Below are 133,426 nucleotides of genomic sequence, written 5' to 3' on the forward strand. Positions count from 1 at the left end.
GGACACAGCCTCTGGACAGGCTCTCCCTGAGCCAGGCAGAGCGATTTAGCAAGTGGCACTGCCTGGGATTTCCCACATGCGGGATCAAAGAAGGGGCTGAGGGGCAGGTGTCCCTCACTAGTATTTGCCCTGCTGGGGAGCTGCCTTAGCTAGGCTCCAGGCCCACGTGGCCCCTGTCGGCTTCAATCCACCACGCTCTGGGGAGCCTTGCCGCTTGCAGAGCTCTCTCACCGTGTTGTCTCAAGTGGCAAAGATGTGATGAGGGTTGCTGTTTCCAGGCTACTGGGGCTGTTTCCAGGCGGGCTGGCTCCTGAGGGGAAGATGAGTGGGTGGTGGAGTGTGTGTTCGGTGGAGTGGGCCCCTGCCTGTCTCCGGAGTGGCCTGTAATAGTTGAGGAGCCAGACAAAGCCACTGTGGGAAGATCTGAGGTGTGTCCCCTACCTCTGAATGTCAGCTGTGTGGAGGGAGGGCATCAGGGCCCCACCCCAGGCCAGCTCGGGGAGCCCCTGTCCCAGAGATGCCAGGCCAGACCACAGGGACTCTTCTGGGGTTAAAGCCCCCAGAAGGCCTTGCTGCTGTCCTAGGACATAGGGATTTGAGTATGGACAGCCCTGCCTGGGGACCACCAAACCCCTTACCCTATCTTTCCACCTGGTGTCCCTCAGCAAGGTTTGCAGGGCCAGAAGTCCCCCGTCCCCAGGTCAGGGCAGGGGAGAGAGATCCCTGCTGAGGCCTCCCCTCTCCCTTCAGTTCTAACTTGGTCCTGCCTCCCAGGGGTTCAAACTGCCTCTAACCTCTTAAACCCCCCAAAGAAAAGGCCCAGGTGAGAGAAAGCATTTTTCTTTACTTAGTTTTGACCTCACCTGGGAGGGCTGGGGACTCGAAAACAGGAAACAACCTGAGATGGGGTTTGTCATCTCACATACACACCTGCGCCCACACGTACCCACGTGCTGACCACATCCGCGGCAAGTGGGCCCGGGCCCGGTACGCGTGGAGACACTTACTGGAATAAAGCAAGATGTGCAAAGACGGTGGGCACCCAGGACACACACCAAACAGAAGGGGATCCCAGGCGTCCGGGAGGGGAGAAAGGCGGCGTGGACTTAGGGTCCCTCTTATCGAACTCCTAAACGACCCTCCATGGCTCTGCGCCCAAGAGGGTGAGGGAGGAGGTAGGGGCCGGCGTGGAGAGGCCTCCTTTCTGCCGGAGCATAGAGTCCGTTCTCAACCAAGACGAAGCTGCCGCGCGCAGAGGTGGCCAGGGGCGCCCAGGGGGCGGCGCTCTGGGGGCGGCGCGCCGCGCGGGTTGGGGGCGGCGCCCACCCGGGCAGTGGCTGGGGCGGGAGGACCCGGGCCAGAGTTTCCGGGCAGAAGTAGTTGGTGTTGATGGTGGCGTAGGGGACGTGGAGAGAGGTCAGGGAGGCTTGGCCGGCTGCCTGCAGGGGTGAAGCGGAAGGAGATCCAAGTGAGGCTCGGCCTCACGGCGTCCCAGCTCCCGCCCGCTCCGCTGCCCTCTCCAAAACGACCCCCTGATCCTCACGCTTGCTGGCCTCTGTGTCTGGGGGCCCCTGTGTCTGGGTGGCTGAAGCTTCATGATAGACCTGGAAGAGAGTTAGGATGTTCAGAGGCAAAGCAGTGACCGCGAGTGCTGTGCAGATTTGGATGGGCCTGTTAGGGGCTGGGACTCACCAGTGCCTTTGTCGATGCAGGAGGTAGAGGAGGCAGATGCAGCCAAAGAAGAGGACCCCCGAGACCCCCAAGATCCCGGCCAGGTCGGCCCGCAGCATGGGGGCTGGCGTAGGAGCAGGGAGCCCTGTGCAGAGAGACACACACACACACACACACACAGCAGACAAACAGCTGGTACCCCCGCGTCCCTGCGTCCCTCCCTGTCCTCCCTGGGTGCCCTCCCCTCCTGAACCCCACCTTGGTCTGTGCTGAGGGAGAGGTTCCCACAGGCCTCCTGGAAACCCTCGGGGAAGGAAGTAAACTTGCAGCAGAAGGTGGTGTTGGGACTAGAGCTTCTCCCCTCAGACCCTTCCAGGGTGAGGGAGATGCTGGTTCTGGTTTCCCAGTGGGCCTGGCGGGCAGGGGCCCAGTGCTGGGTGCCGAATTCTGGGTGCAACACCGCCAGCATGGTCCCTCCAGCACCTTCGGGGCCCCCGTAGCTCACAGTCACCAGGGATATAGAGCCAGATCCCAGGAATCCACAGCGGACGGTGAAGGACGGGGACTCGGTGGCCTCCATCTGAACTTGCACCCACACCTCAGGGGTCCCTGTGGGGCACAGGCATAGGAAGGGCCCAGGCGGGTTCTCCATCCGCCCCCGTGGCCTCTGCTTCTCCGCAGGCCCCCACTCACCAGCCGTGATGCAGAGAGTCAGCAGCGCCAAGAGCAGGCCCAGGGCCCGGGGCCTGTCCATGGCTTCCCTCGGGCCCCGGCTCTGGGGGCTGCCGAGGTGGGGACAGCACTTGTGTTTCCGTTCTCATCGCAGGAAGCTTTTACGTGTGAGCCGGCCCTGGAAGCCGCTGCTCGGTGCTCTCCACAAACCTGCCCCACTTCCTTCTCTCAGATTGCCTCAGTGCGGTGAACAGGGGCGTGGACCTCAGGCCCTCAAGAGACAAAGTGACAGTGACAGGTTTTCCCTGTCCCCACCCACGCTGTGCTTCAGGGCGAGCAGGGCGGCAGCTCAGGCCCCCTTCCTCGCCCTGTCTGTGGGTAACAGCCCTGGGCAGGCCAGGGCCTGGGGAAGGGTGAGGAGGGGGAGGGAAGAGGTGTTTCGGGGACGTGAGAGCAATGTCCTTCCCGCGGGAGGGAGGGGCCCTGGTTTCTCCTTAAGAAGAAGGCCCTCGCCCAGCTAAGGGGTGGGGAATGTGTGGAACTTGGGAAGAGGAAGACCTGTAAGCGGAAGAACCAGGGGGGACTGCCTAGGAGCCAGGCAACACTTGACTGTCCCTTGCCTCTTGAGGACACCTGAAGCGGTCATCCACATGCCTAGGTGCCCACCAGTCCCATGTCGAATCCCAGCCCAGACCTCCCTCCTGAACTCCCACCTCTAACTCCAGCTGTCCCACTGAGCACCTTCTCCTGGATGCCTGTCAACGTGCCCCAAACTGAACTCTGCCCCATCGGCAGCCCTGTCCCCCCAGCTGAAGGCCAAGGGTTTCCAGCTGCTCAGGCCCAAGGCATAGTCATCTGGGACTCTTCCCTAATCTCTGGCCCATCAGGAAACTGAAGGCTTCCCATCCACCACCTGAGCTTCTTCCCACTCCCGCCGCCAACTCTTGGACTCGAGCTGTCGTGCCCCACCCAGTGTTGCTCCAAATTGCTTTCCCAGCTATGTTCATTTACTGAACTCAAACCGACCAGGATGCTGCCATCAGCAGTGACAAGGGATCAGAATGCTTTGTGTCCTGTCGTACCCCGTGCTGAGCTTGCCTCTGGGCTGAGAGGAGCTTGGTGAGCTCCAAACCAGAGCCACAGGTCGGTGTTGAGGATTCTTGCCCAGGGTGTGGTGAAAACCGAGAGGTGGCCCAACTCCTGGGCTGTGGTCACTGAGGCCTGCCCGATCCACGTGCCCATCTCTGTCTAATCCTGTCTAATCCTGTGGCATTAGCCCAACCACACCTGAGAGCCAGGATTAGCATGGCCTCTAGGCCGGTCTCTTCACTGTCCCCTGCCCTGCTCTCAGGCCAGTCTTTGTTCCGCCTTCGGGTTTTTCTGTTTTTGTTTTTTGTTGATATTTTTAAGAAGGAAGACACAAGTGAAACTGTAAGGATGTATGTTAGATCTTCACTTGCTCTCTACTCATTTTTCAAGGGCCTGGGCTACTTCCTGCCAATGGGATGAGGGTTTTCAAATCAGAAGAGCTTCTCTCTAGCTTTTATACTATTCAGAAGGCACGGACTAGAATGGCACCTGTTAAATTGCTCACACGCATTATTTACCCCACAGTGTAGGCCCCACGATCACGGAACCGTTCACGCGGCCTGCTCCCCAGTGGTGCTAGTAACCCTGGAGTAAACACTGCATGGAAATTGAGCTCTATGAGGGGTGTGAACCCACACTGTGGGGTGTCTCCCTACACAGACAAGGGCACAAATAACCAGCATGAACAACAGTGCAGAGCAGTCACATCTGAGGGGTGAAGGGTCCACGTACCCCTTACCTTAGTGTCCATATAATTAACTCCAGAAGCTGTCATTAGAGGCCCCACCTCCAGCCTTTGTTTTAAAGCCTATTTTGTCTCATGTAAGTATTGCTACCCCAGATTTCTTTTGATTTCCATTTGCATGGAGTACCTTTTCCCATCCCACTTTTAGTCTCTGTGTGTCTTTAGATCTGGAGTGAGTCTCTTGTAGGCAGCATAGGTATGGGTCTTATTTTTTTATCCATTCAACCAGTGTGTCTCTTGATTGAAGCATTTAGTCCATTTACATTTAAAGTAATTACTGATGGGTGTGCACTTATTGCCAGACTTGTTTTCTGGTTGTTTCTGTAATTCTTTTATTCCTTTCTCGTGTTCTATACCCTTGTGAGTTGACTATCTTTAGTGTTATGTTTGAATTCCTATTTGTTGTATATGTTATAGATTTTTGGCTTGTTGTTATCATGAGGCTTATATTGAGAAATCTATATACATGTGACTATTTTAAATTGCTGATCTCTCAATTTCAGATGCATTTAACAACCCTGCATTTTTACTACCCCCCCATAATCACTGTTTTTACATATTTTATATCTTCCTTTTGTGCATCTCTTAACCACTTATTGCAGCTATAGATGATTTTACTACTTTTGTCTTTTAACCTTCCCACAGGCTTGTAAGTGGTTAATGTACCATTCCTGTATATTTGCCTTTACCACTGAGCATTTTCCTTTCGTAATTTTCGTATTTCTAATAGTGGCCTTTTTTTCTTAGATAAGCCCCTTTAACATTACTTATAAAGCTGGTTTGGTGGTGCTGAACTCCTTCAGCTTTTGCTTGTCTGTAAAACTTTTGATCTGTCAAATCTGAATGAACACCTTACTAGGTAGAGTGTTCTTAGCAGCAAGTTTTTCCCTCTGCTCACCGTACCATGCCACTCCCTTAATGGCCTGCAGTTTCTGCTGAAGTCAGCTGATAGTCTCATGAGAGTTCCCTTGTGCGTACCTTGTTACTTTTTCCTTTACTGCTTTTAATATTCACTTTTTAGCTTTAATTTTTTGCTATTTTAATTACATGTCTTGGTGTGGTCCTCTTTGGGACTCTGCTTCCTGATCTGCATGTCTGTCTCCTTTCCTGGATTATGGAAGTTTTCAGCTATTATGTCTTCAAATGTGTTCCCTGCCCGCTTTTTCTCTCTCTCCTCTCTGGGACCTCTACAATGCAAATGTTAGGATGCTCAGTGTTTTCCTGGAGGTCTCTTAAACTGTTCTTATTTCTTTTTGTTCTTTTGCTTTTCTCTGTTCAGTGGTTTACACCACGGTCTTCCAAGCTCACTCATCTGTTCCCCTATATTATTTAATCTACTGTTGATTCCTTCTAGTGCATTTTTCATTTCAGTTATTGTATTCTTCATCTCTGCTGGGTTCCTCTAAATTTTCTAACTTTGTTAAAAACTAACTTCTCACTCCATTCACCCATTCTTCTCCCAAGTTCTTTGATCATCTTTACGTCCATTACCATCAACTCTTTAGTTAGCATATTGCCTATCCTCACTTCACTTAGTTCTTCTGGTACTTTATCTTGTTCCTTCATTTGAAACACATTCCTCTGTCACCTTGTTTTGCCTAATTTGCTGTTTTTTCCTATGTATCTGGTAGGCTGACTGCATTTCCTGACGGTGGAGAAGTGGTGTTTTGTAGGAGACATCCTATACATCTTAGCAGCATGCTCCCCGCTGGTCACCAGGGCTGTGTGCTCTAGGGGTACCCCCATGTGGGTAGCATGGGTTCCTCTGTTGAGGCAGGCCGATTACTATGGGCAGTCTGGTAAGTATAGCTGGCCCCCAGTCCAGTTGGCTCCTAGGCCCTGCCGTGTCCAGAGGCTGCCAGCCAACTAGTTGGCAGGGCCAGATCCCAAGGCAGCTGGTTGTGGAACCCTGGGTGGTCCTGGGATTAGTGCTGGTTCAGTAGTGGTCTGAGCCAGATTCTGAGGTGGTTGTGAGTCCAGAATGACTGGATCCAGCGTCAGCCTGCTCATGGGTGGGGCTGCTTCCTGACTCAGATGGCTCCAGGTTCCAGGCTGTCACAAAGCTGGTCTGCTGAGTGGGGCTGGATCCTAGGTCATCTGGCTGAGGAGTCAAAGGGATCTCAGAGCTGCTGTTGGCCTGCTAGTGGGAGTCGGGACCCAGGGAGGCCCCTGGGGTCCCAGGGCTAGTGCTGGCTCACTAGTGTGTGGAGCTGGGTCCTGGGGTCTCTGACTACAGGGCCCTGGGCCCTGAAGTTGTTGTCAGTCTGCTAATGGATGTTGCTGGATCCCAGGGTCTCTGGCTACAGGGCCCAAGGTATCCCAAAGCTGGAGTTGGCCTGGTGGTGGGCAAGGGCAGGGCCTGGGGGATCCCCGGGCTGATGCCTACCTGCTGGTGGGTGGGCTGTGTCCTGCCACAGCAGGCTGTGGGGTGGTGGCAGTCCTGGGGCTGATATCCACCTGCTGGTAGGTGGGGCTGGTATCTGTCCACTGATGTGAGGTCAGTCCTGAGGCCAGTGCTGGCTAACTGGTACATGGACCAGAGCCCAGGGTGTCCTGGGGCTGGTGCCTGCTGATGTGGGCGGAGCTGGGTGGTCTGGTGTGTGAGGTGAGGCCAGGTCCTGTGCCCTCTAGTGGACAAGGCTATGTCCAGATGTGGCTGTGGACTCAGGGTCTCAAGGCAGCCTACCTGCTGGTAGGTGGGGCTATCTTGGATGCCAGCCTGGCCCACCAGTGGGTGGACACCAGCCCCAGGACCACCACACCCTCACAGCTTCTTTGTCAGGACCCAACTAACACACCAGCAGGGGTACACCAGCCCCAGGGCCCACCAGAGCCCTGGCTCGTTGCTTGGCCTGAGGCATCCCAGGACTGGTGCCTACAGGTGGTGGGGGTGGGGGTAGGGATGAGGCTAGGTCCCAAGGCTGACCTAGAAGAGAGGATTCCAAAATTATACTTGCCAGCACCAGGATCCATGTGGTAGAACAAGCACCAATAATGGTTGCTGACAGTGTTCATGTCCCCAGGGTGAGCTCCAGTTACACCGCCTGCCTCTCTAGCAGACTCTTCAAGATCAACAGGTGGGTCTGACTCAGGCTTCTTTCAAATCACTGCTTGTTCCCTGGCCCCCAGAGCATGTGAAATTTTGTGCACACTCTTTAAGAGTGGAGTCTCCATTTCCCCCAGCGCTCTGGGTCTCCTGAAAGTAAGACCCATTGGCCTTCAAAGTCAAACATTCTGGGGGAATCATCCTCTCACTGGCTGGGGAGCCAGATGTGGGGCTCAGAACCCTTGCTCCTTGGGGAGAATGAGTGGCCAGGACATGGTAAGGAACTAGCTGGGGAAGGCAAGGATGAAGGATAAGGTGGTGTCAGGACTCTGGATTTGGGGTTGGACTTCAGAATAACGTCTAAGTTTCCTCCCAACTAAGATATCTGAGAATCTATAAAAATTCAAATTATGACAGGTGTCTTAGGATGAGGGCATGAAATTACCCCTAGAAAGAAACCTTGGGTGAAGGCTACCAAGATAAGTGGACTGGCCTGGTCTCAGTGCAGGTGATGAGGCAGGCCCACCTTCCAGCCAATCAGGGTGCTACCTACATTTCCTCTTTGGCATAAACCGTCTCCACTAAATAAACTACTCAAAGGAAGCCAGCTTCTCAGTTACTAAGCACCACATCCTTGAGATCCAGCATATAAAGCATCTATTCACTGGGCCATGGAGCTTGCCAGAGGGCTGAAGACACCAGCACAGAACCTGACCTCCATCAGTTTAACAATCTCAGCCACACCCTGGGACTGACTCAAATGTGTTTATTGAGCTAATCAGTAGGGCACAAAAAAGGCTAGGAGAGACAGTCCCCAAAATACAGAAAAGCTATCCAGCTCCTTCCATTCCAACATAGGCAAGCAGTGCCATTCTCCAGTACTTAAGTGAAGTCCCCACCCCTCCAAACAGCAGAAAATAGGCACTCTGCTCAAACAGGGGAACAGACCCACAGTGCATCCGAAGGACAGGAAGTTTATGGCTTCTCTATCTCAACATCTTCCAAGAAAGGTTAGCTTAAAAAGGCAAAGCCCACCTCTCCTTCCCTTCAGAGACCAAGGGTGGGGAAATAATGATTCCTTTTACTCTATCTCCTGTTGGCCTTTTCCAGGTGCTCATGTCGTGGAGGTGGGGAGGGACACAGGGCCATGTCAGAAATCCTGTAATGAGAAACATGAAAACAGATGTAAGACCAGACCAAAGGACAAAGAGACGACTGTATGGTCCTCCAGATGACAATGCTCATTCTCCTGCACCCCCACCCCTACCCTGCCTGCTACTCTGAAAGGCCTGAGGTGGCTGAGACGGCAGGCCAAGGGCAGGGGCCATGGCCTTTCTTTCCATCTGTTTGACAGGCACACAGGTTACCTGCCAGCATCTCCCGAGGGTGCACGACTTCTCTTAACCTGCCTTCCACAGTCTGTTTTGGGGATGCTCACCTCAATGTTCAGCTCTGTAGAATCTAAGAGGTCCAGCCCGTGCTCGCTGGGGGAAGACTGCAAGAGAATGGGGTCAAGACTCAGAAAGGTCCCTCCCCACTCCCATCACATACAAACAATAACAAAGGTCCCTTTCAAGTCTCATGGGACAAGCTCAAGGGTTGCGGAAGGTCTTGGAAGCAGCCAGGTGGAGAAGAGGAGCAGAGTCAGGGTAGGCAGCAGCATCAGGCCTTGTCAGAGAAGCGCCTCCTCTCCTGGCCTGCTAACTGAGACCCTTAAATTCATTCCATTTTGGAAGCAGAGGATGGGATTTTTCCTGAGAGGACTTTAGGAAAGATCACTTTAATAGAGGCCTTGCTGTCCAGTCTCTGGATTGAATATGTCGCTGTCTGGTTTTCCCTGGAGCACAAGACGTTCACTCCCCTATGTCCTCCCTCCCTCCTCACAGAGCAGAGAAAGGAGAAAAGCAGCAGACATACAACCCTTTTCTGTTTATAAGGTGCCTTCACTGTGTGTTTCCTGGAAAAGGTCCATTTTGAAGAGGAGGAGGCTGAGCGGGTGAAGGAGCTAACCTGACAAGTGGTGGAGCTGAGGGCGCTCAGGTCGCCGCAGTCACCTCCCATGCTTTTCCCACTTCCTCCCGGGAAGCAGGCAGCCCAGGGTAGAAAAGGGAGTGAATGGAGGAACAGGGACTAGGGCTGCCTTCTGAGGAGAGAGGAGGGAAGGTGGGGTGTGCCTGTGTGCGTGCGTGTGTTACTCAGTGATTCTTTCAAAACGCCCTGGGCAACTTCCAGGGACAGTGGACCATCAGGACTGACAGAGGAGAATCACTCTTATTTCTCTCCTCACATCTGCTTCTAGGTCTAGAGGGAGAAGGCAAGGGAATGGGTCCGCTCACCTTGCCTGTGCCTTGCCACTCTTCACTTGACTCATCCTGAATTTCTAGCTCTTCTTCGTCCTCCTCCATCAGGCTGAGTCTAGAAGCAGTGGCAAAGAGTATAGAGGTTTTCAAGGACCCTGAGGGTGTCTCAGAGGCACCCCGGGGGAGCAGGGGTCCTGGTTTCCACCCCTGCTTCAATCACAGCAGCTCCACTTAAATCAGTTTCACATACTAGGATTCCACACTACACTGGAAGGAAGTGTTCTGTGGTTACACCTAGTCCAAAGAGCAGCAGCACAGAAACCCTGGATAAGAGGGGAATCCCCTCACTGTAGGTGACAGCTCAGAAGTGAAGATAGAAGATGATGAGAAAAGCTCACCGGGTCAGCCGGTTGCCCAGACCAGGACCTAACGCGTTGACTGGAGTCTGGAAATGCTGTGGACTTGAGGACCTTGACCTCCGGATGCCTAAACGGGGCTGGCTGTTGGGAATGAAGCAGGATCAGTGATGGAGGTAAAAGTAAAGGGTAAAAAGAGGAGGTAGAGTGGCCAGCATTAAACCCAGCAAAAAGCTTAGTATGGAAAAAGAGAAAACATAAAGCTAAAAAAAGGGAAGAGGACCAGAGAAGAACCCCAAAATGAGGGGGTGCTATGGGAGGGAACTACACAACAGAAATGGTAAGACACAGCTGGACTCTCCTGGGGCCGCACCCTTGGGTAAACGCCAATTCTGAGCCACCTTCTTCTTCCATCTCTTCCAGCTCCACCAGGGGCTGCCTACTCTTCACAGCTGTCGAGGTGAGGGTGGGTGTGGGTGGGATACTGTTCAGCCGTAGGCTTTCCTCCTGGGATGGAGAGATGTCCCCTCTGTGCTGCCTGGAGGGGCCTGCAAGGCAGCAGAGACACATATTAACTGTAGACCAGGTACTCTCACAGATGCTTTTAGTTTTTCAAGACCTGCTCAGGATTTGATAAGGGAGCATTAATGAAGAAGAGAATAGAAAATCTAGATGGCTCAGTACATTATCACTAAAACATGAGCACTGCCCTACATACTAAAAAGTAAGGCTTACTGAATCGTATCTATGACTTGTCCAAGAAAAACTCACTACACAGCTTAGAAAACAAGATGGAAAGAGATATAAATATACATTCCACAGATAAACAGTAACATACAAACATGAATGTGAGAGCAGATTAAATTCCCTAAGACTGAGGTCTTGGTTAATCAATGAAGACAAGTGACATCCTATTCATTCAAGATTTCTACAGTGAGAAAAACCTTAAAACAGCAAGAGTTTTGGGACGTGAAACTAGGGAGGAAGCATGAGAGCTAGAGAGAAACAGAAAAATGGGAGAGAGAACGTTCTAAAAGCCAGAATTGCAATGTCAGCATAGTTCTAATATGAAGGATAAGTGGAAGATCTGGGGCCCAAAATGATAAGTAACTCTCCAGCAGAGATCTAAGAAGGCAGAGGGGGAGAAAGAGCCCCCAAATGCCTTAGAAGACCCAGGTGATATGATTCTAAACGTATCGGTATTTGTCAGCCATATATTCACACCCCCATTAGCCTCCCTTCCCATGGCCGTGACATCAGTAACCAGCAAGCGAGCTGCTACTGGCTTAAAAGCAGAGGGCTGAGAAAACTGGGAGGGGCCACACCCGGAGCCTGTGTCCACACAAAAGAAAGCCTGGGCCCCCACGTGGCTCCTTCTAATCTCTGCAGCCTATTGTTACTCATGTAACGTCCAGGGGTTCAGCCCTGGGACCCCTCCTTGTCTCCATCCGCACTGGTGTCCTCAGCCACTCAGGTCCACAGCTTGAAATACCAACTCCCACATGTATCTCAAGCTTCTCCCTCCCCCTGAACTCCAGGTTCCTCCCCAGCTGTCCATCCAACACCACCTGTAGTAACATGGGTAATGCCAGAGCCCTGATCTTCTCTCTGCCACACACAGCCTTCCCATCTTGGTTGCTATCAACTCCATCCTTCCAACTGTTAGGCCAAAATCCTGAGAGTCATCCTCAAATCCTCTCTGTCTTACATCCGCTTTGCCAGGAGGTCCCATTAGAGTGACATCTTGGAAACACACCACTGGCCACTTATCATCTCTGCTGCTCACTGGTTCACTCACTCTCATCTCTTGTCTGGGCCCCTACAGCAGCCTCCTCACCAGTCCCTTGGCTTCAACCCCTGCCCCTCCTACAGTCAGTTATCAACACAGCAGCCAGAAAAATCCCCTTAAAATATAAGGCAGATCCTGTCACTCCTCTGCTCAAATCCCCCAATGTTTACCCATTTTACTCTGAGTAAAAGCCAGACTCTTCATTCTGCCTGACATGCTCTGGACTCCTACAACCTCCCTGGTCTCATATCCTACACAATCTCCACTCAGCAATACTGGCCTTCTTTGCTGTTCCTTGAACATACCAAACACGTCTCTACTATGACTGGCCGCGCTCTCCCGTCTGTTACTCTGATGTACACCAGGCGCCCCCACTTCCTTCAGTTTTCCTCTTATGTTCATGTCCTCTGCAAGGCTCTCCCTGATCACTCTTCATAAGCCTGCAATCCCCACACCTCACCAACACGTTATCATTCTCTCCCATGCTTCTCCACTGCAGCACATGTCACTATCTGACATTCTTCTAAAGAAAGTTCACTGCTGTATTCCCAGCACAGTTAAGCACAAGGTGCTCAATAAGTATCTGCTGAATGAATGATGGGACCTAGCTCGGCAGCTTTATCCTACCTTTACAAACCCTCTGTTTTAGGCAAATCAATCTATGTATCTATGTGCTTTGGCGAACACTTACCATCCTTCTATGTTTTTCTTGGCTATTCTGCTAGCCTGTGATACTCATTCTTCCTCTATTCAGCTTACATAAATCTTACCCATTTTTCAAGCTCCAGCTTAAATTCCATCTTCTTGATAAAGCTTTCATATATCAACTAAACTTAAAAATGATACTTTCCTTCCCTGAATTCTATGGAATTCACCTGTCAAATCCTCTCAAATCCTCAAGAAGTTACCACATGTTGGTGACTTTATAATTCACATTTTCTAGAAATCTATTTTCTTTCTTTCCTATTATATGGTAAGCTGCTTAAGTATCCTTCATGGCCACAGAACCCCTAACACAGTAACTTGCATAAAATAGGTCCTTAATAAACAAGTATTTATTTGTTTACTGGTAGTATAAGGAGTAATTTTAGATAGTATACAGAAGGCATTAAAAGGAAGTTGCAACCTACCTCACACTACATACAAAATTAACTCAAAATGGATCACAGACCTAAGTGGAATAGTTAAAACTAAAAAACTCTTGGAAGAAAACATAGGAATAAACCTTTATGACCTTGGATTAGGCAATGGTTTCTTAAGATATGACATCAAAAGCACAAACCACCACCACAAAATAGATTAAGTTGTATTTCATCAAAATTAAGAACTTCTGTGTTTCAAAGGACACCATCAAGAAAATAAAAAGATAACCCACAGAATGGGAGAAAATTTCTGCATATCTGATAAAGGACTTGCATCTAGAATACAGAAAAAAAGTCTCACAACTCAATAATTAAAAAAAAACTCAATTTTTAAATGAGCAAAGGATCTGAACAGACATTTCTCTGAGGAAGATATACAAACAGGCAACAAGCACGTGGAAGGACGTGCACCACCACCAAGTATGAGGAACCCTATAACCTTACACATTGCTGCTGGGACTGCACAGTGATGCAGGCACTTTGGAAAACAGTTTGGCAGCTCCTCATAAAGTTACAGAGTTATCATCTGATCCAGCAGTCTTACTCCTAGGTATATCTCAAAGAAAGTGAAAACCTACGTCCACGTAAAAACTTATACATCAATGTTCACAGCAGCATTATGCACAGTAGTCTAAAAGCAGAAACCACCCAAATGTCCATCAACTGATGAATGGATACATAAAACATGGCATATCCATACAATGGAATATTATTTGGCGGTAGAAATTTATGAGGTACTGATAAATGCTAAGCATGGATGAACCCTGAAAACCTGCTAAGTAAAAGAAGACACACAAGGCCACATACTGTATGATTCCAGTTATATGAAACATCTAGAACAGGCATCTGCAGAGACAGGAAGTGGATCAGTAGTACTGCCTAGGCTGGGGGAACGGGGAGGAGAAATGACCACTAATATTTATTTCGTGCACTAGAAAACACGAACTAATGCACCAAACTTGTGATTTCTAGGCTATTATTATTTAAGGTGAGAGTATATAAAAAAAAGAAAATTCGTTTAAGAAAAAAACTTAGGTAAATTACAGGACAGGCAATGATCTGAAGGCTAAAAAATCATGAAGGTTGTGCAAAAAATCTTTGAAGTTTGGAAAATAACAGAATGCAAAATGTTAACGAGGGACATCCTAAATGTACAGATTTCTTAGTTCAATCTTTGGTTTTATCATTAGTTTCTATTTAATTTTTCAGAGGTTTGCTGTTGTTAGTTGGCTAGACAAACCTGGAAGAAAATGAGTACCCTTAATGATAGTAGGTGCTCAATAAAATATTTATTTGACCAAAAATAAGAGTCTGAAGGAGGCAAAAGACCATATGCTGCTTATCTAGGTAGTGCCAATCAGGGAAGTAGCATTGAGCACCCTGATACCCACATCTACAGCACTTTACCTTCGATGCGCCTCTTCTTGGAGCGGGGGTAGCCCTGAGGGCTGGCCTCTGCCGTGTTCTCTACAGGGCTGAGGGAGTGGCGGTAGGTGGTGACTGGACCCCAGGTACAGCTGGAATCTGGGGAGACACGCTGCAGACACTTCTCCAGGTAGGACAGTCTAAGGAAGAAGTGGGATGGAGAGGCTGAAATGGTGACAGGCCCTTATCACACCTTTCTTCCCTAACCCACATCTTTATCCACCCACCCCTAACTTACAGCAACTGCTTGTCTTGATGGAGAAGTCGGGGGGAGAACTCTGAAAGAAGCTCCAGGAATGCTAGATTTGGGGGCTGACCGGAGAAGCCAGCAGGAGGAAGCTCGGACAAGGAGAACTTGATGCCTTCCCTTGGTTGAACAGAATTATTTTAGGAAGATAGTCCCTTTCCACTTCTGTCCCAGGGCTGAGGCATCCTGTCCAAGTGCTTCCTCCCTCAGGCCCAGTCTGCCCCTCCAGAGGATACCTGTTCACCAACTCCACTGCAGCTCCTCAACATGCTTATCCTCCTTCCAAGACCTCACTCCAGCTCTCCCTGTACACAGCCTGACTCAGCCCTCTTAGGGAGATTCCAGTATGCTGCCCTCCAACCAATACTTCCTTACTTGTGTAGCACGACCACAAGGTCACGGTTCTGCAGCTGCTGGGGTCCAAAGCTCAAGGCGAACCTCCTGGCCAGGTCCCTCATCTCGCTGAAGGCTGGAAGCTCATTCAGGCCCTGGGGCCCCTGTTCCTGCAGCAGTTCTGTGTACAGCTGTGTCCAGGAGACATGACACATTCGGGAAAGGGAGGGACAAGGGAGAAATAGGGAAGCACAGCATCCCCTCCTCTGCCCAGATTCTGAAGGGCTTGGGACGCCACCTGCTATTTTCGCTCTTGCTTACTTCTAGGACACTCTGACCCTACTCCTGACCCCCTGCAGCAGAGACTTCACTCTGCTCTGTAACAAATAAAGATGTCTGGAGTAACCGAAGGGGCTGAGAAAGAACAGACTGGGAGAAGGTCAGAGATTCCCTATCACTTTATCATTGGTGCTCCCATGTCCTGACTGACATGGGGTGCGGGTGGAAACTGCCAGGTCACGTAAAAAGTACTTTCCACAGTCTACTTGTTATGGAGACTGTCATCTAGAGTAAGAGTCAAAGTAAATGAGAAAGTTCCTGCTTGGAAGGATCTCCTGCTCCAAAGGGCTGGGGGTCGGGCACAGGGTCTGGGCTGCAGAGGGGCCCGCAGGCCGGAGGCCCGCCAGGCCCAAGGGAGTACCTGCTGGAGGCTCAGCAGCAGGACCCGGGAGCAGTGGCTGCGGTCCATCTGCCTCGCTCTAGTCAATGTTTCCTTGATAATGTCGCCGTAGTCACTGTAGAACTGACAGAGAGAAAGTGGAGAAGACCATGTCTGACCAAAGGAAGAGACGGTTTCTGTTTTGTTTCTTTCTCACAGCCCTAATTGTGTCTTCTCCCAAAAGGGCCTTAGGTAGCAAAACGTGAATCTGAGCATAAAACAACCCACAGCAGACCGCAACTCTAGCCAGTAGGCACAAAGCCCAAAAGACACTGGAGCTTAGGCAAATAAATAGGGGAAGAAACTCTGCCCTGAGCCCATTTCTTGGAGAAGAACGGTAGCAAGCCTGCCAGCGCCCACGGCCACGCGGCGCTGAGGCCTGCGCTCTGTCTCTCCCACTAGAACAGAAGCTCCAGGAGGCAGGAGCTGCTGTCTCTTTTGTTCACTGAGGTGTCCTTAGTGCCTGGGGTAGCAGGTACTTGATAAACAAAAATCAGCACAATGGTGGGTTGAGGAAACCAAGGTACATATCTAGGTAACTTGTAAGGATTGATCCCCCTTCCATCCTTTTTTCCTTCTTACATTACCCCATTCAATAGACTAAGTTCACAGAGAAAAGAAAAAAAAATATTTCTAGACAAGAGTATGATTCTTCCCCTCCAATGAGTTTCTTCCTCCTAACAGCTTTTTCTCCATAATTATTTACTACTAAGTCTCTTTTCTTTGTCCCTTTATTCTAAACCCCTATTGTCCTTCCCCCCAACTTCTTCTTTAAGCCTAAAACCATCGTTTTCCCCAGACTCTTTTCTGTAGTGCTACAGCGTCTGCAGCCGTGATCGTGCTCAGCCTGGCGCCTTGGTGTACCTTGTTGTAGTGTTTGAAAACATCTGAGGCCGCATCCATCTCCAGCACCCCATAGACCAGCAGCTTGCAGAACCCAGCCAGAAGGCGGCGCCGCTGGTGCAGCTGCTCTATCTGTAAACGGTCCTCCTGGGAATGACCTGGCTCACATCAAGCGCAGAATGGAAGCATCAGAATCACAGATGTGTTTGGGCCTCCCACCCCACAGGCCTGAGGCAAACCCTCGCCCCAAACCCTTCCTGAACCCCAAGAGAAGAGTCCCTGTACCACTGCCCAGTTCTCCAGGCTGAATGAAGACATGGTCCATGAGAAAGCTGGCTAGCTCAGACTGGAGAGTGGCTTCAGGAAAAAAGACAAGGGGTCTGAGGAAATCTCGTCCCCCTACAACCATCTGAGGGCTGAAGATGAGAAGCAGATCACTTAACAAGACAAAAGCCTAGTGGGAAAAAAAAGAATGCTTAAAAAGTCAGAATGTTGACTATGATAGAAAGTACACAGCTAATTCCCTCTTAGAACAGGGTTTACTCAGACCACAGGGGAGACTTGCTTCCTTGGTCCCAACTTGAGTAAATGCTCACCTGCTCCTGGATCTCAGGCTCCACATCTGAGAGGCAGCTCTGGCAGAGTTCGCAGAAGGCCACCATCCTGCCCTTCAAACTCAACAGCTGCTTCTGTGGAGACAGCGGCTTCAGGGAGAGGAATGAAGGGAGACATGGGCTCCGCCATTCCTGTTCCCCATACTCAGACCCATACTCACCTGAGAAGCATCTGATTCGGAAATGCAGTTTAGCATCCAGAGAATGGAAAAATACACAAGAGTCAAGGCTGGCAGGGTCACCTGTTGTAACAATGAGGTGGGGACCAGTGGAGGAGAGAAAAAGACAGGCAGATACACACAAAGCAGGGAAGAAAGACAAAAGCAGACAAGAAGAGAGAAAATGAGATTAGGAGAGACCCAATTCCTTTTCTGGTAGAAAAGAACTGATTCTAGACAATCTTCAGAGCATTCTATCCTGGGTAGGAATGCCTCCTCTCCCTAATTTATTTAAAGTCTCCTAGAATCCCTCAATATTATCCTTGACTCCCAGGAAACAAAAGAGAATTGCTATTTTCAGGTGCTGGGCAGTAAGTACGTTTACTTTCCAAGAGTGGGATGGAAGGAACGACACACATGAGCTCTTTCTCTCATGTCCACTCCACATCCCTGGGACTGGAACCACTTGCAAGGGTCAGTCACCTAGGATACAGGGCCCTCAAACTCCTCTCCTGCCTCCACATCTCCGACTTGTCTATACTTGCCTGGTGAGGAACCTCTCCCGTGTCCACAGCCTTCCGGAGGAGTCGGTAGCATGGCTCATAGAGCTCCCAGCGGGTTAGGTCATGGGCACTTGGTGGTGGGGGGGAAGGGGAGAGGGAAATGTTACAGAACGAGAGGAATGAACCCCACAGACACTGGCAGAAACAGAACAGGGATCAGGAAGGGGTGGCTCACTTGTAGAAGGCAGAGAGGCGCTTCAGAGTGGCTGCCAGATTATACACTTCATCCTCATCTAGGAAGGATGACTGAGGAAGAAAGGAGGTCCATGATGGAATTTCCTAAGAACTCACAGGGCCACGTCCCTGTCTTGTGGGCTCTCCCACACGAGCCTGGGATGTCCTGTCATTCAGCCCCACTTCCTACCTGCAGCAGCTCTTCAAGTTCCTGCTGGAAGCGGTCAGTCAGCAGATCCACCAGTTGGCTGCGGGCAAAGTCCACCCGGCTGAAGAACGTGAACTCGGGCTTACAGAGCAGATAGAGGGCGTGGGCGCTGGCCTGCAGCACCGCTGGCTCTGCGTGCTTCACCACCACCTCCTGCAGCTGCTGCAGGAGGAGATCCAGGTGCTGAGAGAGAAAAAGGTGGGAGAAGACAGTGTTGGGAGGAGGGGTTGGGGAAGACAACACTTCCTGAGGGGACTAGAGCAGAGGGAGGAAAGAAATAGGGTTTGAAGTACTAAACTTCAAGGATAACATGCCCAGGGAAGGCTTACTGATTTTTCTCGAGAAAACCCAGATACTGGCAGTAGAACCTTTGGCCCTAGGAGGGAATCAAGGTATAGGGCAGGCATCTTCCTCCCTCCTCACCTTCTCCAAGCGCCTGGTGCAGTAGATGCTGAGGTCAAAGTAGCTGAGAAGCTGCAGCAGGGGAGCAGCCTTCTCTGCATCAGCTGAGAACTGTGGGGATGGAGAGGGAGGCCAACTTATGACCTGACAAACTGCTCATTCAGAAGCTACTTCCTTCCACCCACTCACTCCCACATGTTGAGCGGTGGGGCGGCTCTACCTTGGCCAGGAGCTGGGGGAGCAGGGGGATAAGGTGTTCAGTCAGCTTCACCTTGTCATCAGCTTGGATCTTACGTTCTTTGGAGGTTAAGCCCTGGAATTACAGTCATTTGGTGGGGGGGGAGAAAAGTGTGGGAAATACTGGGCCCGGAGAGTATGTACGTGTATTCCTCTGCCCAACAATCTTATCTTCCTGGGGAGGAAAAGAATTCAGCAGCTCCCTTGAGATTTCTTTTTTCCGGAAATGGAATTGAGAGGCAGAGGAAGGAGCACCCTAGCCTATGACTTGAGGATAAGGACGGACAATATCTGTCTGGATTTAATACTGCTAACCAACCCACCCCACCCCTCACGCCATACCTTCCTCCCTGTGACCCGCCCCACAGGCGGGTGACCCTCTGAAGCCTGCCGGACACTGGACACAAGGATTTCTATCAGCGTGCTCTCCTGCACATCGCCCAGGCCTGGGGTGGCAGGAAGGTGAAAAACAGAGAATCACAGATTAGCCACCTTGCATCTCCAAGTTCTCCCCCCTCCCCACCCCTACTGCTCATGACACCTATGCCTTTCACAAGTCAGGATAGAAACCCCTCCTGGTTTCCTACTAGGAGGTTGAGAGGTCCCCTCCCCTAGCTACCAGGTGGCACACACTCTGGTCCTTCTCCAGCAGCAGGCTTGTCAGACTCTCCCAGTCCTTCAGCTGAGGCCCTGCACAGTCCCACAGGCTGTCTACTAAGTACGCAGCATGGTCATGGAGCTGTGGAAGCAGGCAGACGTTAAGTTACTGAAGCCACATTTTAAAACTCTAGGGAGTGGCTACTAACAAACCATTTCTCTCTTTCCTGCAGGGCCAGCCCCCATCCTTCTCTACCTGCAGGTCTTATGCACAACAGCCAAAGAGCTCCTCTCCATACGTCACCTCACTCTCCAAGAAAAAGGACAGCAGGAGGTGGAAGAAAGTCCTCTGGGTGTGGGGACTTCGGCGGCGCTCTCTCCCACCCGCTACTCTTGCGTCACACGCAGGGTAGAAGAGCCTGGTAGAAGGGACACGGGGAAAGGGCACGGCACAGGAGGAAATAAGGAGAGCGGTAGTTACCATGGAGGGTAGAAACAGTCCAAGGAGAGAATGAAAGGAAAAAGAGGCCCAGAGCTAAGGAAAGCCCCAAGGAGTTGAGAAGGGAAAGGAGACACCAAGAGAGACTTTAATAGGTATGTGGGGTCCTTAGAAGATGAGCAACAGCAGATGATGAAGAGAGAACAACGAAGGACAGTGTCAGAGGAACGAATGAAAGGAGCCTCACTCACTTCCAATACAGAAACTCCCCTGCAGCAGAGGCCAGGGCTCTGTTAGAGGCATACACAACAGGGTAGATGCTCTCACAGTCTGCGTCTGTCAGCACCCCTTCCATGTTCCTGCCAGGAGAAAAGCAGGTGGACATGGATGCTGTCCTCTAGCACAACTAAGGCTAGAAGCAAAAAGGCAAAACCAACAAAGATTAACTCACAGAGAACTTTCAGTTGGAAGAGTGGGAGACAGAGGGATATGGAGAGTTAGAGAAGATAGGAAACTCCCCCCCCCCCCCGGAGATCTGGCAACTCAGGAACCACCTCTGTCTTTCAATCTGTACATAAACAAGAGTCAGCCTACAATCAGTGGAGGGACAGGACTCTGGAAGGGCCTGTCTGGTGCTGGAAAGGTTAAGTCTGAGATGCTTGCCTCTCCACTCCCAGGACTTACTTAAGGATAAGTATCAGTAACCCGACAGCCTCCACTGCCACGTCGTACTCTCGGTCCATGACCATGGAAACCATCCGGTCCTGGAGGAAAGAGAACATCACTTGATATCTCATTGTATCCGTTCCAAAGCCCCATGTCCTCTTAGAATTTGAGATTCCTAAAGAGAGGTGTAGAAGCAGATACTGGGATAGCTATGGATATATAAAAGCAAGAGAAATGGAAAAATGAAGTGGGGAAATGGGAACCACAAAAAGAGCCAAGCCCAAGAGCACTGCTTGATTTTACCTTAAAGCGGCTGGTAAAGAGCTCCAGGCGGCTGGTCAAGTCTCTGTTGCCATACAGCCCTTTTAAAGCCTTCAAGCACTTCAGGCGGACTTCTCGATGCTGTGGATGGAATGGAAATATGACCGACTCCTCCTCCACACCCTGACTGGACCTCCACACTCCCCTGTCAGATCACTCACTCCGGGCCTGGCTGTCCTCTATACTGAGGACCCTGAGATGCCTCAGAGACTATGAACAATTGTCTTCTCACCTAAAACCCAAAAGGATCACAGCAGAATTTAGCAATCACAACGAAAAGGGTCCTTTGGCTACTACCCTAGCACTTGTATTACCACTCCATCAATAACTTTCTTGCCTTTTCACAGAAAAAGTCTTTCTCCCCTAGACTGTGGTTTTGAGGCCTTTAATCTCATAGATATGTCTGTCTCTCTAACTTATCCTACCTTCCCCAATACTGGGGGATTTTCAGGTTTCAGTGTCTTGATGAGTTCATCACTGATCACTAGCGAAACACCTAAGTGGAAGGACCAGGAAAAGCTGAAGCATCCTAGGGCAGGGGAGAGAATGGGGGAATAGGGGAAGGAGACTGACTCAACTCTCACCTTGTCATGGAGGGTCCAGCCAATATATTTTAAATAGCTGTCAGTGAGGAAAGAGGTGCTGTAGCTCTGCATCCACGACCCAATCTCCTCAATGCAGATAGCACGGATCTCAGGAAGGATATCCCTGGCACAGAGAGAGAAATGGAACCTTATCGCCTTCTCTCTAAGCTCACTTTCCATTCTAGCAGGTATCTTCTTGTCACAAGAGAATCTATATTCTTGACTTAAACACCAGGTTTATGCCTTTCACTTCCTCCTCCCAATGTGAATACAATATATAAAAAAGTGAACGCTTTCTTTCTGTAACCAACTCGTAAAGTAGTTGAACTTTTTCTCCATGCCCCTTTTAAAAACTGATTTTGGAATTTAATTAATTGTTGGCCAAACTGCATGTGTGTTCAACTGAGGTCTAGTTGATGTACAATAGTATGTAAGTTTCAGGTGTACTAAGCGATTCACAATTTTTAAATGATATATTTCATTTATAACCATTATAAAATATTGGCTATACACCCTGTGTTGTACAATATATCTGCGTGTGTGTTTTAACTCCATTACAAGAAAAGAGTAAATCAGCTGAAGTGTTCTGGAAAGGCAGAGGTTGAAATCTAGGTAAGAGTGAGAAACAAATACTGATGCTCCTTAACTTAATTCTACCAGTTCTTTACAAAGTAAAAAACCCCCCTGCCCTTAGCACAGTGAAAGGCATAGTGAACTGGGCTAGGAAAAGGCTTGCGAAGCTGCTCATCCGCAGAAAAGCACTCCCTTTTGGATCTCTGTTCTCTGAAAGGATCAAGCCCCAGGAAGATGGGGGAGGGGGCATCTTGGGCAAAGTTGGAGCAGAAGAATACTCAGCAATGCCTTATCTTCTTATCTTCTCTCCCAGTAGAGTTTACATAATCCTTTGTAGGTGGGGATAAATTAAACCTAATTTGGAACATTTGTTGTTAGAGTTTTTGCTCCAGCTGCATTAGCCGTGGGACTGACCAGGGAACTCAGGGTTAGGAGGGGACCTTGTCACTTCTATAGACTCCATAAGCACAGACCAGCGGCGTGAGTGAGAGCAGCCCAGTAACTCACCTGTAGCGATGCACGAAGACGCCCCTGAAGAGGGCGTTCATCATTCCCTCAATCTCTTCTTGATGCTCCTGGAGCTGGAAGACAGGGAGAAGCAGGTCACTCTCTCGTGCCCCAGTAATATAAAGCCACAAAAATATAAAAAAGTATGAGTTCTACCTATTTATCGTAGGACACAGTCTAAACACCTGGTATCCTATGTTCCCTTTTAAACTTTCTAATTCTGGAAGAAACTACATAGTCAACTAGTGCCTCAGAGATTTCTTTCTATTTGGAAAAAAAAATCCCCTGTGTCTGGTTATTCTATTTTTGGCTGTTCAGATATCCTAGCTGGTAGTTATGTATGTTCTTGACTAATAATAATTGGGAAAATAGATTTTTAATAAGTGCAGTTTGTTTGACAAAAGAAGTGGGGAAAAAAAAAAAAGAGAAGGAAGAGATTAGATCAACGGTTCTCAACTGGAGCCCCGCCCCACCCCGGGGATGTTCAGCAATATCTGAGGACATTTTTGGTCATCACGACCTGGGGAGGCACTGCCACCGGCTGGTGGACATCCAGGAGAGGCCCCTAGTACCACTATTGAGAAGCCCTAGAATAACTGATACCAGGGAAGCAGAATTACAACTACAAGGAATTTTAAGTGAACATAAAGACAACTGACCCAAGCTCTTCAATAAATCAATATATTGGTAGAAAATGGGGCAGAGCAGAGATTCTGTATAAGATTGACAGAGACTTAAGAAACACACAACCAAATGTAATACACAATCCTTAATTAAATCCTGGTTGGAACTAATCAAATATAAAAGGCATTTGGGGGACAAATGGAAATTTTTTAATATGAATTGGGATTAGAAAATATTAGGGAATCACTGTTAGTACTTTTGTATATGAAAACGGTATTGGGATTATGTAGGAACATTTTTTTTTAGAGGACATACTTAAGTCTTTAGATTGAAATACAGTATGCCCATAATTTACTACAAAATAGAAAAAAATAGATGAAGCAAATGTAGTGAATACTAGTTGTTAAACCTAGATAATGTGTATGTGGTGTTCATTCCACCGGTGTATTTTTCTGAATGTTTGAAAATTTTCATATTTAAAAGAAAACGAAGGAGAGAGAAGAAGGAGGAAAGGCAGATCAGCAGTACCAAATTCTACAGAAGTCTGGAAAAGGGAGCTTGAGGAAAGGCCATTCTCTGTAGGCATTAAGTCACTGGTTTGGAGAGAATAATTTGAAAGAAAAAATGGGGATAGAAGCTAGGCAGCAAAAAGGATTCAGATGGATATTAAGGAAGTAAGGAAATACCAAAAAGGATAGAAATGGAGTAGCTCATAGAGGAGAAGTGAAGGAAAGCACAACATTGTAAACTGACTACACTGCAACAAAAATAAAAAAAATTTTCAAGAAAGATTCAAGACATTATATACATTTATAAGTGGAGAGAAGAACAGAGTGGGGAGGGAGAGACTAAAGACAAAAAGTGAAATAACTGATGAAGTAAGAGCCCAAAGAAGTCCATAAGAGATTAACGCTAGTGTATATAAGATTTGAGACAGACCTAATGCCATAAGGTTTAAGATCACACTGATGGTGAACATAGCGAAAGAGAATCAGGGCAGGAGAACATTTCCTTCTCTAGTGATTTAGCACGGAAAAGAGCTTTGGTGAGAGCTGGGACAACAGTCAGACATGGTGAGTCCTGCCAACCTCACAGTGGGGCAGGTCTCAGATACTAAGAGGGAATGGGGGGCAATCAATGTTGGTCTCATGACAGACACAGCTGTTTGAAGATGTAATGAGTGTAAGAGATTTTGTTGGGGTTTACATCCTCAGGGGTTTACAAGTTTAAAGGGAAACAAAGCAAATACCTATTATGGTGCCTGGTTAGGCAATTTACTCATCATCTCATTTAATGTTCATAAAAAGACAAATTGTGCCCTTTTTAAAGGAAGGGAAACTGAAGCTGAGAGGTTACATAAGGCCATGGAGCTAGGAGTTAAGTGGAATAGAGTTTAAACCCAGGAGTGACTGAAGGCCCATGTTCCTGCCATTCCAAAAATTGGCCTCCCTCACTAGTGGCTGGCCTTCAGCACCCCTGTGGCAACCTGCATACTCCACACTTGACAAGAAAGCCAACACTTAACTCCCTGCCTGAGATGCAGGCACAACACTTAAACATTTGTGATAATAAATGTAGACAATGGAAACTGAGCAAAAGCAGATTATAGAGAACTCTAAAATGTACTCAAAGCTAGAAATAATTTACTGAGTCCACATCCAAGAAACAAGACGGGCATGTAATGACCTCTGCCAGGATGGGTCTATTAAACTATTGCCAAACTCCACCATTCACGATCTGAAAGGCTGCCTGTGCTTAGTAGAGAAGGGCCTGAGACTGACGAGAGGCTGCAGCAGCAGTGGATGGAAGCTAGGAGAGAGGTGGGGAGAGGCAGGGAATACCTCTCACCTCTTTGCGTTTCTCCAGAAGGCTCTCCAGTCGCTCAGGTGCTCTCTGTCCCGGGCCCTTGTTGCGTTCAGCCTCATACTGACGCTGATTGTTGTCTTTGTGCAGACTCAGTTGGAGGGCAACTCTTACCAGGGAGGTCATTAGCTTCATGGCTTTGAGTCAGTAAAAATAAGGAAATCATTACTTGTCAGAGGGAGAGTGTAGGTTCAAAAAAGAAGTAAAAAAGGGCAGTGAAAAAGAAAAGCTAGAAAAAGGTGACCCTTAAGTCCTAAGACTCACTGCTCTGGAGTAGACTTTTTCTCTGCCTAACTCTCTTGGGCTTCTTTCAAGCCTTAGCATGCTCCCAGTGATGAGCTATGAGAAATGTGTTAAGGCTAGAAATTATCACTGTGATCCACCCCTTTTTATAATCCCACTAGTGAGAAACTGGATGGAGGTTCAGAATAAAAGCACCACGACCTTGAAGTAAAGAGCTAAAATATTAGTAGGAAAGAAGATCCAGGACTGGAGAACAAAGGAAAGTTCTACCAACCCCCAGGAGAACATTTACAGAGCAAAATGACTGCTTACCAGCCAGGGTGCTAGTGTGACGGAAGGCACGGACCTGGGAGTCTGAGAGGCCAGTGAGCAAAGAGATAAGGTTGTCCATGGGGAAGCCATCATAGAGGAGGCTGTACTGGCACTGATAGACCAATGTCTTCACGAATTCACAGAAGCTTCCCTGAAACTTCTTCCAGGATGGGCCTGGAGCTGTCAGAGGATAGTCTCCTGAGTCCTACAGAAGGATTTATGAAAAGAATGGGAAAGTTATTACCAGGTCTATGAAGTCATAGGCACTGGATGACAAAACCCAACAGTACAGGAAAAATGTGTCTCTGTTACACCTCATTCTCAACTCTAGAGGCATATTCAGATAATGCATATAGGTCCCTTTTGCTCCCAAGAAATTAAACTCCCCCTTCTAAAAGCTATTTTATTTCCCACAATCAGAAAGAAGGGGGTTAATGGCCTTGTATTTTGAAATAAGAGTGGCAAGAGGATCCTGGATTGTCTTCTTCCACCTCATTGAACTGTTCTGTTAGGTGCCGGATGATTTCTGAGTTGGACATCTTCTTGAACATCTCAGGGGTCACAGTGCCTGAGGAATGCAATAGATGAGGTATTTAGAAGGAGAATAACATTTACATATACATTTGAAGATGAGCTAGAGAATATACTGAAAAGAGCTGAGGTGGGGAATCAGAAGGCCTGCATCCTAGTCATAAATCTGCTACCACCTAACTGAGTATCTGCTATAAAGCAACCTCTCTAGAAAACCCAAGAGGAAAAAAAAGAAAGAAAAAAGAAAACCCAAGGGAATCAAGCAGCGGAAAACTACAGTTTAAAAAATCCAAACAAACAAGAAAAGAAAGCAAGAAAATTACACCAGATTTTGGATTCATGGAATACAACCTGCAGTCTTGTAAGACTATCTGCCCCAGTAAATTAGGTCATGGCCTCTGAGAACCTGGGGGTCGATAGCTTCAGTAGAGAAATATGAGATTAAGTGGCTAATAAGGAATAAGAAAATAAAAGATTATTTCATGTAGAGAAAGGAAGGCTAAAAGTCTGATGGTCCATTTCCAAATTTGTAAACATCATACCATCACATTAGCATGATTATTTATTTTTCCCCAAAGGGTCTTGCCTCCAAACCAATGGAGCTCCTTACTGGATTTCTTCCCTACTTACTACATCAACAATGTAGTCAATACTAGTTAAATAAGTGAAACTTTTCTTATGCTTTATTATCTCCTTTTATTTAGGAAATGCCTAGTCCTACTCATCTAAATGAAGGAAAAGTTTTATAATATAGGAACAAAAGGATGGAGATCAGAAAGAGGTAGGAGTTTCCTCACCTTTACAGCCACAAGATCGGATGAAAAAGTTAATGAGCTCCAGGAATCCTGCATCCTGGTCTTGCTTGTAGCTATCCAGCCACTCATCTACCAAAGACTAGGAAAACAATGTGGATGATTTCTGTATCTGGCAATGTGACAAACTAAAAATTCATATATTCTTCCCAACTGCAGTATCTAAACTTCTGATTAAAGTATATCTTTTAAAATATACTGTGAACTAGAATAAAAGGTAGAATTCCATTAACCCAAAAATGAAGTGAAGGTAGCAATTCTGGGAGATAAGCAAGATGACTTCTGCTGAGGGTTCTATTAAACCCTGGGAACCCTGACTTTCTGTCCAGATGTCTGCATGGAATGTAGAGCATAAGAGATAGGGCCTAAAGGGCTTCCAATCAAAGTAGTCCAAAGGAGGCTCCTGCAAAGAGTCACATCCTCATGAAAGCAAGAATGAGAAATAAACCTAAAAGTCAGAGGGGACAGCAAGAAAACTAACTTGTTATGACCTCAGTGTCAGATAGAGAGAAAAAAAGAACTGTCCCTTGAGAATTCATAAGCATAAGCCAGCTCTCAGGTCTGTATTTGCAGTCCAGATTCACATTACCTACACAATCAAAATAATTTCAATCAGAGAATTTAATTAAAAGTGATTCTGGAGTATCCCCATTCAACCAACAGAAGCAAATGTAGGTTTCCCCTTTTAATAACCCACCTTCAACCCAGGCCCCAAAGAATCCCAACATATAAGAGCTCCATGGAAAATGAGCAGCTCATAATAAAACCTAGTAAAGAAACAAGGCACTGAAAGCAAGAATTAGCAGAAAAACAGACAGCAGAATTATACTCACAGGCTTTAGACACTGAAGTTATCACAGACTGTAAGATTATTGTTTCTATGATTAAGTAAATAAAAGAGAAGCTTAAAAGTAGAAGCAAAGAACAATTAATTTTGGAATAGGACTGAACAAAATTTGTAACAGTAGAAAATATAATAAACAAAATATGAAACTTCAACGAATGAATTAAAAGCAGACTGGAAACAGCAGAACATAAGATGAGTGAACTGGAAGGTTAAGTCAAAGAAATTAACCAAAATGCAGCCCAGAGAAACTAACAGAAATAACAAAAGAGCTTTTAAGACATGGAGAATAGAGTGAGAACTTATGACAATGTCTATCTGAATTCCAGAAATGGATAACAAAATGAGAAAGAGGCAATATTTTAAAATAATTTTCCATAGTTGTTGTAAGACACCAATCCTTCAGGTTCCAGAGCCTGGAACCTGATGGATCTCAAGAATAAAAAATAAAAAAGAAATTTACACCTAAAAACATCCTATAAAACATCAGAACACAAAAGCAAAAAAAAAGTCTTGAAAACAGTCAAAGCAAAAAGAAATCATTTACAAAGGATATGCATCCAACATTTACAAACAAGAACATTTACAAGTCAGATCTGTACAAATACATTAGCCCCTTATCATATGTGGTTATTAAAATTCAATCAAATAAACGTTAAAAATGTAGTTCCTCAGCCACATAAGCCACATTTCAAAAATCCACATGTGGCTAGCGGATACTGTACCTGACAACAGTGACACAGACATCTCCATCATTATAAATTATTGTATTAGACAGCACTAAGACTAATAGCTGACTTTCAGTAGCAATACAGGAAGTTAGAAGGCAGTGGAATAATCTTCTTAATATGCTGAGAGAAAAAAAGTCATCTTAGAATTTGATACTCAGCAAACAATCTTAAAAGAACAAAGGTAAAAAAACATTTTATACAAGCAAAAAATGAGTTTGTTAATAAACTCTAAAGGGAATTTTAAAGGATAAACTTTGGACAGCAAGAGAATGATTCTGGGTGGAAGATCTGAGATTTGAAAAGAAATGATGAACAAAGAAAATTATAAAAATGCAGGTAAGTATAAACAAACATTATTTAAAACAATGATGTCTAATTTGTTTGGAGAGGAGGAAAGGACAGAACTAAAACTGCACAATGAACAGTATGTAAGTTGGAAGGTGCAACTGGAATTAAAATGTGTTTAGGTTCTCAGAGGAGTTAGAAATTCAAAAGCAAGCAAGCAAAGGGGAAAAAGAAACAAAAATGGCAAGATTTTTAAAAAACATAAAATAGTAGAAATAAACTGAATTATATCAGTAGTGACAATAAGCGTAAATGTATTAAACTCTTTATAAAGGAAAGAGTGGCAGACTGGATTAAGAAACGTAATACAGATATATGCTGTATGCAAGAGACAAACTCCAACAAAACACTGAAACTAAAAGGACAGAAAAAGATACAAGGCAAATACTAAGCAAAAATAAAGCCAGTGCAGGTGTATTAACATAAAATAATTTTTTTTGTTTTAAAGTCTGAAGATAAGGGAGTGTTAATATATAACAAAAGATTCAATTTACCAGGAAACAAAGACTCAAAATGTTTAAGGTAAAGATAGGAATGAATACAAAAGGAGTAACTGAAAAGTCACCTTCATGGATTTTAAAACACCTCTCTCTGTAACTGCTAGATCAAAAAGACCAAACAAAAAACCCACATCCAAACCAGTAGAAATATCAAAGTAGTATCACATTTAACACTTTTTAATCTCATCCAAGAGAACACTGTACCCAAAAACTGCAGAACACACATCCTCTTCAAGCACATGTATAACAGTCTTGGAACTGACTAAATTCTAGGTCATAAGTTTCAAAGGCCACATTTTCTGACTACAGTGCAATAAGGTCAGAAATCAGTAACAAAATACAGAAAAACTCTGTATGTTTGAAAATGTTAAACTTTTCTAAAAACTATAAAAATCTACATTACACATAAATATTGGTAAATCTCAAACTGAAATTAAATTATGGAAGATTATAAAAAGAATGGTTCATTTAAGTTAAGGAACACATTCTTTGGTGATAAAACCATAATGAGTCACAAGGAAATGATTGGTAACACAAAATTCATTCTAGTGGTTATCTCTGGGTGCTGAGGGGACTGTGGGAGTAGGTTGGAGGGAAGATATACAAGGGTCTCTACAGCACTATTAATGTTTCATTTCTCAAGCTGGGGCTAGAGGTCTGGGTGATCACTGAAAAAAATTTAAATACACATAAGCCTTACACATTTTTAGATGATAACAGAATTACAATAAAATTTAAAAAAAGAATGTAAGGAGAGGAAAAATAAATGTGGGGAAGGAAGAAGAATTAGGTATAATTGTCAAAGTGGAACTAAAAAGTGACAAGGGTGAACAAGCAGCCACCCATATCCAACCTTCTCTAAATTATCCAATGCCTCTCCTTGCCTCCTCCCATCAATCAATAAAGGCAAAATCGATACTGTTCTGTGATACTTTAAGGAAAGAAACATTCCCTCTCAGGCAAGCTTCCCTGTATATCACTCCAAGGATTCACTCCATGGTATTAATCTGCCTTTCCTGATATAGGTTATGTTCACTAAAATACCTACATTAAATCAAGTTTGGAAACACACATCCTTATCTTTCCACCCTACAAGGGAAGAGATGGTATGAAGAAACAAGAGGTGAGATACTGTTTTACCTGCATGTCACTTTTGGCAGCTTTCACAGCATCAAAGAGATCACTAGCCGGTGGCTCTGACTCTGACTCTCTCTGGCCATGAACATGTACCATTCGGGCCCCCTTCTTTGGATGTTTTGCCACCTAGTAAGTATAAAGAGATCATGAATTTTTTTTAAAAGTGATAGTGACATTAACACTTGGTCTCCTAATTATCACACAGAAAGGTTTAAGCTGCCAATTCCATAGCAGAGCTTGAGTTACTCAGATTAGAAATAACTGATTTATTTTAAAAAACCTATAATGAAAAAGAATATATATATGTGTATAATTAAGTCACTATGCTGTACATGAGACACAACACTGTAAATCAAGTAAACTTCAATAAAAAAAGAAATAACTCATTTTTATATCGTGAACTTTACTACTAATCTCTTCTCCTTTTAAAAGTCCCCTAGTCCCATTCCTTTTCCTCTATATCCTGATACTCCCTTTTCTTATTCTTTTCTCTTCAAAATTTACCTTTTTCCTACTTCTGACCCCTAACGCTCTGTAAGCCTTGTCCTTCCATCAAGCATATCACCCGAGTCTCTTCTAGGTTTTCTTTTGCTGTTTCCCAGACAGGGTTCAAAACAAAACTGACTGACTCACTGGGGTTGTTCTGAGTGGTCGTTTTGCCGCTCTCTTCTTCACATTTCGTCTCAAGTTGTCTTCGAAGTCACTGCCTTCATCAGCTGACAAAGATTCACTATCCCTATGAGGGGATGTGGTTCTGCTTAGATATAATACCCCAGTCCCTATATATAAAACAGCACATCAATTATAATTTCTCTTTGTCTCTAACTGTATACCCTGTCCATGAGAAAAAAGGATTTAGATTTTAAGAAGAGATGAGCTTACTGTTGCCAGGAAGTAGGGAAAATGTCTTAAAGAAAAACTTTCACTTGAATAAAGCACTGGAAATGAAGAACAAGAAACTGAGGTAGGTGAAGATCAACCTTTTCCTAATACCCTCTCTGAATAAGAGAATCAAAAGATATTCATGTAAGCAGGCAGGGAGACCACTGCTGTGTAGAGAAAAATCAGCATGAATCAGGAAGTCATGTATTACTTATACACAAAGAGGAGATTAACAAGTGCCGTGCCTGGAGTTAAATTTCAACCCTTGAAATAAATTCACATGTCTTATTGATTAGAATTGAATTTATAACATAGACAGAATCTGGTCCCAAACAGCAACACTGATAGAAACTGAAATGATTTAGACGATATTAATTAAAATTTCCTAACTATAAATGAAGTATAACTTTAAAAACTGTGAATCGCTACGTGGTCCATCTGACACATAATACTGTACATCAACTATACCTCAATAAAAAAAATTACCAGAGAATAAATCAGACCTTGTATGAGATGATAGTTTCCCTAGAAAGTTTTTAAAAGAACCAAGATATACTCATAACCATCATAGAATAAGCTATCATAAATATCGTTAAGTATCGTAAGTGATAACAGATAAGGACCTGTTTATAAAATCCCCAAATATAGGAACTCCAGAACACCAACTGAAAAGTTGATACTAGTTGCCAGGCAACAAATAAAGAACTCTTCACTTTTCCCTTTCTTCCATCTCTGGGCCCCCACCAAAGGTTATAGGTGATGAACATACAAATGTGTTCAGGAAAAGTTTAGACAAATTACGTGACGCATTCCCAACAACATGTATTATTTTTGATGCCTCCAGTATGTAGGGCAGTCAAAAACCAGCCAGAAGAGCTGGAGGCAGGGGTGTCACTGTTCTGAAGTATAGCACCTCATCTTTTCAGAGTCATACGCATGTCACTATCCCTGCGGTAAAAGGACATGTGGGAAATCGCGGATGATGCAGGAGAAAGCGGTCGATTTCAACAATTCCTCGCCGACTCCACTCACCCGTCTGAAGCCTGGTCCAAGTCTCTGTCATCACAAGGCACAGTGACAGACGAACTAGAAGACGCAGACAAGCCCCTTGGTCCACCCGCCACAATCCTGTGCAGTGGGGAGGACACGCTGCTCGGGGAGGAAGAGCTATGGAGCTGGGAAGAGGACGACCGCAGGGTGGGCATGGTGGACGAGCTGCGGAAGAGAGACGGAAGGTTTCCTGCCCCACCACAGCCCCAGCCCTGACAACCCCTTTTCTTTCTAAGGGAACTGCTCTGAAACTCAGCGGGGGACACAAAAACTAAGACAGAGCGAGTCCTGACCTAAGGCATCAGGTTAAAGGCACAACCGCCCCCGACGCCGACCTCGCATCTGGAGTCGCTCTCCAAGCACGCAGCAAGGCCCACACCAGGGCAGCTTCAAACAAATCCCGGCCCCAAGGCTTCGGAAGCATCAATCGCCCGTGTAAGGAAACCAGCTGATACGTTAGAAACAAAAAAAACGAAAACGAAAACGAAAACGAAAAAAAAAAAAAAGCACCTAAACTTCCATTTCTACCAGGCTAGAACCTGACTCCCCAAGGACTGGGACGAATGGGACAAGCTGAAGGAGTTGGGTGTGGAGGCGCCATCAGAACCGGGCCGGAAGTGCTGAAAGAGTCAAGCAAAGTGCGTGTTCTTCCCTTTTCCAGAAGGGGGTATCCCTGCCCCCTCCCCGGGCTACATATCTTTGGGTTAAGGGGACGTCTAACCACTCAGGAGAGCGACCATCAGCCTCCCAGAGCCAGGGCTGGGAGAACTGGCCTCTGCGGAGGCGGCGACTGAGGCATGGAGGCGGGAGGGCCCTCTCTCAGAACCGGGCCGCGGGGTGGGAGAGGGCGAATGCTTGGGTCAAAGAGGAGCCTCACTGCCTGAGCCTAGAACTGCGACTTCTGGCTGAGAAGCGTTGAGGAAAAGTCACCGCCTCCGGTCCCTCAGGTCTCTGAGGTCAACCGACCCCGTCCGGCACCGGCGCCCTCCTCTTCCCTTCTGGTGGCAGAAAAAACCAGAAAAACGCGGGAAGGCGCGAGGCGCGTTATGCGCAGGCGCGAGCCCAACGGCTCCTCGCAGGGCTGGTAATTGTCGCGAGGCTTGGGCGTGTGCGAGCTCGTGCTCACCACGTTCCAGTCACGCCGCCCCGGCAGCCTCGTGCGGCCACGAGCTTTCAAATGTTCCGCTCTGTCACGTGGGCTCAGGCGCGCCGGTTGCCCGCGTTAGCTCAGCCCCGCCCCGGCCCCAGCCCCTGCCCCGCCTCTCTGCCCCCAATTTTCCCCTCCATTGGCCAGGCTTCACACTAGACTAGTAGTAGCTCCTTTAATCCGATTTATCAACTGCCATAGGCTGGATTCCACCCAGACCCCGCCTTTGGAATCGGATCGCCACGCCCCTGAGGAAGGCCTCGCCCCTCCCCGACCAACCTCCTTAGTCCGTCCGAGCCCCGCCCCACTGCTGAGCTTCCCCAGGACATTGGCTTAATTTCTCCCTTGACTCCGCCCCTGAGGCTGACTTCTTACCATCATTGGCAGGGCCCCGCCTTGGGCCCCGCCCACTGTCCAGCTACCCGCTCCCATTGTCTCGGCAGATGCCTCCTGGTCCAGCTATCGTGCTCCGTGTTCAGTTTTCGGAGGTCGCGCTCTTTCTCTGGCTGGCGGGGCTGTCCCGCGGCAGAGAACTGGCTTCCCGAGTTCGGGCCGCTCTTCTTTCCTCCTTAGGACCCGCTTTGCCGTCCCAAGGTGGCAGCAGCTATGTACGCGCTGCGATCTCTTCTGCTTCTGCTGTTGCCTCTGTGTCCTGGTCCTGGTCCTGGACCCGGTATCGAGGCAAAGGTTACCCGGAGTTGCACTGAGACCCGGCAGATCCTGGGTGCCCGGGGATATAGCTTAAGCCTACTCCCTCCCGCCCTGATCTCAGGTGAGGAGAAAGAGAAAGACTAGAGAATTGGGGGCGAGGGAGGGGGGGTGGGGGCGGGTCCTCCCCATCTCACAATAACTCTCTTCCTTTTCAGAGTGGCTGTTATAATCATCTTTTCATCTCAGAGTAATAGTGTCTCTTCTCCTCCTGAACTTCTTTACCAGGGTCACAATAACACTCCTGTTCACATAATAGCTCTCTTACTCCACCCCCACGCCGGGGATCCCTTTCTAGTAATTAGCACCCCGTCTGCCTTTCTTTCTTCACAGTCCAATTTGTTCCCCTCTCTATCTCTATGAGCCCCTTCTGTGATAATACTTTCTTTTCTTACCACATAACCCCACCCCTCCAAACCCCCATTCTTCCCATTGAAGCTGTCCTGTAAGTCCTCAGAGGCCCGGGGTGGGTGATGTTAGGGAAGGTTACCTGAGGACTCTCTGACCACAAAATTGGCCCATTCCTATTTGATTCCATGGCCAATGGCAGTGGACTTGGGATGGGTGAGCGGACAGTTAGGAGGGGGTAGAGCCAGGTGGGAATGAGGTGGCAGACAATAGAAAAGAGACCAGACAGGAGCAAAAGAATGGGTAGCCCCTAGAGATCAGCAGGAGAAAGAATTTCACGACATCACTTCCCACCATTCCTTCATGTCTCCTCTGTCCAGGTGAGCACCTCCGGATCTGTCCCCAGGAGTACACCTGCTGTTCCAGTGAGATAGAGCAGAGGCTGACCTGGGAGACTGAGGCTACTTTCCGTGGCCTGGTGGAAGAGAGTGGCTCTTTCTTGGTTCACACACTGGCTGCCCGGCACAGAAAATTTGATGGTGAGGACCTGGGGTCCCCAAACCTGGCCTCACCCCTCCTCTCTGTGTTCATGACCCCAGCAAGTATCCTACTCCATCCCTAAGGCCTCCGGCATTGGCTTAGCCTCCACATCCTCACCCTCGACCTGACCTCGGAGAGTTGCTTAATTTCTAACTCATTTGTCTTTTCTCTTCTCTCCCCAACCCCATCTCTTCCTCCCTCTGCCCTTTCACTTTTCCATCCTTCTCTGGCCTCACCCCACCTCACACCCCTTTCTCTGCACTTGCCACAGAGGTCTTCCGGGAGATGCTCTCATCATCCGAGCACTCCCTGGCTCTGCTCTTTCACCGCTCCTTTGGCCGCCTATATGCCCAGCACACCCCCTTGTTCAGTGGCCTGTTCTCTCGGCTACGGAACTACTATGAGAGGTCCGGTGAGGGGTTAGATGATGCCTTGGTGGATTTCTGGGCTCAGCTCCTGGAGAAAATGTTCCCTCTGCTGCACCCACAGTACATCTTCTCCCCCGACTACCTGTTCTGCCTCACACGCCTCGCCTCCTCTGCTGACGATTCTCTGAAGCCTTTTGGGGACTCACCCCGCCGCCTCCGCCAGCAGGTGAGGGACCCCAAGGCCTGAGCTTCAGCCACCTCTGACCTAGTGACCTCTGAACTGTGCACCACACACCTCCAACCCAATGACCCTCTTATCATGCCCCACTCACCCCTGACTTGGTGACCCTCCTATCCTGCATGGCAGCCATCTCTGACCTGATGACCCCTACCTTGAGCCCTAGTCACCTCTGCCTGACCCAATGCTCCTTGGTCTCCTTAATTGGCTGCCCCCCACACACCCCTGCCACTCTCATTCTGTGTCCTAGTTTCACACAAATCCCTGACCCACTCACCTGCTCTTGGCCCCCAACTACCTTTCTGCCAACTCCTCCATAATCCTAATACCTTGACTTCCTCTGGTTCAAATAACCGTGAATTGGACACTTGTTATTTGAGGACAACTTTCATTTATAGTATCTCATTTAATTATCATCTATGAGGTAGATATAAGCATTCCTGCTTATTTTACAGATGAGAAAACCAAACCTCCCAGAGGTTCAGGTCTTACAGCCCATAAGTGTTAGTAGAGCTGTGTCTCACACCCAGGTCTTCTGGCCTCAAGTTCAGTTTTTGTTCTGATTGTAAAATCCAGTCCCTCCATCTCTTCCCAAACCCAGCTCCTCTTTATCCTTCTAGCCTATGATTCCTTGGAGCCTCTGGAACTAGCATCTAACACTCCTAAGCACCCCAAGATAACCCCACAAACCTCACCCCCACTGCTCGTCCCCTTGGTGCAGTCTCTTGGCCCCAGTCTTGACTGACCCTTGATGATCCTGTGGTTTTTCTCACCTTCTTTTCCCTCCCCCAGATAACCCGGGCCATGGTGGCTGCCCGGGCCTTTATTCAGGGCCTGGAGACCGGAAGAGATGTGGTCAGCGAAACACTTAAGGTTAGAGGGGGCCTGAGTATGGGCAGGGCCCAGGGAGGGAGAGGCAGAAGTAGGAGAGGCCTCACGAAGAAGAGTCAGGTGCCAGCTGGCAGGAAAAGCCAGGGACCTTCCCATATTAGCCTCCAGTTTCAGCCTCGAGGCCTGACATCCCAGGTAAATCAGGAAAGCCAAAGTCTCCCTTGTGTCATAACCTATGACCTCCTCTCACCTCTGGTACCCTCTCCTGCTCTCTGATGACTTATACCCACTGCCAACCTCTGGGGTCCTGCTCATCTCTATCGCATCTCTGAGATTGGAGTACTGGCCCTCCTGGTTTCCTCCAGGACCCCTCAGTGGCTCCCTCCTCCCTGCTACCAGAGGCCAGATTCCTGACTTAGCCTTCAAAGCCCTCTCTCAACTGCACATTCTCTCCCTGACCTCCTAGCCTTACTTCCTGCATCCTCAGTCTCCTCCCTCCCCAACCCTGATGAGCTCATCTTGTCCTTGAACCTTTTCTCAGACGCCTCCCTCCCCCCAGTGCCCTCGAATTCCATTTCTCCCAAGAAACCTTATGTACAACCTGGCCCCTAGGACCCTCCCTCCTCAGATATGGGCAGTCTTGGGGTCTTACCTGCTGCCATGTGGGATCATCAACCCTAGACATTCACACCCAGCTCTACACAAAGGTGGGGTGGAGTATTTGATTTCTCTCCGTGCCCAGCACCGGGCTTGGCTGAGGGCAGCCATGGTGTTTGGGGATGACACAGCCCTACTCTCTGCCCTCAGATGCCGATGTCCGAAGGCTGCAGGCGGGCTGTGATGCGTCTGACAGGCTGCCCCCTTTGTCAGGGTGTCCCCTCGCTGCCACCCTGCCGGGGTTTCTGCCTCAACGTGGCCCAAGGCTGTATCGGCAGCCAGGGACTGGATCCTGACTGGGGGGCCTATCTGGGTGAGGGGATTCAGGAAAGCCTGGGAGGGCTGTCTGTGTAGGGGGTGGGCAGGGTGACCTGGGGAGAGAGTTTTAAGCCATATTGAGGGGAGAGGATGGCGGGGGGTCTTTTCTCATGTGAGTTTCCCCCATCTAAGACCTGCTGCTTCCCTCCAAGGCCCAGCTGAGGATTTGTGGGAACATCCTAGTTCAGTGAATATCCCCCCTGGATGTCCCCTCATTTCACCCTTTCTCTTTCTTCCTCTCTTTCAAGATGGTCTCCTGTTCCTGGCTGAGAAGCTCCAGGGCCCCTTTTCCTTTGAGCTAGCCGCCCAGTCCATCGGGGTGAAGATTTCAGAGGGTTTGATGCATCTACAAGAAAACAGTGTGGGAGTGTCAGCCCAGGTACAGAGGCCATGATAAGGGTGGGAATGTCGACGGGGGGTGGGGGGCGGGGGGGGCGTGTCTGCTCTAGAGAAAAGGGTAAAGGAGAGAGCCTGGGTTGAGGGGACAGTGTGGGTTGTCAGGGAGACACTGTAGGGTCTCTGGAAAATCCGGGGTGCCAGGGGAGATGGGGGTGTCGGAGCATGGGTTTCACTGGGGGATGGCTGTGTGGGGTCTCGTCCCCGTGCCGCAGGTGTTCCAAGAGTGTGGGGGTCCCCAGCCGGCGTCGGCCCGCGCCCGCCGAGCCCCAGCCCCCCGGGAGGAGGTGGGCCGGCTCTGGTCGGCTGCGGCGGCGGAGGAGGAGCGGCCCACGACGGCTGCGGGCGCAAGCCTGCCCCGGCTGGTGAGTGGGCGCCGGCGCTGCGGAAGCGGGGGCGCGGGCGCGGCGCCTGGGGGCGCGCGCTCCAGCTCCGCTCGGCTCTCTGCGCTCAGGTGTGGGAGCTCCGCGAGCGGCTGGGCCGGGTGAGGGGCTTCTGGGCCGGGCTGCCCTTGACGGTGTGCGGGGACCCCCGCATGGCTGCGGACATCTCGCAGGAGGCGGCGCCCTGCTGGACCGGAGCTGGGCGAGGCCGGTGAGAGCCCGACGGCGGCGGCGGCGGCGGAGGCGGGCGGGCGGCCGGGCGTGGCGGACTCCGGGGCGGGGCGGGAGCCTTCGGGGCTGCTCTGCTCGCAGGTACTTGTCGCCCGTGGTCGGGGCCTCCCAGGCCGAGCAGCTCGACAACCCAGAGCTGGATGCGGAAGCCTCGAAGCCCGACCTCCAGGCGCGGAGGCGGCGGCTGCAGCTCCGGGCGGCCACCACCAGGATGAAGGCAGCGGCCCTGGGACGCGACCTGGAGCTGGAGGACTGGGGTGAGACCTCGCTCCTCGCGGCTTTCCGCGATTGGACCCGGGCCAACCCGCAGCCCCGCCCCCTGCCTTCTGAGTCCTTCCCCTCGCACCTCTCAGTTACCATTCATTCATTCATTCGTTCACTTTACACGCTTATGTTGAGCGCTTACCTCAAAGGTGGGAGAAGACTAAAGAAAGGGTCTCTATTCTTGAGTTCACAGCCCCATGGGGGAGACACTAAAACATTCTCACAGAGCGTGGGAAGCTCCTGAGAGTGGGCAGTGGGCTGGGAGAGACTGGGTAGGGTCGGGGCGGATGCCTTGGGTAGAGTTTTCCAGAGAAGCACGCACGGACATTCATCGTTTTCTTCTCTCCGACTGTCTGTCTCTGTCTCTCTTTGTCCTCCCCCACCCTTCTTCCCGTCTGCTCGCTGCTTCTGTGTATGTCTGTTTTCTATCTTTTCCTGTTTATCCTGTCTCCCCAATCTGTCTGTCTCTCTCTTTTCTGTCTCTGTCTCATTGTCTCTTCCTGTCTCTCATTGCCTTCTCTCATTCCCATGTCTGTCTGATCGCGTCGCCCTCTCCTTGCCTTGCTGTCACTTACTTTCTCCCTCCTCCCAAACTCCCCCCTCACTCTTTCTCGAGTCTCTCTTTCACTTGTTTTATCTCGAGTTCTCTTCCTACCTGTCTCTTTCTCTCTCCCTGTCTCCTGCTACCTCTCTTCCCCATCCCTGTCTGTTTCTGATCCTCCCTTTCCCTGCAGATGACGCTAGCGGCTCTGGAGAGGGACAGCACTATGCAGATGACTGGATGGCTGGGGCAGCGGCTGTGGCCCCCCCAGCCCGGCCTCCTCGCCCTCCTCGAAGGGATGGTACTGGGGGCAAAGGAGGAGGTGTGATTATCCGCCACAACCAGGACAGAAGCAGGACTGGGGGGACGTCTGTTGGTTTTCACACCCAACCCATCCTCATTCTCTTCCTCTCCGCCCTGGCCCTGCTTGGACCTCGATAACGGGGGAGGGGTGCCCTAGCATCAGAAGGGTTCATGGCCCTTCTCCTCTTCCTCTGACCCAGCTGGGTCAGGGGAGGAATCGAAGGGGGCTGCAGAAAGAATAGAGAAGGGACTTTTTGGGTGAATGGCTGGGGCCCCAAATCCAGGAGATTCCCATTGGTGCATTGGGGGGGGTTCACAATATTTATTTTTTCATTTAATATCTAGGGGGGAGGGGCTGAGGGTATTTATTTAGGAAGGAGGTGTGGTCTCTCCAACCCAGCCTCTATGATTGGGCTGGTGGTCAGCCCCAACAAGGAGAAAGGGAGGAGTTTTAGAGTTGCAGTTGGTGGGGGGGGGGGGTGAAAGGAAGTTGGAAGTGGGGATGGGTGGGGCACCCAGTCTCAGAAATAGACAAAAAAAGCTGGGTGCTGATGGGGTGCAGAGCAGGGGACTGGGGTGTATATGAATAGGATGTCAGGATCTATGGGCCTAGGTTCTACTGAGCTTTTTCAGTATCACTTTCTTAAACTAAAATACCAAAAAAGAAAAAAATAAAGTTCATCTCATGGCTCTGCCATCCACCACATCTTTCACAAGCTTCCCCATTTCATGCTTCAGTGTTCTACTCAGTGTTGAGTCTATAAATAAACAGCTAAGTTGTTGGACCTTATGTGTGACTTTCTGTATCTTCAGCATCCCTCTCTGAGCCCTGGCTCCTGGCACAAGCCCTGGAGTCACTGACCAGCAGCTCATTTTCTGCCTGCTTCTCAACCTCTGTTGGAACCTGTCCCCTGGAACTGAGTTTGGGCAAGTTGGCCACCCTCTGGGTCTGAGCAATTTCATCTGCAAAATGGGGAGAAGTGTGGGGACTGGCAAAGTTCTCTTAGACTTGAGGCATCATTACTATTACCACCCCATTGCCCTCTGCCTTCAGGGTGGCAGCCCCGTTCTCACTGTCAGCCTCTGGCTACCTTCTTGCGTCCTTGACAATGTCTGCTTTCAACTCTTCGTCTGTTTCTCCTTTCTTCCTCCTTTCTTTCTGTTGCCTGAATAAGTCTTTTGTTCCGCAGAAAGCTGAGAGAAAAGGTAGAATTGATTCCTAAGTGAAAAAGGAGGGTAGAAATTGTGTCTTCTAAGGGCCGGCTGGGTGCTCTGGCAGAGAGGGAAAGATGCAGGGAGGGTGAGACCCAGAGACGCGATCAAAGCCGAATCAGCTACGGAGACTGGCGGGACAAAGGGAGGGAGGGGGAGGAGCCTGGGCGCTGAGAAAGTTTATGGGGAAAGTTGAGCCGAGCGGAGAACCGGGCGGTGGCTGGGGCAGGCGGGCCGGCCAGATCCCGATTTCCCTGCTGCTTCTCAGGTGACTTGGTGAGTGGGCAAGTGAAGCCGAGACTTTGGCCAGTGGAGGGACTCTAGAATTTCTGGGAGGAGACTTGGGGGGTATCACAGAGAGAGCCTTGGAGGGAGCCAACCCCAGACTGGTGACGGACTGAGCAGTCACCAAAGCTGGAAGGGACAGCGGGCTGGAATCCGGAGTAATGGGAGGAGACAGAGATGTATGAAAGGAATAGAAGAAATCTGAACATGGGACAGAGTCCAGTGCAGGGCTGGATCCTGGGGGCCGGGTTGGGGGGGAGGGAATTGGAGACAATGCCAGAGGGGGCGGGTTTCTAGGTAGCAACTGTGGGTTCTCTGCCGGGGTCACTCCAGGGCTCGTCCTGGAAGGGGGCTGTCAGGGCTTGTTGGAGGGGCTGTGCCCCACGGCTATGGGTTGTAATTTGAAGGAGCAGGTCCAGACTTCTAGCTGATTGGGAAGCTGGGGCCCGGAAAGGAATTCCGAAATTCAGCTTTCGAATTTTTATCACTGTGTCGCAGAGTTTCTCTCTCTCCAGCCCCACCCTCTCAATCCCCTCTGGGTGCACTGATGGGGTTAAAAAGTGGGAACGGGGGTGTGGGAGGGGTATGTCTGGGAATCTGGGCTTCATAGTAACCCCACATCCCCCCAGCCCCTCACATACTGGGGTCTGCCTGGTGCTGAGAGGGAAAGGATGCCTGAGTTTAGAAGAGATGGTCGACTTACTCTTTACAAAGTTGCTCCTTCAATCTCGCCTCCCTAGGTTCCTGAGCCAGTGTCCTGTCTGGCCTTGATTCCCTCCTCACAGCTGTCCCTCTCAGCCTCAGAATGAGGCACTTAGAGGATCTGGGTGTAGAAAAGGCTCCCCACCCCCCGCTGCCACCCCCCTGCCCGGAGTGAGGTCTCAGCTGCCGCAGCAGTGAGCAAGAAGGCTCTGCCCTCTCCTTAGACTCCCCTCCTTCTCCCTCATTTCCCTTCTAGACGCTGACAGAGGCAAAAATCTGCTAACTCAGGGGGCAGACTCAACTGGGGCTGCAAGCAGGCCTGGGGAATGACCCCTCGATCTCGAACTGGTGCCTTCCGCAGCTGCACGGCTGTCTCAAGCTGTCTCTGCCTCCGTGCCTGGCCCTTGCCCTGTCCCTCTCTAGTGTCACCCTTCCCTGTGCCACATGGGCCCTCTGTCTCCTACCAGGACCATGCGCCTCTGGGGGCCTCGGAGCCTGGGGGTGGCTCTGGGAGTCTTCACGACCATCGGATTTGCCCTCCAGCTCTGGGGGGGTCCCTTCCAGAGGAGGTGAGTTCGCATCTTGTCCCAATGCCCCACAGATGCCCCCCACTTTCTCCTCCCCATCCCACTTGGGGCTGTGACTCTTGGGGACTCAGAGGATGCTCCGTGCCCTCTGTCCTTGCTCCACAAGATGCCCATCCACCTGCTGGTACAGGACAGGACACTTCCCCTCCCGTTTCTCCCCCAGGCTCCCTGGGCTGCACCTCCGACAGTCCTGGACCTCATCCTCTGGATCAGCTGCTCCGCCCTGCCCACCACGGCAGCGACTGGTGTTCCTGAAGACGCATAAATCCGGGAGCAGCTCTGTGCTGAGCCTGCTTCATCGCTATGGGGACAGACATGGGCTACGCTTTGCCCTCCCCGCCCGCTACCAGTTTGGCTACCCCAGGCTTTTCCAGGCCTCGCGGGTCAAAGGCTACCGCCCTCAGGGTGGAGACACCCAGCCTCCCTTCCACATCCTCTGTCATCACATGAGGTTCAACCTGAAAGAGGTGAGGGGTGTAGAGGGGGTGGGTGGGACTGGAGAGAAATGGGCTCAGGCCCATGACCAAGACCACCAGGGGAAGAAGCCCCAGGCCTGGGGGTTCTCTAGACATCACCCTTCCCAAAGGTTGGGCATGGGGACCACAAAGGTGAGAATCCTGTTCCCCTCTGCTCAGCTGTCCCTTCCTCAGTATTACATGACAGCTGAAGCCCTGCCCTCTCCATCAGGAGCTTCCTCCAGTCTCTTTCCTTGACCAATTTATTCTGCTGGCATCAGTCCCCTGCCAACTCTGACCCCCCAAAAAACTCTCCCTCCAGGTGCCCCGGCCCTCCCTGGCCCCTTCCACTGACACTACCAGGGCCCCTTCTCAGTCACTGCCTGCTGACCCGCTTTCATCTCACTCCCGTCAGCAAGTCTAGGAGATTTTGAGAATCAGCTATATGCCAAGCCCTAGCTCAGTCCCAACTTCCCCTCCCCTGGCCCTGGGGGCCTCAGTTCTAAAGGCGGGGATGAACACATGCACTCACATGTCATACACACACACACAGGAACCTGAGAGCTCTGGGAGGAAGAAAATCAATGTGCAAATGAAAACACACAGGGGAAGAGTGAACTTTCATCTAATACTTCCAGAGTGCTGGGTGGTCATCTTACCAGCTCCTTGCCGGGAAGGCATGATGAGCGTCTCCACTACACAGATGAGGAGGTCGAATCTCAGAGAGGCTGAGTGACTGGCCTCTGTTAACAAAAAGTGGCAGAGCTAGGATTTGAACCCAGGCCCAGCTGCTCCAAAGTCAAAGTGCCTTCCGTGGCATATGTGCGTTTGTATTTGGACATGCGGGGAGTTCCAGTATCCATCAAATTAAGTAGGGCTTTCTGGAGAGTTGGGTTTTATAGGAAAGCGTGGACGTGACTTTGTAGTAAGGAGAATATTAGGAGCTCTTACAGCAAAACATCTCAAAGACATGGTGGTGGCAGCAGTGCTGGTGGTAGTGGGTTGTGTGTGTGTGTGTGTGTGTGTAGGTGGCTAGGAAGACACTCCTGCTGAAGCTGGAGATGGAGGAGGCAGCTGAGCAGCATGACTGTGATCTAATGGGCAGCAAGGGGCATGGGGGGGAGTGAGGCGAGGACAGCGATCACTGGGGCAGGTTTCCAGGGGTTTATGATGATGACCTTCATTGTCACAATCATTCACTGAATACCTCCCATGTTCCACACACACCCACATTCTTCAAGGTAAGTGATAACCTAGCTTTATCGATGAAGGACTAAAGGCTCTGAGAAGTTCAATAACCTGCCCAAAGTTGCACTGTTTGTAAATGGCCGAATTGAGATTTTATTCCAGGTCCATCTGATTGTGCCGGCTGTTCTCTGCACTGTTCCCCTAGGCCTTCAGAGAGGCACACAGTTCACAGGCTCTGCCCTGCAGGCATGCCCACATCTGCAGAGCACGTTGGAAGACTTGTCAGGGATTCAGGTTCAAAGATGGAAGTTGCGTTCAGATACAGGAACACTTCAGGGAGGCCCAGATATGGGTTTTGATATGGATCTGCCTGCAGGCCCCACCTGAGCCCAGTCCTCACCTTCCTTCTTGCCAGAAGTCGGATCACATGTCCCAGGCCTCAGAGTAGCACCCTATTGAGTGGCCATGGCTCCCCAGTGCCCATTTCAGGAGTGACTGTTTATCTCCAAGATGCCCAGAAGCCCCACAGATGCCCTGTCCTTTGGCCATCTGGGCTTGGAGTGCCCGCTTGACGCCAGCATTATGGTTGTCCGTCTCCTCCCTATTTACTGCCAGTGATGCCCCTGAGGAGACTTGAGGCCAGTTCCTCTCTTGGAGCTGTGACCAAGAGGCCCACGGTAGGCACTTACTAGGTTTCTGTTGGGGAAGTGAACACAAAGTTTGATTCATAGAGGTTTTACTGACCAAGGCCGACAGAAAGCCCTGAGGAAAGCAGTGTTCTCCAGGAGCTTCCCATCTTTCAGGTTCCTTCACATCTTTTTCTCTTGTAACCTCTGTAATCACATGGGAAGAAAGGCATGAAGATCTCCATTTTGCAGGTGAGCAAACTGAGTCTCAGAGATGTTACGTATCTTACCCAAGATCTGTGCAGCTAGTGAAGGAAGCTAGGGTTCCCAGCAGAGCTGTCAGAAGGAGGTTGGAGGAGGCCAGGGGATCAGCGGGCATTGGGTTTGCTCTTAGTTTCTTCCTGGCTTAGTTCTCTCTCCCTGTTTCCTCTCCTCTGCAGGTACTTCAGGTTATGCCTTCTGACAGCTTCTTCTTTTCCATTGTCCGAGACCCAGCGGCTCTGGCCCGCTCAGCCTTCTCCTACTATAAATCCACCTCGTCAGCTTTCCGCAAAGCACCATCCTTGGCTGCCTTCCTGGCCAATCCTCGAGCCTTCTACAGGCCTGGGGCCCGTGGGGACCACTACGCACGCAACTTGCTATGGTTTGATTTTGGCCTTCCCTTCCCCCCAGAGATGAGGACCAAAAGAGGGAATCCTCAACCCCCTCAAGACCCCAACCCCCCAAAGCTGCATGTCTTGCCTTCTGGCACTGGCCCTCGGGCCCACACCCTGGATCCCAATGCTCTCTTTCATCCTATTCCCACTGTTGCTGGTGGTCGTAGCCAGATGTCCAGCTCTGCCTCTTTAGATTTGGGGTCTTCATCCTTCCTCCAGTGGAGTCTGGCCTGGCTGGATTCTGTCTTTGACCTGGTCTTGGTGGCTGAGTACTTTGATGAGTCACTGGTCCTGCTGGCAGATGCCCTGTGCTGGGGTCTAGATGATGTGGTGGGCTTTATGCACAATGCCCAGGCTGGAGGTGGGCAGGACAGAGAACCTGCCAGCAACGGTGGACTGACTGCTGAGGACAGGCAGTTGACTGCACGCGCCCGAGCCTGGAACAACCTGGACTGGGCTCTCTATGTTCACTTCAACCAGAGTCTGTGGGCACGGATAAAGCAATACGGCCAGAGCCGGTTGGACAGAGCTGTGGTGGAGCTCCGGGCTCGCCGAGAAGCCCTGGCTAAACATTGTCTGGTTGGAGGTGAGGCTTTAGACCCCAAATACATCACTGACCGGAGATTCCGCCCTTTCCAGTTTGGGTCAGGTAAGGTTTTAGGCTATGTGCTTCGGAGTGGACTGAGCCTCCAAGACCAGCAGGAGTGTGAGCGCCTGGCTACCCCTGAGCTACAGTACAAGGACAAGCTAGACGCCAAGCAGTTCCCCCCAACAGTCTCTCTGCCCCTCAAGACTTCAAGGCTACCCTCCCACTAGGCATCAGACCACTAAGTCTTAGTCTAAAGAGCAGCTCAGCCACAAGGGTACATGTGATGAGTGTGGGGCAGCCAGATGCCACTTCTGTTTCCCTCAGAAAGCATGTCTGCTCCCTAGAGGATGACTGGAACTTTAAACGAATGAGGGCCCCATGTCCTCCAGCCTGTGCCAAGGATTCTCAGTCCTATCAGCATCATCCCCAATTTTGCCCCTTCCCCTTTCCAGCCTCCTGGCAGGTCCAAAGAGTACTCAGGAAGGGCCCCCTGGAGATGCAAACCACAGAGTACGACAGAGAAAGTTTGGGACACAATGGGTTGGAATAATGCGTCCATTTCTCCATGAAATATTTTTTACTGGGCCACGGTCATTCCACTTTAAAATGTTTGTTGAATGAATAAATAATTCGAAACTTCAATCTGCTTTATGTGGGGCCGAAAGGGAAGGGGATGAGCATCTTTCTGGGAAAAACGGGGCTGGAGGGGGTTCTTTTAATATTTTTTCTCTAAGAAGTCTGTCCGCAGCCTCACCTAAACCCTTCGTGCTGCAGCCGCACCCCGCCCCTCTCCGCGGTCCGGTCACCCACGAATTCCGGCGCCTCCAAGGCCACGCCCCTTCCCTTCCGCTTCCGGTTTCTCGCCAGTCATTTGGCCCCTCATCCCGGTTCCGGCCCGGCATCTCGGTTCCGGCCCCGCGGGGTCTCGGTTCCGAGTTTGTTGTCCCGGTTCCCGGCCCCGGCTGGTCTCTCGGGCCGGCCCGGCCGCACGCGGCACCCGTCGGCGGTCGGGGCTCCCGGGAACCACCCCAGCGACCCTCCCACCCTCCGCGGGTCCTGGCCCACCTCGCCCCTTGGGCCCGCGCGGTCCTCGCCGCCCATGGAGTCCCAGTGCGACTACTCGATGTACTTCCCCGCCGTGCCGCTGCCGCCGCGCGCCGAGCTGGCGGGGGACCCGGGCCGGTACCGGGCGCTGCCCCGGCGCAACCACCTCTACCTGGGGGAGACTGTCCGCTTCCTGCTGGTGCTGCGCTGCCGGAGCGGCACGGGGTCCGGCGCCGGGGGCGGCCCGGGCTTGGGCTCCCGAGGGGCGTGGGCAGAACTGGCGACCACCCTAGCCGCCCTGGCCTCGGTCAGCGCCGGAGGCGGGGCGCCCGGGGGCAGTGGCTCTGGCGACCAGGATCCCGAACCCCCGGGGGGCGGGGATCCTGGCGGTGGTGGGTTGTTTCGCGGCTGCAGCCCCCTCCTCACCCACGGCCCAGGCCCTGCTACCTCAGGGGGAGCGACCACGGTGAGGAGCTTGGGGGTGGCACGGCACAGGACGGAGGGGCGGTTTGCCGGGCTCCAAAGACCAGAGGGGTGAGGGATGTTGGAGGGAAGCCGGAGGCGGATGACGGATGAGGAGAGGGGAGGGCAGGCACCACAGACGGCAGATCTTAAAGGGAACGCCGGTGCTGCGGGCTGCCTCTGACCCTCCTGACCTCTTCACCCTTTTCACAACCCAGCTGCCTGTGGAGGAACCAATTGTGTCCACAGATGAGGTCATCTTCCCACTCACCGTCTCACTGGATAGACTGCCCCCAGGGACACCTAAGGCCAAGGTAAGATTAGCAAGGGGTGCAGCTGTTGTCCTAATTCTGGCGTCCTTTCTCAGACTGGCCGTGTGTCTCCTCTTAACTGTGGTCCCGTGCCCCCTGTGCTCAGATTGTAGTGACCGTGTGGAAGCGGGAGGTTGAGGCACCGGAGGTCAGAGATCAAGGCTACCTGCGCTTGCTGCAGACCCGATCTCCTGGGGAGACCTTCCGGGGAGAGCAGAGTGCTTTCAAGGCCCAAGGTGGGGAGGAGGATGCAGAGGGGAAATGCTAGAGTCTGGAATTTGGGGAACAGTGGAGGGGTGATACTGGCAAGTGCAGGACCTGAGGAGAAGAGGAAGATTAGAAACTGTGGGTTGGAGGTGAGGTGCGCCCAGCCCGTGGTCTCTTGCCTCTGCCCTCTCCTGCAGTGAGCACGCTGCTGACTCTGCTGCCCCCTCCAGTTCTGAAATGCAGACAGTTCACTGTGGCTGGAAAACACTTGACCGTGCTCAAGGGTGAGCAGATCAGCGGCTCAGGTCTTGGGTAGCATCAAGGGCACTGACTGGGTGGTGGTTACTCTGGACAGGAGGTTGGTGATAGACCCATCTTGCGGGGTGGGGATAAAGGTGGGATTTGAGAGATCTAGATACTCTGAGCTGAGCTGGTTACCTCCGACAGTGCTGAACAGCTCCTCCCAGGAGGAAATTTCCATCTGGGATATCCGAATTCTCCCAAACTTCAATGCCAGTTATCTACCTGTCATGCCCGATGGCTCTGTGCTGCTGGTGGACAATGTCTGGTGAGGTCCTGGGGAGGGGCAGGGCCGCAAAGTGGAGGGGGTGGGGTCACAGCCGAGAACTCTGGCATGGAAAGATCCAACCCTGGCCCTCTCTCTTTGGAACTAGTCACCAATCTGGGGAAGTCTCCATGGGCTCCTTCTGCCGGCTCCCTGGTACCTCTGGCTGCTTCCCCTGCCCGCTTAGTGCCCTAGAGGAGCACAACTTCCTGTTTCAGCTGAGAGGGGGTGAGCAGCCCCCTCCAGGGGCCAAGGAGGTAAGTATGAGGGACTGGCATTTTCAAGGAGAAAGGCTGGGAAAAGCAGTGTGAGGGAAAGGTCACGGGTTGGCCAAGGGGAGAGAGTACGTCTGATACATGTGATGTTTCCTACTGTCCCTTCTTCAGGGTCTAGAAGTTCCCCTGATTGCTGTGGTTCAGTGGTCCACCCCAAAGCTGCCCTTCACCCAGAGTATCTATACACACTACCGGTGAGTTTCTGGGAACCCCCACCTTTCCCTGCGGGCACTGTCCTATTCATCTTGTTTCCAAACACACACATCCTGCTTCCCTCTCTCATGGATTCTAGCCTGCCCAGCATCCGCCTAGACCGCCCATGCTTTGTGATGACTGCATCTTGTGAGTCTCCTGTTCGGACCTATGAGCGTTTCACTGTCACCTACACACTGCTCAACAATCTCCAAGACTTCCTTGCTGTGAGGCTCGTGTGGACCCCAGAGCATGCCCAGGCTGGTAGGTGGCTGCCAGGCTAGGACTTTGTCCCAAAGGAGGGGAGGGGAAAGGAAGTCACAGAGCTGGGTGGCTTGAGCAGGCTGTGTCGGCTCTCCCTGGGTAGTCTCCACAGTGTCAGAGGGTTTAGAGAGGCCACAGGGCAGAGTGATTTTAAGGGACACTGAAGCTAGGCTCCCTGGTATGTTTGACTTCTACTTTTTCCATTTACTAGCTGTGTGACCTTTGGTAGGTTACTTAACCTCTGTAAGCCTCAGATTTCTCATCTCTAAAATGGAGGTAATAACTCAAGGAGCTGTAATGGTGACTTAATGAGTTAATATATGTGAAGTAGTTAGAACAGATCTCAATACACAGTAAGTATTAGCTATTGTTATTTATTAAATTCAGCAAACAGTAGCACGTACTCAGTTTACTACAGATAGTGGCTCTGAAGATCAAGCAAGACTGCTCTTGAAAGTCCTTTGCAAACTGTGGAACACGGTACAAGTGTGTTTCCCAGTCCCTGTTTCTGCCCCACAGGCAAGCAGCTGTGTGAGGAGGAGCGCCGGGCCATGCAGGCAGCCTTGGACTCCATCGTCTGCCACACACCCCTGAACAACCTCGGCTTTTCCCGGAAGGGCAGTGCGCTCACCTTCAGTGTGGCCTTCCAGGCTCTGAGGACAGGGCTGTTTGAGGTGGGCTGGGGAGGGGCTGGGCAGTGTGCTGGGTGGTGTGGGACGACGAGTGGGAGGAGTCAGGGCCCTGGCTTCTGCAGATGAAGTTAAGGGCTGGCACTCCAAAGCTGGGCAGCGGGAAGGTGAGATTTAGGTCTGACCTAAGTGGGGAAGATGACGCGAAAGGTCTGGGACCTACAGGCCGAGCCGGATGACTGATCTGTGTCTCCCCACCCCAGCTGAGTCAGCACATGAAACTGAAGCTTCAGTTCACCGCCAGCGTGTCCCACCCTCCGCCCGAGGCCCGGCCCCTCTCTCGAAAGAGCAGCCCCAGCAGCCCTGCCGTCCGGGACTTGGTAGAGAGGCACCAGGCAAGCCTGGGCCGCTCTCAGTCCTTCTCCCATCAACAGCCCTCCCGCAGCCACCTCATGAGGTATGGGCCTGCAGGAGGGGTGCCGCTGGACTTGGGAGAGGCTGGAATCGGAGCAGGAGCGGGAAGGGGTCCTGGGGTCCGACTAGAGCCCACAGCTTCTGCCTTCCCCCAGGTCAGGCAGTGTGACGGAGCGCAGAGCCATCACGCCCCCCGTGGCCTCCCCTGTCGGCCGCCCCCTCTACCTGCCCCCAGACAAGGCTGTGCTCTCTCTGGACAAGATTGCCAAGCGCGAGTGCAAGGTCCTGGTGGTGGAGCCCGTCAAGTAGCACCGTGCAGCTCTCCCCCTCTCACACTCCCAGAAATCCCAGAAGCTCTGGAGCAGGTGCTCCCTCTGGGCTGTGCCTCCCCTGGGATGCCTCCCACTGTGGGTGAGGAGGCCCCGCAGGGCCGCCTGTCTGTGTCTGCTGATGAAGGACGAGGGTAGAAGCTGTGAAACGGGCGGGGATGGCTGCAGCGTGAAGCCAACAGTATTTCCCGGACTTCCTGGGTGGGCTGGCCCCACCCCTCAGCCAGGGCAGGGGCTCCAGGAGCCCCTGGCCCCCCGCCTTGTACCCTGGTTCTAAGTTTACAAAGTGTTTTCCTTATTCCTATTAAGTTGTCTTCCTGCGTCTGACATTCCCTCTCTCCCTCCCACCCACAGGGCTGAGATCAGAGGGGTGGTGATGGTAAAGGGACCCGACAATGACATGACCCTCCTGTCTCAGGTCAGGGGAGACAGCTCCGTGGCCTCCCCTGCCCTCATGTTTACGTTTGCAGCCTGAAGCACTTTAAGTTGCGTGGGTTTCTTGGATTTTGGTTTTTTGGGTTTTGTTTTTTGGGGGGTTTTTTTTGGTCTGTCTGTTCCTGTAACTTATTCTCCAACTACTGCTTCCAACTGAAATAAGACTATTAAATGCCTGTTCAGGAGGGAGAAGAATGACTTCTGTTTGTGTGTTGGTGGTAGGAGCAGAGAACCAGGGGCTCGGAATGGTTCCCTTCAGCATGTGCACCAGATAGCTCCCCTCAGCTCCCTTCCCACACACTTTTTTCCCCTTCTGATTCCCAGTTTTGGACGCCTAGGAGTGGCCTTGCCCCATCCCTCGGGGCTGAGGCCCTAAAAGGTGGAAGCCAAACGGGTTGTGGCCCTCCTCTCCCCATACACACAACACATCCCTGGGCTGGGAACATCAGTCTCAGGTTTATTAAGGAGGGTGGGAAGGGGGAGGTCTCCTGGCTCTCACTCTCCTTAACATCGTACAAAGTCCTCAAGCCTCTGCTCTTCCAGGCAGGGGGGCAGGGAGGTGGGTGAGCAGACAGCCTTAGTTCCAGCGGCAAGCCAAGAGGGAGGTGGGGCAGGTGTGCGTCTTCCTCGTCACAGAGGCTCACGGCCCCATCCGCCTCTGCCCCGCGCCCTCTGGCAGGCTCAGACGTCAATGGACTCCCGGCCTCGGTTCTGCCTCTTCACCACAAACACCCTCTGTCCCGACACGGTCACCAGCAATGTGTGTTCTCCAAAGACCACTGGAGGGGAGACACCTTCCCTCGCCCCAGGAGAGGGAAGGGAGCAGAGAGTTAGTGGGGTGCCAAGGCCTCCCTGGGGGTCACAACTGATAGTTCAAGGCTCACAGATCTGAAAGTGGGAGGTCTCCATTAAATCCCCTTGCCTTCTCACAATTCTGATGCAGGTGTAAATTCCAAGGGGAAGAGAGTGGCCAGAACCAGGGATCCCAGGGGGAGATGGTGGGTGGTCAGTAGGAGACAGGTGTTTTTTCTCCTGAGAAGAGAGAGCACCTTCCTCCCACATCACTACCACCAGGGGAGGGGCTGGGGCTCACCCGAGAGGCGCTTGAAGGGGACATTCATGCCGTGGTGCAGCCGGAAGCCGCAGGCCGTGCTGACCAGCTCAGAGATGGCGCTGGCTGCCTGCTCGTCATTCTCTAGGTCCCCAGATGACTGCAGGAGGATGGAGGACGGCAGGAATCAGGGAACCGAATTGGGAAAGAATTCCAGCAACAGTCACTTTGGCTCTAGCATTTGTAACCTCTCCCTCTCCATCTTCCAATACCCCAAGGTCACCGCCAGTTTTGAAAAAACCAACCAAAAACTTTCCTGTGACTATGTAGTCCCTCCTGCTGCCATCTGGTTTCCCATCCTTAAAATACTGGTCTTCTCCCAGGAGCATTCCCTCTCTTCCATTTCTTTACTGACCCTGCTTTCCTAATCCCTGACACTTGATTTCTGTTTCCACTTATTTGATAAAACCACATTCTCACACATCACTGCCCACCCACTAAGGGACTTGTTCTAGGCTCCATCTTACCCTCAGTTTTCCCGCTTGCTGCCCTGTCTACAGAATATGAAACATAAACATCCCCTTTGTCCTTGAACCCCTTCCTACTACCTAGCCCTTGGGTAATGCTGTCACAGTGGCCCGGGCTTCCTCTTTTCTGGTCACTGTCTCACCTTCTCCCTACCTCCTCAATATGGGCCTCCCATTAGGTTAAATTCAGTGCCCATTGCTCTCTTGGACATTCTGTAACTCAGTTTCCTCATCTGTAAATTGCGGACAACAGTACCTGTCTTACGGGCTCGTGGAGGTTATGTGAGATACTGGCAAGATGTTCACAATAGCTCCCAGCAATGTATATTAACTGCTACTATTTTCTATCAAACTCAATGTTTAAAGTTGACCCATCAAAATTCCCCTTTCATCTCCCCCTTCCCAGTCAACTTCCTTAAGTTCCTGTTTTTTAAGGCACCATCATTCTAAACTTGAGTTTAAAGTTTTTCATGATGGAATAGTATCTCCTCTGTTGCCTATCTCTGGTCATTACCAAGGGATACTGATAATTCTTTAAAATCTCTTCTCTCCACACTCCTCATCACCACCAGCTCAGTTTTATACCCAGATTTTGGCAAGCGCATCCCTGCTTCTGAACCCCACCCTCTCAGACCCATCTTTACGTCTAATAGAAGAATCTCCCTCAGCCACTTCATCATCTCATGTTTCTGTCCAAAAATCCTTCAGAGCTCCTGTTACCCACAAGATTAATCCAAATGTATTAACCCTGTCTTGAAAGTCCTCCACAATCAGATCTTTCCTTACCTCATCCTCTTCTTCCCCCTTTCCAGATCTTTTCAACATAAATCCACCACCAATTGAGACAGTCTTGTGTCACACTCCTGCAAATACATCCACCTTCCAGCCATGAATACTCTCCCTCTTTTCTCCCTGTTCACAACCATCCATCTTTTCAGCCCAACTGAATTGTTGCCTCCTCCAAGAAAGTTTCCTTGCCAAAACACAAGTTATAACACGAAAGGCTGAATCCTTCACTTTCTGAATTCCTTCAATAGTCTTTACCATGTGCATTGCTTTCAACTTTTAACCTTAAGCCTTGTCTCTCTAGCTCGATAGAAAACTTCCAGAGAGCTAACACTATGCTGTACTACAGAACAAAATACCAGGCCTCTTTAATGAATACCAAATAAATACATACTCAAGAATAACTCAGGTAACATCAGTTATCAACAAAAATGTAACTCATCTGACTCTGGTTAGTAAACTTCTACCTAAGATTCCAGAGACTTATTTAATTCCTGAAAGCTTACTATATGCCAGGCATGATACCAGGTAAAGACCAAGAACAGAGTCAAATCAGCCTACACTGGGCAACGTGTACTTGGGGGACCACCACCCCTTCCTTCCCTTTTCCAGAACGCACCGCCAGCACTGCGCCTTCACTCAGCACCAGGTAGCCGAGTTGGTCTGGGATTCGCTCCAGCCCCTGGGTCAGTGCAGAAGTCTAGTGGGTAAAGATGCAATCAGTGAGAACCAGACTAGGAGGATGGCCCTCGGCAAACTCAAGTCTCTCTTTTTGACAATGGCCCCTCAGGCCTCTTTCCCTGGCCAGGGCCCTCTTCCCTCTACATGGCCTTCAACACTTATCTTCCTGAGTATCCACCGGTCCTCATTCTCCTGGGCTCCCCCCGGCCTTCCACATCCCATCTGTGCTACCCCTCTGCCACCCCCGCTTAGCCCCCTCTCCAATTCCTCTTGTGGCCCGCCCCTCCCCTTCAGACTACTCCCCAGCCCCACTTACACCCTCCCACAGACCCCTCCTCGGCCCTCTACGTCGCCACCCGTCCCGTCTGCATTCCCTCTCGGTCCCGGAGCGGACAGGAAGTGAGGGCAGGGTGCACACTCAGGACCGGGCAACCAAAGAGACTGGGGGACAGGGACGCGGAACCCCTGGCGCGAACTCCCGCGCATGCGTCCTCACTCACCATCGCAGCCTTAGGTGCTGGGGGGCGCTCCCTGCCAGAGTAGCTTCCGGCTCCAGACCCGGGTCACGTGCTTTCACCAGGCCGGCTCCTCCTCCGGCCTTGCACAGCTCGCCCTTAGTCCCGCCCCCAGATGCAGATTGGAGAGTGGCTACGTCAACAGACTTAATCTGCCAGTGCGGAGCGCCGCTTTCCAGAGAGGCGCGCGGATTTGCTGCAGGCCTCCTTTAACACCCATCTCCCCGCCCCTCAGCCCTAGAGCGCCGAAAGGGGGCGTGTCGGCGGAGGGGCGGACGTGGGGAGGCGGGGACGGAGGGAGGACAGCGGGCTGTCGGTGTGCGCCTGCGCACACAGGGGAACCCGGAGTCCACCTGGGCTAGATGGCCCGCAACTGGAAGCGTGAGTGAATAGAGTAAAAAGACCTGAAATGCAGATGAAGAACTATTCAAACGCTACTCTGTGCCTACTCCAGGCAGCTCTCTAAGACGGGGATTTTTTCCCAAAGTGGTTTTTCTTCCCGAGATCCTGTAAGAAACAGTGTGATGGTGCACCGAGTCCCCCGCTAGCCAGGGCAGCTGTTAATACAGAATACTCTCTGCCTGGAAAAATTAGAAAATGACCTCAGGGCCTCTTTTTTTTCAGTATGTGAGTGTCATATAGAAATTTTTTGTTTCAATTTAGTTTTAGACCTGCTGCAACACTAATTTTAGTGAGGCAATGTTGGTGAGGTAAATTGAAGGATGATTCTAATGACAGAACAATAAATAGCCAATGAGGATATGGAGAAATTGGAGCCCTCATACATTGCCCACAGGGAGATTAAACTGGTGCAGCTGCTGGGGGAAACGGATTGGCAGTTCCTCTAAAAGTTAAATATAGAGCTACTATATTTATAAGTGAAAGTCAAATATGGAGAAGTCGAATATGACCTAGCAGTTCCCCTCCTAGACACATACCTAAGAGAATTGAAAACATATGTTCACACAGAAACTTGTAGGCAAATGTTTATAGCAGCATTATTCATAATAGCCCCCAGATGGAAACAACCCAAATATCCATAAACTGAAGACTGGATAAATAAAAATATCCATACAGTGGAATACTACCCAGTTGTAAAAAGGAGTGAAGTACTGATAAACGCTACAACACGGATAACCTTGAAAACATTACGCTAGGTGAAAGAAATCAGATACATAAAGCCACAGATTATCTGATTATGGTTATGTGAAATGTCTACACTGGGCAAATCCACAGAGACAGAAGCCAATTAGTGGGTACCGGGGCAAAGGGGAGAGGGAAATGGGGAGTGACTGCTAATGGTTATGGGATTTCTTTTTGGATGATGAAAACGTTCTGAAATTATACAGTGATGATGGCTAGACAACCCTGTGGATGTAATGAAAACCACTGAATTGTATGCTTTAAAATGGTGGATTTAGTATGTGAATTACAGCTCAATAAAATATAAGTAAGTGCTGTTGCTTGAGGAGAAAAACTAATGAGAGAAGAAGGATGCCTTTTTAAATATGAGGTATGTCATAAGGTATTGTCTAATCTATAAAATTTAGATTAGAAAACTTTGTGGAGATAATTTGCAGAGCCTTCCCGGGCCTTCGATATTGATGACAGTTTGTGGGTTTTTTTTTTTTTTTTGCACATATTGGTTCAAAGCAGTTTCATCCATACACTTACCTAAGCCACACATTAACCACCCCGTAACAGTATCCCCAGATGCTACACTGATGAGGAAGTGGAAACTCACGGGATTGAGGGACTGAGCCTCACTCACAGCACACAGCTGGCAAGTGGTCGAGCCAGATTCCAGTCTAAGACGGCTGAGGCCGATGCTTTTTCCATTGCTCCGTTAGCCAACTCCTTTTTTTTTTTAAAGCTACATTTAATTTTACCTCCAAAATTCCCTGTTCTCATTTTTCTTGACATAGAGGAACCCTTTGCAGGACAATGCTCATCAGCCTTCATTAGAATTGTTTCATTCTCACTGACAGCTCGAATCATACTACTCAGAAAAGAAGCAAAGCTTCTCGTTCTTTCATTCAACCCATATGTATTGAGCACCTTCTATGGACCAGACACTCTTTTTGGAATTGGAAGTACAACAGTGAATAAAAGTAAGACATTTTAAAAAATTATTGTTTTCAAGGAGATGTGAGGGAGTGTATGAGCCAGATAACACATAAATAAGAAAATTAGTATATTAAGTGATGAGCAGTGCTGTGGGGAAAAGAAAAAAAAAGCAGAGCTCCATTCGCAAGACCTAGAGAATTCTGCAAAAACAGACTTTATAAATTAATTCCTGTCTTCCCTTAGTCTCCCCACAGCTTACTTTTCCACAATTGCCTCTCTTTGTTCAACCTGGTATAAAACCACATGGGTTTTGCCATTTCTTTGGATCTTCATTCCCTTGTGGGGGCTCCCACGTCGTGTAAAACGTGTATTAAATAAATATATATGCTTTTCTCCTTTTACTCTGCCCTTATGTCAAGTTAATTCTCAGACCCAGATGAAAGCCCTAAAAAGGCAGAGGTTAAAAAAATCCCCCCCACTACTACACTGTGCAGGTACTTCTAAGGTAGGATGAATATCAAATTTTGAAAAGCAGATTAGTCCCCATAATGTCAATGGGCTTCATCAATTGGTTGAAGGTCTTAAAAGACTGAGGTTTCCAGAGGTCTTCTCAAGACTGTCATAACATGGAAACCCTGCCTGAGTTCCAGCCTGCTGCCCTGAGGATTTCAGACTAGAGACTGCAGCATCAGCTCTTCCCTGAATGTCCAGCCTGCTGGTCTACCCTACATATTTGGGATTTGCCAGCCCCCACAATTTTGTGAGCTAATTCCTTAAAATAAATATTCTCTCTCTCCTTTTCTCTCCCCCTTATTCTCTGGAGAACCCTGACTAATAAGCGGTTAACTTATGGCTGGTTTCCGTGGCTTTGGCATCTTTGATGCCTCCCTTAGCATTCTTTTTCTTTTTAATCCTGATTCACGGTGGTGGTTTGCTTTGAAACAAGACCTTCTTACCTCTCACATCCAACCTCCTTTTCTCTCATTTGCCTAGTGCCAATTATTACCCTATCAAGCAGCCGTCAACAGACTTCCCAACCCCAACTCTGCCTTTCTTGGTTCCCTTAGCCCTGACACACTCGTTCAGCCAGCACTTTTCAAAAGACTACAGGGTAAGAGTTACGTGCTTTGGGAATAAAATGCTGAAAACACACAGCCCTGACTCCTATGCTGCTCATCTTGTAAGTGAGCAAGGCAGGCAAGCAAAGAATCGCAGGGAAGTGTAGTAAGTGCGACATTAGAGGCATGAGCCCCTTAGGTCCAGTGGGACAAGGTAGTGTTGAAACGCGTCAAGTTGGGGATAAATGAAGGCACGTGTGGCTTCCGGTCAGGAGGCTTTGCTAGGCTGAGAGTGGGAGTGCTGGGATCGTTTGGAAACCTCTTGGACTGGAAGGAGGAGGCCAGCTCTGCTACTGGGATGGATGCAGACACATTCTTTCACATCTCAGGATTTGTTCCCTCCTTTTCCAAAGAAGGAAGGGCAAAGAGCAGCGCTAGAGACCAGGAGAATTAAAAAAAAAAAAGTCTCTGAAAACCAGGAGGAAGTCCTGGGAGCAGCTGGAATAATATTAAAAAAATTACTCAATTTGTAGGTTGGTGACTTGCTAGGTGCTGAGATAGACGCTGGAATTTCAAAAGGTCCTTATCTTCAAGGACCTCAGAGTCTAAAACAAGCTCAGTGAGCACTCACCAGAATGTTCTTCCCCTGGGTGGCTAGCTACCCACCCATCGAAGTCCCTCAAGGTCTCAGTTCAGTTGTCACCTCATCAGAGAGGCTGATCCTGCCCACTTGGTATAAAATAGCACACCCACCAACACCCTGACCTTCTGTATCCTCTCACCCAACTTTGTTTTTAAACTTTACTCAAGCATGATATACATACAGGAAAAGTTCACATATCACAAGTGTACAGCTCAGTAAATTTTCACAAACTGGGTGCACACACCCCAGTATCAGCAGCCCCAGAAGCACCATTCTTGTCCAGTCTCTTCCCTAATGGATAACCTGTGGGTAACTGCCACTCTGATTTCTAACAGCATCAATTAGTTTTGCTTATTTCTGTACTTAACATAAATGGAATCACACAGAATGTACTCTTTTGTTTTTGACTTCTTTCACTCAACATCAAGTTTGTGTGATTCATTCACGTTGCCATGTGTAGTGTCAGTTCATTCATTCTCATTGCTCTATAATGTTCCATTGTGTGAAACTGACACAATTTATTTATCCATCTAACCATTGATGAGCATTTGAGTAGTTTCAATGAAATCAATGAAGTTAGGACACCCCCTCACACCATACACAAAAGTAAACTCAAAATGGCTTAAAGACTTAACTATAAGACATGACACCATAAAACTAGAAAAGAACATAGACAAAACATTCTCTGACATAAATCGTAGCAATGTTTTCTTAGGTCAGTCTTCCAAGGCAAAGGAAATAAAAGCAAAAAAAAAAAAAAACAAGACTTAATCAAACTCATAAGCTTTTGCACAGCAAAGGAAATCGTAAACAAAATGAAAAGACAACCTTCAGAATGGGAAGAAATATTTGCAAATAATGCGACCAACAAAGGCTTAATTTCTAAAATATACAAACAGCCCATACAGCTCAATAACAAAAAAACAAACAGCCCAGTCAAAAGATGGCAGAAGACCTAAATATTTTTTCCAAAGAAGACATGCGGATGGCCAACAGGCACGTGAAAAGATATTCAACATAGCTAATTACTAGAGATATGCAAACCAAAACTACAATGAGGTATCATTCACAACAGTAAGAATGGCAATCATCAAAAAGTCTACAAATAATAAATGCTGGAGAGGGTGTGGAGAAAAGGGAACCCTCCTACCCTGTTGGTGGGAATGTAAATTGGTGTAGCCACTATGGAGGGCAGTATGGAGGTTCCTTAAAAAACTAAAAATAGACTTACCATATGATCCAACAATCCCACTCCTGGGCATACATCTAGAAAAGATGAAAAGTCTAATTTGAAAAGGTACATGCACTCTGATGTTCATAGTGGCACTGTTAACAGCAGCCAAGGCATGGAAACAGCCTAAATATCCATCGGCAGATGACTGGAGAAGGAAAATGTGATTGATATATATAATGGAATATTAGTCAGACATAAAAACAATGAAAATTGCCATTTGCAGCAACATGAGTGGAAAAGATATTAGCATACTAAGTAAAGTAAGTCAGACAGAGAAAGACAAATATTACATGATGTCACTTATATGTGGAATCTAAAAAAGTGATAAAAATGAACTTACTTACAAAACAGACACAGATTCACAGACATAGGAAAACAAACCTCCAGTTACCAAAGGGGAAAGGTGGGGAGGGATAAATTGGGAGCTCGGGATTTGCAGATACTAACTACTATATATAAAATAGATACACAACAAGGCCTGACTATACAGCACAGGAAACTATAGTCAATATCATCTAATAGCCTATAATGGAAAAGAATCTGAAAAAGAAAAAAAATTTGTTTTTATATTTTATATTTATATATTTACTTTATATATGTATATAATTATTCAATTATATATAATTGAATCACTTTGCTGTACATCTGAAACTAACAATATTGTAAATCAACTATACTTCAATTTTTAAAAAAAAGAGTACTCAGGAGAGAGAATAAATAGCAGAATGGATACCATTTTGGAGCAAATTAGTAAGTTAAAGAATTATTCCAGAATTCAGGTTCTATTCCTCATCACTATAGTACTCTTAGAATTCTCTTTACCCTGTTAGTTAGTAAATCCTTACATTAACTTTCCCTGTTCAAATTAATATGTGATTTCTTTTTTCTGATTGGACACAGACTGATAGACTAGTAATTCCTAATGAATCACTTTTTGACATTACTCTTTTTTTTTTCAGTAATAAAAATAGTCCTGGAATTTCAGTGGCTGGTTGATACAATAAAAGTTTATTCTGAACTCACTCGAAGTCCAGCCAGTGTCTGGAGCAGCCTTCCACACCCTGTCCTCCAAGCTGTGACTCAGGAACCCAGGATCTTTTCATTCCTGTCTCCACTGTCCCCCAGGGCCTCCCCAGAGGTCACTCCTGGATCCTCTGCACCCAGCCCACTGATGAGTTGAGAGACAGACAGAGAGAGAGAGAAAACAAGGGACTACATGGGATGTTTTATGTCCACACATGGAAATGGTGTGCATCTTCACCCCCCCAGGTTGCAGTGACCAAACAGGGAATTTGGGAAACACAGTCTTTAGAAGAAAATGGGGGTGGTGAGCAACTAGCTAGCTCCAACTTCCCATCTTTCCAATTACATTAATTTTAGACCATTGTAAACTGTGTTTATATTTTTGTAAGTATACAAATATTTTTCTCTTCATGGTCAAAATTAATATTATGATTTAGTTTCTAGTGTAATGAATTGTTCTTCCTTATCTCACGTTCTTCCTCTCCTTTCTTCTTTCCTCTCTTACTCTCTCTCCCTTTCTTTCCTTCTTCCTTCCTTCCTTTTCTTTCTTTCGCTTTCTTGTTTTTCATCAATAAATTTTTACTAAGCACCTGTGATGATCCAGGCACAGTTCTAGGTTCTAGGACTATAGCAGACAACAACAACAAAAATCAAGACTCCTGTTTAGTGGTACATAAACTCTAGCGGAAAAACTCTGAAACAAGTGACAAAATAGACATACAATTCCAGAGACTGAAAAGTGCTGTGAGAAAAAAATAATGTGAAGGTGCAAAGTGGTGAGGAAGAGGAAGATAGTGAGATCAGATGGTCGGGGAAGATGCTCCCGAGAAGTTTCATCTGGGATGAGTACAGAACGATAAGAAAGAGCCAGCTCTGTGATGATCTTGGTGATCATCTCTGGCTCATTTTACCCTCTGCTTCTTTGGCAGTGATACCTGTGCAGCTGAACACGCCTGGAGGAAAGGGTCAACCATGCTGTTCTCACTTTAAAGCATGACTGCAAACCTCAGTGGGGCCTAATGCTGCACAGTAATCACGATGGTTCTCAAAACACGGTCCACAGACGGGCAGCATCAGTGTCACCTGGGAGCTGTTAGAAACGCAACTTCTCAGGCCCCACCCAGACCTGCTGAATCAGAAATTCTGGGGAGGAGCTCAGTCTGTGTTTCAACAAGCCCTCCAGTCATTCTGACATGCACTGAAAAGTCTGAGAGCCACTGCCCTAGTTTCACTTTACTTCTCCTTTCTCCTGAAACCTTCGTCATCTTAACACTCAGCTGATGACCTAACCAATTTTTCACACAGAACGAAGCAAAAACTCTCTCCATGCTTCCATCTACAACTAGTCCTTCCACTTCAGCTCTAAACCTCATCCCCTTTGCCTATTTGAGAAACATCACTTGATCAATTTCCCCCTCTCCCTCCTAAATCACCTTCCCTCTCAATAAGCTTTATTTCCATCACATTGCCACCAGCATATAAAATGGTACTTTTTACAGGCTTAAGAATTTTCAAGTGAATTACAGACATCCTGATGTTCCACCCCCAACTATTTCAGTATAAACCTTTAAAAATCAGAATAGCTTTATACGTAACCAAAGGTAGATTCCGTATATCTAATACCCAGTTCAAAGTCAAATTTCCTCAATTGTCCTTCAAGAATTTACACAATTGTTTTTTCAAAGCCAAATCCATTCCAAGACCTGGCTGTTTTGTCACTTGATTTTTTTTTTTTTTTTTCAATGCAGGCCAGTCGTTTTTCCTTGACCCTGATGTATGGAAAAGCCAGGGCCATTTGTCCTGTCAGACGTTCCACCTTCTGGGTACTTCTCTTTGCTTCCTTATGGAGACATTTAGTTTGTCCTCTCTTTCTTGTACTTCCCATTAACTGGAATTTAAAGGCTTGATAGATTCAACTTGAGCATTTGCTTAGTGATGTTGTGAATTCTGCTTGCAGCACATCAGAAGATGCATATTATCTGACTGTTTACCATCAGTGGTAATAAGAGTGACTCTTTGGGTAAGGGGCAAAAAGCCGGATCCCAACACAGTACGGTTTTGTTTTCTTCTTGGGACCAGAAAGGAAACTAGTGGTGTTATTTTGACATTGGAAAAACTTCAGAAATCCTCATTTACCATTCTTCTAATAATTTTAACACAACTGATGATTATTGCCTGTGTCAGTCATTTTGTAAGTGTTATAAAAGAGTGATTTTCTAATTCTGATTTTCTTTCTGTATGTATTAAGTGGCTTTCTTTTGTAAAAATAATGCATTCTCTCATTAACAGGAGCTAATAGGTTAGCCTGAAAAGTAGCTTCTCCTGGAAAGACAAGAAAACATTAAACAATTTCCCTTAAATTACCAATTTACAAAGAAAAGAGCTGGTTTCAAATGGTGACAAATGACTATCTTTTTGGAGTATCATTATGGATACATGGCATGTTATAGATTTGGTGTGACTGAGCCAATCTTTTATTATAAAATCATTATTTTCTCAAATTATTTTTTCCATTTTTTTCTTTGATATTCAAATTTTCACAATCTCTGCCAAGTTGGCTCCTGTGTCTTTTTGACAAACCGTCAACATTGGAAAGCTCCCTTGATTTCTGGTACAAAATATCCCAGGCTTGCTTTGTACTATTCTGCCCCAGACCTGGAATTTGTTGATCCTCCAAGAATTCATGGGAAATTAGAAATGAATATCTGGGCACCGTGAGTGCTCATTAATATTGGGGTAACATTGTTTCTAGGCTATTTAACAGACAGAAGAAGATGGAGACAGGTGCTCTGTGGGAATACAGGACAACGAGATGTCTCCTGCAGAATAAGGAATATGCAGAGTTCCCTTGTGACAGGTTAAGGCTGTTAAACAGAAGCCAGATGCTTCCTGGAGGCAAACGATGTTAGCCTCAGAAAACTGAGCTAACGAGAGGAAAACTGCTCCGGCACCTACACCTTGCCTTTTGCTAAAGGAAGGTCAAAAGTTTATCTATGACACAGACCTGACCTATTTACAAGTAGGAAGAATGAAACCAGGAGGAGACAGGATGATGACTCTCTTCTAATAACTGATCTAGAGCGCTGGAGGCCTGGTGATCGCTATTAGGCTTCAGTAATCTTCCTCAAAACTATTCTTAGGTTATTTCCTGCTAGAGAATCAATAATAAATACGATGCAGACTGGGCATTCAGGGCTCTTGATCCATGAGGTCTTGAGTCCCCTGGTCCCATCTTTGATCTCACTCTTGTGTCTGTCTTTCTTAAGTGCTGCATTGCCCGTTTGTTTACAGGAACCATTGTTGCGCTGGCCACAACAATGCTACACAGCTGGAGAGACTGCACATTACAAATTCATGCTTATACTTTAAATTTCTTTTAAAGTGTGTGCTTTATTTTCTTCTGTGGGTTTGTATTTGTATCTTACTTCTCTTACATCAAAAATCTAACTGTACAAACACAATTACTTACCTGCTGTATCCTATCATATCACAAAAGGCAATTTCAAAGTAACAATACCACTGTTAACAAATAGCAATAAAACCACTAAATGAAGTTAAAGATCCATTTCTAGATAACCAGGGTGGTATTAAAAGAACTCAGAAGCCAACTTGAAGAGGATTCCACTAGACAAAAAAAAAAGACATTTGAACATCAACAAGGACAAAAACTGCAGTGGATTGAAATACAATAGACATGTTTACATCCACAAATTTATAATGATAACATTTTGGAGAATTGTAGGCAACCAACTTGCTGTTTTAAAAGCTGCTAAGTGAAATGAAAGAATCAAGTTTTTTTTTTTCTCCTATATAACCAAATGGTTGGTAAGGGGAAATATATCTCTAAAAAACTCCAGCTGATAAAGAGAAAATAACACTAGAATGTCATCATTTTGTGACCCCTAGTGAATTAATGGATTTAGTCAATAGTCATCAATAGCTGTTCATATCACAAAAAGTAGAGTTATCCAGACAATATGTGCTTCCTGGTGAAAGCACATAGTCATCACCTATGAAGCCCTGCTCCCCAAAATGGAAAAATCTGCATTTGATCAAACCTGTAGATCTACCTAATAACTTGCAGGAAATACAGAGGGTAGAGGAGAATGTTAAACACCATGGAGGTTAAAAGCCAGACTGTGGGAAACTCTATGGAACAAACAACCTGGTTTCTTCAGCAAATAACTGCAAAGGAAAAAAATGCAGGTGGAGGAGGGAAAGCCAATAGATTGGAAAAGACTTAGGAGACAGCTGTCAATCACAGTATGTGAACTTGCCATGATTTGAGCAAACTGTAATATTCGTTTGTAATTCTTTTTGTCCTTAGAATGCAACCCCCTAAGTCCTACAGAGAACTCGGTGGTAAAGTCACTTGAAATAAATTCTTTCTCTGTGTGGCTTTTATCAATTTGATAAGTACTTTGATACAGTTCTTTCATTATGTTCCCAGTTTCAGGGACTGCACTCTTTAGATTTAATTTTTGAGTATGTATTGCATGTACATGAGTCAAAAGTCAAAGCTATACAGAAAATTATGCAAAGAGAAGTCTTATTTTCATACCTACCCATCAAACTCCATTCTCCTTCCATTCTTGAGTAACTGTTTTTGTTGATTTCTTATTTATCCATCAGATACTTTTACAAATATAAGAATTTAAGTGTACAAGTATGCACGTGTATATAAAAATGGGTATACATAATTTTATTTAAATTTTTTTATAAAATATAACAATATAGAGAAAATGCATAAAGCAGTTTAACAAATTGTTACAAAATGATAAGCAAAGTAAGAGCAAGCTCTTCATTCCAGAAGCCCCCCAGATACCATGTCTCTCCTGAGTTATGACTCCCCCCATTGTTCTAGATGTATTCATAATTCTAACTTCTATAATATTTACACCCTTGTTTTTCTTTATAGTTTTGCCAACTTATTAGGCGTTCCTAAACAATCCATGTGAGTTTTGCTTGATTTTCAATTTCACGTAAGTGGAAACATAGTGTACAAATTCCACTGTATCTGGCTTCCTCTGCTCGATATTATGTATTTAAGATTCCCCATATTCTTTCATACAAGTGTAGTTCATCCATTTTCACTGTTATATGGTCTTTCATTGCATGATTATTTCATACTTTTACATTCTACTGTGAATAGGGCTGCCGTGAAAAATGCTCCCATAAATATTTTTGCAGGTAGCTTTACAGCCCGTATGAACATGTGTTTCTGTAAGGTGTCACCTGGCAGTGGTTTTGCTGATCAGAGAATAGGTGTATCTTTAGACTTACTGGATTCTGTCAATTTTTAAAAAGTGGTTTTACCGGTTTACTCTTTCACCAGCAGTTCTTGCTGCTCCACATTCTTGTCAGCATTTGATATTATCATTTAAAAATATTTGGCAGAAATTATGGGTGTGTAGTAGTGGCTCATGCGGTTTTAATTTGAATTTCCTTGATTATTTATAAAAGGACACTTTTTTTTTTTTTACATTCTGGGTATTTTTACACCTGATGGATCTGGCACACAGCCTGAGTTCATCCTTTCCCCATAGCACTCCTGTGCATCTTTGTCATAAATCAAGTGTCCATATGTTAGCCTGTTTGGGGACTTTCTATTCTGTTTAGTGAATTTGTCTCCACCAGCACCAGCACCTCCCCATCTTCATGACTACCATTGCAAAATAATTCTGGATTTCTGTTGGCAAAGACCCACATAGTTTTAGGTCTTTGACCCATGTTCATTCCACTTTAAAAGGCAGTTTTTGACCTTTCATGCTTCCATTTGAATCTTTTAATTCAATCTGTGGAATTACCCAAAAAAAGAAAAAATCCTGTTGGGATTTTTATTTGTGATTATATTGAACTTGTAGTTCAGTTTGGTTTCAAATGAGATATTATGAACATGATATATCTTTCCATTAATAACATTTTTGTTATTGATTTCTAATTTAGTTGCCTGTGACCAGAGAATATTACTTCATATAATTTAAATCTCTTGTGATTTGATGAGACTTGCATTTTGGCCCAGTATACAGTCAATTTTGTAAGTGTTCCACATGTGTATTCTGCAACTGATAGCTTAATTGTCTAAACAAGACAGTTTTAAACTGTGCTCTTCAAATCTCTTAATCATTAATTACTTACGTATCGCATAATCTTTTGTCTACTTATTTCACCCATTACTGAAAGACATATATATACTAATCTCCCAGAACAATTGTGAATTTATTTCTCTCTGAATATGTGCATATTTTGAAGTTTGCTTTATTTATTTAATGCTATATTGTTAGATACAGAGCTATTTGGAATTATTACATATTCTTGGCAAGTTGAACTTTTTTGTCATTATGTAGAAACCCTCCTTATTTCTAGAAATGATGTTTGCCTTAAGGTTTACACCAACTTTCTTTGCTTACTGTTTGCCTGATTTATTTTTTTCTACTAGATTTGTTTGAATCAGGATTCAAATAAGGTATGCACATTGCAGTTGGTTAAGTTGCTTACATTTCTTCTAATAGTTATGGTGCTATTCAAATTGTCTACTGCATATTAGGTGAGTTGTAATAATTTGTGCTTTTCAATGAATTGGTCTATCTCACCAAAGATGTTAAGTTTATATTCATAGAGTTGTTCATAGCATTCCCTCATTATACTTCTAATGTCTGCAGAGTGATAACCTCTATTTCCTTCCTGGAATTGGTAATTTTTGTCTTCTCTTATTTTTCATTTGATTTTTTTTACATTTTCAGTCAAATGTGATTAAATGTGGACTTTTCAAAAAGTTCTACTTTGGCCTTGTTGGGATCTTTGAAATAGTAGATTGATGCCCCTCATCATGTCTTTAATTGTTTGGGGGAAACTCTCAGCCATTATCTCTTCAAATATTTTTCCTCACTATTTTCTCTTCCTATTTTTTCTTTTTTTCCCTCTGGAACTCCAGTTAAATTATGGTCTGTTTTCAAAGTAGAATTTTATAACCAAAAAAATGTTTGATAGAATGAAGGAATATAGTCTGCTTGGGCTGCCATAATAAGATACCATACTCTGGGGGTGTTTCAACAATAGAAATTTCTTTTCTCACACTTCTGGAGGCTATGGTCCAACATTAAAGGGCCAGCAGGGTTAGTTTCTAGTCCTCTCTTCCTGACTTGCAGACAGCCACCTTCTGTGTGTCCTCATATGACCTCTCTGTCATGCGTGGAAAAACAGATCTCTGGTGTCTCTTCCTCTTCAGATTAGGGCCTCACTTGACCTTAATTACCTCCTTAATGGCTGTCTCCAAACAGTCACTTTGGGGGCTAGGGCTTCAGCATATGAATTTTAGGGGAAGACAATTCAGTCCATAAAAAGTAGTAAAACTAAAACTGATGAGTATGACAACCTCCAGGTCCATCCATGTTGCTGCAAATGGCATTAGCTCACTCTTTTATATGACCGAGTAGTATTCCACTGCATATATATACCACAGCTTCTTTACCCAGTCATCTGTCAATGGACATTTAGGTTGCTTCCATAAAGAGAAAGAAAAATACCATATGATATCATTTGTATGTGGAATCTTTAAAAATGACACAAATAAACTTATTTACAAAACAGACTCATAAAAATAGAAAACAAAATTGTGGTTACCAGGGGGAAATGGGAGCAGGTAGAGGGATAAATTGAGAGTTCAAGATTTGCAGATACTAACTACCATATATAAAATAGGTAAACAACAAGGTCCTACTATATAGCACAGGGAACTACATTCAATACCTTGTAAGAAACTATAATGAAAAAGAATATACATGTATATGGATGTATAACTGAATCACTATGCTGTACACCAGAAATTAACACAACACTGTTACACTTCACAACTATACTTCAATTAAAAAATGATCCAAAAAACCATGATAGAGGTCCTTACTAAAGAAAAAATTTAAAGAATGTACTTCAGAGGGGAGGGTATAGCTCAGTGGTAGAGTGCGTGCTTAGCATGCATAAGGTCCTGGGTTCAATCCCCAGTACCTCCATTAAAAATAAATACATAAACCTAATCCCCCCCCTAAAAAAAAAAAACCCAAAACAAACAAAACATATAGTTCCATTAAATAAAAAAAACAAAAAGAAGATACATCAGTCAGAAGGAAAATGACTCCAGATCCTTCTATTCAGATGTGAATAACTTAAAAATGAGAATCCATTTTGCTGGGGAAGGTGGAATCAGAAGCCCCCGGACTTCAATAGCGGTGGTGGTTGCAAGGTCAGGCTCCTGGCACAAAACTGGCATCTTTGGTGTAAACGGTGGGGAAGTTTCCCCTGCTGCTCAGTTGGGTGCAGCAGTGGTGATGGGCATCTCATCAGGCACATTCCGAGTGTGGGTCAGGAACCTACCTCCTGGAAGCTTAGCATTCAGGTCTGCTTCTCCAGTCTCCCAGTAGTATGTGAGCTTTCTAGGGCCCTTTTATTAATGCCCCTTACTCTTTAATCAGCCAGAATTCGCTGCCATTTCTAGAAAGTAGGAAGTCTGATTAATCAGAGTATGTGATTATGCTGCCGTAGTTTCCTATGGGAAGTGCTGTAATAGAGGTGAACTATGAGAGTACATGAGGCAGGCATGCATCCCAGTCTCTGGGGTCTAGGGAAGAATTCCACAAAGTGGACTGTGGATTCGCTTGGCACAGAAGAGCATTCCAGGCTGGGAAACAGGGATGCCCAAAACCACACAGTAGCGTTTTTGAGTTGGGGATGGGGTGAGGCAAGAAGTGAGATAGAATTAAGCAAGAAGATCCTTGAAGAGTTTGTAGGCCATGCTCACAACTGTCTCCTGAATTAGTAGCAGGGCTAGAGCCCATGCCTTGCCAGGTAGATCCTAGGAAAAGGAAGATACCTGATATGACCTGGATATGGTGTTAGATGAGTGTCTGTTTTGTATTCGGCTCTCAATCTTGCCCAAACACTTCGGGAACAGCAAGCTGGAGGTGACAACATCCCATGATAGAAACTGATGGCCTGGAAAGAAACCAGCATGTTGGACTCCCACCTTCCAAGCCCTTAAGCAGGACTCCCCCTCCCTTAGTCCTTGCAACTATGACCCCACTAGCCAAACCCCATCTCCTCAGGGACCTTCTTATCTCAAGTTTCCCCCCAAATAACTATACTCCCTTCCCTGTGTCTTCTACTGTTCAGCTGACAGGGAGCTTTTCTCCAAAGTTGTATCTTACTTTACTGGGAAAGGAAACCTTTTGCATCCTTTCCTGTTAACTTATCTGCCAGAAAACTTACAGCTAAATTTATCACTCACGTGGAGCAACTTCTAAGCAACCAGCTTAATTACTGATTTATCTGCCTCTGCCAGCAATTCAGCTACAGCCTCTAAGCTCCAAACTCATCCCTCTGTGTGCTACTGTGGGAGTGTGGGACTGGGGCCCTGCAAACATCTCTGCTGTACCTGCAGGTTCTCTATGAGGTTCTTCCAATAAAGGACGCTAGAGGGCAACAGCACAGCTGTCTGTCTCTTACAGGCTTGCACCTTAAGTCCTGCTCCTATAAGCATCAGCAACCTTCTTCACACTGGTAGCATCTGTTCCTTCCAGGGACAGAAGCTGCCTCCAGTTTGTGGTTTTTCCAACATTTGCAGAGCCAGCTAAGCAGAATTCTGAGCTTTGTCTCCACGGGACTCCTGAGTTTCTAAATTTCCATCATTCTAACGTCTTCACTTGGCTCCTTCAGCCTCCTGGGTGGTAGCTGCTTCCCGCTGTTATTACCTTCATGACACCTCAGTGTTCTCCCTCAGCCTTTTCAGACACCTGCAAACAGCTCTTCATATCCAGTTAACAATTCTTTATGTTAGATTCTCCCTGTTAAAATCTGGTGTGATTTCTGTCTCCTTACTGGACGCTGACTGATACAGGCAGACCTCAGAGATACTGTGGGTTTGGTTCCAGACCATCACAAGAAAGCAAATATCTCAACAAAGCAGGTCACACAAATCTTCTGTTTTCCCCACACATATAAAAGTTATGTTTACACTATACTGTAGCCTATTAAATGTGCACTAGCATTTTGTCTAAAAAAAAAAAAGGAGTACATATCTTAATTACAAAATAATGCTGTTGATGTGCAAAAGCTTTTAGGTTTAATTAGGTCCTATTTGTTTATCTTTGCTTTTATTTCCTTTATTTTAGAAGATGGATCCAAAAAAACTATTGCACAATATCTTCAAAGTGCAGTAAGATGAAGTATGCTGTATAGTGCCCTCTCTGCTTCCTGAGGCTTTTTTTTTTTGTAAGTCAGTCTTTCATATCTTGTCTAACCAAATAATTTGTATAATATTTTTTGGAAATAGAGTCAAAACAACATTTTCCTATATGAACTCTGAACTTTAAAGTTTTTCTTCCCCCAACTTCTCACTCATTCCTTGCAAACATGGCATTTGGAACCCTTCTCCCTGCTTCCAGCTGGAGCCACTTTTCTCCTCTTAGTGCTGAATGCTACACAGAAGACAACAAAAATTCAGACGCAGGGAGAAAGCACGCAGTCTTTGAGCAAGAACGCCATATACCATCCCCTGCTCTTTCCCTCAGCTGCTTAGGTATGGACTTCACGTCTAGCATCTCTCTAGAAAGCAGATATGTCTGGTCCTCTCCCAAGGCATTGCTCTGTTCTGCAGACATCAGCAGAAAATGTTTCCCAGTGAGTGGGAAGAGGAAGTTATTATTCTTTGTCCAGGGTTCGGACCATAGTGTTTTACAGTGATTAAGCCCTTCTGGCTGCAGCCTTGTTCCCACATTTCTTCTTTGCTGCTGTGTTCTCAGCCTTTAATTTTATTCCACTAAGAAGCATGGCTGTCTCTTTCCTACTGCAGCTGCCCTGTCTCCACATTTGACCTCATTCCGGGTGCCTGACTGGCCACATCATCCACATTCTTGGAGATGCCGCACTTTGGCAGTAGGTGTAGCACTGGCTGGAAGTTATCCCATGAGCTGCTATGAAGACCGGAAATAAGACTCTGGGGACTTTGCAGAGGAAAGAGAGAAAAAACAAGATTTGTTGAGAGGAATCCTGTGGTGAGGTAAGGGGCTTAGGCCTCAGAAAGGAAATGTGAGCAGGGGAAGTGGACTCTTGGGCAGATTCAGGTTTGGGGAACAAGGCATTTAGTCTATTTCTCATGCAATCAGAATGGATTGAAATCACAATCTGGGCAAGTCACCTTCCTTAATGTCGCACGAATTCAAAGAAGCGCACAAGATAGGGTGCCTGATTTTGAGAAAGTGATGTACGCAGGGCTTAACAAATAGAACGCTGGGTCATGTCCACAGATGGGGTCTGAGGCAGCATCTGAGTGTTCAGGAAGACAGGAGACTCAGGTCACCATAAAAACCAGGACTGGGTAAGGCTTCAGGTTGGAGAAAGTGGTCCACAGTTTAAAATAATGCTGAGGATTTGAGAAAAATAATGGGAAAAGAGGCCTTGGAGATGACAGTTAACCCTGGCAAGCTTGAGAGCACTGGAAATAGATTCGTGGTTGGGAAGGGAGCAGGATGGATCCTGTGTTTCTAGAAGACGTGGGATATCCCTAGGATGGGATAGTGGGTGTCTGCCTGCCAAAGCCAGGAGCCAGTGTTCGACTGGGCAGAGCCAGGGATAGCAGCTAAGGTGTCTCAGAGTGTGATGCTACACCAGTAGGCCCATAGCTGACACTTGGTCTGTAGCCAACCTCATGATCTCCCTGTGGGCTCATCTCCTTCACCAACTGGGCCAAAGAGGAGAGAAAGGTGGTATTGGGTGGTGGCAGAGGACCCAACCACTATGGTTCCCTTTATGCCTCTGTTGAACACTGTCTAATATATAACAGTTGTCCAGATGGTCCTGAACACAGTGCTGGTTGGGGAACCATGCTCACTGATTGCCACCTAAACTCCAACAGTTAAGTTCAGTTCTATGTACAGCAGTGACCTGCTCATCCATCAGCTGAGGAGCTTCCATGAGATGGCCTTCTTTGCTGGCATCCCTTTGGGGTTTGAATTATGATATCAACTTGACTCTGCCCTGGGCATCACTTATAATTACATAGATTGATTCCTCTTCTTGGTCTGCTCTAGCTGAAGGTATCTACCAAGGTCCTAGGGCAGTGGAGGCAGCGAATGAAGCCTGCAGCCTAGACCCAGGAGTGAAAAGGGTCAACTGAGGGGTAGGATGTCTGGAATTTCTAAAGATGGTCTGGATTCCGGGGTTTTCTATCAGCCCCATGAAATAAATGCTGAGGAGGATGTAAACTTCCTACTCAAGGAGGGGCTGAAGCAGGAAGAATAAAAGAATGGGCAGCAGCTGTTTTAAGAAGCTGGAGAAGAGATCACTGGCTTTGTCCTAAGTTAAATTCTCGTATTAGTATTTGCCTTAGGTTTGTTAAGGTGTTGAATAAACATGATGTTATAATCATGCTGGAAGTAGATGCCTGATAGTGCAGAATGACTGGGTTTATTAGAGCAGTGTGGGTGGCTTTTATATTTTAAGGAAATCTGTCTAACATGATAAGTGCAAGGAAGCAGGGGTGGAATTTCTAGGTGCTTAAATGGAGGTGAGTAGGTGGGTGGAACTGGGGGCTAAGATCCCTGTGTTTCAAGAAAAGAGATGAAATGGGGGCGTATCTGGAGTCTGCTAGTAGCAGTTGGGGGATTGCATCTCATACTCTTCTCCCTGCCCGCCGTCCTTATTTGAGTGGGAGCTAAAATCTGCCCAGGTGTCCGTGTTGCTGCTGCTACTGTGCTACTGCTGCTGTTCTTGCTTCACATTTTTATGGGGCCTCAACTTAATTTTAATTGCACTTCCATATCATACACTTTCTCAGTCTGCATGTGGGCACGGTTGGAATCAATAATATGGAAAATGACGATGACACTGGTGACAATACTCATTTGCTGTATTGCCCCCTGGCCCAGGACTCTGCAGCTCTGGATTAGAGGGCAGACAGAAGTTCATGCAGAAGGTCGAGAAGAGTCTCAGTTTATTCCCCAGCTCGACGGTCACCAATCTTCATCAATAGCTAGGTTGTCACTGAATCTGGCAACATTGTCTCTTTGCCACTCCCAGGATTCAGTCTGCACAGTGGAAGGTCTGGTTGTCGAGCTCACAATTGCTTCAAGTGTGTGCTGGAACTTCTTCACTGAACACCCAAAGTTCTACAAAACCCTCTCAGCCATGGGTGATATCAGAATTGATGTTCTTTGGCAGGGAAATGGCAGGGAACTCTTATTTCATCGTGTTTATGACATCAGCCCTTTTGATTTTACACTTCCATCTACGTAGGGTCTTGGTCATGTACCAGCTGTCTAATAAAGAACTCCAAGCTTCCACAGACCTGCTCAGCAGACAGTTCAAGTGGCACAAGATTGCGGCTGTGGGATCAGCCGTTGCAACTTGCATCAGTATACCCCTTTCTGCTTGTCCCTATCCATCCACAGAGCTCGACCCAGCTACTTTCATCTAGAAGAAGGAGGATGAGGAACGCTCTTCATTTTGTCATTCTATTTTCCTGTTTCTAACCCAGAAACAGAAGTGCCGTGGCGGGACAGGTTCTTAGAGAGAGAGTGAGCACACCGTGTCAGGTGGGGGTAGCTTTAAAGAGTCCGAAGCACTAGCCCAAAAGAGTTTGCTTGAGGGGAAGGCACAAACCTAAGCTGTCCGTGCTTTTCTCTTTCCCTAAGTTGTCCTATTTCTGCTTCAGCTCACCTGAGTCCTCTCCCCCTTCTTAAAACTGAGGAGACCGCTGTTTCCTCCATACCCTGTCTCTAAGGATACTCTGCTTCCCCTTCCGACCTCGCTGCAAATGCAGAAGTTTCCTTTTCTCCTTAGTTCTGCTGAAAATAGTTCAATTCTTCAAAAAGAAGATTTTCCAGGAATAAATGGCGGGGGGGTGGGGAGGAAGTAAAAGAAAACTCAAAGATAGAAATCTATGTGTTTACCAAGGACAAATCACTTGTGTTAAGCTAGGTAACAGTTGTCTTCAAAGTGAGCTGTCTTCACCACTCCTTTTTCTGGGCATTAACTAAACTGTTCACTGTTTAGCCCGGGATAAGTTCATGTTGTTGCTGTGACTCATTCTGGTGAAACTGAGAATCGTTCCTCGAAGATCCTTTCTTGTTTTCTGGCCCAACTCAGATCTCTATCAGAGAACAGGAGATAGAAATTCAGTATGGAAGTGCTATCTCAGAATAGAGTGTGTATCTAAGGGACAAAAGGATCAATTCATCAAGGGGACATAACAAACCTAACTCTATAGGTTCCTAATAGCAGAGTCTCAAAATGCATGAAGCAAAAACTTCGAAGAAAAATAGACACATTCACAGTTACAGTCAGAGATTTCAGCACCCCCTATCAATAACTGAAGGTACAAGTTGACAGAAAATAAGTTAATGTACAGAAGACTTGAACAACAGTATCAGCCAACTTGACCCAGTTTACATTTATAAAACACTCCACACAACAGCAGAACGGAACAAACATTCATTTCAAATGCACATAGAACATTTACCAGCATAGACTGTATGCTGGATTATAAAACAAATCTTAATAAATTTAAAATGTTTCAAATAAAAAAAAAGCTGTGTTCTCTGATCACTATTGAAATACATTAGAAGTCAGTAACAGGAAGATTTCTAGAAAATTCTCAAATGTTTGGAAACTAAATAATTTACTTCTTAATAGCCCAATAGGGTCAAAGGAGAAATCTGAAAAGAAATTAGAAAGTATTTTGAATGGAGGGAAAATTTAACCAGACATATAAAAATTGGGGGGAATGCGCAGAGGGAAATATATAGTATTAAATGTCTTTGTCAGAAAAGAAGTAGGATCTCAAGTCAATTAACTCAGTTTCTACCCCAAGAAACCAGAAAAAGAAGAATAAACTAAACCCTATCTAAGTAGAAGAAAGAAAATAAGTATCAGAGAAGAAATAAATAAAATAGAAAACAGAGACTCAATAAGAAAAAAATAAACAACCCAATCCAAAAATGGGCAGAAGACCTAAACAAGCAATTCTCCAAGGAAGACATACAAATGATCAAAAAGCACATGAAAAAATGCTCACTATCACTAATTATCAGAGAAATGCAAATCAAAACTACATTGAGGTATTACCTCACACCAGTCAGAATGGCCGTCATTCAAAAATCCAAAAATGACAAATGCTGGAGAGGCTGTGGAGAAAGGGGCACCCTCCTACACTACTGGTGGGAATGCAGTTTGGTGCAGCCACTATGGAAAACAGTGTGGAGATTCCTCAAAAGACTAGGAATAGACTTACCATATGACCCAGGAATCCCACTCCTGGGCTTGTATCCAGAAGGAAATCTACTTCAGGATGACACCTGCACTCCAATGTTCATAGCAGCACTATTTACAATAGCCAAAACATGGAAACAGCCTAAATGTCCATCAACAGGGGACTGGATAAAGAAGACGTGGTATATTTATACAATGGAATACTACTCAGCCATAAAAACCGACAACGTAACACCATTTGCAGCAACATGGATGCTCCTAGAGAATGTCATTCTAAGTGAAGTAAGCCAGAAAGAGAAAGAAAAATACCATATGAGATCGCTCATATGTGGAATCTAAAGACTCATGGACAGAGAATACAGACTTGTGGTTACCAGGGGGTAGAGGGTGGGAAGGGATAGACTGGGATTTCAAAATTGTAGAATAGATAAACAAGATTACACTGTATAGCACAGGGAAATATACACAAAATGTTATGATAAATCACAGAGAAAAAATGTGACAATGAGTGTGTATATGTCCATGAATGACTGAAAAATTGTGCTGAACACTGGAATTTGACACAACATTGTAAAATGATTATAAATCAATAAAAAATGTTAAAAAAAATAGAAAACAGAAAAACAATATAGAAAATCAATTAATTGAAAGCTGATTCTATAAAAAGATCAATATAATTGATTAGCCTCTGGAAAAACTAATCAGGAACAAGAATAAAAATACAAATTATCAATATCAGGAATGCAAGAGGTGTCATCAATACATACTCTATAGATATTAAAATAATAATGAGATACTATGAACAAATTTAAGCTAATAAACTCTACAACTTTGATGTAATTGACAAATTTCTTGAAAGACAAAAATAACAACAACAAAAAAGACTCAAAAAGAAATATACAACATGAATAGCCCTATATCTATGTGGAAATTGAATTTGTAGTAAAAAAAAATCTTCCTGGGAGACACACCGTTACTAAGTGTGGTTTACTGTAGGTGTACAAGGCTGATTTAATATTTCATCATCAATTAAGTATAATTCACTATATTAAAAGCCAAGGAAAGAAAAAAAAGGATGATTATTACAACAGATGCAGAAAAAGCATTTGATGAAACTCAATGTCTATCCATGATTAAAAATCTCAGCAAATGAGAAACAGAAGGGAACTTCCTTAAGGTGACAGAGGGAATCTGCTTCATCACACTTAACAGTGAGAGACTGAAAACCTTCCTCAAAGATCGGGAACACAAGGAAAACTGCTCTCAGCACTCTTCTTCAACGTCGCACTGGAAGTCTTAGCCAACAGAGTAAGGCAAGGGAGAAAAAAAGATACAGTTTGGAAAGGAAGTAACAAAACTTTCTATTCACACAAGACATTATTTTCTGCGTAGAAACCCCCAAGAAACCTACAAGAAAATCTCTTAGAATTAATAATTATATTTAGCCCTTGATGTCCTACTCTGGGGCATCTTGTTATGTGAGGAAAATAGGAACATCATTCTTGCACCACTGTGTGTTGGGTTTTCTGTCATTTGTACCTAAACCATTCCTAGATCATACAACTAACATGGTTGGGCATTTTTTCTGTTGTTTATGTTCATTTTATAGTTCCCTTTCCATAAATTTCCTGCTCATACACTTTGCCTATTTTTCTACTGGATTCTTTGTCTTTCTCACGCTGACTTGTGGCCATTCTTCCTATTTTCTGGCTATTAATCCGTTGTCTATCATACAGGTCACAAATACTATATTTTGTCAGTTCTAAGATGTGCACTTTTCACATCTGAACATCTCTGAAATTGAGATGTGTCTTATAAGCTATGGTATCTCACACTGCAGTCAGCTGTGTGGGACAGAGCTGACTTTGCTATAGTTGCAACCTGAGCCATGTATGCCAGGAAGAGGGGAGGATAATAGCTCAGTGGTAGAGCACATGCTTAGCATGCACCAGGTCCTGGGTTCAATCCTCAGTACTCCATCAAAAAAATAAATAAGTAAACCAAATTACCTCCCCTCCCACAAAAAAAAGAATGAAGAATAATAAAATTTTAAAATATATGTATTTGCCAGGAAGCCAATGAGGCTTAAAGTTCATAGTCTTTCCCTAGCATAGATCCCTTCCAAGGCCCTGGGAGGGGCACATGCAATATCAAGTGTTTTTGTAAAATTTACAACAGTAAAATATTTTAACCTCAATCTGTTAAGGTCATGTATCTTTCTATTACAACTCTCCGTGTCTGATGACGTTGGGGTGGTCACAGACATTTTTTTAGGGCCTGGAAAGGGAAATTTGAATTGAGGAACATTTAATTTTGATTTAATGGTGGTTTTGAGCTAAATGTCTCAGTGTAGGAATGGCTTCTAAGAATACTCCTACCCTGCACTGTGCCAACTCATCATCATGACACAAAGAGACAGCCAGGGGTCCTATCATGATATGATGTTTCCTATGACACCCAGCACCAGCAGTATGTGGGCAGTGGAGGAGAAACAAGGTTTGAAACAGCCTTCCTTGTTGGGGTATAAACGCGAAACAATTTTAATTCTTTCAGTTGTTGCTATGAACTATGTCTGTTGAATGCTATCCTTTCCCTGGCTTCCTTAACCACATGTGAGTCTAAGTCCATAACTTTCAAGTTAATTTCAGTTATGAAGTCAGTCCGTTTCATTTCTCTAAGACCCAGTTCTATTTATTCTAAACTTCAACCTCATATCTAATTCAGCACTCTCCTCCTCTGCTCCTTCCCTTCTCCTCCATCCCTCTTGCCACGTTCAATAACAGCCCCAGCTGATTGGAGTTGGGGAGTGAGGCATGCTCTGCTCACACATACCTCCCTCATCTTCATCCCTCTGCTTCCCCTTTGATTGCAGGAAGGGAAACCAAGAGAAGGAAAAGACAGCCTCCTCCCCATCACTAACCCGGGCGACATGGCCATTCCCTCCTAGTGACTGATCGGTCCTTGACTGTTGGCTTGACGAAGGGGTGGTGGTTCCAACAGGCCCTGTGCATGAAGGGCTCAGTCAAGCCACTCCCAGAGCCACTGGTCAATTGCACGTATCTCTTGACCCCATGCTACATGGGCCCCTGGTAAGACTGTGGTCTCCCCAGTTCTCAGTCACAAACTGCAACTCAAAGAACATGACATAGAAATATTCACATTCCAGGGGCTTACTTAAGTGCCTCTGGAACAGGTCTCAATGATCTGCATGAAGGAAATACTTCCTTCTGCGCCTCCCCCTTGGTATCAGTTTTTCCTTCCTGATGCACCTTCTGAATCTTTCTTCCTGCTTATGCTGATTTTACCCAGGAGATATGTAAGGAGAGGCATCTGGGCATGCCCTGTGCCCTGGAGAGACTCAGGAGGATCAAATGGCCAGGAGTGTGTACAACACCTAATGTCTGTGCTATTAGGAAAGGCTGAGCAGGGGGTCAAGTTCTTTAACGCTAAAGTGTAGCCAGAGAACAAACTAGATGCAAGGTAGGTAAATGCTAGAGACCATCAGATGCTGATGGGACATCAAACTGGATTAGCTTCTTTCCCTGGGAGGAATTTATTTGTACTGTGCTTTTAAACCAAATGTGCTTCCCTGGAGGCAAGGCCCACACAGGCTTGTGCTTATTTGAGACTTGGATTTTTGTTGGGGGCTACAGAGAGCTGGGGCCACAGCCCACTCCTTCCCCGAAACCCCCTTCTATCTGCACGTCTCTCGCCTTTTGCCTGTTGGACAGGGAAATGCCAAGATACCATGTGTCTGATTCCATCAACTCTAGCTTTTGCTTCTGTGTGTGAAAGAAACCCTCTTTCTAAATCCAGGATGGAGATGGTAGAGGTTAGATTGTAGAAAGAGGAAACAGGAGGGCAAAGGGGGATTTAGTCTGGGTTTTGAAGTCTCAAGAGTGAAAAAGAACTTGTAAGAGGTGGGGAGAGCCAGAGACTAGGGGGTAGGTCCAAGCCTAGACCCCAGCTATGGTGGCAGTAAAAAGTGTATGTGTCAGGGGTGAGCAGATGGTGGGGTGGAAGTTAGTGGGGACCAGGAGACAGAGATACTATTTATTCTCTGTGGGGATTTAGCAAAACCCACAGACAGATGGTTTTAAGCACGAGATGGTAAAGGGTGGAGGAGCAAGAGAGGGGTAGGGGATTAAGAAGTACAAACTACTATGTATAAAATAAATACCTTAGAAGGATATATTGTACAGCACAGGGAATATAGTCAATTTTTATAAAGTTAAGTGGAGCATAATCTATAAAAATGTTGAATCACCATGTTGTCCTCCTGAAACTAATATAATATTGTAAATCAACTATAGATCGATAAAAAAATTTAAAATAAAGTTAACAGGAGTTGGTGTCTGCAGATATGTATGGTGGTGGCTCAGACACGAGCTTTGGGTCAGAAGCAGCAGGGGGCAGGGCAAGTGGGGTTCCTGCCTCAGACCCACCAGGCAGAAGAGGACGAAGTTTGGTGAATTGAGAACTTCCCAGAAGAAAGAGGAAGAGACACAAACCACTGATGGGTTCTTCTTTCTCTGCCCACAGATCTTCTACATCAAGGTTTCCTGGCCTGATAGCGCTGTCCCTCTGCCCGCAGGGCCCCACCCAGCCCACAGTTCATTCGGCTGTCTCTCGCAGGAGCTCTCGGATCTGACCCATCTTCTGCACTGGCCTCTAACCCCAGGAAATGGGGGGAACCTTTTGGCCTCCACCAGCCCCAAAACCTCCACTTGCCACCTGAGGGATCCTGCCCAGGCCAGCTACACCCTGGGAGGCTACCTGGAGGCCATCCTTATCACCAGAGACCACCAGGGCGGGCCCAAAACCCACGGTGGGGATCTGTTTCAGGCACAGCTGTTGGGTCCTGACCTGAAGGCAGGTGTCCCTGGAGATGTCAAAGATCTGGAGAACGGCACATACCTGCTGTCCTTCCCCCTGCTCTGGGCTGGGCAGGCCCAGGGGCAAGTCCAGCTGATCCACTCCAGTGAGGCAGTTAGGGTTCTGCAGGGATCTGGAGAGACCAGTGGGCCACAGTTGATTTAATGGGTTATTTCCAGGGACCCACGGGATATGAAGAAATTGTCACTTGCAACGTTAACCCTCTGTTAATCGGGGAGGAAGGGTCTACCTGTCACTACAGGGATGAAGATTCGGGTGAGCTCTGGTTCTGCGCTCGACCCCCGACCCTTCCCTGCGACTCCTTGGTAGAACATTCAAGTGGACGTTACTGGAACATAACCACACCACACAAGGAGGCCCTGCTGGCACGGTAAGAAAACCAGCATCGTCTGGGATGTCTGTCCCAATCCCTGAATCCCAGTGCCTGAGATTACTCTGCCTGAGTCCTTCCCTTATCATTCAGCTATTCACTCCTATTAAACATGTTTCCTGAGCACCTACCCCAGGCCAGGTCTCACGCTAAGAGCTGACAACTTTTAAGTAATAGTTGGTAAAGGTTTTCACCCACCTTCCTCTCCTCCCCATGCTCCTGACTGACCCCAGTGCTTCCCAACATGGCCCTGCATGGTATATACCATGCTCCCACGCGGCCCTGCGTGGTATATACCGTGTCCCCACAGATTGGGAACTGTGAGTAACACACTATCTCTTCAATGGCAACCATCTCCTGGTCTGTTGGCCTCACCAGATCTGAACAAAACCAAAGTCCTGGGTCCATTTTAAAAACCATTTTGCTTTCTGCACTGATGAAATCCCTCAGGGTGGGAAATTCAAAGACCCTGGATCCCAGAACTCCAGCTTCTAATCCCATCCCAGCCCCATACGTCACAGTCTCCTAGGAGCCCTGACACTGGACAGATGCTCTTGACGTGGAGAACTTCCTTTCCTCCAAACACCCCCAACCCCTGCAACTTGCTCCAGGATTCCTTCCCATTACACATTCCCCTCTTGCCAACTGGTCTCTCTTCAGGAGTGTGACAGACCAGGCCCTCCCTCAGGGTACTTCTCCAATCTGGGTGACTGAGGAGAGCAGCAGGAGTCTAGGTGAGTGACCCTGGGGCTGGAAGAGAAGGCAGCCCTTACTGCATACCCGTGGCTTTAGCCTCTTGGGGCACTCACTGATCGTTTTGTTTACAAGCCATTTCTTCCAGTTCCATCCCCTCAACAACCATGCCATCCTGGGATCCCGGGCCCAAAGCCCTCTGGATTCTACCACCAGAACACGTGGCACTCACTGTCCTGCTCCGGCCGCTCCTTCTCCATGGCTGACAGCGTCCTGGGCTGCCTGGCTGGTCACATTGTCCACATGATGGGGGACTCCATGCTCCGGCAGTGGTGGGAGTACCTGTGTGACACTTGCCCTGTGAGTGGCCGTGGGGAGAGAAGGCAGGACTGATTTTGCTCTCCCTAATCTGTAATATTGCCAGGAACCTCCCTGTTAGCAAGTCTGAAGACCTATTCTTGGTCCTCAGCCTCCCTGGCCACCTGCAGCATTTTATCTCATTGATTTTCCTTTGGAAACCCTCTCTTTCCTTAGCAGTGTGTTGGCACTTTCTGCGGTCTGCTTTCTGTCTGAGCTCTCCAGTGTGGATTCATCCATTGGTTTCCCTCAGCCACCCTTGGATGAAGACTTGCCCCAGGCTAGAGATTCTGGTCCACTTCATGTCTTTGCCAAATGGTGACCAGCGGGTCCTGAAACCCAGCTGTGTGCCCTGACACAGAGCTAGAAACAAATTGAGCAAAGAATGACCAGAAAGGTAGAAAAATGGGATAATACAGTGTTACAGAAGGTAAGAAAGGAAGGTTTCAGAAGAGGCCAACCAGCAGAGGGAAGTCAACACTATAAGGAATTGAAAGCAAACTCAGTAGGGGTTTGAATGGATAATAGTGAGATCTGGGGCAACCTTGAAAACTTGAGTGGGGGTCAGCTGTAGGGTTTCGGGAGAAAGTTTATGTCCTGGAAAGAGGAGACTACAATTTTTATTTCATCCAAGAGGAAGATGCATGGTCCCATACTAACCCTTGAGCCTCCTCTCTCGTCCCCACACAGGCCTGAAGCCGATAGGTCTCCATGCCACATACCAGACGGGGCCCCTGGAGGCCGTGGACACCACTCGGGGCATTGTGCTGCACTGGCGTGCCCACCGCTGGCCCTTGCACTCCCTGCGCACACCAGTGGCCTCCCTGCACTCTGTGGCCCGGGAACTGGAGGGCCTGGCCGGGGGCCCCCGCACCGTGGTGGTGCTGAGCCTGGGCACCCATTCACCACTTCCCCTCCATCCATCTTTGTGCAGCGACTGGCTGGGATCCAGGCTGCCGTGGTCGTGCTCCTGGCCGGGAGCCCCGCACTCTTGTGGTCATCAAACTGGCCAAAACCGGCTACAAGTTCGTGTACGTCAGCGACTGGTTCATCCTCCAGGTGAATTGGCTCCTCCAAGCTGCCTTTGCTGACCTCCGTGTGGCCTTTGTGGACGCCTGGGAAATGACCTCCAGCCTGGCCCTGCTGGACAGCATCCACCCCAGGAGGCATGTCGTCCAAAACGAGTTGGACTTCCTGCTCTCCTACGTCTGCCCAACCTGAGCGCTCCTGCCGGTCTGGCAACTGTGTGGATGGAGAAGCTCATGCGATGGTCAAGTCTGGAAGCCCTTCCTCCCAGCTGACTGTACCTCTTCTGTTACCTCCTTCTAACGCACAGGTCGTAATAACAACCAGCAAGAACTGGGGTGTGGGTGGCGTCAGGGGAGGGAAGCCTGGTCGTTGTCCAGTGCTTCTTAAGAGCTTTAGTCCCCATGTGGAAAAGCCCCACTAAGGGGATGAGTGTGGGGGACAGAGCCAGCAACACCTATTACATTGCTGCCTGTAAGACTGTGATTTTATGTGCTGGGCTCTCTGTTGAGATGGTCCATGAACATTGTAAACATATAAGAGATAGATTCCATTTCAATTCATCAGAGCCACCCAAGTGAGAAGCCTGACTACCTAGATAGTCTTTTATGGACTGATTTGTAAAATAAAATATTTCTCCTAATTGCAAAAAATAATGCATGCTCTTTGTAGAAAATTGGAATAAGTACCAAGAAATGAACACAGAAATCTTAGATTGCCATCCAGAGAGTGATGGATTGCTCAAGTGGGGTGAATGAACAGCCAGAACACAGCCTTGCTTTTCTGTGTTGGGGATGTTAGTGCTGCAAAAAAGATGAACGCTATTTTCCTTATAGGACACCCACAGGTAATGTTCTGATAACCCTTGTCTCACCAGTGAACCATATGGACCCTATTTTCCAATAGACATGGTTGAAATGTTGGAGAATCACATTACAGAAGTATCCCTATGGTGTGCTGGCTCCCGTTCCCTGCATAAGCACTGCAGTGTAGGTGTTTTATAATATTAGAGAAAGAAACAAAGAAACAGAGAAGTGCACTGGATGCCATATTTTTATATTCATTAAGATTGCTGCAGGGCCACTGTGTACATTTTTTTCCTCCGTGCGAATCTGATTAAGGATGGTCAAGGCTTCCCGTGAATCTGTCCTGGGACAAATCTAGGCATGGCCAGTCCTCCAGTGAATCCTGGACAAGACAACTGAAACTCTGACTACAAGAAACATTTACAGAACATGTCCATGCGTGCACGGTAGCTAGGAACTTTCCTGCTTGTTACACGAATGGTAGCAGAAAATTATGGAACAGTTCATGAATCATAAACATTAATTAATCATGTTAGGGGAAATTACATTTCCAAAATTAAGTGTTGTCATGGTTGCTTCCTTTGGGACTTACTTATTTCTGCTCCAGTTATTATGTTCCTTCTTTCAGATCAATTTTTAAATATATATATATAATTTTCTGTAAGATTAGCTTAGCATATATGGACATTATAAACTAAATAAAGTCTGCATGTGAAACTCCCCTAAAAAACTGCTTGGTGGAAAAGTCACATTTCCCAGAATTTCTTGCAACTAGGGATTGCCACGTGACACATTTCAAGCCAATGATGTATGTAAGCTGACATCCCTGAGTCGGGCTTCAGGAAAGTTCTTAACAGGCAGATAGACTTGGCTAATGAATGCCTTTTGCCCTTTTTCTCTTCTTGACCTCCTAAGTTGCAGATGTGGTACTGGAGGTGGGGGGCAAAGAGATGGGGACAGACATCTTGAGACCATAGGAAACAAAGCAAATGCTAAATCTGGTTGAAAGATACAAGGAGCCAGGGTTTCTACTGGGATCACAGATCTAGCGTCCCCTCCCCTCCAGGCTGCCTACTTCCGACTTCTCCTTATATGAGAAAAACAATTTTTCTCTACATGTTTAAGGTCCTGGGTGTTTGTTTGTTTGTTTGTGCATGAGGTCATGGGGTCAATCCCCAGTACCCCCATTAAAAAAACTAATGGTAAATCATTGAATAAAGCCAATAAGATCTTTAAAAAAAAAAGCAAATACATATGTACCATATGATCCAACAATCCCCACTGCTAGGTATTTACCCCAGGGAAATGAAAACATGTTCTCACACAAACTCGTACTCTAATGTTCATAGCAACTTCCTTCGTAATCGTCCAAAACAGAGGGAAAAAATCATCCATCAACTGGTCAACCGGTGAGTGGGTAAACAAGTCATGGCACATCCATACAAGGGACACCACCCAGAAGTCAAAAGGAGTCAACTCCCAATACACAAAATGATGTGGACGGATCTCAGAAGTATTTTGCTAAGTGAAAGAAGCCAAACTCAAAAGGCTACATACTGTCTTATTCCATTTATATGACATTTGGAAAAGGAGAAATTATAGGGACAGAACTCAGAGCAGTGATTGCCAAGAGCTAGAAAAGGGATAGAAATGGGATTTTTTCTCTTTTTTTATAAAACTAGTCCAGGTTTATTGCTGAGATGGGAGAACAGGGATGGGGTGGGGGTGGGGAGAGGCCACCCTTAGGATTAAGGCCACAGCCTGGCCTCTGTGCTCCACCAGGACGGGGCCTTGGGAGCCTGTGCCCCATCCCTCTCCCCGAGTGACACCCATTCTGGCCCTTGGCGATCAGCTACAAAGGGGCATGAAGAAACTCATGGTTGTGGAATACTCTGTGTCTTGACTGTGATGGCTACACAACCTGATACCTTTCAAAATTCACTGAGATGTAATACCTAAAAAGCATAAATTTTACTGTATGCAACTGAAATTTATTTATATATGTCAATTCTCCTCAGATTTGTCCACAAGTGCATAATATACCGATAAAAATTCCAACAAGTTTTGTCATAGAAATTGGCAAGCAGATTCTAAAACGCAAATGGAAGAGCAAAACACCTAAAATAAATGAGATTCTGAAGAACCAAACTTAGGTGAGGGTCTCACATATTGGTACTAATTATAGAGTTACTGAAATTAAGACCATGTGGCTTTGGCCCAGAGATAGACAAACAGAGCAATGAGCATACATTGCCTGGAAACAGATCCTTGCACTTGTGGGAACTTTATATATTAGAGAGATGGCATTACAATCCTATGAGGAAAGGATGGCCAGGACTACTGGCTATCCATCTGGAAAAAACGAAATTCAAGTCCAACTTCACACCTTACACAAAAACCAGTTTCAACTGGATGAAAAACTTACATATGAAAAGCAGATGTTTAGTCTTCAACAGAAAATACAGGAGGCTATCTTTATCACCTTAGACGTAGGATAGGATTTTTAAAATAAGAGTTAGATAAATCTGAGATTAGATTTAAATTTCTATAGCTCAAAAATACAATAAAGTGAAATAACTAGCCTCAAGCAGAGAGATGATGTTTGCAACATATATAACTGGTAAAGACTTAGAATGCAAGATATCTAGTGAACAGCATATCAATGTAAACGTAGAAATATACGTTATTGAACCAGGTTGGTTTGTCCCAGGCGCAGCAAGCCAAACGCTGAGACGCCAGCGTTTGCCCAGAGAAAAATTTTGTTCACGAGGTGGCCAAGCCAGGAACCAGGAGAACAGGTCTCAAATCTGCCTCCTGGAAGGGGAGGGGCTCAGGATATTGATGGGGTAGAGCTGAGGGTGGGGAGCCTGGGGAAAGGTAATTGGAGATGAGAAAAGGGTGAGGCATTGTCATTCTGCGCAGGTGCAACTGAGCCACAGTGCTCTAAAAAGGTCACAAATAGAAACCTAGTTATGATGGCAAGGGGCTTGTTATGAATAACAAGATAGCCATTTCACCTTTATGGCTCTGAAACAATTTCAAGAACTGGAAACAAGAGAACGAATATTATAACAAAAGATGTTCCTATTGCTCTTATGGCTCAGGAAATTCCAAGGGTTCGGGGAACTGTAAATCAGGAACTATGGGTGAAGACCAAATAGACATGAGAAATATGTTTTTGGTCATCTGAATGACATATATATTTCTTATCAATCACAGTGTTGCAAGAGTAAAGGGCAGGTTGCAAATGAATGCGTCCCGGGAGATACCAACATCGTCATCAGTTCCCAGGGACCCAGCGCACAGGCTGGGCTTTCCAGCCTCCTGATCCCTGGTGACAGGAGGCCAAGGCTGGGCCGGAGCAGGATGGAGACCACACGAGACCTCTGCGTAAAGCCAGGACCCCTAAATCACTGACCCCCAGACAGTGAACTAGAAGAAAAAGAACCGCCATGAAGAGGGAGGCGGTGGGGACTGACTGTCCAGTCACAGCTTGAGAGAAGAGAATGGACAATATTCCAGAGCATCCCTCACCCTCACCCACACCCTGGGGGGTTAGGTCAGAATTCACAGTGCCTGTGAGGCTTGAAAAACACGAAGCCAAACTCTCATTTAAAGTGAGCCTCACTGGACAGTACACCTGCACCCGGCAGCTGTAAACGCAGATCCCTTCTGCAGGAAGGCACTTACACCTACGCCTGAGAGCATTCCCGCAGGTGAAGTTCCAAGGAAGACGATCTCAGTTAAAAAATCATCAAACACTACAAAACAAGCGACCACGAGCAAAAGAACTGCAGAGACAATTGACTGCAGAGTTAGACCTTCCAAGACTGCTGCCCTTAGTGTTAGCTGACACAGTTCATCGATCAATACACGTAAACAAATGAAAGTACATATTGGAAGTATGACGAAACAAGAGAATGTGAAACAATGAATATATGTATGTTCATGTAAAACTGAAAAATTGTGCTCTACACTGGAATTTGACACAACATTGCAAAATGGCTATAACTCAATAAAAAAATGTTTAAAAAAAAGAATGTAAAACTCAACAGGCAGATTTGGGGGTAAAACACAAACATTATGATGTAAAATATAAAAATTGAAATTAAAACAGTAAATGGACAAATTAAGTCCAGCTGGAGATAAAATTAGTGGGCAGCCTGAAGATAGGTCCAAAGACATTGCCAGAATGCAGCATGGATGCACAGAAAGGGAAAATATGGGGGGGGGGGGGATTCAAAAATAAAAGACAGAGTAAGAAAGTCTTATGTGTCTAAAACAACTCCAGAAAGAGAGACTAGAGAAATTGAAATAAGCAGTATTTGATGAGACAATGGCTAAGAATTTTCCAGTATTGACTCAGGAAGTCCAGTAAATTCCAAGCATAATAAATAAAAGAAGTCCACAACCAGAAACATTTTGGTCTAACTCTAAACTACCAAAGACAAAGAGGAGATGTTAATAGCTGGAAAATGAAAACCAGTATCTACATAAGAGCCACAGATAGACACCTACCTCCTCAGTGGGACCCAGAAGACAGTGCAATGTTATCTTTGCATTGTCAAGGAAAAAAATGTCAACCTAGAATTATGTACCCAGGTAAATTATTTTTAAGAACACTAGCAAAATAAAGACATTTCCAGACAAAATAAGGGTAACAGAAAGAAGTAAGGTCTGAGGTGCAAAAGGGGATGGTGAGAAAAAGAAGCAAACATGTAGGAAAAATCAGAACTAATACTGAGCTTATAAAACAATGACAATAATGCCCAATTTGTGAGATTGAAAATATCAAGGTAGGAACCCCAGTTCTGGTCAAGATGGAGTAGACACACTCCACCCTCTCTCTCCCCAACTTATTACAACCAAAACCCTGGACAGAAAACATGAAGCAACTATGGATGACTTTGAAAATAAGAGCAGACAGATTAGAGAGAGAAATAAAACTCGAGGGAAGACACTGCAGAGAGTTTAAGGTTTTAGAGGTTTTTTTGAATCCTCCCCTATCTCTCAGCTCGGACTCAGAGCATCCTGAATCCCAGAACTGCACAACAGGCACAGAAGAAAAAACCCCAACCGCAACCCTCTTTTTCTGACCAGAAACCCAAGGCAGAGAACAGGAGGAGAATCCCAGTTTTATTTGCAATCCCACTCAACCCTGCCCTGAGGCAAGGCCCAAAGCAGCACTCTCCTGGCACTAGTGGCAACCCAGCCGCAGCAGCAGCAGCAGACATGACCACCCCGACAGAGAAACTAGGAGAGAGGAAAAACCCTTCTCCCTCACCAGGAACCGTATTTTTCTACTGTCTGTGCTCCTGAGGTTACTGGGCTGCTGGGTGCACGGTGGGAATACTGTACCAGGACACAGACTGCACATTTCCTCCTGACTCACATTCAGTGGCTTCATGTTGGCATTTGTAGCATCTGCACAGGCTGCCAGAGCAAAATACCACAGACAGGGTGGCTGAAAAACAGAAATTTACTTCTCACAGTTCTGGGGGTTGGGAAGCCATGATCAAGGTGCTGACAAGGTGGGTTGCATTCTGAGGCCTCTTCCCTTGGCTGGTAGGCGGCCACCATCTTGCTATGTGTTCACATGGCCTCTGACTGCAGGCCCGTGGGGGAGACAGAGAGGGTGCTGTGGGCTCACTTCTGATGAGGACACTAATCCTACTGGGCCAGGCCCCTCTCCTCATGACTACATTTAACCTTAACTATTTCCTTAGGGGCCCATCTCCAAATACAGCCACAGTGGGGATTAGGACTTCAACGTAAGAACTGTGGGGGAGGGAGGGTGGACACGTTCAGTCCATACAATAATTCAGTTGATATCGTGGGAGTATTTACACATGAAAACTGGCAAATGCTCCTTTTCTGCAGGCTGTTTGGCGAACATTTACCAGCACAGCCCTGCTCTGAGGGGAAGTGCCGACAACCATCTCCTGGTCCCATCCCTGTAAGCTTCCTTTACTTCTCCCAGCTGGGAGCCCAGCAAGGTCGGGGTCAGGCTTTGCATCCCGGTTCTCAGCCCTCTGCTCTCATCTCCTAGAAGCTCCATCAGCATTTGTCAGGTTGATCAGGACCTGACGAGCATGAAAAGGAGGCTGACAAGTGAGGAAGTCTCAGTCACACAACAGGTGAAACTTGCGAATAGGACAGAGGCAGGAACTACAGATGCAGGCTCTGGAGTCAGACTGCTGGGGCAAATGGCTTCCCTCCCCTGAACCTCAGCTTTCTCATCTGTAAAGTGGGGGTAATAGCCGCACCTCCTCTGGAGGCTCCCAGTGAGGACAGAATGGGGTGACAGAGGACCCTGCACGCAGCCTGGCAAGCTACATGGATTTAAGGATCCCTCCTTTAAAGATCTTTCCTTCTTCCTATGAACCTGACTGCCCCACACACTCTGCCGGTGACAAGGACCCAAAGCTCCGTGAGCCAGTGCCCCAGCCATTCCTCAAGCATCTCCGTGTGCAGCAGGAAGACAGCACAGAAAAGGGAAGCCTTGGTTGTAAGTGTGGCCTGAGGGCTGCTGACGTTTGTCACTGCAAGGGGAAGTGGTTGGGAGCACGGGCTCCGGGCTCAGACCCACCACCACCGCATTTACACGCAGTGGTGCCTCAGCTGAGACTCATAATCTCACTTGGGAACTGAGTTTCTTCCCACATAAAATGAGGATCCTGCCTACCTCCTGGGTTTATCAGGAGAATGAAGAGCTATTTTTAAATATAACCAGGATTTGTTTTAATCAGGTGTGGCAAGACACACAGACATGAAATTGACTGTTACGAAGGAAGCAGTTTATACTCACAATCTATAAAAACAAGATTCCAGGCACTCCACGCAGGGCCCTGCAGGGAGGCCCCAGGCTCAGTCAGGAGGCAGAGGGTGGGGGAGACGTGGGAGGAGACTTTGCTGTGGGTTCTGTGAGCAAGGCAAGGCAGGGCAGAGCGGGCAGGTTTAGGATTGGCTGGTTTGAATAATGTCTGCGGACTCTGGGGATTAGCAGCCTCCTTAGTTGCCTGGCATCTGGCCCTGGGATGAATACGGCACAAGAATATGGAGAATAAGAGCCAGATAGAGGAGGTGGCTGGGAGTGGGGGCTCTGGACTGGTTGGTTTGCATATGAAGGGTGAGCTCCTGGACATGTCCATTGTTGTCCCTAACAATCGACAACCCTGGGAGGGGCAGTCTCTCCCTGGTCTGTGAGGTCCCCAGATATCAGAGCATCAAGAATACAGCAACTGAGAAAACAGTGAACACAAGCGCGAAGCGCCCAGCACACAGTGAGTGGGAGACGTCATCCCGCCTGCTTCAGCACCAACTGTGGGGCCTGGGTCTCCCTCTACTGTTTCACACGGTGAGTCTTCTCTGCTCAGCTGGACTCTAATTCCTGGGGCCCTGGAGGGCTCACTGCACGTCTGCCTCCAACCAGGGCAGGACAAGCTCTCCCTGAGCCCCCTCCCCGCAAAAAACAAGAGGAAGTAAACAGACGGCTGAGTCCGCAGAAGCCCACAGACAGTCCGGGGGAAAGAGCTGAGACCAAGACCTTGCCCCTCATTTCTCCTCCTTCCCCATCCTTCAGAGAGCCCTTTGTCATCTTCCTGTGCCTGTGAGCCCTGCCAAGTCTCAGGGGCCATGCTCACTTCCCTCCTGCCTTTGTTTCCCAGACCTGGAGAAGCGGCCAGCTGAGTGAAGCAGGATGAGTGACCATCTCTGGGACGGGCTGTGGGAGGAAGGGGAAGTGAGGGGTGGCGGAGGGGCAGTCACTCGGGTAAGCACCAAGTTGACAAGGTGCACAGACCTGAGTGTGCTCCGCATCCGGATCTGGAGGGAGTTAGAGTAAGCGAGTGTCCTCTCTGAGCCTCGGTTTCTTCCTCTGTCAGGTGGGAGTAAAAACTCCTCCATCTCACAGGACTGCTGTGAAAAGGAAGTAACACACAGCAGGGTCCCAGTGCCAGTGGCCTTGCCCCAGGGCAGTGGTTCTCAAACTTCAGCAGGTCCAGCTGGGGCCTGAGAATCGGCGTTTCCCCTAAGTTGCTGCTGGTCAACACTGTGACACCCACTGTGACACCCGCGAGTGGTATGACTGGGTCACGTGGTAGGTGTAGGTGTAACTTTTTAAGGAATGGCCAGAGCGGTTGTACCCTCTCACATTCCCACCAGCTGGGTATGAGAGCTCCGGCTGTTCCACGTCCCTGTCAACAGTCAGTATGATTGGTCTACTGATTGCAGCCATTTAATGGATGTATGATGGTGTCTTGTTGTGGCTTTCATTTGCATCTCCCTAGTGACTAATGATGTTCCACATCTTTTCGTGTGCTTGTTACCTATATATCTTCTTTGATGAAGTATCTATTCACATCTTTAGCTCATTTTTTTCATTGGAATTTTGTTTCCTTATTAGAGTTGATTGTATAGCATGGATATACAAGTCTGTTACATGATCGACAAATATTTTCTCCCAGGCTTGGTAGCATCTTTTGAAGAACAGAAGTTATTAATTCTGATGAACTCCAATTTTTCAATATTTTCTTTTATGGGTCATGTTTTTGGTGCTGAATCTAAGAAACATTTGCCTAACCCAAGGTCACAAAGATTTTCTTCTATCTTCTTGAGTTGTATAATTTTAAGACTTACATTTAGGCCTATAAATCATTTTGAGTTCATTTTTTAATATAATGCAAGGTATGGAATAAAGTTCCTTTCTTTTGTATACAAACGTCAAATTGTTCCAGTAGCACTGGTTTAAAAGACTATACTTTCTTCACTTAGTTGCCTTTGCATCTTTGTTGGAAATGAATTGATCATAAAAGTGTGGGTCTATTTCTGTGCCCTCTGTTCTGTTCCATTGACCTATTTGTCTACCTTGATGCCAATACATCTTGATTACAGTACCTTTAATGAGTGAGTGCTGAAGTCAGGTAGTGTAAATCTTCCAAAATTGTTCTTCAGTTGCAAGTTTTTTGAGCTGTTTTAGGTATTTTGAATTTCGATAGGAATAGGGATTTTAGAATTGGCTTGTCAATTTCAACAAAGAAAACCTACTAGGATTTTTATTGAGATTATGTTAAATCTACATATTTTTGAAGGAAAATTGGGATCTTAACAATACTGAGTCTTCTCATGAATGAAATCTCCATTTACTCATCTTTAATTTTTCTCAACAATATCTTACATTTTCAGTGTTCAGATCTTGCACATTTCCCATCATATTTATTGCTACATATTTCATGTCTTTGATATTATTGTAGCTGGTCTTGTTTTCATTTCAGTTCCCGATTCTTTGTTGTTAGTATAGAGAAACACAGCTGATTTTTGTGTACTGATCTCGTATCCTGCAAATTTGCTTAACCCACTAATGGTTCTGGTAGCTTTTTGTATGTTCCGTTGGATCTTCTACATAAACAACCGAGTCATCTGTGAATAAAGACAGTTATTACTTCTTCCTGTCCAATCTGGATGCCTTTTGTCTCAATTATTGTACCTGCAGGGTTTTAATTTATAGAGACGACTTGAGTGATGACTCAGAAAGCTTAATGCCATTGAAAGAAGATTTTTATTACTTATATTTCCCAGAGGTAGAGGGTACACTGGTGGTGGGGAAGCACCAGCGTCATTCAGGAGGCAGAAACAAGAATGAGGATGAAGAAAACACATTCTTTATTATGTTTTCTGCAGGAAAAGCAAGGCAGGACAGGGAGACAGTTTAGGATTGGCTAGTTTGAATAATTCTGGTAGGTTTGGACTATACACTCTGTCCTTAGCTGTCTGGTACCTGGCCCTGCGTTGGTTTAGGTAGGGCAGGGGAAATATTGGCTTGATGTGTGAGAGGTAGATAAAGGAGGTGGGTTAGAGTAAGGACCCTGGAGTGGTTAGTGTGCATATGAAAGGCATGCTCCCAGGACAGCCCTTTGCTGTCTCTAAGAATTAGCTAGTCCTGGGAGGGGCAGCAACTCCCTGGTCCATGAGGCCTCAGATGTCACAGCATCAAGAACACGGAAAATAAGAAAATACAGTTAGTCCAATTAGCCCTGTGGTGAATGGAAGCCAAACGGATAAATGCAGAATCTAAGAAAATATAGTTAGAAAAATCTTATTTGTGTTTCTTGCCTTATTTCATGGGCTAGAACCTTCCAGCACAATGAATGCAGGTAGTGAGAACACACGTCTTTGCCTCATCCCTAATCTTGGGAGGGCAAGTAGGAGCAGGGTGGGGTGCCACGGAGGGGGAGGGGCTGGGGCAGTGGTGGATGTGGTCAACGAGGGAGGTGGAAGCTTGGGAGAAAGCGAGGAAGACCTAGGGAGCCCTTATGTGGAAGCAGCAGGGCCTGAGGGCACCTGGCCTGCAGGTGCTCTGCAAAAGTTACCCAGAACCTGCTTTGTAAAAGTTCTGTGCTGCCCAACAGAATGAGCAGTGGTGCCCCCTGGTGGGGTCCACCTACCCCCTTGGGTGGCCTGGCAGGGAGGAGACTTTCCAGGTCCCAAGTTAGTGGGGTAAGGCAGGAAGGGAACCAGGTGTGACCCCACACACATGGCAAGGACGCTCTGGAGGCCCTGCCAAGAAGCCAGCAGGTCCCTTGTCCTCTCTTCTGCCCACCTTTCTAGCTGTTACCAGTTCCGCACAAGCACCTTTCACAGCCCAGAGGGCTCCATGATATTAAGGCTCTGTGCCTCAGTTTTCCCCAAGAGTTAAAACGGAAGTAAGCATTCGTCCATCACAGAATGTTGTAAAGCTGAAAATGACAAAATGGATGTTTAAGGCCTGACTCAAACAAGAGGGTTCCATGAAAATGCAGAACCTCTCTTCTTGGGCCTGGGAAGAGGGGTAAGAAAAGTAAATGCAGACAGAGGGCGGAGGGTGCCTGGGCCAACCATGGGAAATCATGGAAGAAAACTATTAAAATTAGGGGGAAACTGAGAAAAGGAGAAAGGAAGTCGGTCCGCTTGCTTCCACCTCCAGGACTGAGGCCACTTCCTCTGCTGAAATCGTGTCCTCCCCACCCCACCCCCACAGCCTGCTCTGCAGCCAATGCCAACCTCACCCTGGGGAGGGGGGAGCAGAGCCTCCTTTGCAGCCAGCCCCGAGGGTCACCAAAGGGCCCAGCCCCCATCCCTCACCGCCTCCACCACCAGTCCCAGGCTGGCAGTGGCCTCCATCAGACATGGTCCCAGGGACTGTCACCAGGATAACTCATGGCTGCTCTGAGCCTTCATCCCCTCTGTCCAGGGAAGGTCAGGAGTAGCCAGGGTCTCACAGCTGTGGAGGGAATCCCCTGAGGAGCATTATTACAATACAGCCTTCTGGCGCTCACCCCCCACAGCTCTGCACTCATTAGTTGAGGCCAGAGACTCTGTGCAGCAACCAGGAGGAAGCATCCAGAAGAAGGAGGCTCTGTGGGCTCAGCAAGACTGGAGCTCCAGTCCCGGCCCTGCCACTCCAGTCCTGGACGTGGGGCAAGACTTCTCTGAGCCCCCATTTCCATGTGCAGAGAGAGGACAGAGGGCCCTGCAGGCCCAGTCCTGCATCGGTGGGCGGCCCACTCTCTGGGTGGGTGGGAAGGTGAGCCCAGCCTCACTCCGTAACCTCACCTCCGGGAGGGGGTGCGACTGCACAAGGGGGCAGACCAGGGGGCGGGGCCTGGTGGGCCTTGGTTCTGCCTGGGGACTGCAGGGGAGACAGCAGGGGAGCCCCCGCCCAAAGGGAGAGGGACCAAGAGCCAGCCGGGTGCCCCTGGTGCCTGGGCTGGGGGCTGAGGCTCTGACCACCAGCGGCTCCCTCCTCCTCCTCTCTGAGGGGCTGCAGCTGGGCAGGGACTCATGGCCGCCCACCTCCTCCTGCCTGAGTTGGCCCTGCTGCCGCCCCGCCCCTAGGATGAGAGAGACTCTCAGAGAACCAGAGAAAAGGAGGGACAGACACCCAGAGACACAGCGACTGACTCCTAAGGAGGTGCCGAGGGGGTGCAGAGGCAGGGAGCTGGGCGGAGAGAGGAGCGGCCCCAGCTGGCCCAGGGCGGGACGGGCCCCTCAGCGTGAAGCCGGGGGCTGGGAGGCCGAGACCGCGCTCCCTGCGCGCTGACCACACGGAGGCCCTTTTGCAACATAGGAAAAGAAGAAGCCAGATTGACAAGGGAAGTGCCAGTCACTGCCGGGGTGGGTGGTTCGGGGAAGGCTCCCCCCCACCCCAGTCCTGAGGGAGCCTGACCTCGCCCTTCTGGTGCTGAGACTCCCCCCAGGCGGCCCCTGCACGGGCCTCCCCTCTGGCCTTGAGGTCTCTGCTTGTCTTCTCATCCCAGGACGAGGGCAAGGCCATGCTTCTGGCCCCGCTGCTGCCCCTGCTGCTGCTGCTGCTGCTGCTGCTGCCGCCGCCAGCATCTCCACAGGCTGGTGAGTGCCCGGGCCTGTCCTGCTCTGCCCAGGGCCTGGGGGCGCCCCGGGGAGGGGCTGTGGCCGGGTGTCTGTAGAAGGGGTCCCCTGGGGTCGCCGGCCAGGCTCCCACCCCCAACAAAGGGCTGGTCCCACAGTGCTGGATGCCCCCAACCCCTCACCCTCCTCCCTACCCCAAGCCTGGAGAGGGGGACACCCAGGCCAGAGGGCCAGTCCTGCCACTGTCACACATCCGCCTGTAGGTGAGGGTGCCGGACGGGCTGGGGTCACCTTCTTCATCTCTCCTGGTGGCTTCAGAGTCTCTCCTTCTCCCTCCTTCCTCTAGGTCGCTGGGCAGAACCCAGTCCACACTCTGACTTTGGGATGAACCAACCAAAGGAACTCTCAGCCCCCGAGGGCGGCTCCATCCACATCCCCTTCTTCTTCTATTACCCCTGGGACTTAGACAAGGTTCCCAACGTGAGGATATTCTGGAGATGGAAACACTTCCATGGGGAGTTCATCTACAACACAACCCCGCCTTTCACTCATAAGAAGTTCAAGAACCGGCTCGTCCTGAACTGGACAGAGGGTTGGAAGGACGGCTCCCTCCAGATCCGGAACCTGAGGAGGGAGGACGAGGCGGTGTACTTCTGCCAGGTGAAGTTGAACACACGGCAAAATGGCGAGAAGGTGTGGCAGTCCATCAAGGGGACCCAACTCTTCATCACCCCGGGTGAGTCCAGCTGTCCTGTCTGAGGCTCTTGGAGGCCACTGGTGCCTTGTTCCCTGGCCTGGTCTCCTTTTCCTGACTCTTCTATCAAAATCCTCTCTGCCCCTCAGATCCAGCCCCTCCACCACCCCCAGGCCTCAGCACCTTCCTCGTCCCCAGCTGTCCTCCCTTCTTGCTCCAAGGTGGGGCTCCACCCTGCCCCTGGCCTTGCCCCACATCCTCCAGGTGACCTGACATCTTCAGGATGTGCCTGTCTCCCCCTTGTCATGTGTCCATGTGCGGAGCCCCAGCTACCCCATATCTGTGTCTCCCCACAGCCAGGAGCTCAGCCCGGCACACACAGTAGGTACCCGATGGTGCCCTGAGGGGCCCTGTCTCCTGGCAACTCCCCATCACCTGTTTCCCAGTCTCCCCACTTTCTTCTCCTGCTCTGCTGCCCAGAACATGGCTCTCGGTGCTCCCACCCCCCCACCCCCGTCCCATCTCTTTCCTCTCTTTCCCACCTCCTCTTCCCCTGCCTCCACCCTCTTTACCCTCCTTGTCTCTCGCACCCTCCCCCCACCTCTCCCGTGTTGTTCTGGTCACACTGTCCCCACTGTCCGCTCTGAGCTTGCTCCTGGGCGCTGGTCATGAAGAGGCGGCAGCAGCAGCAGTAACGGCAGCTCCCGCTTGCTGTGCGCTGCGTCCCGGCTGAACAGCCCGGTGGCACCAGCCTCACTAACCTTCCCCACGACCCCCAGTAACAGTCGCTACTGCTGTCATCCTCCCGCTACAGGAAGGGAAACCGAGGCTGGCAGAGTAAACACCTAAAAATTAAAATGTGTGCTCCTTATAATCACTTGGGCTGGCAATGCTACACAGTATCAGTGATGATTTACTGCTCCCGGCCTGGAAGGACACTCTCTGTGTCTCCTCCTTGGAAAAACACTGCCTGTCTTGACCACCATGCTGTTTTTAGAGCAAATAGACAGTGGCTTACAACCTGAATTAAGACAGCCTTAGATTAGTATCTCTTGCCCCTCCTCCGTATTCCCTGAAATGGCCTTTTCAGAGACATTTTGGCTCTACTTAGATCATTCTTTTTCCTTTCCAAATTCCCTACTTTTCTCTCTATTTTTAATTTTTATTATGAATGTGCAACATTCCCTTTTGAATGTTCACTTTTTATAATTTAAATTGTAAAAGTAAGGCATAATTCTGGCCAAGATGCTGGGTTATATGTACTCCTTCCCAATACATTCTAAAAAAGGGGGGATTTTTTTAAAGACAAAAATCCACAAGGACAAAAAATTTGTGAGCTAGGTGGACCAAATCAAAATTTGAGAAGCTGGAAACAGATAGACTAAAGTAACTGGTTCAGGAGCCCAGAGGAGTTAAATCCTAAGCCAGCAGAGGGGAAATCCAGAAAGAAAGTGATTTACACTGCAAAACCCCTTAAAGAGCCAGGGACGGGGACCGCCAGCTCCCCTGAAGGTGGGAGTGGAAGCAAATCATGATTGGAGATCAGCATAAGGTTTATGTTTGTCATTTTACAAAAAGAAGTAGAATTGCATTATCTTCCATATTTCTCTCTGTTTTAGAAACTTCTGTCTGGGAATTATCTACTCCTTAAATTTTCACAAGAATTTATCCATTCAACCTCCTGAGCTTGAAATCTCTATGAAAGGTAGTTCTTTAATGGTGGAGTCCATTTCTTCTGTGTCTACCCATTAGTTAAAGTTTACTGTTTTGTAAGTTCATTCTTTTAAAATTTTCCTTGTTTCAGAAAATCATCTATTTCACAGAGGTTTTTAGGTTGATCAACCTGTAACTGAGCACATGCTCACTCATGACTTCAGCAGACCTTGTCTTTGTGACGTTGGCAGGAGTGGTTTCTATTTTCTTGTTTATTTTTCCTTGAATAACCACTTCCTGCATTTATTATTCCTTCTGTTGTTCTGTTTTCTTAAAACTTTGTTCCTGTCTAAGCTTTCATTACTTTCAAACTATGTGTTTCCTTAGAGCTGGTTCCTCTCTGTTTTGGGTACTTTTTCTTTGGAAACTGAATATATATATATATATATATATATGTCTTCACATTTAAAATAATGAAAGTTTTTAATAATGTTAATTCAACTTTGCATGTAGCTTTAGTTTTGTGTGGTTTTTAACACTCATAAAAATCACTTTTATTTTATCTGACATGTTAGTGTGTATTTTTTCTTTGATTAAGTAATTTTAAAATTTTAAAGCTAAGTTGAGGGATAGTATTTTATTATTAATTTCTAGTAAGTGTGGACAGTGAATTTGGTCCACACTAACCCAAAGATTTATTGGTACTGGATTTTTTTTCACCTTTGGCTGAGTATTAGGTCAATTTTTAAATTTTTTATTAAAAGAAGGTAAAAATCTGTTTATAGGACTTAAATATTAAGTTAACCTTAAAAATTCATTCCAGTATACATTAGGTACAGACAAATACTGTTTGAGTCCATTTATATGACGTACCTAGAATAGTCAAATTCACAGAGTCAGAAAGTACAGTTAGATGCCAGGAGCCGGGGGTAGGGAAATGGGGAGTTAATGCTTAATGGGGACAGTTTCAGCTTAAGAAGGTGAAAAAGTCAGGAGCTGGATGGTGGTGAGAGCTGCACAACAATGTGAATGTTTGGTGCCACTGAGCTGTACAGTTAAGTATGTTTAAAATAGCATATTTTACGTTATGTGTCTTTTACCACAAAAAAAATTTTTTTTAGTCCTGTAATTCAGTTATCCTCATTTGTAGGTGATGAAATGAGGTTCTGAGGTCACAGCACTGATCAGTGGTAGAGGCAGGATTTACACGGAATGATGTGGATTCTAAGCTTCCTACATTCCCCCTTGTTACTCCCCTCCTGGTGGAAGAGCTTCAAAGAGTTGCTCCCCACCCCCTATATTCCCCAAATTAGGGAACAAGATGTGCCAGCTTCCCAGATACCTCCAGTCCCCGAGGGGAGATTTGTGTATTTCTTATGTCTTCTCAGCCACCAGGACAACCACCTGGAGCCCCACCATCACAGCTGACCTCTGGGTCCCGGAGGACAAAAGAAGTCCAGAGTCTTGGCCCCTGAGTACAGAAGCTATAATTGGATTGGCACTGGCCACTGCTGTGCTCAAAATCGCAATTTTGGGACTGACTGTGTACCTCAGGTGGACAAGAAGCAAAGGTACCCAGGACCCCTAACCCCTCCCATGATTCCCAGCTGGGCGTTTCGTAGACGCCCCCTGCATCAGAATGACCACAGATGTCCATCAAAGACACAGGTCCCCACTGGCTGAGGGCTGGGCTTGGGAATCTACATTGTTGTGGCTCCTCAGTGGTATTTGTGTGTCATCACGTCTGGGAAGCACTGCTCCAGACCAATCCCTCTGCACAAGTCTGGTCATTTTCAAGTTCTCCTCTCTCGACTTAATTTCTCATCATTCCTCAACTTCTGTTTCATGGGGAGGAAGGGTCTGCCCTGGGAAAAGGAAGACGAGAGCAGAAGGGACAGGAAGTTGGCTCACCCAGCAAGCACTGTTTGGATGCCCATTTTCCAGGGCCTGGCTTGTAATTGGAGATGCAAAAGCAAATAAAGCACAGGCCTTGCTTTCAAGGACTGGGGGCCCAGGGGCAGGGGGTAGGGCTTGGGGAGCTGGATGCAGGAGGAGGGACAGTGACTCAAGGGTTAATTTACTAATTTAGGAAGAGCTGTGGTATTGGGAGGAAGGAGGGCTAGTCAAGTCGGACTTCCCAGAGGAAGTGACTACAAAAAGTCTCAAAGAATGGAAAACAGTTACCAGGCAAGCAGTGAGGCTGGTGTCTGGGTCACTGTCCTACCAGGCTAAGGAAACCATTCTGGGAAGTGAAAGTAGCTCAGGGCTGTGGAAGAGGCAAGAGATGAGAGAAGACCTTGTAAATCACACCCAGGAGCCTCTGACCCCAGAGGCAACGTGAAGCAGGGAAGAGGTGACCTCAGCTTGGCCTTCCAGATACACTGCTCTGTGGTGGAGGGGTGGGACATAGGCCAGGCTGGGGTCAGTCTAATGGATGTGTCAGTGTGGACAGAGGGAGAGAGCCAGATCCTGGAAAAGCTTAAGAGGGAAAACCAATAGGACTTGATGATTCAACTGGTGTAGGGACGAGGGAGCAGGAATAAGTCCCATGTTTTCAGCTTGGGTGACTAGGGCCACCAAGTGTATTAGGAGACAGAGGAGATCAAACACCATGATTGGGAGAGGAGGATGATTCTTTAGTTTGGGATAGTTTACATTTGAGACACCTGTGTGGCATCTGAGTATAGGTGTCCATCAGAAATTTGGATGTATGCATTTCATTGATTTGAAACTACTCTAAAGAAAATCTGCAACAGAAGATTATCCCTATCAGATGAATTAAAGCACAGAGGTGAAGAGCACAGAATCAGAAATGTCTACTGCTAAATCCTGCTTCACTCCCTGGCTGGGAAAACTCTAGCACAATGATACCACTGCTCTATGCCTCAACTTACTCATCAACAAAATGGGAATAATAATAGCACTTCCCTGGGCATTTTCATAACAATTAAACTTAAGGTATTTGGAATAGATCCTGGTACAGAATAAGCACTATATCAGCATTAGCACTTATCATTCTTAAGCTACAAAAATTTAAATGATGCAATACTGGCATATAGTAGAGAAACATATAACACATAACAGATAAAGCAATGGAAGAAAAGAGAAAAACCCAAATACAGGCAGGATGAAAACAGACCCAAATATATAAGGGACTTTAGTAGGTTAAGAGGAAACACTTCTAATCAATGGGGAAGGATAAGTAATTCAAGATATGGTGCTGGAACAATGGAGTTACATCTGAGAAAATAATGTTACCTCCTTACCTCATAATTTGCACAAAAATTAATTCCAGAGAGATCAAAGATTCAAATGACCCTAGTATTAGACAAAAGCATGTGAGACTATTTTATAACCATGGAAGAAAGATGAATCCTCCAAGTATGACATAAAACCCAAAAGCCATGAGTAAAAATATTGACAAATTCATACAAATTAAAAAAAATTCTGCACAGCAAAAACCACAGCTGTCTCCTGAGAATGAGGATGAGGGTCTGAGATGAAGAGAAAATGTGACCTAGTCACTGAGGAAATGCAAGATCGTATTTGAGGATCAACTCAGATGAGAAGCCATAGATGTATTAAAACATGAATGATTATGAGTTTTTTTCAGCAATATAAACCATGCAGGTTTAGAAACCTTTTGGAATTATTGGTTGGAAATTGTGTTCAGCTGCTAGCATCAGAGGATAAAAGTAACGGTGGTTTAAACATCAGAGAATTAAAAAAAATTTTCCCTCATATAAAAGGATCTGGAGATAGATAGCAGAGGCCACTGTCCTGAGGCACTCAGGCTCCTACCTTTCTGCTCACTGTCCTGGATACTGGCTTCTATCCTGAAGACTGCCTCATGGTCCAAAATGGCTGCAAGGACTCCAGCCATTATTTCTGACTCCAAACAGGGATCAAGAACAAGGAGGAAAGGACAAAATGACTATGTCCTGGCTAACTGTCCTCCTTTTAAATAGCCTTCATGAAGTCCTACCCACAACTTCCCCTTACATCTTATTGGCTATATTTAGTCATATGTCCCTCATCTATCTGTAGGGGGCACCCTACCATTCCACATAAAATCAACATCCTGTAACTGAATACAAAAAGTGAAAGGATATTGGGTGAGCAAATAGCATTCTATGCTTAGGAACACACCCAGGATTGGAAATCGGTCAGCTTAGTGCGGCAGAAGGACAGGGGAACACAGATCAAGGAGCCAGTGAGGGCACAAATGGAGAGAAGAGGGCTCAGGAGGGAGCCTGGATAACCTGAAAGAAAGTAGCTTATCAAGGGACAGGAGTTCAGTGAGGTCAAAGCACAGGTATAGAGGGATGATGACAAAGGAGAGCTGGAAGAAAAGAAAGTTGTAGCGTAAAAATGACACTAGCACTTACTATGTCAGAGCTCTCAGTCCCAGTGATTAAAAAACAAAAACCAGTCCAGGATGCGGCTGAGTGGAGCAGGTCACTGGAGTCTGGGGTGGGGAGTGAGTACGCTGTGCTGAGGCTGTCCCTGTGGGTGACGGGACCTCCCAGGGCGGTGCTGGCTGGCGGAGAGGACGTGTGTCAACCAGGAGCCAGATCCCGGGGAAATGCTACTGCAGGACTTGAGGAGGATGTGGAGGGAGACGGCTGCAGGGAGACAGCACAGGTTTCAGTGGAAGAGGGTGGAGGGGACCGAGCTGCAGTGTCAATACGGATTCCAGGCACAAGGGTCACAAGGTGGGAGAAACAGTTGCCACTCAGAAGGGCAGCCCAAGAAGCTAGCTTGTCAGGGCAGGAGGGAGCAGTGGTGCCCGTGACAATGGCTGAGTGGGCCAGGACTCAGCAGGGGAAGGAGCAGGTTGGGGGATACCCGGGAGTTCAAGGAAGGGAGAGAAAGCAGAGAGAAAGGTCAGGAGAGAAGGCAGGGTGAAGGGGTGGAGGGGGCAGAGAAGAGCTGCTGTCCTGATTGGTGTTGTGGATGACACAGGACAGGTGAGGGCGGGCCACCTGGGCACTGGCTCTGAGTCCCAAGTCCTTCCCAAGTGGGTTTCAGCACAGCTGCTTCCCAGCTGTGGTCTCTCCTAGGATGCACTCAGAGTGGGAGGGGGCAGAGAAGCCAGGGAGGAGATGTGCCTCTGTGGATGGCACACTGACAAGCTATTGGTCCCCCTACAGGTCTGCAGACTAAGGCCAGAACCCCAGCCAGGTGAGTGAGTGTCCTAGGGGTAGGGGGGTGAAGGTCACTGGTTTGGGAAACAGGACCTTTCTCTCCAGTCCAGATCCTCACACGTCCCCTAACAGGTCAGGCTCTTCATTTCTTGAGGCTCCATCTCTTAAAAAATCTAGGACAGTTGACCAGCCCTTTGTCTTATTCTTTCCCAGAATGACTCCCTTTGTCTTTCTCTGGCACCCTCTTTCCTCCTTTTGTCCCCATTTCTAAACTTTTCGCGCCATTCATCCTGGTTTCTCTCCACCTTGAATATCCTCCTTCTCAAACTCACATATCTTTTCCATGTTTTTTCCTCTTTCTTGCTCTCCCTCTAATCTGTCCTTTCCCCTGTGACGTGGGGAAGGCCACCAGGATCCTCTGCCTCCAGCTCCTCTGCCCTCTGTCCTTTCTCAGAGCAGCCTGGTCCCCTCCCCTCTGGCCCCAGCTCCTCTTCCTTTCCTGACCTCTCTCCCTCCTCACCAACCACCTCTTTCCTTTCTCCATCCTTTCCTTCCATTTCCACACTTTTCCTTCTTGCAGCCCCGCCCTCTTTCCTCCCTCTCCCGACTCTTGCCAGCTGTCCTCCTCAAACCTCCCCAGGGTGGCATTTCCTCTGGTGTCCAAGGCCTGAGCACCGCCCAGAGGACCTGAGAGTAGCTTCCATGTTTTCAGTCTCCAGTTTTAACGGAGGAGCTGCAGCAGAAAGGACAGGAACTCACCATCCTATTTCTCCTCCCTGTGTCCCTCCAATAAGGCCACTTCTCTAAAACAATCCACATCAGTCAGCGCTCAGGGACAGGGCTACACCGCAAACTGCCCCTCAACCCTGTCCAGGCAGCCTCCTCCTGAGAGCCTCAAGCCATTGCCCTCATGTTCTCAGTATGTGCAGGCAGGACACAGAGCTCCCTCTTGGACTTTCTCCTCTAGCTCTTGGACCTGACCTGTCTTCTGTATTAGCCTCCAACCTTAGGAGATGGGATTTTTCGGCCTCCATGAGCCCCTAGACCTCTCCCTACCACCTGAGGGGTCCTACCCAAGCCAGCTGTGCCCTGGGAGGCTACATGACAGCCATCCTTGTGACCAGAGACCACCAAGAGGGCAGGCCTGTTACCCACAGTGCGGATCTGTTTTGGGTCCTGATCTGTAGGCAAAGGTCCCTGGTGATGTCCAGGGTCTGGAAATGGCACATACCTACTGATCTTCCTCTTGCCCTGGGTTGGGAATGCTCAGATGTAAGTGCAGCCGATCTAGTCCAACAAAGTAGTTGGGTTTTTTTGAGAATCTGAAGAAAACAAGGGACTACAGTAGATTTCACAGAGTATTCCCAGGGAATTTGAAGATAGGGCAATAAAAGTACCCAAACTGAAATACAAGAGAGAAAGAACAGAGCATGCGAGAGCTGTTCGTCAACATCCAAAGGTCTAACATACTGGTAACTGGAATCCCAGAAGGAAAAGAGAGAGAAGAATGCAGAGGAAATACTTGAAGAGATAACGGCTAAAAATTTTCCAAAAACAATTTTTAAAATATCAACCCACAGCTCCAAGAAGTTCAGAAAATTCCAAGAGAACACACACACATGCTAAACACATAATTTTTAAACTAATGACAACAAAAGAGAAAGAGAAAAATCTTCTGTATACACACACACACACACATCTCACATTTTCTTTATCCATTCACCTGTTAATGAACATTTAGGTTGTTTCCATATCTTGGCTATTGTGGATGATGCTACAATGAACATGGGAGTGTAGCTGCCTCTCTGACCTACTGACTTCATTTCGTTTGGATACCCAGAAGTGGGACCAGGATAATATGGTAGCTCTGTTTTTAATTTTTTGTGGAAACTACACACTGTTTTCTATAATATAATTTACATTCCCACTAATAGTCATACGCAAAGGCTCCCTTTTCTCTACAATCTCACCAACACCTGTTTGTCCGACAATCCTAACAGGTGTGAAGTGTTGCTTCGTTGTGGTTTTGACTTGCATGTGCCTGATAACTAGTGATCTTGAGCACATTTTCACATGCCTGCTGACCATCTGCATATCTTCTTTGAAAAAATGTCTATTCATGTCCTTTACCAATATTTAAATTGGGTTATTTGTTTCTTTGCTATACAAGTTTCTTACATTTTTTAGATATTAACCAATCATTAGATATATGGTTTGTAAATATTTGCTGCCACTCTGTAGGTTACCTTTTCATTTTGTTGATTATTTCCTCTGCTGTGAAGAACCTTTTACTTTGAGGTAGTCCCACTTGTTTTTTATTTTGTTGCCTTTGCTTTTGATGTCATATCCAAAAAATCAACCAAGAGCATGTCAAAGAGCTTTTTCCCTGTTTTCTTCTAGGAGTCTCTGGTTTCAGGTCTTACATTTAAGTCTTTAATCTGTTCCATGTTAACTTTTGTGTATGGTATAATGGTCCAATTTCACTTTTACATGTGGATATCCAGTTTTCCCAACACTATGTGGTTATTCATAAAACTGAATATTACACATGTGAAAATGAATGAATTACAGCTACCTACAATAAATGAGTAATTCTCAGGATAATAATACTGAGTGAAAAAAGTATAGAAGAATACTTATGATTTCACTTATGTAAAGTGTAAAATATACAAAAACAATCATGCTGCATAAATGCAAATCTATATGGTAAGACTACAAAAAAATTCAACCAAATGATAAACACTCCTTTCAAGATAGTGGTTTCCTCTGAGGGGCCAGGAGAGAGATGGGATTTGAGAAAAACAAAGTAGACTTCAAAGTAATGACAAATATTTTTCTTAAACTGAGTGGTGAGCACACAGGTGTTTGTTGCATTACTGTTCTCTGTTACCTTTTATTTTAAAACTTTTCTTGTAACTACTTAATTTTTAACCAAAACGAAAAACTTTTTCAGACTATTCATGGTGCATGAGGAGAAAGAGAAGCCCACAAAGGAGACTCAAAAGGAGTGGGCAGGGAGGTTAAGTGGGGAACAGAAAGCCAAGGAGCCATGCAAGTTTCAAGAAGGAAGGTCAAGTGTTCCTGGTGTTCAAATAAAATGAGCACTAAGTGTCCTCTGGATTTGGTGATTACATCAGTGAGCAGCATCGTCCAGAGCCCTTTCAGTGGAGGCGGCAGGGTGGGAGGCAGACTGAGCAGAGCACTGAATAGAAATTGATGAAGAGGAATCAGCAAGGATATAAAGAAAATGTCTGGTCGGGGTGGGGAGGGACCACCCCTCTTCTGGAGGTGAGCGTGGATTTTTCTGGTAAGATGGCTTGAAGCAGCAATAGCTGGGACAATGGTCCTTTCTTTTTCCAAGTGCTGCCCCCTTCTGGAAGTGAGGGGGAATGGTGTGGTGTGATAGCTGCTTTGGGGAATGGTAGGCTTAAAGGATTGAATTTAAGATCCACCTAATTGAGGGGGAGGGTATGGCTCAGTGGCAGAGTTTGTGCTTAGCATGCACAATGCCCTGGGTTAATAAACCTAATTACCTCCTCCCCCAAAACAAATAAACAAAAAGACCCACCTAGTACTGGAGAAGGGCAACTTTTAGCATCACCAATTCACGCACACACTCATCGTGGCAGATTGCAGCAAGAGAAAAAAAAAAGCCGTAGACTCTTTGCAGCATCTTTTCTCAAAAGGGAGAGGGTATTTCCTCATCCCCACATCTGGGCTAGCCTTCTGATGTGCTCTGATCAACAGAATTTGGTGTAACGGATATTGTGCAATTTCTGAGCCTAGACCTCATGGCCTTGCAGCTTCCAGCTCTAGTGCTGGGAACGCTTCTGCTACCGTGTGAACAAGCCCCAGCTAGCCTATTGGAGACGGACAGACGTGTGGACAGAGGCCCCAGTCATCCCACCAATTCCACCTGAGGCACCGGATGCGTGAGAGAGGCCATTCCAGACCGTTCAGCTCCAGCCAAGGCAGTTCAAATGAATCAGAAAATTCTAAGAAATAATGTCTGTGGTTTCAAGCCACTAGATTTTGAGGTGGTTTGTTATACAATAAAAGCTAATTGATACATCATCCATTTATTCGTTCTTTTGACAATTTTTAAAGCATATTCATGACTATCTGGTTATTTTCAGTCATTATCCTTTTGTCTCAGTTTGTGTGTTGCTAGCAAGCTTAGGGCCAAATGTACTGTCCAGCTTCAGTGAGTGTCCTGATAAAATTCCCAAATTTCTAGTAAAATTACTTCCTTCTACCTGGTTTCTAATCCCTCTTTTAATCTTTATTTTAATTATAGTATGTTGTATTCATATCTCTATGGCAGCCATTTGGAGCCTTTTGTGAAAACAGGCACAGTGAAAGTCATGACTGGTATCCTCCTACCTGAACTCCAGCTTTCAGCCCCTTACCATGTCTTCATTCTTATTAGACATTTGTTTCTCCAGGAATGTGACCGACAAAGCTCTCCTTTGGTGCCTTTCTCTGGTCCAGAGCCAGATGGTAGTCAAGAGAAGGAGCAGCTTGGTTGAGTAAATCTGCGAAGGCTTCCGGTAGAAGGTTATATCCATAATTGGGATTAGCCTCTCCCTAGAGAGTCTGGAAGCCAGCATTCACGTGACATTTACCAGCTCATTTCACTCAACTTCCCCAGTGATCACAAGAGGATGGTTATAGTGCACTGCACCTGGCACAGAGTAAACACTCAAAAAATATTAGCTCTTTTTAGTATCTAGCCTGTTGTTTTGCCCTTTTTATAGCCTTGTCCCCATGGCCCCCATGCTGCCCTGGACTCCTGGCCCCCCAAACCCTCTGGCTTCTATCACTGTGATGTGGGGTACTTGCTGTGTCTGGCCACTCCTCCACAGCATCCTGGGCTGCCCGCCTGGCTATGTGGTCCATATAATGAAGGACTCCATGCTTTAACAGTGGTGGGAGTATCCGTGTAACACTATGACCCGTCAGCGGCTGGGATGGGAGAGGGCAGGACACCTGGGGCCTCTTATTGAAAGAGGTGAACAAGGAGTGCTTTGAGAGACACCCCGTAGTTTGCAAAGTGGATGGGATGCTGGAACTTCAGAGGATGGGACAGACACCTAAGTCTTGGACAAGGAGTTAGAGCTGGGCCACAGGTAACAGATGCCCAAGCAGATTTTTTTTTAATAGCATGCACTTATTTTGTGGCATTTGTAGACAAAACACCAAACTCTAGAGCATTTGGAGAAGCATTTTGCATAGAGTTTTTGCTCTCAAAGGGAACAGTGGGGAAAGGATATTTCCAGAAAACTAAAATGACCAACATCAGGCATTATCTAATGCTAAGTGAATAATACAGAGAACGCATTACCAGAGTTTAAAGTAGGGTTGGAAAAATCAGATGTTTTCTGTAGGAGATGAGAGAGCCTGGCTGGTTGGGATGGGAAGAAGGATGAGAGGACCTGGGGGGAGAGCAGGATCACAGGCCTGCAGAAGAGGAGGAGGGGGCTAGTTTGTCTGGAAGGCAGCAGGCAGTCCAGCCCAACTGCAGCGGAGAGTTGTTCTTGGAGAACTGGGCAGGGAAGGTTGGGTTACAGGTGACATGCAGTGAAGATCTTTGAGTAGAGGAAACTAATCAAATATGTCAGGTTTTCCTAAAGAGTTTTCACAAGAAAAGAAGCTTGAGAGAAATTTCTGAGAGTAGTCACTCTGGGCCCGACCTCCTAATGTCTTAAGCACCGTTTTCCCTGTTATCAGCCCTCTCCACACACTGTCCACACTGCCTGTCTCATTTCCACCTGTGTATCCATTCACTTTGTAAAGGACTGAAAACACTGTCAAAGCAGCTTAGGCAGGAAGCAGTTGGCTAGCTGGAGAGATTGCTGAGTTAAGCAGCAAATCTGGCTTTTCATCAGGTCTGTTTCTCTCCAAGTACACTTCTGCCCCCTGCTGTTCAGTCTCATTCTCAGTCCCCACTGGGTGGCCCCAGCAGCAGGTGGCTCTTCCAACAAGGGGGCAAGATGACCCATCCTCCCACGTCAGTCTTGCAGGAAAGAATGAGACTTTTTCCCCCAGCTCCAGCAAAAACCCTACAATTACCAAGTCTGGACCAGCTTAGACTGGACCGTACATCCTGGAGACAATCAGTATGGCCAAAGGGGTGTGTTGCTCTGGATGACCAGGCCTGAGTCATGGGCAGAATACCAATGTTCTAGAAAGTAAATCCAGGCTGGAATTTTGTCTGTACAAGTTCATAGTGCATAGCTCTAAACAACCCATCCCCTCCTCTCGTCCTCCGAACAGCCCTGAAGCCAGAAGATCTTACATGCCACATATTAGACGGGGTCCCCGAGGGTGGACACTACTCAGGGCATGGTGCTGCACTGGTGGACACAACTGGCCCCTGCACTCCCTCCACATACAACTGGTCCCACTACACCCAGTGGCCTGGGAACTGGGGTGACGAACCAGGAATCCTCACAACGTGGTGGTGCTGGGCCTGGGCACCCACTTCACCACCTTCCCTCCGTCCATCTTTGTGCAACGACTAGCTGGGAGCCGGGCCACCATGGCTGCACTGCTGGCCTGGGAGCTGCACACTCTTGTGGTCATCAAACTGGCCAACACTGGCTACCGTGTACAGCACCTACTGGTTCATCTGCCAGCTAAACCCGCTCCTCTGAGCTGCCTTTGCTGATCTCCATGTGGCCTTTGTGGAGGCCCACAAAATGACCTTTAGTTTGGCCCTGCCCAAAAGCATCTACTCAGGGAGGCATCGTCCACAAGGTGGACTTTCTCCTTTCCTGCTTCTGCCCCTCCTTAGCTTTTCTGCTGGTCCTAGGGCTGTGTGGAGGGAGGGCTTGGGCACTGGGACACAGCCCTAGCAGGACTTCTGAGACCAGCAATTTCTCTCACCTGGAAAACTGCAACGGCTTCCTATCTAGCCCAGCCCAGTCTATTGTTGCTCCCCTTCTCGACTCAGAACAAGACTGATTACTTTAAAACATAGATGAGACCAGGTCATCAGCCCAGTCTTCTGTGCTGGTATAAAGCCAAAGCCTTCTGAGTACAAATCCAAACCCCTCACCATGGTCCGTGGGGCCCTGCATGATGCTGCTGCCTAACTCTGAAACCTTGTTTATTGCCAGTCTTGCCCAGTGCTCAACACTCCAACCCCACGGTCTTCCTGCTGCTCAAGCAGGTCAAGCAGTCCTGCCTCAGGGCCTTTATACCTGCTGTTCCCATCCTTGGAATCCTCATCCTCGTATGGCTGGCTTTTTCTCATTCATTCTCATTCAGTTCTCTGATCAAAATCACCTTCTCAGAGGCTTTTCCTGACCACTCCCCCCACCAGCACTCTATCCCCTTCTCACCCTGTTTCTTTTTCATATCACTAGCCAGAACCTGAAATTATTTGGTTTACTATTATTATTGTTGTTCAACAGAATATAATCTCCAAAGGGGACAGGGGGTTTGTCTAGCTACTCACTGCTGTATTCCCTTGACCTAGAGTTGTGCTTGAGACATTGCAGGTCTATTAAGTATTCACTGAATGAACGAATGAATAAAAGTCAGATGACTGAGATGTTACCTCTCTGCTCTGCACCTTCTTTCAGCAACCTGCACCCTGAGAAACAGGTGATCTATCAGCCAAAGTGTCCCCCTGTCGCAGTTGCTGGATTATATTAGCAATGATTAGCATCACAAATGTTTCACATTTCCATTAGAGCAGTACGGTTTTCAATGCAGTTTCCTACTTTTTTATTTTGGAAGACTCCCCCAAGAACATTCTCCTGTTTTACTAATGAAGCGCCAAGAGATGGCACACAGCTGAGCCAGTCCTTGGTCCCAGTTTGGTCGTAGAAACAGTGATATTGGTGACTACAGTGGCAAAAGCACTGTCCCCCCTGGAAAACTGGCTTCCTGGAAGGGCTGTAAGTGACCAACCCTGAATCCTCTCTGACACGTCCTCTCCGTGTCCCGAATGTCCGTTCCTTGGCTGGGGTTGGGGCAGGGGGGAGGGGGTTCCCGGACAGGAATCCAGGGAAGACCAAGGTTTATTGGTGCACTAGGGGCTCCTCGTCGCCGACCAGGAGTTCAGGCCGGCTGTTCCCCAGACCCTTTGTCTCTGGCTGCGAGGCTTCTCTGATCACCCTAAAGGGGGCCCCGTGACCAGGAACGATCACGTCGGCAGAGCCTAGGACCCTCTTCCGGCTATACTCCTGGGTCACCGGGTCTTCGCTCAGCGCCTGCCACGAGTCCTCGTCCCCATCACGTTCAAACACATCGCCCACTATCATTACGGTACCTAGGGCGGTGCCAGCCACCACCACGCTCACGTCCCGCTGACCACCATGGCCCGGCGTGGCCCACACCTCGAGCCCCGGCCCCAACCGCAGGGGATGCTCTTCACGCAGGCCGTGGGGGAGGTAGCGGCCCCCGGGGAGGCAGAAGTCGTGCGAGACCAGCAGAGCCGCCCCGGGAAACAGCCCCAGGTTCCCGATATGGTCCGAGTGTCCGTGGGTCCCCACCACCAGAGTCACGTCTCCTGGAGCCACGCCCTGCCCCGCCAGGGCCCCCAGGAGCGCCTCCCGTGCCCAGGGGCCCGCGGTGTCCACGAGAATGGGGCCACGGGCCGCCTCCTCCAGGGCGGTCTTCGCCTCACAGCCCTCGGGCGGGGGCTCCCGGTGGCTGGAGGCCGAGCCCCAGGCCTGGGGCAGGACAAGGGTCACTGAGCCGTCTGCGCGCACAGCATCGCCGACCCCCTCCGGCTCGGCGTAGCCCTGCAGCAGAACCACCACAGAGTAGGGGTCGCCGGGCACCAGCAGTGGGGACTCCCCGCGCAGCGGCTCGGTGCGCACCAGACCGCTCATAGCCGGAGAGGGACAAGCTGGGGAAAGGAAGTGGGGCTGAGGGCGAGTGTCTGCTCCCTTCGGGTTCCCACACTCGTCCGGCCTTCGTCAGGTGGTACCTTCCAAGTTTCAGTCCTGCCACCCGCCCTCGCACCCCTAAGTCGGCATCGCCTTCAACCCCCTTCGGAAAATGGTATCGCCCAACCTTCACTTCAGTGAGAACCCGCCCATCACTTAGCGTCTTCGGCCCCGGCCCGGCTAGCGTGCCAGAGCCTCACCCACCACCCTCCGGGGAGACCCTTATTATTTCCCTCACTCTAACCCGGGGCTGCTCTCTACCTTGGACCTAGTTTTATCGCCTCTCTTAGGTCTTGCTCGCTCTGAGTGAAGAAGAGACACGAGAAAAGAGAGTGAGTTTGTCCTCTGCGAGCTACCGTAATCCAAGTATGGCGGCCCAGCAGGCGTCACGCACCGAACGTAATTCCGACGCGTTTCCAGGCATGCGCAGACAAGAGCTGCACAGACCCAGGCCTGAAAACGGTCCTCAGCCCGCTGGTCCCAGGCAGCCTCCTCGGGCTGCAAAATTACAAAGCAGCATTAGCTTCTAAACAGGACGGCAGCCAATGATCCTATTCCCTCGGTGCCAGCGTCTCGGCCAGCGAGAACGTGTGCACGGCAGTGGTTTGAAATTTGGGGCCCAGCTGATATTAAAGTATAAAGATTTACTAGCGTTATAGAAAATTTGGCACCTTTGCGATTACTTGGTGGGCTGTCGGTGAAATTAGTATGAAGTAGATTAAGTATCTACCCAACCTAACTAATCAACATCGCCCCATCCAGTGTCCCCTTCCTGTTCACAGTTTGTTGGAATGCAGTCTCCTAGATGCAGGTGGTGTATATAGGTCGTAGAGAATGTCCATTCCCGCTTCTTCCTTATAAGAGTATAAAAACAGACCCCCGAAGGTTAAAGTTACTTTCTCAAGGTCCACAGTTCCTGTGCTATGCTGACCTCTGGGTCCTGTGGGGAGCAGAAGAGATATTTAAATGTCTCAATACCGTCCCCACACACAGCTGACAATCAGGGAGCTAGACGGCAGGTGGAGGACTCATCTGTTGGGGCAGGGATTCCACCTACTGCTCTCACCGTTCTCCCCATAGCCATGCCATGCTGCACCACCAGGATCCTGCCTGAGAGCAGATGGGAGAGAAGAGCTACAAGCTCTAGCATGGAGTCACTCACATACGCACACTCTTAAAGCTGAGGGGCAGGGAGAGCTCAGACTTCAAAGGGTTCTTCTGCATGACCCCTGTCCATCCTTGGGGCTTAAAGACAAGGGTCAAAGATCCTCTGGGTCATGCTTGGGATGCCCTGGTGTGTTAGTCATCTCCTCCTCCTCTACTTCTTCCTGATTTTGGTCTTCCTCCCCTTCTGTCTTCTCTTGCCCATCTGTGATCTCCTTTCCAGTCCAAGTTTCCTGAAGACATGCTAGGTTGGGCGATAGAACACAGCTTAGATATGGGGGTGGGGTGGGGGTTGTGGCCTGGCAAGAAAGGGACCAGCCCACACACTTACCAGTTTCAGTAGCTGGGAGCACATGACCTTCACAGAGAAAATGCTGTAGGGGCTGCTCCTGATGGTGGAAATACCAGTCTTCCACGATGTCTTCAGACTCCTCCAGCATCATCTCACACTGGTGGAAGAGTCAGAAGAGTATCTGCTCTGCTGGCCTTTGTAATCCCTCTTCTCTGTTCTTCACTCCCTGTCTCCCCACCCCACTTTGGAGAGGCAGGTGGCCAGGAGGTTAAACTTGGCTTATTAGATGTGTGATCCTCAGTTACTCAACATTTACTAGCACCTACTCTGCCAAGTAGATTATTAAACTCTGAGTCTCAGTTCCTTGTCTGTAAAATAGGAAATAGTAATAGTACTTGCTACAACAGGTTGTTGAGAGGGTAAAATATTAATTATTACTCCTTGATATGCTCCTGGGCTCAATTCAATTGATGGCAGAGCCCTCACTGCTCAAAGATGGACCTCCCGAGGATCTAGCTTCCCTCTCAGGTTCCCTTTCACCTCCCTGGGCAGTGTGCAGTATCCTATCCTACCTGCTTCTTGAGGAATGTGACCTCCACGCTGGGCTCGTCCCACAGCTCCAAAGGGATCCCCAGATCCACCTTCACTCCCTTCTCCACCAGGCCTTTCAGCACTGCCATGGTCTGACTCTCACCCTGAGAGATGGGAATTGGAGATCAACCCAGGTCACTGCCCCACCTCCTCCCCATTTTTGTATATCAGCCTTGTCAACAACTGGAGACCCTGGTAAGTTCCTTGAGGATGAGATGAAGGAGTCTGCGATGGGGAGGGGACACTCCAGAACCAGGGGGAGACGGGTAGATATCTCAAGGACCCCAGGGAATACAGGTCATCATTTCTGAGAAGTGGGATCCTGCCTGGGGGAAGAGTCTGACCTTGGCATATCTCAGTGAGCCCTTGCGCTCAGCATGAACACTGTAATCCAGGATCCGCTCACATAAATTCTCCAAAGCTTCTTCCAGCCTTGTCTCTCTGCGGGAAAAGGGTAAACAAAGGCTCCCTGGATGCTCTTGGCACTTCTAGGGCTCCTTCAGGGATCGGAGGGTCAAGGAGCACCAAGAAGGACTCACGAAACGCTGTAAGGGATATGTCTCTTCCTTTTGCCTGTGTCCAGCACCTGTCCCAGCTCCAGCACCTCTCGAGATTGGCCAGTGCGACTCAGCTCTTCCTGTAGCTCCAGGCTCAGCAGTTTACATACTAGATGTCCAAGGGGACGTGAAAGACAAACAAACATACCAGCAACTCATTCTGCAGATGAGCAAAGGCAGCAGAGCATGATGGTTACAGGTGCAGACTCTGGAGACAGCCTGACTAGGTTGGAATCCTGACTCAGCCACTGAGTGGTTGTGTGACAACCCTGCTGTGCCTTGGTTTCTTCACCTCTCAAATGAAGATAATAATAGTACCTCCCTCCTAGGGGTGTGGTAAGGATTAAAAAAGTCTATGTAAAGCCCCTAGAATAGTGCCTGGCATGTAGTGAGTACTACATAAGCGTTTGCTGTTTTCTGCAGTTATTTATTGAGTTCCTTCTGGATGCACAATAGTAACACAGAGATCAGTAAGACCCGAGATCCCTATCCACAGGATGCTGCCAGTGTCGTTGGGGACAGATAGAAAGATGATGACAATATTGCATAATGGACCCTACACTGGGGGTTAGACCAAGAGACAATCCCACTAGGAAATGCAAAATTCATTCAATTGTCATTCATTTTCCTCCTACTGGCCCCCAGTTTCCTTAAGGATGAGCACTGCATCTCTTCCACCACTGTCTTTCCAGCATTTAGCACAAGATCTGGCATGTAGCAAGTCCCAAGAAAGGGAGTGGCCTAATACAGAAGCGCCAAGCCAACTAAACACAGGGGCAAGTAACAAAAGTGCCTTAAAATGTTCCAGGGGCTATGCTAGGACCTGGGAGAACACAGGTACTCTCCATCCCTCCCATGCAGTGGGAGGTGACAGATAAGGAAGGAGGCTTCCAAAGGAGGTGACATTTAAACTGGGTCTTGAAGAACCACATTCAGAAGGGAGAGGCTCATTCTCAGCAAAGGAAAAAACAACAGGCAAAGGCACAGAGATGCAAGAGGACGAGGCCGGCTTACTGACCGCTGAGAAGTTCAGTGTGGCTGAACATGGGTACTTTAGGGATGGGATGTGGGGTGTGGAGGCCATACAACAAAGATATTTGGATGCTATGCCAAAACCCCTTGGCTGTATTCTAATCACAGCAGGAGGCCTTCAGAGGTGTTAAAGCAAGCACCGACACAATCGAGTTTGTATTTAGAAAAAGTGACTGGCATAGGCTGGTAAGAATGGGGACACAAATGAAAGGAGAGGAGAAATTAGGACCAAGTCATGAGGAACACTGATACTGAAATGCAGTGTGGAGTGAGGTAAAGGGGAAAAGAATCCAGGAAGAAATTAAAGCCAAGAAGGCAACAAACTAGGCAACCAGGGCACTCAGTGGCCCAGCTCTGAAGTGTCCTCCCCAAGTTGGGCCCCACAGGTGATGCAGCCACAGATGTTCCTCATTGTAAAATCCATACAGTGCACACCCTCTGCAAAGCTTCACAATGGGGAACTTCTCCCAGTTGTGTGGCCTTCTCTTTCTTTTATGAGCTTCAAGGGCTGATTCACTCACTCCCAAACCACCTCAGGAGGGCGTGGGGCCTATAATTTGGAAGCGTCTCTGCCAGGGTGGAGCAGAGATTGTCCAGAAGGTAATGAATGTCACACTCCGCTCTTGCAGCCTCCCAAGCTTTAGGTCTGGTGGCATGGAGGAAACACACACACACACGTCTGAAGATGCTCAGTAGAGTGGACGGTCCTGGCCAGTAGTCTCTGAACTACAATTCCCATAAACCATTGGGGCCCAAACCGGCAAGAATAAGCGGGCTCCCTCTGGATGTCTCATGGGAATTGTAGTGCGATAGTTTTGGGGTAGCAGTATGCGTTCCTTCCCTTGACCCCATTCGAATTCCACCAGGCTCCACCAGAACCTCCCTCAGGTCCTCGAGGAAGTCGAGTGACCCACCCATCACGGTCCATTTGGTCTGGCCCAGACGAAGGAGGTGGGGCAGAGGGATGCGAATACGGGCTACTACTTTTAGATACCTTCGCATTTGCTGGGCAAGCGTTCTGTGTCATCGTCTTCCTCCTTCGGCATCCCAGCCCAGGCACTGTACATAGTCAAAATGAAAAGCAGCATTCCCAACCGCACAGGTCCCATAACCAAGAACCGTCCACCGCCAATCTTGCCCTCAGACCAACTTCGGGAAGGCAACGGGCCCTTTAAATACCAAAACGGTGTGCTGCAACTTTAATCCAGCCTGGCAAGAGAGGCGCAAGCGCAGTGCCGGCCCGAAAGAGGGCGGGGCCTCGCTGCGCTCCAGGCTGCCCCGCCTGGGTTTTGTGGCGCCTCCGGAGGTCCTGGCCGCCGGGTAGTGAAGGAATAAACTGAAGTAATTACAGGAAGAAGTTTTGCTCCTTGCAAGTAGGCACAGAGACAGCACTTTTATTATCATTTCAGGCCGTGAGCGTGGCGGGCTTATTCCTTCTCCGGGAAGGGGTAGTGACCTGCTCTCTGGCTCTGCCAGGACCTACTCCCGGAGGGGGCGGGGCCAAGATGGCGCCGAGCGCCGGGTGAGCGGCGCTTCGGCAGCGGTGAGAGGCTTTTCCTACGCGGGGTGCTCGGCTGGCGGGGGCGGGTCCGAGTGGTACCCGGGACTAGACCCTTTGAAGGGCCTGTGTGGGGACCTGGAGGCGGACGGTTGGTTGTGTGTCCATGCGCCTGGGGACCTCTATGTGTGTTTGCTTTGGAAGGATGTTGCGAGGATGAGGTGGGCTCTCTACGCCGCCTTTCGCGCTGTACCCGTTGCCTGGGGACCTTGGCCCGCTTCTCTGCTGAGAAAACCGCTATGCGTATCTAACTCTCTACTAAGCCTTCCTGCCGAACTCCACTGACCTCAGGTTTCCTGAGGCCGCAGCGTGTTTTATGAGCCTTTACTGGCAGAGGGTACCGCGAGGTATTGAAAGATTAGTAGGAGTTCGCCAAGGAAGTGGGACACGACAGCCTCTTGTATACCCGGCTCCAGACACAGAGTATGTGTTAAATAAATGTGTTCCTTGCAGATAGGACTTATAAAAGTGGTGAAGGAGACCTGGAATGGTTTGAGAACTATATTCTCTTTCGCCCCCATCTTCCCGTCGCTCCAGCTGGCCCACACCCTCTCCCCCACCTACACCCCGCAGTCACTCCAAAACACTTTTGACATTAGTTTTCCTATTGCCAGGTTCAAGCGAGCCATTTTCCTTTTGGCCACCAAGTAGATTCCAAGCTTGGGCATGTACATTGTTCATTTGATAATAGTGGTACCGTGTAGTTTTTGAGCACCTGCATCTCTAAGCCTTACAATTCATTGGTTTATTCAACAGATGTTTATTGAGTGTCTGATATGTCTCAGGCACCAGTCTGGGGTCTCAGAATACATCAGTGAACATAAAGATCTCTGTCCACACAATGCGGAAAGGAGAGATGTGGTGGTGATAAACAGGAAGAAATAATATGCATTAGCAGACGTTCAACTCCATGGGAATTTTAAAAAGCAGTGTAGGGGTGAAGGTGAAGTATTAAGTAGGGTGATGGGACTAGGCAGCCAGGGGACATCTGGGGAAGAGCATTCCAGGCAGAAGGAACAGAGAGCAAAGGCCATAAAGCAAGAGCGTACCTGGCAGATTTGAACAGTGAAGAGGACAGTGGGTCTGGATTAAACTGGAAGGAAGGAAGGACGGGAGTTCAGAGAAGTGATGGGGAGAGAGCAGATCACGGAGGACCTTGTCGACCATGATTAGGATTTTGGATTTTACTCTGTCTCACGATGAGAGCCAGTACAGGGTTTTGAGCAGAGCAGTGACCCGATCTGATTTATATTTTGACAGAATCACTCTGGCTGCTATGGTGGAACTAGACTTAGGGAGCAAGAGTGGAAGCGAAGACCTTGCCAGGAGGCTATTCAAGTTCCCCAGGGATTAGATGATGGTGAGCTGGCCAGGCAGTGGGAGTTGGGGGACCAGGTGGATCACTTGGTGGATTGGATGTGAGGCTCACACAAAGAACAAGTACGTGGATGAATGGTGTTGCTGTGAAGATGAGGAAAGCCAAGGCTGAAGCGAGTGGGGAGGGGGAGAGCAGGAGTTCAGTTTTAAAACAGGAGACAGTCTGATCTACAAATCTGGAGTTAGGAAGAAAGCTCTGGGCTGGGGCTATAAATTTGCCGTCAGCAGCCTAGAAGTGATACTGAAGGCTGTACGAGGGGTGGAGGTCACCACGGGACTAAGTAGAGCTCAGCTATACAAGGACAAAGCCCAGGACACTCCAACATTAAGCAGAAGAGAAAGAATCAGTAAAGGAAACAGAGGGAGTGGCCAGTGAGGTAGGAGGAAAATCAAGAGAAGATGGGGTGATACTGGTGTAAAGACTGTTTTCCAGAAGTGAGTAGGCAACTCTGCTATGTGCTGCTGAGAGGTCAAAGACGATCTGGAGGGAGAGGGGACTTTGGATTTGACAATGTGCAATCATAGTGACCTTGATGAGTGGTTTTAGGGACCTAGTGGAATCAAAAGCCTGATTGGAGTAGGTTTAAGGGAAGAGGAGAGGAGAGGGATTAGAAACAGAGTTAAGACAACTCTTTCAGGGAGTTTTATTGTGAGGAGGAGCCAAAAAGGGTATCATAGAGAAAGTCAAAGTGAAGATTTTTTAAAAATTTTTAATTGTGGCAAAATGCACATAAAAATGAACCATCTTAACCATTTTGAAGTGTACAGTTTAGTAGCATAAGCACATTCACATTGTTGTGCACCCATCACCACCCTCCATCCCCAGAACTCTTTTCTTCTTGTTAAACAGAAACTCTGTACCCATTAAACCATAACTCCCTTTTCTCCCCTCCCCAGCTTCTGGCAACCACCATTCTACTTTCTGTCTCTATGAATTTGACTCCTCTAAGCATCTCATATGATTAGAATCATAGAGTGTTTATTCTTTGGTGACTGGCTTATTTCACTTAGCAGAGTGTTCTCCAGGTTTATTGGTGTTGTAGTGTGGATCAGCATTTCCTTCCTTCTTAAAGCTGAATGGTATTGCATTGTATGGATGGACCTCTACTTTGTGTTTTTAAGATGGGCAAAGTTACTGCATTTTGTAGGCTGACAGGAATGATCTGGTAGGTGGGGGAATTGATGGTGATACAGGGAGATGGGAGACATGCTGGAGCAATGCTTGAGTTGGTGAGGGGCGTGACCAGAATCTCTCCAGGAACAGGTGGGAAGGCAGGGTACCTGGGCCCCTTTGTTGCTCAGCAGGTAGGCGTGGTGGTGGCAGCCTGGGGAGGTCTCCTCAGGTGCCAAAAATGAAGGAGGAGAAGTGTCAGATAGGACAGAGGGAACCTGAGTGCACTGAGGTGTATGACTATCAGGCAGCATTAAGGGCTCCTCTGAAGTTCGAGGCCATGAATTTAAAGTGGGAATTGGTCATGATGGTTGTGTGTTTCCTCATCATGTTCAACTGAACGGGCGCATACACTCAGGGAGTTGTGTTTAACCAACATTGCATTTTTGTCAAGCATGAATAATGAGGCAAGAAGAGGCAAGAGAGATGAAGGTAGGCACATTAACCTTAAGGAAAAAAAACATTTTCACCTTTTAGAGAAGAAACCCAAAGCTGGGAGAGTTTAAGTGGCTTGCCCAGGTAACAGCTAGGTCGTGCTGGGGCTGGGATTTAAACGGAGAGCTGAGATCATTCTACTCTACGTGACCTGTACGGTGCCTGGCATAGAATCAGTGTCGAATTGGATGGGAGTGCTGCCTCCTCCCGGTATGGCTGGTGCTGACTCATGGGATGGACAGAGGACACCGCCGAGTCCCTTCCCCCCCATCTCCATTGTCCTCCCTTTGTCATGGCCTCCTTAACCCAAAGCCCCTCTTCTTTGGGTCTCACTCTCACATTTCATCTCATCCCCCTGCCAGGGTCTCCATCTCTCTGCCCTGGGCACCGTCCCTCGGGGGAGGGGAGGAGGGGTTCCAGAATGGCTGAGGAGAAGAAGCTGAAGCTGAGCAACACTGTGCTGCCCTCGGAGTCCATGAAGGTGGTGGCTGAGTCCATGGGCATCGCTCAGATTCAGGAGGAGACCTGCCAGCTGCTGACAGACGAGGTCAGCTACCGCATCAAGGAGATTGCACAGGTACCCTAGCCCCGCTGCCTGGTATCAATGCTGCCGCCCAGGCTGCCTTCTTCCCCCGGGTCTCAGGCTGACGTCTGTCCTCCCACCCCCAGGACGCCTTGAAGTTCATGCACATGGGGAAGCGGCAGAAGCTCACCACCAGTGACATTGACTATGCGCTGAAGTTGAAGAACGTTGAGGTGACAGGGATGCACAGGACTGAGAGGGGCGGGTGGGGGCTTCCCAGGCACAGCATCAGCCTCGCCACACCTGCTCCAGCTCCCTTCTCATCCCAGAGTGTCTCTCCTTCTATCTCCTGTTGTAGCCACTGTATGGCTTCCACGCTCAAGAGTTCATTCCCTTCCGTTTCGCCTCGGGTGGCGGCCGGGAGCTTTACTTCTACGAGGAGAAGGAGGTTGATCTGAGCGACATCATCAATACCCCTCTGCCCCGGGTGCCCCTGGACGTCTGCCTCAAAGGTTGGCGGAGGGGAGGGGAGGACAGTGTGGCAGAGTCGGGGTTTGAGGTAGCACACAAGCGAAGGAGCCCTCAGAGTGGGGTCCATGGACTTCCTGACATCCGAGTCCGTGTTCACCTTGACACCTTCCTTCCTCACAGCCCATTGGTTGAGTATTGAAGGCTGCCAGCCAGCTATACCAGAGAACCCACCCCCAGGTAACCTCCGCGCCCAGCGCCCGCCCCTCCACTTCTCTCTCCCTCCTCCTCCATCTCCTGCCCTGACTGCTTTCCCACCAGCTCCCAAAGAGCAGCAGAAGGCTGAGGCCACAGAACCCCTGAAGTCAGCCAAGCCGGGCCAGGAGGAAGATGGCCCCTTGAAAGGCAAAGGTCAGGGGGCCGCTCCAACCGACGGCAAAGGTCAGCGCTGCTAGGCCAGGTCTCTCCTGCTCTTGCCCCAAAGCCAGATGTTCATTTGTGAAGAGGGTGAGGTCAGGGCAAGGAGCGAGACCTCAGGCTGGGAGCCACAGAAAGGGTCAAGAGGCCTAGGGGAAGCCGGGTCTCCCTGGGTGGGGGAGGGTCGGGTCGAGGTTTGTCCAGTGCTGAGGCCTCCTCTGGAGCTTTCTTTCCCAAATTCACACAGGGAAAGAGAAGAAGGCGCCACCCCTGCTGGAGGGGGCTCCTCTGCGACTGAAGCCCCGAAGCATCCACGAGTTGTCTGTGGAGCAGCAGCTGTACTACAAGGAGATCACCGAAGCCTGTGTGGGGTCCTGTGAGGCCAAGCGAGCGGTGAGGCCCCACGTCCTGTCCTGGAGGCCCCGGGAAGTCCTCCCCACGGCAGCGGCCCCCCTTCACTCGCTCCCTTCCCCTCCCAGGAGGCTCTGCAGAGCATTGCCACGGACCCAGGGCTCTACCAGATGCTGCCCCGCTTCAGCACCTTCATCTCCGAGGGGGTGAGAGGGCTCGGGGGCAGGACACAGGATGAGGCTGGGGGAGTGAGGAGGCCGCGAGGAAGCTCACCTGGGGCCCCGCGGCCCGGTCACTTCTCTCTCCTCCACCCCAGGTGCGTGTGAACGTGGTGCAGAACAACCTGGCTCTGCTCATCTACCTGATGCGCATGGTGAAGGCGCTGATGGATAACCCTACTCTGTATCTAGAAAAATACGTGAGTGGACCAGCCTGCCCACCTCTCACCCCAGGCTTTGGGGACCCTGCCGCCACCCCCAGGAGACCACTAGTCAGAACTGGCGGACTCACTGCTCCTCCCTCAGGTGCACGAGTTGATCCCAGCTGTGATGACCTGCATCGTGAGCAGACAGCTGTGCCTGCGGCCAGATGTGGACAATCACTGGGCGCTCCGGGACTTTGCTGCCCGCCTGGTGGCCCAGATCTGCAAGCATTTCAGCACAACCACTAACAACATCCAGTCCCGGATCACCAAGACCTTCACCAAGGTGAGCCAGGGCGATGGGCATGTAAGCTTTCACATGACTGCTCAGGGGTCACCAGAACAGTGAGGGCTTCACCAAACCAGTGTGGCTACAGGACGTGGCACTGAAAACCGGGGGCAGGGGGCTGGGGGCAGGACTTGAGCCCCATCTGTCGGCTCTTAACGATTTACAAGAAGAAAGCGTGTTTATGAGAGACTCGGGTCCTTACAGTTAGCTTCTCACACTTCATCTGCTTTATTTTCCGCCCTTTACAGAGCTGGGTGGACGAGAAGACCCCATGGACGACGCGCTACGGCTCCATCGCAGGCCTGGCAGAGCTGGGACATGATGTTAGGCCCCTGGCGGGGAGCTTGGGTGGAGGGGAGGGATCGTGAGGTCAGAGTGGGCAGCAGCCCCCAACCCGGGAGACCCTGTGGTGACCCCAGGGCCTTGGCTTCTCCCCTTCCTTTCCAACAGGTGATTAAGACTCTGATTCTGCCACGGCTGCAGCAGGAGGGGGAGCGGATCCGCGGGGTCCTGGATGGCCCTGTGCTGAGCAACATCGACCGCATAGGGGCTGACCACGTGCAGAGCCTCCTTCTGGTGACAGAGCCCCACCCCCAACTCTCCCTCCTCCACCACCACACACATAGGGACAGTGTTTAGCAAGCATATAGTGTCTTTTATTCACTGATTCTATCTTTGCTTTATATTCAGAGCACACCTGAGAGTCCAGTATTGTCTTGCAGGTGGAAAGACTGAGGCACCAAAGGATTAAGTAAAAAATAAAAGGTCTTAACTCTCAGCCTGTGACCACTCAGCTGTGTTCCTCCATCACTCTGGCCCATTCTGGGCAAGGCAAACGCCCTGTGGACCAACTGGCCCTTAGATAGAACCAGTGTACTCAGCAGTTCTCCACTCACACCAGCTGTTCTGAGGAAAAATCACAGCATTCTCTGCACACAGATAACCCAGCACTGCCTGGCCTCCCACAGAAACATGCTGAAGAACCAGATGACCTTGTTCACCCCGTCCCCATTCCGATTCGGAGGGTCCCAGCCCTCCCTCTACCTGGCTGTTCTTTGCCTTCTCTCTACAGAAACACTGCGCCCCCGTTCTAGCAAAGCTGCGCCCACCACCTGACAATCAGGATGCCTATCGGGCAGAATTTGGGTCCCTTGGGCCCCTCCTCTGCTCACATGTGGTTAAGGCCCGGGCCCAGGCTGCGCTGCAGGCTCAGCAGGTCAACAGGACCACTCTGACCATCACTCAGGTCAGCACAGGGGGCGGGGAGGAAGGGTGAGGTGAAACGGGGAGAACCTTGGGGGTGGTGTCCACGGCAGAGGACTCACACACGCGCACGCACCCAGGACTGCACATGCACTTCTGTGAAACACAGTGCCCACCCCAGTCAGCATCTGGAGGAGTCTAGGCCCCGTTAGTGGTGATGCCCAACCCCAGTGAGACCCCCGAGGGGGAGCAAGAGGACCCCTTCTTTTTGTAGTTGGTGACTTTTTTTCATAGATGGTGATATCTTCCTGCCTCTTCTTCCCACAGCCGCGGCCCACGCTGACCCTCTCACAGGCCCCCCAGCCTGGCCCTCGCACCCCTGGCTTGCTGAAGGTCCCTGGCTCCATCGCACTGCCTGTGCAGACACTGGTGTCTGCCAGAGCTGCTGCCCCACCTCAGCCTTCTCCTCCTCCAACCAAGTTTATCGTGATGTCATCTTCCAGCGCCTCGTCCACCCAGCAGGTACGTGCAGGACCAGGGATGGTGGGGAGCGGTCACCACGGCGCTAGTCAAGTACCAGTTATTCAGTTGGAGCAAGTGAAGTATTCCGCCGGGCCTGGGGTGTGGGGAGGGCGCCAGGCAAGTGATACTGCCTTCCTCCCCCCCCATCACCCAGGTCCTGTCCCTCAGCACCTCGGCCCCTGGCTCAGGCTCCACCACCACCTCTCCTGTCACCACCACTGTCCCCAGTGTGCAGCCCATCGTCAAGCTGGTCTCCACTGCCACAACCGCACCCCCCAGCACTGCGCCCTCTGGCCCCGGCAGTGTCCAGAAGTACATCGTGGTCTCTCTTCCCCCGACAGGGGAGGGCAAAGGAGGCCCCGCCTCCCATCCTTCTCCAGCCCCTCCCCAGTCCTCAGCCCCCTCCCCGCTGGGGGCCAGCGCCCTGTGTGGGGGGAAACCGGAAGCTGGGGAGAGCCCCCCTCCTGTTCCAGGGACTCCAAAGGCTAATGGCTCCCAGCCCCCCGGATCTGGCTCCCCTCAGCCTGCGCCTTGATGCTGTTGCTGCCTGCTGGCCTCTCCCCTGGATTCACATACGCGGGCATTCTGGGTGGAAGGAAGTAGTAGTCAGCTTCCCCCATGCTGCTTTCTCTTTAGACATTTTACAGCCGTTCCTCAGAATAAAAGTTTGATTTTTAAGTTGTGATCCATCTCAGTCCTTCCCGGGTCTGATACCACAGGAGGGTCAACCCCATCAAGCCCTCCTGGTCTCTAGGACTCTGGACTCAAGCCAGATCCGCAGCCACGGGCCGGAAGTCTGGAGAAAAAAATTCTGTCCCCCTGATGCACAGACCACTGGCTCTGCCACTGCGTCGTGTCCTCCTTTGGGAGCCTCAGATCCGGATGACATAGGCATCGCTGTGGCTCAGGTGTCGCACCCACTTGTGCGGGTTGGCGTTGCCGCAGGGTCTGAACGCCAGCCTGAGGAAGCGGACCTGGAGGCCGGAGCATGTGTGCCGGGGAAGTTCAAAGGAGAGGCTGGCAGGGCCCAACCCCAGAGGAGGAGCCGAGGTGGAGGACCCTTGTCCGGGAGGCCCAGGGAGGCCCGGGACGTCCATCTGGGAGGGCAGAGGAGGGGGGAGGTGCTGAAGACAGACAGGGAGGAGGGCAGGGGAGCCAAGGGCCCAGGCAGCTGACCACGCTGACCCACTGCACATGGAAGCACGGGTGAGGGTGAAAATGGAGGTGGGAGGAGAGGGCCTTCAAGAAGCAGCGGTTGATACCTGGAACAGGCCTGAGAGCTGAGAGCCCCCTTGTACCCGTGGCAGGTCCCAGCGAAGGGCTCCCTCCCCCAGCTCTGCCTTCTGCTCGGGGCTGCTCAGCTCCTGAGACAGGCTGCAGTGGGGAGAGGAAAGGTGCTGGGATCAGCCCCTGCCGGCCCCTGGAGACAAGCCGCTGCCACCCCACGGCTCACACTCTCCCCACCAGTGCCATCCTGTTGTCCAGGGAAGCTGGTAAAACCACCGGGGTGGGGGGCCCATGGTGCACACACACTCACCTGACCACCCCTCGTGGCAGGGGAAGGTGCAGCCTGACGTTGAGAGCCTGGCTGCATGGAAGAAAGGGACAAAGTCGGCCCCAGGAAGGCAGTGACTCATCCTGCCTTCGTTAATATCACAGCTGGAGTTCCACACCAGTGCAGTGCCACTCCACCCCCTTCCCCAACCCTAGAGCCTCTAACTCAACTGGATGCTGAGGCTGGGGACCACATCTGAAGGTGGGAACAGCAGGTATCTTGACCTTGTCTCCTATCCTACATAGCTGCACTAGGCTTGGCTACCCCACCTCGTACCTCTTTGGGGGCAGGTCACATCGTAACTTCAGATAAACCTGGAGCCTGGGTCAGAAGGTACAATAGCGTTCACGTTATGCTGCTGGCATCTCACCCTCCCCCAGGTGTCTCACCTCCACACCCAGGGCCCCACATGTGGCTGTGTTGGTTGTGCCCCATGAAGGAGGGAGAGGGGCTGAAATCCACCCAATCCCATGAGCCACTATGTGCCCGGAGCTGCGTCCACTTGTGGGGGAGGGCGCCTTTTCTAACTCGGAGCCTGTTACCACTACCACCCCCACTCTTCCATACTCAGTCTTGGGATTATTATATACCTACAATGGGTTTGGGCTCCAGAGAAGTTCTAGAACAGGGAAATGGCCTCCCTCACCTGCCTGAGCCTCGGTCCCACTGCACGGAGGGAAAGAGCCGGAAGGGGAGCGGGGAGGGGAGGTCATCTGAGAGTTGGTACCGCATCACAGTCAGCTGAGACCAGAGAGGAACAGAGGTCAGTTTGGTCTCCTCACACCTGAACTGCCTCCCTTCCCCTCAGTAGACCGAATACGCTAGACCAGCCTGATCCTCACCTCGCCCTGAGGTGGCTGCAAGCGGAGGATTCGGTGAGACTCAAACTCATCCAGGTGCACCGAGCTGTGAAATGAGACTTCATCCACCCGAATTCCTGGCCCATAACCTGGAAAGAGAGACTCCTCTCCTAACCCATATTTTGGGAGAAAAGAGCTAGGAGGGGCTGGGGCTCTGTCTCTAACTTCTTTCCATGAGACCTTTGGCCACGACCTCTACCTAGGAGAGAAAGACCCCTTCCTCCTCACCTCTCAGTTCTGACTTCCCCACGCAAAATTCTTCTGTCAAGCCGATGCGCATCTCTGTCAGGGGGAAGAACATCAGAAAAAAGAAAAGGCTGCCAAATACCACCGTCCACGCCACCCGGGAGCCTGTCCCAAATCCCACCCCGGGCCCAGCCTGCTGGCTGCTCACCAGAGCCACTGGGCAGAAAGCTCTTGAGTCGGATCTCTCCCTGCACATCCACCTTCAGCAGCGAGCCCTGAGAGGGGCAGGGAGGTTAATGCCCAGAGGTGACCTCCCCAACACGTTTTCCCAATACCACCTGCAGGGCTGGGAGCCCAAACTTACATTAGAGGCTATCAGTACGGACAGTCTCTCGACCACATCCAAAAACACTTCATTCTTTTGGCTCTAAGGAAGAGAGGGGGGTTTTGGTGGTTGAAGGTTGATCGGCCTGTGTTTAAACGTGGACAGGCACGCAGGACAGGGCAGTGGAGGCTGGGGCCCTGGGTGGGGACAAAGGTAAGAGAAGGATCATTTCCATTTAGGGGAGGTGGAAAGATATGATGAGATCCCGGACTCTGGGATCCCAGAAAAAAAAAAATCGTAGGGTCTGAACCCATCAATCCCTCCTTCACCTGGTCAGAGCGGCTGGACAGGACGGGGCGGCTGGCTGCACTGCTGGGGGCCACTTTGCTCTGTTGGGTCTCGGCCCCAAACTGAAAAGTATCCAAAGCAATCAGTCCTCAGGTCTGACACTCCCAGTCAACCCTCCTCAATCCTCTGCCTCCTCTGTCCCTCAACTGACCAAGCCAACACTGCTGAGGTCAAAGAGGCTGAAGGGCTTGCTGACTACAGCCTCAGTCTGGATGAAGTTCCTCAACATCTCCGTGGATGTGGTCTGTACATAGCCATAGTCCTATGGGCAGAGGAAGGACAATCTGTGCGTGGTCAGTGGAGGGAAGGGGTGAAAATGAGTGGACTTAGCCTCCCATCCATGGGATATGTCTTCAGAGAATGGGGGACAGGGAGGGACATCCTTGGACCTTACCAGCACTTCATCCAGGAGTTCGTAGACAAGAGCTACGTTGCGGGATATAGTCCCCTCACCCAGGGAGCCACAGTAATCACCCAGGAGAGTGGCTAACCTGGGGAAACAGGGCGGAGTGTGCACATCTTCCTCCTCTCCCACCCCCACGCCCAGGTGCCCAGGCCTGCCCTCCTCACCGGGAGAGCAGCTCTAGGAGGCTGAAGGGAGAAATATTTTCTGAAGTCGTGGCCACCAAATAGAGGCCGCTGTGTCTGACGTGAATAAAATGACGGTCACCATGGTGCTGAGGCAGAGGCAGGCGGAAAAAGAGTTCGGAAAAGAGAGTTGTAGTGATTCCTGACCCGTGAGACTTGGGCTGGTATCCTGATTCCCTGACTCACTAGGAGCGTGACTTCGGGCGACATATGAAACCTCCCTAGGGCCCAGCTCCCTAACGTGTAAACGGAGTTAATAATAGTACCTACTCCACAGTGGCTGAGGACTGAGACGAGTGAGGAGCTATGTCTGGTATATTGTTTGCGCTCGATAAATTTCCATTGATGTTATTTGGAGGAGTGTATCCACTAAGTGAAAGCTCTCAGCGAAACAGCCCTGGGAGAAGGCGCCCCCTACCCCGGCCCTTCAGGAGTATCCCTTCCACCTCCGCCCCTGCCCGTAGTTACCATGACAACCGGAGACTCGTCTCCTGGCAGTCCTGTCAGCTTCCGGTAGAAGAGCTCGGCCACATCCCGGCCGCCACAGTCTCCGCGGACTGACCGGGTGGAAGGACAGCTAAGGAGCCAGGATGCTGGCTGGCTCTGGGGCACTAGTCCCACCCAGCCCCTCCCCACAGCCCCGCCGGTCAAGGATACAGTCTTTGTAGATGAGCGGGTCCCCCTTGGAGGACAGAATGAAGAACTGAGAAATCATGGCCGTTCTGGAGAGTAGACCACGCGACAGCGAAAGTTGGGCCTGCCCCGCCCTGCGGCCCCGGAACAAAAGGACGCGAGTGGGCTGGCCCTCTAAGAGCGACTCTCCTCGGACCGCGGGAAACCCGGCGCCCGCCCTGCCTTGTCCAGCCTTGCCCGCCCAGCCTTGTCCAGCCTTTCCCTCCCAACACCCGCGCCGCATCCGCGTCACTCAGCCTAGGTTCGCCCGGTGATTGGTGGAGGCTGGGGTCTGTGGCGAGTGGGAGGGGCAGAGGGCCTGCTCTCCGATTGGCCCGCACGCCACCGCGCTGGTCACGTGGGAGGAGACGTTTCGCGCCAATTTCGGTTCGTCGGCCGCAGTTCGTCGCGCGGGCGTACTTTGCTGCTCCGGCAGTGAGAGGTCTGAGCCCGCAAACTGCTGCCGCACTGCCCTCGGCAGCAATGGCCCTTAAGGACTACGCGCTCGAGAAAGGTGAGGGTCTGCAAGTGTGGGAGGGGCGCCCTGCGCGGGTATTCTTGGGCAACACCTGTTGGTGTCGGCTGGGGTCCTGGAGGGGCCGGGCTCGGCGTGCGAGGCCAGAAGGAGGGTTGGGAGGCGGCGGGGCTGAGGCAGACGGTGTCTGGGAGGCGCACGGGGCGCCGAAGTCGGAGAAGAGCTGGTAACCGTGTCCAGGAAAGGAGTGGGGGTCGTGGTGGGGGAGCGGACACCCCAGCTGGGGGGCTCCGGGGGAAGGGTCGTGCCCGGCGGAGACCAGGACCTCAGGGGACCCTGTCTAAGGCTCAGCGTTGGACACTCCCAGCCCGCTGCCCTCCGCGCTCTTAGGCACTCGGGCTCCCGCGTCTGCTCGAGACGCGCCGAAGCCCTAGGGGCGGGCAGGCCTGGGCCGCTGCGCGCGGGGATTGGCCGCGTTAGTCCAACCTCCAAGCGGAAGTGAAGGCGGGCGGAAGTTACGCGACGGCGCTGGAGGGAGTGTCGTGTGTAAACAGTGTCCTTCCGCACGGTGGCCTCGGAGAGAGCCACTGAGGGTGGGGGCGTGCCTGGAACTGGGGGGCTTAGCTGGGGGCCGAGGGGAGACGTGGCGGGGTGGGACGAAGTGGCCCTAGGCGAGTCGGCCAATCGTCGGGCGGGCTCCCGCCCTGGGCGGAGGAATTCCGGGCGGTGAGGCGGCAGCATCTGGGCCCATGTGCTTCTTTGTTTACTAAGAGCGGAAGCAGTGGCGGGAGAGGGGGTGGGGCGCTGGACGGGCCTGGTGGCGGAGATACCTGTGAGAACAAGGATTTGGGGGGCCGAAAGAAAAGGGGAATCATGCGCACGGAAGAAGAGCTGAGGACCTTGAGACCTGAGTGTGTTTCCAGGTGTGGGAGGCCTTTGAGAAAGAGCACTGAGATCTCCAACTACTGCAGAGTGGGATTCCCCTGCCGGGAGGGTGTTGAGTGTTACTCTGAACTGCCAGGGGCCCCTTCTTCCCTAGAGAAAAACGGACTCGTGAAAAGGTGTTCTGCCCAGTTTGGGGAGAATTATCTTAGGCTTATTTAAATGCTCGTTAAGGCTTTTTCAAATGCTCGTTAAGTGGTTTGTAGATCTCATTTTAAAAGAAAGTGAGTTTTTTAGATTTCTACTAGAGGGGTTTGTGATAAGGAAACCGAAAGAAAGGTCGATCCTCATGATTTTACGTTTTACATTATAGAGAAGGTGAAGAAGTTTCTACAAGAGTTTTACCAGGATGAATTTGGCAAGAAGCAGTTCAAGTATGGAAACCAGTTGGTAAGTCCAAGGTTAGGTAGAGGGAATGGGATGGTGGCTTACGGAGCTTTAAGAGGTGGCCTGGTTTATTTTAGAAAGTACACTTTGCTGTGACAAGTTTAGCAGCATACCTGGTACCTGTGTATCACTACATTCACAATAATTAAGGTGTTTTTAGGAGTTGGGGGTGCTGAGAAGTGAGTATTGCTGTGTCTCACCAGCTGTTTCTCCTCTGTGGGGGCCTGGAATTTGGGTGCTGAGCTCACAGTGACAGGTTCTTGCGTGTGAACACCGGGGAGCATGGTATACCTTGTTCTGTGGCTATCTCTTCCTTACCCCAGGTTCAACTGGCTCATCGGGAGCAAGTGGCATTGTACATAGACCTAGATGACGTGGCCGAGGATGACCCTGAGTTGGTAGACTCGATTTGTGAGAACACCAAGCGCTATGCCAGGCTCTTCGCTGATGCTGTCCAAGAGCTGCTGCCTCAGTACAAGGCGAGAGAGGTGAGGAAAATGCAGGGCAAGGAGCTTCAGTTTCCGTCAAGAGGCTTCTTGGATACTAGTGTTTTCTGAGCTGGCGGGGATGGGGGCTAATGATTTCTGCCTGGCGCCCTTTGTGCTCTTTCCCCCGTCCTGCCACTCATTTTACCCGTCTCCCTTCCTCTTCCTTTAGGTGGTAAATAAAGATGTCCTGGACGTTTACATTGAGCACCGGCTGATGATGGAGCAGCGGAGCCGGGACCCTGGGGCAGCCCGGAGCCCCCAGAACCAGTACCCTCCTGAACTCATGCGCAGATTGTGAGTGGTCTCGGTGGGGAAGGGTGTGGGAATTTGTTCTCCAGGACGTAGCTAATGACTGTTTTCCCCTTAGCGAGCTGTATTTTCAAGGCCCCAGCAGTAATAAGCCTCGTGTGATCCGGGAAGTACGGGCTGACTCTGTGGGGAAATTGGTAACCGTGCGTGGAATTGTCACTCGTGTCTCTGAAGTCAAACCCAGGATGGTGGTGGCCACTTACACTTGTGACCAGTGTGGGGCAGAGACCTACCAGCCAGTACGTATGGAACAGGGAACAGGAAAGCACTGAACTCTGCTAGTTTTCTAAGAATTAATTTTGTCTGCTGATTCTTATGTCGTTTTCGCTGTTTACTGTGAAACACACCTGTTTTCCCCTTTCATCATTTCTAGCATAGTCTTGCTGTCCATTTTGTGTTCTCCGTGTTTGTTTATGTTGACCCAGAATAGTTCAGGACATTCTTGATAGTTCCATGGTATCTGCCACAAGGAGATGTTTTTCAAGTGACTGACCGTAAGGGGCTCTGACTTTGGTGCTTCCTTTTTGACATCCTAGATCCAGTCTCCCACTTTCATGCCTCTGATAATGTGCCCGAGCCAGGAGTGCCAGACCAACCGCTCAGGAGGGCGGCTGTATCTACAGACACGTGGCTCCAAATTCATCAAATTCCAGGAGGTGAAGATGCAAGAACATGTGAGTTTGGGGTGTGTGGTCCAGGGCCCAGGGAAGTGGGAGCTTGGAGGCCACTTGAGTCCTGTGGTCACTCACACAGAGTAGGACAGAGAAAGAACAAAAGAGGGAGGAGTTGAGGCAGGGAGTACCCCAGTGCAGGAGGAAGGGTTAACTGGAACTTCCTGATTGAATTGGGAAGAGGTAAAGGAGAGCTCAGCTTCCCTCCTCCTCAGCTTGTCTGGGGCGGAGCATGCCAAGAAGTGGAAGACTGCAACGCTGCGGGAGGGAAGGTTAGTCCTCAGAGGCCTGTGTACCCTTCTCCCCCAGAGCGACCAGGTGCCCGTGGGAAACATCCCTCGCAGCATCACGGTGCTGGTAGAAGGAGAGAACACAAGGATCGCTCAGCCTGGGGACCACGTCAGTGTCACCGGTATCTTCTTGCCAATCCTGCGCACTGGCTTCCGACAGGTGGTACAGGTAAGAAAGGAGATGAAAATGCGGATGTGGTGTTCCCGTCTCATCC

The 133,426-nt window shown here is 48.7% G+C and overlaps 12 protein-coding genes, 1 long non-coding RNA gene and 1 pseudogene across 38 annotated transcripts in view; 7 read left to right on the forward strand and 7 right to left on the reverse strand.

Moving 5' to 3' along the window:
• Positions 1–824: 824 nt before the first annotated feature.
• PVRIG (PVR related immunoglobulin domain containing) lies at positions 825–6,494 on the reverse strand. 2 transcript variants are annotated; one of them, XM_072943227.1, is made up of 5 exons: positions 2,365–6,486; positions 1,930–2,280; positions 1,693–1,816; positions 1,544–1,604; positions 825–1,439 (listed from the first exon to the last, which is right to left on the reverse strand). In XM_072943227.1, exons 1-5 carry the CDS (start codon positions 2,423–2,425, stop codon positions 1,119–1,121), a joined length of 918 nt encoding a protein of 305 aa, XP_072799328.1. In that variant the 5' UTR covers positions 2,426–6,486; the 3' UTR covers positions 825–1,118. The 2 variants fall into 2 exon arrangements, with proteins under 2 accessions (XP_072799328.1, XP_072799327.1); XM_072943226.1 differs by having other exon boundaries at positions 1,930–6,494.
• A 1,480-nt stretch (positions 6,495–7,974) lies between these two features.
• On the reverse strand, positions 7,975–33,832 carry STAG3 (STAG3 cohesin complex component). 8 transcript variants are annotated; one of them, XM_072943229.1, is made up of 35 exons: positions 33,171–33,339; positions 32,804–32,913; positions 32,276–32,458; positions 30,995–31,097; positions 30,365–30,487; positions 26,790–26,886; positions 25,953–26,029; positions 25,462–25,666; positions 24,892–25,043; positions 22,420–22,493; positions 21,340–21,463; positions 20,738–20,836; positions 20,453–20,532; positions 20,020–20,127; positions 19,634–19,748; positions 19,366–19,471; positions 19,075–19,178; positions 18,716–18,808; positions 18,517–18,606; positions 18,076–18,276; positions 17,887–17,957; positions 17,694–17,781; positions 17,152–17,232; positions 16,973–17,080; positions 16,662–16,830; positions 16,398–16,534; positions 15,516–15,617; positions 14,858–15,006; positions 14,474–14,602; positions 14,218–14,375; positions 10,253–10,427; positions 9,922–10,023; positions 9,560–9,638; positions 8,662–8,718; positions 7,975–8,382 (listed from the first exon to the last, which is right to left on the reverse strand). In XM_072943229.1, exons 3-35 carry the CDS (start codon positions 32,446–32,448, stop codon positions 8,374–8,376), a joined length of 3,738 nt encoding a protein of 1,245 aa, XP_072799330.1. In that variant the 5' UTR covers positions 32,449–32,458; positions 32,804–32,913; positions 33,171–33,339; the 3' UTR covers positions 7,975–8,373. The 8 variants fall into 8 exon arrangements, with proteins under 8 accessions (XP_072799330.1, XP_072799331.1, XP_072799329.1 ...); XM_072943230.1 differs by lacking the exons at positions 32,804–32,913; positions 33,171–33,339 and adding an exon at positions 33,816–33,832; XM_072943228.1 differs by lacking the exon at positions 32,804–32,913.
• On the forward strand, positions 32,351–40,351 carry GPC2 (glypican 2). Of its 2 annotated transcripts, XM_072943236.1 has the most exons (13): positions 32,351–32,440; positions 32,530–32,728; positions 32,825–32,931; positions 34,014–34,212; positions 34,877–35,035; positions 35,308–35,630; positions 36,435–36,515; positions 37,281–37,443; positions 37,697–37,827; positions 38,060–38,209; positions 38,299–38,438; positions 38,540–38,715; positions 39,457–40,351. In XM_072943236.1, exons 3-13 carry the CDS (start codon positions 32,857–32,859, stop codon positions 39,702–39,704), a joined length of 1,845 nt encoding a protein of 614 aa, XP_072799337.1. In that variant the 5' UTR covers positions 32,351–32,440; positions 32,530–32,728; positions 32,825–32,856; the 3' UTR covers positions 39,705–40,351. The 2 variants fall into 2 exon arrangements, with proteins under 2 accessions (XP_072799337.1, XP_072799338.1); XM_072943237.1 differs by lacking the exons at positions 32,351–32,440; positions 32,530–32,728; positions 32,825–32,931 and adding an exon at positions 33,539–33,928.
• LOC140687151 (uncharacterized) lies at positions 40,191–41,982 on the reverse strand. Its single transcript, XR_012061296.1, has 2 exons — positions 41,767–41,982; positions 40,191–40,760 (listed from the first exon to the last, which is right to left on the reverse strand). It is a non-coding gene; the product is annotated as an uncharacterized lncRNA (long non-coding RNA).
• GAL3ST4 (galactose-3-O-sulfotransferase 4) lies at positions 40,983–46,508 on the forward strand. Its single transcript, XM_006219493.4, has 4 exons — positions 40,983–41,054; positions 42,022–42,334; positions 42,516–42,819; positions 45,062–46,508. Exons 2-4 carry the CDS (start codon positions 42,210–42,212, stop codon positions 46,091–46,093), a joined length of 1,461 nt encoding a protein of 486 aa, XP_006219555.2. The 5' UTR covers positions 40,983–41,054; positions 42,022–42,209; the 3' UTR covers positions 46,094–46,508.
• Positions 46,509–46,738: 230 nt separating this feature from the next.
• TRAPPC14 (trafficking protein particle complex subunit 14) lies at positions 46,739–51,188 on the forward strand. Its single transcript, XM_031676757.2, has 11 exons — positions 46,739–47,376; positions 47,591–47,686; positions 47,790–47,919; positions 48,088–48,174; positions 48,338–48,458; positions 48,565–48,712; positions 48,842–48,924; positions 49,023–49,186; positions 49,706–49,860; positions 50,079–50,272; positions 50,385–51,188. Exons 1-11 carry the CDS (start codon positions 46,966–46,968, stop codon positions 50,536–50,538), a joined length of 1,743 nt encoding a protein of 580 aa, XP_031532617.1. The 5' UTR covers positions 46,739–46,965; the 3' UTR covers positions 50,539–51,188.
• Positions 51,189–51,430: 242 nt separating this feature from the next.
• Positions 51,431–54,684, reverse strand: LAMTOR4 (late endosomal/lysosomal adaptor, MAPK and MTOR activator 4). Of its 4 annotated transcripts, XM_072943238.1 has the most exons (5): positions 54,355–54,486; positions 53,977–54,057; positions 53,358–53,434; positions 52,087–52,204; positions 51,431–51,772 (listed from the first exon to the last, which is right to left on the reverse strand). In XM_072943238.1, the coding sequence occupies exons 3-5, from the start codon at positions 53,394–53,396 to the stop codon at positions 51,675–51,677; spliced, it is 255 nt and encodes an 84-aa protein (XP_072799339.1). In that variant the 5' UTR covers positions 53,397–53,434; positions 53,977–54,057; positions 54,355–54,486; the 3' UTR covers positions 51,431–51,674. The 4 variants fall into 4 exon arrangements, with proteins under 4 accessions (XP_072799339.1, XP_006219557.1, XP_015107757.1 ...); XM_006219495.4 differs by lacking the exons at positions 53,358–53,434; positions 54,355–54,486 and adding an exon at positions 54,539–54,684; XM_015252271.3 differs by lacking the exon at positions 53,358–53,434 and having other exon boundaries at positions 54,369–54,532.
• Positions 54,685–78,907: 24,223 nt separating this feature from the next.
• On the forward strand, positions 78,908–83,738 carry LOC140687009 (NXPE family member 3-like; annotated as a pseudogene).
• An 11,908-nt stretch (positions 83,739–95,646) lies between these two features.
• Positions 95,647–108,051, forward strand: LOC116280010 (paired immunoglobulin-like type 2 receptor beta). 5 transcript variants are annotated; one of them, XM_072943247.1, is made up of 5 exons: positions 95,647–96,368; positions 96,694–97,083; positions 100,083–100,265; positions 103,848–103,878; positions 106,795–108,051. In XM_072943247.1, exons 1-5 carry the CDS (start codon positions 96,293–96,295, stop codon positions 106,940–106,942), a joined length of 828 nt encoding a protein of 275 aa, XP_072799348.1. In that variant the 5' UTR covers positions 95,647–96,292; the 3' UTR covers positions 106,943–108,051. The 5 variants fall into 5 exon arrangements, with proteins under 5 accessions (XP_072799348.1, XP_072799349.1, XP_072799350.1 ...); XM_072943248.1 differs by having other exon boundaries at positions 107,589–108,051; XM_072943249.1 differs by having other exon boundaries at positions 107,628–108,051.
• A 3,495-nt stretch (positions 108,052–111,546) lies between these two features.
• On the reverse strand, positions 111,547–113,239 carry MBLAC1 (metallo-beta-lactamase domain containing 1). The gene is made up of 2 exons (XM_006219322.4): positions 113,006–113,239; positions 111,547–112,704 (listed from the first exon to the last, which is right to left on the reverse strand). Exon 2 carries the CDS (start codon positions 112,685–112,687, stop codon positions 111,872–111,874), a length of 816 nt encoding a protein of 271 aa, XP_006219384.1. The 5' UTR covers positions 112,688–112,704; positions 113,006–113,239; the 3' UTR covers positions 111,547–111,871.
• Positions 113,240–113,373: 134 nt separating this feature from the next.
• CNPY4 (canopy FGF signaling regulator 4) lies at positions 113,374–117,602 on the reverse strand. 2 transcript variants are annotated; one of them, XM_006219317.4, is made up of 6 exons: positions 117,375–117,602; positions 115,331–115,457; positions 115,136–115,232; positions 114,773–114,895; positions 114,240–114,357; positions 113,374–114,152 (listed from the first exon to the last, which is right to left on the reverse strand). In XM_006219317.4, exons 1-6 carry the CDS (start codon positions 117,487–117,489, stop codon positions 114,004–114,006), a joined length of 729 nt encoding a protein of 242 aa, XP_006219379.1. In that variant the 5' UTR covers positions 117,490–117,602; the 3' UTR covers positions 113,374–114,003. The 2 variants fall into 2 exon arrangements, with proteins under 2 accessions (XP_006219379.1, XP_072799354.1); XM_072943253.1 differs by having other exon boundaries at positions 115,331–115,508; positions 117,375–117,523.
• A 28-nt stretch (positions 117,603–117,630) lies between these two features.
• Positions 117,631–125,793, forward strand: TAF6 (TATA-box binding protein associated factor 6). Of its 6 annotated transcripts, XM_072943245.1 has the most exons (16): positions 117,887–117,923; positions 119,199–119,298; positions 121,284–121,498; positions 121,591–121,677; positions 121,803–121,956; positions 122,096–122,152; positions 122,234–122,353; positions 122,577–122,722; positions 122,809–122,886; positions 122,997–123,098; positions 123,205–123,387; positions 123,639–123,713; positions 123,841–123,966; positions 124,463–124,636; positions 124,921–125,115; positions 125,270–125,793. In XM_072943245.1, the coding sequence occupies exons 3-16, from the start codon at positions 121,343–121,345 to the stop codon at positions 125,648–125,650; spliced, it is 2,034 nt and encodes a 677-aa protein (XP_072799346.1). In that variant the 5' UTR covers positions 117,887–117,923; positions 119,199–119,298; positions 121,284–121,342; the 3' UTR covers positions 125,651–125,793. The 6 variants fall into 6 exon arrangements, with proteins under 6 accessions (XP_072799343.1, XP_006219378.1, XP_072799344.1 ...); XM_072943242.1 differs by lacking the exons at positions 117,887–117,923; positions 119,199–119,298 and adding an exon at positions 117,631–117,753; XM_006219316.4 differs by lacking the exon at positions 119,199–119,298 and having other exon boundaries at positions 117,803–117,923.
• On the reverse strand, positions 125,770–130,038 carry AP4M1 (adaptor related protein complex 4 subunit mu 1). 2 transcript variants are annotated; one of them, XM_072943246.1, is made up of 15 exons: positions 129,635–130,038; positions 129,446–129,534; positions 128,960–129,066; positions 128,784–128,880; positions 128,541–128,651; positions 128,371–128,451; positions 128,081–128,143; positions 127,925–127,991; positions 127,759–127,812; positions 127,513–127,619; positions 127,317–127,411; positions 126,947–126,991; positions 126,653–126,703; positions 126,378–126,489; positions 125,770–126,089 (listed from the first exon to the last, which is right to left on the reverse strand). In XM_072943246.1, the coding sequence occupies exons 1-15, from the start codon at positions 129,891–129,893 to the stop codon at positions 125,988–125,990; spliced, it is 1,440 nt and encodes a 479-aa protein (XP_072799347.1). In that variant the 5' UTR covers positions 129,894–130,038; the 3' UTR covers positions 125,770–125,987. The 2 variants fall into 2 exon arrangements, with proteins under 2 accessions (XP_072799347.1, XP_006219376.2); XM_006219314.4 differs by having other exon boundaries at positions 125,770–126,212.
• MCM7 (minichromosome maintenance complex component 7) overlaps positions 130,032–133,426 on the forward strand; it is a 7,364-nt gene continuing 3,969 nt past the window's right edge. The window contains exons 1-7 of one of the 3 annotated variants that reach the window (XM_006219312.4): positions 130,032–130,163; positions 131,380–131,456; positions 131,777–131,941; positions 132,111–132,235; positions 132,309–132,489; positions 132,787–132,924; positions 133,231–133,380. In XM_006219312.4, the coding sequence (XP_006219374.1) occupies positions 130,133–130,163; positions 131,380–131,456; positions 131,777–131,941; positions 132,111–132,235; positions 132,309–132,489; positions 132,787–132,924; positions 133,231–133,380 (867 nt within the window). In that variant the 5' untranslated portion in view covers positions 130,032–130,132. Of the gene's footprint in view, positions 130,164–130,637; positions 130,718–130,898; positions 131,048–131,379; positions 131,457–131,776; positions 131,942–132,110; positions 132,236–132,308; positions 132,490–132,786; positions 132,925–133,230; positions 133,381–133,426 lie in introns of those variants that run through there. The other 2 variants (XM_072943241.1, XM_072943240.1) reach the window with 2 other exon arrangements.

The sequence above is a fragment of the Vicugna pacos genome, chromosome 18 (assembly GCF_048564905.1).
Source record: "Vicugna pacos chromosome 18, VicPac4, whole genome shotgun sequence".
NCBI lineage: Eukaryota > Metazoa > Chordata > Mammalia > Artiodactyla > Camelidae > Vicugna > Vicugna pacos.

What these genes read in the sequence shown, in the direction of transcription:
- PVRIG (XM_072943226.1), bottom strand. Translation starts at nt 2,425, where the DNA reads ATGGACAGGCCCCGGGCCCTGGGCCTGCTCTTGGCGCTGCTGACTCTC. An exon ending in CTCCCTCAGCACAGACCAAG is followed by an intron (nt 1,817 to 1,929) that starts GTGGGGTTCAGG and finishes CTCTCTGCACAG; the next exon opens with GGCTCCCTGCTCCTACGCCA. An exon ending in CTGCATCGACAAAGGCACTG is followed by an intron (nt 1,605 to 1,692) that starts GTGAGTCCCAGC and finishes ACTCTCTTCCAG; the next exon opens with GTCTATCATGAAGCTTCAGC.
- STAG3 (XM_072943230.1), bottom strand. Translation starts at nt 32,448, where the DNA reads ATGCCCACCCTGCGGTCGTCCTCTTCCCAGCTCCATAGCTCTTCCTCC. An exon ending in CTGCCAAAAGTGACATGCAG is followed by an intron (nt 26,887 to 30,364) that starts GTAAAACAGTAT and finishes TTGTTTTCCTAG; the next exon opens with TCTTTGGTAGATGAGTGGCT. An exon ending in GTCTTCGTGCATCGCTACAG is followed by an intron (nt 21,464 to 22,419) that starts GTGAGTTACTGG and finishes TCTCTGTGCCAG; the next exon opens with GGATATCCTTCCTGAGATCC.
- GPC2 (XM_072943236.1), top strand. Translation starts at nt 32,857, where the DNA reads ATGGGACAAGCTGAAGGAGTTGGGTGTGGAGGCGCCATCAGAACCGGG. An exon ending in TGGTCAGCGAAACACTTAAG is followed by an intron (nt 36,516 to 37,280) that starts GTTAGAGGGGGC and finishes CTCTGCCCTCAG; the next exon opens with ATGCCGATGTCCGAAGGCTG. An exon ending in GCGCAAGCCTGCCCCGGCTG is followed by an intron (nt 38,210 to 38,298) that starts GTGAGTGGGCGC and finishes CTCTGCGCTCAG; the next exon opens with GTGTGGGAGCTCCGCGAGCG.
- GAL3ST4 (XM_006219493.4), top strand. Translation starts at nt 42,210, where the DNA reads ATGGGCCCTCTGTCTCCTACCAGGACCATGCGCCTCTGGGGGCCTCGG. An exon ending in GGGGGTCCCTTCCAGAGGAG is followed by an intron (nt 42,335 to 42,515) that starts GTGAGTTCGCAT and finishes TTTCTCCCCCAG; the next exon opens with GCTCCCTGGGCTGCACCTCC. An exon ending in TGAGGTTCAACCTGAAAGAG is followed by an intron (nt 42,820 to 45,061) that starts GTGAGGGGTGTA and finishes TCTCCTCTGCAG; the next exon opens with GTACTTCAGGTTATGCCTTC.
- TRAPPC14 (XM_031676757.2), top strand. Translation starts at nt 46,966, where the DNA reads ATGGAGTCCCAGTGCGACTACTCGATGTACTTCCCCGCCGTGCCGCTG. An exon ending in GAGTGCTTTCAAGGCCCAAG is followed by an intron (nt 47,920 to 48,087) that starts GTGGGGAGGAGG and finishes CCTCTCCTGCAG; the next exon opens with TGAGCACGCTGCTGACTCTG. An exon ending in TGAGGACAGGGCTGTTTGAG is followed by an intron (nt 49,861 to 50,078) that starts GTGGGCTGGGGA and finishes TCCCCACCCCAG; the next exon opens with CTGAGTCAGCACATGAAACT.
- LAMTOR4 (XM_015252271.3), bottom strand. Translation starts at nt 54,524, where the DNA reads ATGCGCGGGAGTTCGCGCCAGGGGTTCCGCGTCCCTGTCCCCCAGTCT. An exon ending in GTGAAGGCGCAGTGCTGGCG is followed by an intron (nt 52,205 to 53,976) that starts GTGCGTTCTGGA and finishes ATCCTCCTGCAG; the next exon opens with TCATCTGGGGACCTAGAGAA. An exon ending in CCCCTTCAAGCGCCTCTCGG is followed by an intron (nt 51,773 to 52,086) that starts GTGAGCCCCAGC and finishes TCTCCCCTCCAG; the next exon opens with TGGTCTTTGGAGAACACACA.
- LOC116280010 (XM_072943247.1), top strand. Translation starts at nt 96,293, where the DNA reads ATGCTTCTGGCCCCGCTGCTGCCCCTGCTGCTGCTGCTGCTGCTGCTG. An exon ending in CAGGTGGACAAGAAGCAAAG is followed by an intron (nt 100,266 to 103,847) that starts GTACCCAGGACC and finishes GTCCCCCTACAG; the next exon opens with GTCTGCAGACTAAGGCCAGA. An exon ending in AAGGCCAGAACCCCAGCCAG is followed by an intron (nt 103,879 to 106,794) that starts GTGAGTGAGTGT and finishes AAACTTTTTCAG; the next exon opens with ACTATTCATGGTGCATGAGG.
- MBLAC1 (XM_006219322.4), bottom strand. Translation starts at nt 112,687, where the DNA reads ATGAGCGGTCTGGTGCGCACCGAGCCGCTGCGCGGGGAGTCCCCACTG.
- CNPY4 (XM_006219317.4), bottom strand. Translation starts at nt 117,489, where the DNA reads ATGGGACCTGTGCGGTTGGGAATGCTGCTTTTCATTTTGACTATGTAC. An exon ending in CTTGCCCAGCAAATGCGAAG is followed by an intron (nt 115,458 to 117,374) that starts GTATCTAAAAGT and finishes TTGGACATCTAG; the next exon opens with TATGTAAACTGCTGAGCCTG. An exon ending in CATATCCCTTACAGCGTTTC is followed by an intron (nt 115,233 to 115,330) that starts GTGAGTCCTTCT and finishes CTTTTCCCGCAG; the next exon opens with AGAGACAAGGCTGGAAGAAG.
- TAF6 (XM_072943242.1), top strand. Translation starts at nt 121,343, where the DNA reads ATGGCTGAGGAGAAGAAGCTGAAGCTGAGCAACACTGTGCTGCCCTCG. An exon ending in CCACTCTGACCATCACTCAG is followed by an intron (nt 124,637 to 124,920) that starts GTCAGCACAGGG and finishes TTCTTCCCACAG; the next exon opens with CCGCGGCCCACGCTGACCCT. An exon ending in GCGCCTCGTCCACCCAGCAG is followed by an intron (nt 125,116 to 125,269) that starts GTACGTGCAGGA and finishes CCCATCACCCAG; the next exon opens with GTCCTGTCCCTCAGCACCTC.
- AP4M1 (XM_006219314.4), bottom strand. Translation starts at nt 129,893, where the DNA reads ATGCGGCGCGGGTGTTGGGAGGGAAAGGCTGGACAAGGCTGGGCGGGC. An exon ending in GGGGAAGTCAGAACTGAGAG is followed by an intron (nt 127,620 to 127,758) that starts GTGAGGAGGAAG and finishes CTCTCTTTCCAG; the next exon opens with GTTATGGGCCAGGAATTCGG. An exon ending in AGCTCTCAGGCCTGTTCCAG is followed by an intron (nt 126,213 to 126,377) that starts GTATCAACCGCT and finishes CTGCCCTCCCAG; the next exon opens with ATGGACGTCCCGGGCCTCCC.